We start from the raw sequence: 144,179 nt of genomic DNA, 5'->3' as shown, positions 1-144,179 counted from the left end.
TGAAATGAGCATAAAGAGACCTGTTTGGGCGCCCAAATGGGACTTTTCATGCTTGCGCCCATTAGTTTAGTCAGGTTTAGGTGCTTTGTGTGCCTAAACCCGACTCTTAATGGGCGCGCTATCAGTGTGATAAGTGGGGGCAATTAAATATTGCCTCACAATCTCCACTCTCTTTAGATGGGAGATCAGGTGCGATTAAACAACAACAGTTTAATTCCCCCCTCTGTGTCAGACAAAAACTTCCTCCCTTCACTACGTGTATGATCAGGTGCTCAAGATCTTGTTACTATTTTATGTATTGGAGGATTAATAAATCAGATTAGCACATAACAAACTTTCCCAGTAATGGAGTGTCGCCTCAAAATAGTGTCAGAATACTGTATATTGCAGTGTAAATGTAACAAGACGAATACATTCAATTGGGATCACCACCAACTTAAAAAGTAATGTAGGGTACACACTTCAGGCTGATTTAACGATGTAGGAAATGATGCGCACCGACAACATTGTGCATACACACTTACCAATCATGCCTTGTAAGTGATTGCCCCTTTAAGAAAAACATCCGAGATCGGCAGGCATCCAGCACCTCTGGCCATCTCGGATGCCATTACATCACGTCGATTATGTGTGTTTAGAAGAACCCATTTAAATATGCCCATACAGTTTTGATGATATTTTCTAAGCACAATACGTTCATTGGGGGTAATTCCAAGTTGATCGCAGCAGGAATTCTGTTAGCAATTGGGCAAAACCATGTGCACTGCAGGGGAGGCAGATATAACATGTGCAGAGAGAGTTAGATTTGGGTGTGGTGTGTTCAATCTGCAATCTAATTTGCAGTGTAAAAATAAAGCAGCCAGTATTTAACCAGCACAGAAATAAAATAACCCACCCATATCTAACTCTCTCTGCAAATGTTATATCTGCCTCCCCTGCAGTGCACATGGTTTTGCCCAACTGCTAAAAAATTTCCTGCTGCAATCAACTTGGAATTACCCCCATAGGTCTGTAATGCTATGGTGTATTTAGCATGTCTCTCCTTAACCAGGTACAGTGGAAAATCAACCTTAGGCTGTTGAAGGACAATAGCATGGATAAGCTTCTCATGGATAAGAAAAGTTATCATTGGTGGATGATCTTAACATATTGGCTGATTTCTTAAATTGTTTGTGTAGCCATCTTCAGTGGGTAAAGTTCATTAGGTGATCACAGCCAGGCTTATAGAAAGTGGGATAAACTTCTATGAAAAAAAATATTTTTTCCTGATGAAAGAATCACAGAGGTACAGCAAATACTTGGTATTTTTTGATATTGTGACAACTACAAAATGTGCACTAGTATTAAACCAACTATGATATAGAGATGACCACATATTCTATAGTGCAGAACCATTGCCACTTGCTTTATATATTAAAAATAACTGTACTACTCAATAGTGATGAGCGGGTTCGGTTTCCGAGAAACCGAACCCCCCCGAACGTCACCCTTTTTACACGGGTCCGAGCCATACTCGGATTCTCCCGTATGGCTCGGTTAACCCGAGCGCGCCCGAACGTCATCATCCCGCTGTCGGATTCTCGCGAGATTCGGATTCTATATAAGCAGCCGCGCGTCGCCGCCATTTTCACACGTGCATTGAGATTGATAGGGAGAGGACGTGGCTGGCGTCCTCTCCGTACTACTACTAATACGAGACAGTTGGTTGATCTGATTGCTTGTTTTATTTTACTATAATTGTTGGGAGGATTGGGGAGCAGCTGTTAGGAGGAGTACAGTACAGTGCAGAGTTTTGCTGATAAGTGAGTCGTGACCACCAGTTTTTTATCCGTTCTCTGCCTGAAAAAAACGCTCCATACCATATCTGTGCTCAGTGTGCTGCATGATATATCTGTGCTGAGTGCTCACACTGCTTAATTGTGGGGACTGGGGAGCAGCTATAGCAGGAGTACAGTGCACAGTTTTGCTGACAGTGACCACCAGTATACGTTTGTCTGCCTGAAAAACACTCCTGTGGTGGCTTTTTTTTATACTAGTTTAGCAGTTTGCTGGCAGTGTCCACCAGGTCCATTATACTGTATATAGCAGTACGGTAGGCCACTTCTGTACCTACCTCTGTGTCGTCACTCGTCATCCATTAATAATAATAAGTATACTATCCATCCATCTACATTGTATACCTTACCTGTGGTGGCTTTTTTTTTATACTAGTTTAGCAGTTTGCTGGCAGTGTCCACCAGGTCCATTATACTGTATATAGCAGTACGGTAGGCCACTGCTGTACCTACCTCTGTGTCGTCACTCGTCATCCATTAATAAGTATACTATCCATCCATCTACATTGTATACCTGTGGTGGCTTTTTTTTTATACTAGTTTAGCAGTTTGCTGACAGTGCCAACCAGGTCCATTTATTATACTGTATATAGCAGTACGGTAGGCCACTGCTGTACCTACCTCTGTGTCGTCACTCGTCATCCATTAATAAGTATACTATTCATCCATCTACATTGTATACCTGTGGTGGCTTTTTTTTATACTAGTTTAGCAGTTTGCTGACAGTGTCCACCAGGTCCATTTATTATACTGTATATAGCAGTACGGTAGGCCACTGCTGTACCTACCTCTGTGTCGTCACTCGTCATCCATTAATAAGTATAGTATCCATCCATCTACATTGTATACCTGTGGTGGCTTTTTTTTTTTTATACTAGTTTAGCAGTTTGCTGACAGTGTCCACCAGGTCCATTATACTGTACATAGCAGTACGGTAGGCCACTGCTGTACCTACCTCTGTGTCGTCACTCGTCCTCCATTAATAAGTATACTATCCATCCATCTACATTGTATACCTGTGGTGGCTTTTTTTTTATACTAGTTTAGCAGTTTGCTGACAGTGTCCACCAGGTCCATTTATTATACTGTATATAGCAGTACGGTAGGCCACTGCTGTACCTACCTCTGTGTCGTCACTCGTCATCCATTAATAAGTATACTATCCATCCATCTACATTGTATACCTGTGGTGGCTTTTTTTTATACTAGTTTAGCAGTTTGCTGACAGTGTCCACCAGGTCCATTATACTGTATATAGCAGTACGGTAGGCCACTGCTGTACCTACCTCTGTGTCGTCACTCGTCATCCATAAGTATACTATCCATCCATCTACATTGTATACCTGTGGTGGCTTTTTTTTTATACTAGTTTAGCAGTTTGCTGGCAGTGTCCACCAGGTCCATTATACTGTATATAGCAGTACGGTAGGCCACTGCTGTACCTACCTCTGTGTCGTCACTCGTCATCCATTAATAAATATACTATCCATCCATCTACATTGTATACCTGTGGTGGCTTTTTTTTTATACTAGTTTAGCAGTTTGCTGACAGTGTCCACCAGGTCCATTTATTATACTGTATATAGCAGTACGGTAGGCGACTGCTGTACCTACCTCTGTGTTGTCACTCGTCATCCATTAATAAGTATACCATCCATCCATCTACATTGTATACCTGTGGTGGCTTTTTTTTTATACTAGCTTAGCAGTTTGCTGACAGTGTCCACCAGGTCCATTTATTATACTATATATAGCAGTACGGTAGGCCACTGCTGTACCTACCTCTGTGTCGTCACTCGTCATCCATTAATAAGTATACTATCCATCCATCTACATTGTATACCTGTGGTGGCTTCTTTTTTTATACTAGTTTAGCAGTTTGCTGACAGTGTCCACCAGGTCCATTATACTGTATATAGCAGTACGGTAGGCCACTGCTGTACCTACCTCTGTGTCATCACTCGTCATCCATTAATAAGTATACTATCCATCCATCTACATTGTATACCTGTGGTGGCTTTTTTTTTTTATACTAGTTTAGCAGTTTGCTGACAGTGTCCACCAGATCCATTTATTATACTGTATATAGCAGTACGGTAGGCCACTGCTGTACCTACCTCTGTGTCGTCACTTGTCATCCATTAATAAGTATACTATCCATCCATCTACATTGTATACCTGTGGTGGCTTTTTTTTATACTAGTTTAGCAGTTTGCTGACAGTGTCCACCAGGTCCATTATACTGTATATAGCAGTACGGTAGGCCACTGCTGTACCTACGTCTGTGTCGTCACTCGTCATCCATAAGTATACTATCCATCCATCTACATTGTATACCTGTGGTGGCTTTTTTTTTATACTAGTTTAGCAGTTTGCTGGCAGTGTCCACCAGGTCCATTATACTGTATATAGCAGTACGGTAGGCCACTGCTGTACCTACTAGTGATGAGCGGGTTCGGTTCCTCGGAATCCGAACCCGCCCGAACTTCAGCTTTTTTTACACGGATCCGAGCGACTCGGATCTTCCCGCCTTGCTCGGTTAACCCGAGCGCGCCCGAACGTCATCACGACGCTGTCGGATTCTCGCGAGGCTCGGATTCTATCGCGAGACTCGGATTCTATATAAGGAGCCGCGCGTCGCCGCCATTTTACACGTGCATTGAGATTGATAGTGAGAGGACGTGGCTGGCGTCCTCTCCGTTTAGAGAAGAAATAGATAGGAGAGTGAGAGTGAGACAGTGACACTTCATTTACTGGAGCTTAGGAGGAGTACTCAGACAGAGAGTGCAGAATTTTGCTGATAGTATTAGTTAGTTATACTAGTGACAGAGTGAGACAGTGACACTTCATTTACTGGAGCTTAGGAGGAGTACTCAGACAGAGAGTGCAGAATTTTGCTGATAGTATTAGTTAGTTATACTAGTGACTGACCAGTGACCACCAGTGCAGTTTTATATTATTTAATATAATCCGTTCTCTGCCTGAAAAAACGATACACAGTGACTCAGTCACATACCATATCTGTGCTCAGCCCAGTGTGCTGCTGCATCATCTATGTATAATATCTGACTGTGCTCACACAGCTTAATTGTGGGGGAGACTGGGGAGCAGTTAGGTTATAGCAGGAGCCAGGAGTACATATTAAAATTAAACAGTGCACACTTTTTTTCTGCAGGAGTGCCACTGCCAGTGTGACTGACCAGTGACCTGACCACCAGTATATAGTATACTATATTGTATTGTGAATGTCTGCCTGTAAAAGTTAAACACACGTCGTGTGACTTGTGTGGTGTTTTTTTATTCTATAAAATAAAAAACTCATTCTGCTGACAGACAGTGTCCAGCAGGTCCGTCATTATATAATATATACCTGTCCGGCTGCAGTAGTGATATATATATATTTTTTATATCATTATTTATCATCCAGTCGCAGCAGACACAGTACGGTAGTTCACGGCTGTAGCTACCTCTGTGTCGGCACTCGGCAGTCCATCCATAATTGTATACCACCTACCCGTGGTTTTTTTTTTCTTTCTTCTTTATACATACTACATCTCATTATCATCCAGTCTATATTAGCAGCAGACACAGTACAGTACGGTAGTCCACGGCTGTAGCTACCTCTGTGTCGGCACTCGGCAGTCCGTCCATAATTGTATACCACCTACCCGTGGTTTTTTTTCTTCTTTCTTCTTTATACATACTACATCTCATTATCAACCAGTCTATATTAGCAGCAGACACAGTACGGTAGTCCACGGCTGTAGCTACCTCTGTGTCGGCACTCGGCAGTCCATCCATAATTGTATACCACCTACCCGTGGTTTTTTTTTCTTTCTTCTTTATACATACTACATCTCATTATCATCCAGTCTATATTAGCAGCAGAAACAGTACAGTACGGTAGTCCACGGCTGTAGCTACCTCTGTGTCGGCACTCGGCAGTCCATCCATAATTGTATACCACCTACCCGTGGTTTTTTTTTCTTTCTTCTTTATACATACATACTACATCTCATTATCAACCAGTCTATATTAGCAGCAGACACAGTACGGTAGTCCACGGCTGTAGCTACCTCTGTGTCGGCACTCGGCAGTCCATCCATAATTGTATACCACCTACCCGTGGTTTTTTTTTTCTTTCTTCTTTATACATACATACTACATCTCTTTATCAACCAGTCTATATTAGCAGCAGACACAGTACGGTAGTCCACGGCTGTAGCTACCTCTGTGTCGGCACTCGGCAGTCCATCCATAATTGTATACCACCTACCCGTGGTTTTTTTTTCTTTCTTCTTTATACATACATACTACATCTCTTTATCAACCAGTCTATATTAGCAGCAGACACAGTACGGTAGTCCACGGCAGTAGCTACCTCTGTGTCGGCACTCGGCAGTCCGTCCATAATTGTATACCACCTACCCGTGGTTTTTTTTTCTCTCTTCTTTATACATACATACTACATCTCATTATCATCCAGTCTATATTAGCAGCAGACACAGTACAGTACGGTAGTCCACGGCTGTAGCTACCTCTGTGTCGGCACTCGGCAGTCCGTCCATAATTGTATACCACCTACCCGTGTTTTTTTTTTCTTTCTTCTTTATACATACATACTACATCTCATTATCATCCAGTCTATATTAGCAGCAGACACAGTACAGTACAATAGTCCACGGCTGTAGCTACCTCTGTGTCGGCACTCGGCAGTCCATCCATAATTGTATACTAGTATCCATCCATCTCCATTGTTTACCTGAGGTGCCTTTTAGTTGTGCCTATTAAAATATGGAGAACAAAAATGTTGAGGTTCCAAAATTAGGGAAAGATCAAGATCCACTTCCACCTCGTGCTGAAGCTGCTGCCACTAGTCATGGCCGAGACGATGAAATGCCAGCAACGTCGTCTGCCAAGGCCGATGCCCAATGTCATAGTACAGAGCATGTCAAATCCAAAACACCAAATATCAGTAAAAAAAGGACTCCAAAACCTAAAATAAAATTGTCGGAGGAGAAGCGTAAACTTGCCAATATGCCATTTACCACACGGAGTGGCAAGGAACGGCTGAGGCCCTGGCCTATGTTCATGGCTAGTGGTTCAGCTTCACATGAGGATGGAGGCACTCAGCCTCTCGCTAGAAAAATGAAAAGACTCAAGCTGGCAAAAGCAGTAGCACCGCAAAGAACTGTGCGTTTTTCGAAATCCCAAATCCACAAGGAGAGTCCAATTGTGTCGGTTGCGATGCCTGACCTTCCCAACACTGGACGTGAAGAGCATGCGCCTTCCACCATTTGCACGCCCCCTGCAAGTGCTGGAAGGAGCACCTGCAGTCCAGTTCCTGATAGTCAGATTGAAGATGTCAGTGTTGAAGTACACCAGGATGAGGAGGATATGGGTGTTGCTGGCGCTGGGGAGGAAATTGACCAGGAGGATTCTGATGGTGAGGTGGTTTGTTTAAGTCAGGCACCCGGGGAGACACCTGTTGTCCGTGGGAGGAATATGGCCGTTGACATGCCTGGTGAAAATACCAAAAAAATCAGCTCTTCGGTGTGGAACTATTTCAACAGAAATGCGGACAACAGGTGTCAAGCCGTGTGTTCCCTTTGTCAAGCTGTAATAAGTAGGGGTAAGGACGTTAACCACCTCGGAACATCCTCCCTTATACGTCACCTGCAGCGCATTCATAATAAGTCAGTGACAAGTTCAAAAACTTTGGGTGACAGCGGAAGCAGTCCACTGACCAGTAAATCCCTTCCTCTTGTAACCAAGCTCACGCAAACCACCCCACCAACTCCCTCAGAGTCAATTTCCTCCTTCCCCAGGAATGCCAATAGTCCTGCAGGCCATGTCACTGGCAATTCTGACGATTCCTCTCCTGCCTGGGATTCCTCCGATGCATCCTTGCGTGTAACGCCTACTGCTGCTGGCGCTGCTGTTGTTGCTGCTGGGAGTCGATGGTCATCCCAGAGGGGAAGTCGTAAGACCACTTTTACTACTTCCACCAAGCAATTGACTGTCCAACAGTCCTTTGCGAGGAAGATGAAATATCACAGCAGTCATCCTACAGCAAAGCGGATAACTGAGGCCTTGGCATCCTGGGTGGTGAGAAACGTGGTTCCGGTATCCATCATTACTGCAGAGCCAACTAGAGACTTGTTGGAGGTACTGTGTCCCCGGTACCAAATACCATCTAGGTTCCATTTCTCTAGGCAGGCGATACCGAAAATGTACACAGACCTCAGAAAAAGAGTCACCAGTGTCCTAAAAAATGCAGCTGTACCCAATGTCCACTTAACCACGGACATGTGGACAAGTGGAGCAGGGCAGGGTCAGGACTATATGACTGTGACAGCCCACTGGGTAGATGTATGGACTCCCGCCGCAAGAACAGCAGCGGCGGCACCAGTAGCAGCATCTCGCAAACGCCAACTCTTTCCTAGGCAGGCTACGCTTTGTATCACCGGTTTCCAGAATACGCACACAGCTGAAAACCTCTTACGGCAACTGAGGAAGATCATCGCGGAATGGCTTACCCCAATTGGACTCTCCTGTGGATTTGTGGCATCGGACAACGCCAGCAATATTGTGTGTGCATTAAATCTGGGCAAATTCCAGCACGTCCCATGTTTTGCACATACCTTGAATTTGGTGGTGCAGAATTTTTTAAAAAACGACAGGGGCGTGCAAGAGATGCTGTCGGTGGCCAGAAGAATTGCGGGACACTTTCGGCGTACAGGCACCACGTACAGAAGACTGGAGCACCACCAAAAACTACTGAACCTGCCCTGCCATCATCTGAAGCAAGAAGTGGTAACGAGGTGGAATTCAACCCTCTATATGCTTCAGAGGTTGGAGGAGCAGCAAAAGGCCATTCAAGCCTATACAATTGAGCACGATATAGGAGGTGGAATGCACCTGTCTCAAGCGCAGTGGAGAATGATTTCAACGTTGTGCAAGGTTCTGATGCCCTTTGAACTTGCCACACGTGAAGTCAGTTCAGACACTGCCAGCCTGAGTCAGGTCATTCCCCTCATCAGGCTTTTGCAGAAGAAGCTGGAGACATTGAAGGAGGAGCTAACACGGAGCGATTCCGCTAGGCATGTGGGACTTGTGGATGGAGCCCTTAATTCGCTTAACAAGGATTCACGGGTGGTCAATCTGTTGAAATCAGAGCACTACATTTTGGCCACCATGCTCGATCCTAGATTTAAAGCCTACCTTGGATCTCTCTTTCCGGCAGACACAAGTCTGCTGGGGTTGAAAGACCTGCTGGTGAGAAAATTGTCAAGTCAAGCGGAACGCGACCTGTCAACATCTCCTCCTTCACATTCTCCCGCAACTGGGGGTGCGAGGAAAAGGCTCAGAATTCCGAGCCCACCCGCTGGCGGTGATGCAGGGCAGTCTGGAGCGACTGCTGATGCTGACATCTGGTCCGGACTGAAGGACCTGACAACGATTACGGACATGTCGTCTACTGTCACTGCATATGATTCTCTCAACATTGAAAGAATGGTGGAGGATTATATGAGTGACCGCATCCAAGTAGGCACGTCACACAGTCCGTACTTATACTGGCAGGAAAAAGAGGCAATTTGGAGGCCCTTGCACAAACTGGCTTTATTCTACCTAAGTTGCCCTCCCACAAGTGTGTACTCCGAAAGAGTGTTTAGTGCCGCCGCTCACCTTGTCAGCAATCGGCGTACGAGGTTACATCCAGAAAATGTGGAGAAGATGATGTTCATTAAAATGAATTATAATCAATTCCTCCGCGGAGACATTGACCAGCAGCAATTGCCTCCACAAAGTACACAGGGAGCTGAGATGGTGGATTCCAGTGGGGACGAATTGATAATCTGTGAGGAGGGGGATGTACACGGTGATATATCGGAGGATGATGATGAGGTGGACATCTTGCCTCTGTAGAGCCAGTTTGTGCAAGGAGAGATTAATTGCTTCTTTTTTGGGGGGGGTCCAAACCAACCAGTTATTTCAGTCACAGTCGTGTGGCAGACCCTGTCACTGAAATGATGGGTTGGTTAAAGTGTGCATGTCCTGTTTATACAACATAAGGGTGGGTGGGAGGGCCCAAGGACAATTCCATCTTGCACCTCTTTTTTCTTTTATTTTTCTTTGCGTCATGTGCTGTTTGGGGAGGGTTTTTTGGAAGGGCCATCCTGCGTGACACTGCAGTGCCACTCCTAGATGGGCCCGGTGTTTGTGTCGGCCACTAGGGTCGCTTATCTTACTCACACAGTCAGCTACCTCATTGCGCCTCTTTTTTTCTTTGCGTCATGTGCTGTTTGGGGAGGGTTTTTTGGAAGGGCCATCCTGCGTGACACTGCAGTGCCACTCCTAGATGGGCCCGGTGTTTGTGTCGGTGTCAAAGTCAGAAAAATATCTCTATGCACACTACCATATTTGCACCTCACACAGGTCCGTGCTGCGCATGCGTACGCTCTCCCGTACGTGCGCATACTCACAGTCGCGGGCACCCACAGGCGCACGGTATGCGTATTTACGGTAGAGTTTATGTGATCGTAGCGTGCGACTCAATCATTACATATTTTCACTATATAATGTATTTTGTAGATCATGGTCCCTTTGATAGATTCTGAAAGTTTAGTTAACATAGCATGTTCCTGAACAGAGAGATCCCTCTTTGTATTGTACGAAGGGTCTAACAGGGGTCATACAGTGGTGTTTGGTACCCATCGGAAGAGTATTTAAATAGCAATATTCCGGTGTTGGTTTGGAGCGGATAAATCGCTCGTGCGAATAGTTATGGACATAAGAAGTTTATGTCCATTTACTATTATTTGTTCTTATTTAGTCATGCGGCGGGAAACCCAGTATCCCACCCACCTGAACAGTTGGAAGCAGTCACAGCCCACCTGTATGAATCAACCTATGACCTTTTGTTATAATGCGAAGCCGAATTCCTGTGTCCAATGAACAATGAGATTGTAGGGACCATTGAATTGCATTGTGTGTGGGGCATAAATAGGCAGGCCGACCATATCCAGTTCACTCTCTTCAACGGTTCTCATTGCTGATAATCGGGAGCTGGATATCGAGGCGCATGCGATCGTTTCCCCTTGTGCGTAAGTGTTTCTCCGCAACTATATTGATCTTCTTGTTATTGTGGGCCAATTTCTCTCTCTCCCTCTCCCTTCTCCTCTTTCTCTCTTATTTTCCTTTAAATAGTAATTGTATTATATTTCCTGTGTAGTTATCTGGTTAGGTAGTCTATGTTATATTGTAGTGTATGATTTGTATTTGTATTAATTCTTTTGCAAGTTTATCATTCAAAATATATACATATTAGGCGTTGGACCCTAAGCCCAGGTATCTGTGTATTTCTTATAGTGTCTAGTATTCTCAGAGCGTCGGTGACGCTCAAACAGCTTTTAAGTTAATAAGGTTACACTAGGTTGCATCTACACCCTATCTCTACACAAAGGTTTTACAGCATATTACATTGTTTATGGTTTAGATATAAAGGTTTAACATTGTGAGCGTCAGCGCCGCTGGTGATCTCCTCGTGGTCCCGAGCGTTCGCCACGCTATAGCGAATCATTACTTTAGTCAGCAGCCAATAGCGTGCCTGCCAGTGATCTCTTGGCCGTGAGCGAACGTGACGCTTGAGCGTCTCGACTACGGCTAAGCGATTGTTACGCAACGTGCGTACCCTTACGGTACTTCATACGTAGATAGCGTACAGTGTTCTTAGACCTCATAAAGGGTATTATATAAGATAAATATTTAGCTTTATCAATTGCGGGCTCGTCCTGTCCTTCACATATCTGCACTAGGTAATTTCAGCAGACATTATCCAGCAGCAAAGGGCGGGAGATCATATTCCTCGTAGTGCTGTTTGGATAAGCGTCTGCTTCTCTTAGTAAAGGGTGCTGAAGGAATCCGGGAACCGGAGGTAAGAACAACACGCTAGTCTCTTTTAAAACTGTTTATTTTTCTGTCTTGCGTACACACGCACGCACATATATATCTGCATTTCTTTTTCATTTGTGTATTTTCGTATATCACTCTTCTGTTTGCCTTTTTATAATTGATAAACGTGCTAAGAGAGATTTGCCGCTATTTAATAGTTTAAGAGTAAAGGTAATATAGTTAAAGTATAGACAAACACACAGCTGTGCCTGAGAGACAAGGCGAAGTCAGTGTGGTGCGTGGTAGATGATAAAGGATCATCTACATTGATAAACGTATAAATTGTGTTACGGTGGATCTTTGCTTTGCGTACACGTGTCTCTAACAAAAGACTGAGACTTGTGTACGCAACCCAAGGGCCGACGCACGCAGCGTATATTACGCAACGGAGCGTACGGGTACGCCCACGTAACTCAAATCACAAGCGTCAATTTTTTTTCAACGTGAAAAATAGCGCAACGCGGTAAATAACGCAAGGCGATAAATCGCGCAAATCTATTTTTAACATTCGAAATTTAAATTAACAGTTCCTTCTCCTAATTTGTAACACATCTGGTCTGAAGAAAATTTCTGCGCAGAAATAGAAATAGAAACAAAAGTGTATATGTGGTGAGTGAGTGTTTGTTTTTACAATTTTTGAGGTTGAACCACAAGAAAAGTCGAGTTCTCGTGAGGTACATGCGTGTAAGTGACGTACATGGTGGCTAGAGAGGCATCCCTGGTTAAAACATACAATTTGAGCATTAGAGTGTAGCAGACCAGGAGGTCATACTGTAACAGACCAGGAGGTCATAGCAGACCAGCAGGTTCAGGTACAGCAGACAAGGAAGTCCGCTATACAGTCCACAGGCACAACACCAAGAAAGGGTTGGTGCAACACCCATATAGGCCATACAAGCTCTGGCTGAAGGAATTCGCAGCCGCAATTTTCGATTCCACTGGTCGCTCCGTACATAAGATTAGTTGCTTATGTGCTGAACGATTGTACCGCACGTAATTGTGTGCATTAGTAAACCTGACCGGTACTATTTGTGTACGAAGGTCATAAACGCTATTTGTACATTCTAACGTGATTTGTGTAATTTTTTTTATTTTAAGGGAGGTTCGCTGCTCACTCAGGAACTATCCAACAACCAATAGTTACTGGAAAGAGTAAGTGTTCTTCGGATCACCCTCACAGGTTCCAGTAAATAGAGGTTCAGGTCGCAGGGGCCCTAGGTCGAGTACGCCAGCACCATATCGGTGTGATCAGGTCGTATTGGTCGGCGTGGGCGAGTGAGTGGGGTACTCGGTAAACCGCCACCGTCAGCCTATTTTGAACATTTTGGTTTGCGTAAGGGTTGGCTGAATAAAGCAACACCTTCGAACTATGGGGGCCACTTGTTCAGGTAGGGGGCGATCAACCTCGGTTCGGGTTGATTCAGTGAACCGACCAGTCGGGTCGGCAAGATACGTAATGTGTGAGAAATACGGAAGTCACACAGAAGCTTTATGTGATGAATGGGAGAGAATGACGGTACATGACGGGGAGAAATTCCCAAGAGTAGGTAGCTTCAGCACAGAAGTGTTAACGAATTTAAGGAGAAGGATATGTCTCATTAAATCAGCCAAGAGACGAATCAAACATTATGATTATTTACAGTTGTGGCAACAGGAGGGTGACATACAGAGAGGATTGGCTCAGGCGGCGGGATCTGGCTCGATCAGAAAACTGATAGCCACGGCCCCACCGCCACCATATATATCGGGAGAAAAATTGGTTGCGGAGAATGACGCATTAAGGTGTAACAAACAAACACTTAGCAACTGTGTAAATGTTAAAGATAATGTTAACCAATTAACCAATGCAAGTATTAACCCGTGCAAGTTGTACCCTGTTTTGAACTTTCCTCAGGAGTGTGATCAAGAGGACGAATCGGCAACAATTTCAGCGCTCTCTCTAGCAGCCACCATAGCAGAGACCACTGTAGGCACAGCTCAACCCCCGAGATTAGTAACGAAAGCCCCTAGCGGAGGGATAGGTGAGGTCGTATCAACGGGTAAGTACGGCACCATACACTATGCTGAAACTATTTCACCACAGCCTGTAGAATCTACACAGGATGAGGTTGTTAGAGTTAATCCTGTTAAGGTAATAGTAGTTCCAAATGGGAAAACAGACACTTCAGGAGTCACTCCTGTTAGGAACATTGCCATGTACAGCCCATTTTCCCGAATGGAATTAAGGACCATAGTGTCTGAATTCCCTGACCCTAGAAAAGACTTAGTTGCCAGCCAAAAATACATCAGAGACCTAGGTAACACTGTAGAGCCCAACAATAAAGATTGGCAGATATTGCTGAGAGCATGTTTACCCTCCAATGTCGACGCAGCTCAATTTTTAGCTGACTGTGGATTAGATCAGGATGTACCTCTTACCGAAGTGTACAACAAAGACAATGTAAAAAGAATAAGCTTACAGTTAAAAGAGTATTTCCCAGCCGTAGTTAAATGGAACAAAATATTCTCCATTAAACAGAAGGAGTCAGAAACAGCTGCAGAGTATTTTCACAGAGCATTATCAGAAATGGCAAAATACACAGGCATAGAGGACATTAAAACAAACATAAACCATCGAGAAGTAGCAGTATCGGTACTGATGGATGGTTTAAAAGAGTCATTGAAGACTAGGGTACAGACCACACAACCATGTTGGCGAGGTCTGTCTGTGGCTACTTTGAGAGAGGCTGCTATTGATCACGATAGGAACATCACCAGACACAGGGAACAACAAGGTGATAAGTTAATGGCAGTAAGTATACAGGCCCTGACCACAAGGCAGCCTTTGTTTATATCACCAAACCCTGTGGGTAAGTCAAATGTGGTTACTTGTTATTCTTGTCATAAACAGGGACACGTGGCACGAGATTGTAGAATGAAGAATTCACGAAACTCATACCAACCCCCTAGACAACGACACGACACACGACATTGGGAGCAAGGTCCGCAGAAACTGAGTTATGAGCCACATACAGGGGAAACAAAAAGATACCCCCCGAACAGAGACTGGCAAGCCTCTGGTAGCTCCCAATTAACTCCATCACAAGTACTTGCTGCCAGCGGGATTCAGGGAGGTCACCATACCCAATAGGGGTGTGGCCATACCTGTAATCTGCAGCCAGTAAAATTGATTGCAAGTCTTGGAAGTGAACCAGAAATTGCAATCAATGTAGCTGGTAAATCATTAAACTTTCTTGTAGACACAGGGGCGGCCAAATCAGTGATAAATTCGACAGTGGGCATGAGAACCACTGGTAAGACAATTCCAGCCATAGGGGTAACGGGAGTAGTCCAGCACTACCCTGTTAGCAAACCAGCCGAGATTACAGTAGGGCCTTTACATACCAAGCATTCCTTTTTGCTGGCTGCATCGGCACCGACTAATCTCCTGGGAAGAGACTTACTGTGTAAAATGGGGTGCGTCATTTATTGTACTCCTGAAGGTGTATTCTTGGACATACCTGAGAATCACGCTCAGGAAGTGCGAGACATGTTAGACTCCCCGTCAAAATTAATGTCATATACCATTATGACAAATAGGACTCCCTCCCAAGTAGAAGAAATTACATCTCAGATACCAGAGTCACTTTGGACTAAAGATGGACAGGACACTGGATTAATGGCAAACGTAGCTCCGGTAGTTGTACAAATAAAAGATGGTAGGATAGCTCCAAAAATCCCACAGTACCCTCTGAAGCCAGAGGTGGAGTTAGGAGTGTATCCCGTAATAGAGCGCTTGCTACAACAGGGCATTCTGGTAAGAACGTCCAGCACTGCCAACAGTCCCATCTTCCCTGTTAAAAAGAGTGGGGGGAGGGGTTACCGGCTAGTGCAGGATCTAAGGGGGATTAACAAAATAGTTGAGAGTCAGTTCCCCGTAGTGCCAAATCCAGCTGTCATCCTAATGCAAATCCCTCCCACTGCGAAATTTTTCACTGTTATTGACCTCTGCTCCGCTTTCTTTTCGGTACCTCTGCACCCTGACAGTCAATATTTGTTTGCATTTACATACAGAGGAGTCCAATACACATGGACTCGATTACCGCAAGGATTCATAGATAGCCCAAGTATATTTTCTCAGGCTTTGCATGATTGTTTACAGTCTTTCCAACCAGTGAGTGGATCAGTATTAATACAGTACGTGGATGATCTACTACTGTGTTCTGATTCATTGGAAGCATCCCTGAAGGATACGAAACAGCTCCTGTTTCATCTTTTAGACACAGGACACAAGGTTTCCAAAGACAAGTTGCAATTATGCCAAACTAAGGTAAAATATTTGGGACACTGTTTAACACAAGGACTGAGACACCTGACCGCTGATAGAATTCAAGCAATTAGAGACATGACTCTGCCACAAACCCAGCAACAGATCAGAACATTTTTAGGAATGTGTGGGTATTGCCGTAACTGGATCCCAGGGTTTTCCATCCTAGCGTTACCCTTGCAGGAGATGGTCTCCTCAAACAAACCTGATCGGATTTCGCATACAGACGAGTCTAAGACAGCATTTGAGAGACTTAAACAGTGCCTAACGCAGGCACCAGCATTAGGTATGCCTGACTATGGGAAACCCTTTGAACTATACGGAACAGAAAGTGCTGGTTGCGCGGCAGGCGTACTAACCCAAAAGCACGGTGATGCCAGCAGGCCGGTAGCATATTACAGCGCTCAGCTAGATACGGTAGCGCGATCCCTCCCCACATGCTTGCGAAGCGTTGCTGCGATAGCATTGCTAGTAACGAAAAGCGAAGACGTCGTGCTAGGTCACAACCTCACAATTCATACACCACATGCAGTGTCAGCCTTGTTAAATTCTGCACAAACCAGACACGTCTCATCAGCGCGGTTTACAAGATGGGAATTGGCACTAATGGCCCCCGTAAACATCACCATAAGGAGATGCAGTGCATTAAATCCTGCAACATATCTCCCAGGTGTGCCTGGACAGGCACAAAGGGTGGAGGATGAGAGTGGTGGGGAAGGAGAATTTAACACAAAGGAAGACACTCATGATTGTATGGAATATTTGACCCAAAATTTTACCGCAAGGCCTGACTTCAGTGACAACCCACTGGAAGATGTAGAACTTACGTTCTACACGGACGGTAGTTGTCATAGACAGTCAGACTCGGGAGACTTGTGTACTGGATACGCAGTCGTAGATGACCAAGGCACCATAGAAGCGGAACCGCTAGGCCCACCTCACTCAGCCCAGGTTGCTGAACTGGTCGCCCTAACCAGAGCATGTGAATTGGCTAAGGGCAAATCAGCCAATATCTACACCGATTCTAGATACGCATTCGGGGTAGTCCATGATTTCGGAGCCCTATGGCGCCTCAGAAATTTCATGACGGCAGCTGGTACACCGGTAGCGCATGCAGCTCATATAAAAAGGCTTCTAACAGCGATACAGGAACCCGACAGAGTGGCTGTTATCAAATGTAAAGCACACACATATAGCCAAGACCCAGTATCACTTGGTAACAGCCGAGCAGACGAAGCTGCTAAATTAGCAGCTGCTACCCCCAGACAGACAGACACCACACAACTGATGGTATTTAATACCATCAACACACAGAAGTTGTGTGAGATGCAAAATTTGTGTTCCACACAGGAAAAGGCAGTCTGGAAGGCAAAGGGATATGGTCAGGAGTCCTCAGGACTCTGGACGGATGGATACGGTAAACCAGTGGCCCCCAAAGCATACCTTCCATGCTTAGCTGAGGCAGCTCACGGGCTGACTCATCTGGGCAAGGAAGGGATGTGCAAGTTGGTAAGAGCATATTGGTGTGCCCCAGGATTTTCTTCTCATGCGAGTAAAAGGGCAATGTCATGCCTTACCTGTCTGAGAAAGAACATCGGAAAAGCAATACCTACAGAACCATCTCATATCCCACCTGCAGACGGCCCTTTCCAGGTAATACAGATTGACTTCATTCAATTACCCCCTTGTCGAAATTTGAAATATGTACTTGTTTGTATAGATGTTTTCTCAAATTGGGTCGAAGCATTTCCAGCGGCCACAAATACCGCTATGTTTACTGCTAAGAAAATTGTGCAGGAATTTGTATGTAGATATGGTATCCCTAGAATTATCGAAAGTGATAGGGGTACCCATTTTACAGGTGATGTCTTTCAAGGAATGTGTAAATTGATGGGAATTGATAGCAAGCTGCACACTCCATACCGTCCACAGGCGAGTGCGAAAGTGGAAAGAGTGAACAGCACTATTAAAAATAAACTGAGTAAAGTGATGGCAGAGACAGGATTGACATGGCCAGAAGCTTTACCCATTGTACTGTACAGCATCAGAACCACTCCCAGGTCCCCTCTTAATCTGTCTCCCTTTGAAATCTTGTTTGGTCGACAACCGCATGTTATGATTAACCCTCAGGATGATTTGAAGTGTAACAATGAAGTGACTGTAAAATACTTGATTAACATGAGTAAACAGTTAAGGAATCAAAATGATAATCTGAAGTTAGTGATTCCTGATTTACCAGATAGTAATTGTCATGACATTGAACCTGGGGATTATGTAATGATACGGAATTTTCTACGCTCAGGTTGCCTTATTGACAGATGGGAAGGACCATACCAGGTCTTATTGACTAGCACTACAGCATTGAAGGTTGCTGAGAGAGAGACTTGGGTTCATTCGTCCCACTGCAAGAAGGTTGCTGATCCAGAGAGGTCCCGTGATAAGGAACAGACGGTAGAGGTTGTATCACTGGAGTGTCTGTTCCAGGAAGATTGAGGCGGCACCTGAGCATTGAAAATCACAAGACCAAAAGCAGTTGTCGATCCCCTGTTCCCTTTTATTGTTTTTCTCCAACTTCCCATCCCCTCTCCCTCAAATTATTTTTTTCCCCCTTCTCATTCTTCTCCGTTTCCTCCTACAAGATGGACTTGCCCCAAGAGACTGTGATCCGGATTTTCCTGTTGACCATGATGTTGACCAGAGCAGTCTGTTCCGGCGAGAGTACCATGGAGGTCGAGAGAGGTTCTGGAATGGGTTCTGATGACAGAGATGGAGGCGTAGTTTTCCAAGAACAACATAATCAACAAGCAAAGGCGAGTATCAGAAAACGATCCGATAGCATTGACCATAGAAGGAATTGTGAAGGATTGTTAGCTGAAGAAAACTGTATCTGTCGGCTCTGTAACAATGTCATTGAGGATGGGTGCATAAAGAAATGCCAATCCAGTTTTAATATCCATATGGACCGGCATCCATTGAGTGACTATCACTCTTTAGTGGGTAGTGTGTTAAATAAAACAGATTGTTGGGTATGCTCTCAAGTACCTCAAGGTCATAGCAAATCAGGGCTAGTACCATTTCCTTTAACGTTAGGGGATTTACTTGAGTTAAGTGGTGGGAGACCGGTGGACAGGAGGTTTAATATCTCCAGCCCTCCTAGTTTGAAGCTCCACCAATACCATGTGGATAGGTCCCTATTATGCTTTAACATCTCCAATCCCCGAAAGCCGGGAAATTGGGAAGTGTCATGGAGTAATCAAACCATGACCCTTTCACATAGAGCAGATAGAATGCCTACAGATACAGAGCTTATACGCCACATAGCCAGTAGAGGAAAAACTTTCCGGTATAGGTATACCTTAGGAAATAGGATTACGAGAGTTGGAGAGGTATCACCAGGATACTGTGCACATATCGTACAACCTGATACGTGTACTAAGCAGATGGAAGAATTAGGGGTAGGAGATTTCACATGGAAGGTGTGTAATATGGTTATGTCCTACTCCGTCCCATATGTTCTCCCCGATGATGCATATTTCATATGCGGGAGAAAGGCGTATAAGTGGCTTGCCCCAAACTCTGAAGGATTGTGTTATATTGGAAAAGTACTGCCTGAAGTAATGACTGTATCACATGACAAAATGAAAGACATACACCGTGTTGCCCAAACTCCTTATACTCACACCCATTACGAGCACGTAGTTAAACGACACCTGATAGAAAGAACAGAGCATCCGGCCTCTGACATGATCCATGAATCCACCAGGATTCAGTTTCTAATCGCGTTAGATATCACTCGCACCGCTAGAGGAGTGTTGAATTATAAATACATATCTGCGCTCGCCAATTTGTTAGATAATATCACTGAAATGTATGATGACACGTTTAGGTATACTGGAAGAGAACTTCAGGCTTATAAAACAGAACTGGTACAGCATAGAATGGTTCTTAATTACCTCACAGCAGTGACAGGCGGATATTGTGTCACACTGGCAACACAATACGGCGTGAAATGTTGCACATATATTCCGAATAGCACCGAGGACCCGGTCGAGGTCATAGACCAAAAGATGGACGATATTCTCCAACTGAAGTGGGAATTTCGCAGGAGACACAATCTCACTCTTGCTGCTGTAGGTAATGAGCTGACTGGTTGGGTGTCATGGTTGAACCCGCGAAATTGGTTCTCTGGTTTAGGAGACTGGGCTCAAGGAGTCATAATGGATGTTGGGAAGTTTCTCCTATGTATCTTAGGTGTTATCATAACGATTGGTTTGATATTTAGATGCGGTCAGGCTTTAATGAGGTGCAATCGTCGTACTAGGGTAATGAGTTTAAGGAGCAGGGAAACTGTAATTCCAATGGACTTGATTTATGACCCAAATGTAGAAACAATGATGTGATGAAAATGCGATTTCTACGGTCCGTTTCTTTCACCTGTTTTTCCGTTTCCTCCAAGGTAAAAAGACCCACTTGGACGAGGAATTTGATGAGCCGATATACAGACAACAGAGAGATTAAAGAAGAAGTTTTGACAACCTGATACACAGATTTTTGATGAACTATGCCATGGATCCCCAGTTTCCCTAGAAATTTTAAAATTACGCTAGCCCAACACTTTTGTAAATCTATGGACATTGACAGCTTTTGCTCGCACCTTATGGGCAAAAGCACAAAGAAGACTGCATTCAACAGACACCAAACAAGACCTCAATCGACGAATGTACATTTACCTGACATAGAATACCACCGCATTTACCGTAATTATGTCTTTTCTTCATTTCTACAACCCTCAGGTAATGACACACATAGTCGATAGGGAATACAGGCACAGATATCAGCAATCACATATCTCCCCCATTCATGTATCATCAACTAAAATGTGCTCCCCCATTTTGTTACAACCAAAGCCGAAAAGAGCTCAGTAAAGTTTGACAGCCCATCCACAGACCCGTACCATGGGATAAGAAGGAATTCAAATGTATACTTCGCAATACCTCGAAGCTTGATTTAAAACACGTACGGCACGATGATACATGACCCCCAAGCACGGATTCATACACACATGCTTCTGCTATCTCACTAGGTCATACCCTTTTCCTACCTTCTCCTCTCCTCCCCTACCCAACCATGTAAATGAATTAACCCCTGACATATATTTTTCTCTTTTTGAAATGTTTTAGAAGGTGGCAGTTATTGTTGACTGCCAAAGGGTGGACTGTCAAAGTCAGAAAAATATCTCTATGCACACTACCATATTTGCACCTCACACAGGTCCGTGCTGCGCATGCGTACGCTCTCCCGTACGTGCGCATACTCACAGTCGCGGGCACCCGCAGGCGCACGGTATGCGTATTTACGGTAGAGTTTATGTGATCGTAGCGTGCGACTCAATCATTACATATTTTCACTATATAATGTATTTTGTAGATCATGGTCCCTTTGATAGATTCTGAAAGTTTAGTTAACATAGCATGTTCCTGAACAGAGAGATCCCTCTTTGTATTGTACGAAGGGTCTAACAGGGGTCATACAGTGGTGTTTGGTACCCATCGGAAGAGTATTTAAATAGCAATATTCCGGTGTTGGTTTGGAGCGGATAAATCGCTCGTGCGAATAGTTATGGACATAAGAAGTTTATGTCCATTTACTATTATTTGTTCTTATTTAGTCATGCGGCGGGAAACCCAGTATCCCACCCACCTGAACAGTTGGAAGCAGTCACAGCCCACCTGTATGAATCAACCTATGACCTTTTGTTATAATGCGAAGCCGAATTCCTGTGTCCAATGAACAATGAGATTGTAGGGACCATTGAATTGCATTGTGTGTGGGGCATAAATAGGCAGGCCGACCATATCCAGTTCACTCTCTTCAACGGTTCTCATTGCTGATAATCGGGAGCTGGATATCGAGGCGCATGCGATCGTTTCCCCTTGTGCGTAAGTGTTTCTCCGCAACTATATTGATCTTCTTGTTATTGTGGGCCAATTTCTCTCTCTCCCTCTCCCTTCTCCTCTTTCTCTCTTATTTTCCTTTAAATAGTAATTGTATTATATTTCCTGTGTAGTTATCTGGTTAGGTAGTCTATGTTATATTGTAGTGTATGATTTGTATTTGTATTAATTCTTTTGCAAGTTTATCATTCAAAATATATACATATTAGGCGTTGGACCCTAAGCCCAGGTATCTGTGTATTTCTTATAGTGTCTAGTATTCTCAGAGTGTCGGTGACGCTCAAACAGCTTTTAAGTTAATAAGGTTACACTAGGTTGCATCTACACCCTATCTCTACACAAAGGTTTTACAGCATATTACATTGTTTATGGTTTAGATATAAAGGTTTAACATTGTGAGCGTCAGCGCCGCTGGTGATCTCCTCGTGGTCCCGAGCGTTCGCCACGCTATAGCGAATCATTACTTTAGTCAGCAGCCAATAGCGTGCCTGCCAGTGATCTCTTGGCCGTGAGCGAACGTGACGCTTGAGCGTCTCGACTACGGCTAAGCGATTGTTACGCAACGTGCGTACCCTTACGGTACTTCATACGTAGATAGCGTACAGTGTTCTTAGACCTCATAAAGGGTATTATATAAGATAAATATTTAGCTTTATCATCGGCCACTAGGGTCGCTTATCTTACTCACACAGTCAGCTACCTCATTGCGCCTCTTTTTTTCTTTGCGTCATGTGCTGTTTGGGGAGGGTTTTTTGGAAGGGACATCCTGCGTGACACTGCAGTGCCACTCCTAGATGGGCCCGGTGTTTGTGTCGGCCACTAGGGTCGCTTATCTTACTCACACAGTCAGCTACCTCATTGCGCCTCTTTTTTTCTTTGCGTCATGTGCTGTTTGGGGAGGGTTTTTTGGAAGGGACATCCTGCGTGACACTGCAGTGCCACTCCTAGATGGGCCCGGTGTTTGTGTCGGCCACTAGGGTCGCTTATCTTACTCACACAGCGACCTCGGTGCAAATTTTAGGACTAAAAATAATATTGTGAGGTGTGAGGTATTCAGAATAGACTGAAAATGAGTGTAAATTATGGTTTTTGAGGTTAATAATACTTTGGGATCAAAATGACCCCCAAATTCTATGATTTAAGCTGTTTTTTAGGGTTTTTTGAAAAAAACACCCGAATCCAAAACACACCCGAATCCGACAAAAAAAATTCGGTGAGGTTTTGCCAAAACGCGGTCGAACCCAAAACACGGCCGCGGAACCGAACCCAAAACCAAAACACAAAACCCGAAAAATTTCCGGCGCTCATCTCTAGTACCTACCTCTGTGTCGTCACTCGTCATCCATTAATAAGTATACTATCCATCCATCTACATTGTATACCTGTGGTGGCTTTTTTTTATACTAGTTTAGCAGTTTGCTGACAGTGTCCACCAGGTCCATTATACTGTATATAGCAGTACGGTAGGCCACTGCTGTACCTACGTCTGTGTCGTCACTCGTCATCCATAAGTATATTATCCATCCATCTACATTGTATACCTGTGGTGGCTTTTTTTTTATACTAGTTTAGCAGTTTGCTGGCAGTGTCCACCAGGTCCATTGTACTGTATATAGCAGTACGGTAGGCCACTGCTGTACCTACCTCTGTGTCGTCACTCGTCATCCATTAATAAGTATAGTATCCATCCATCTACATTGTATACCTGTGGTGGCTTTTTTTATACTAGTTTAGCAGTTTGCTGACAGTGTCCACCAGGTCCATTTATTATACTGTATATAGCAGTACGGTAGGCCACTGCTGTACCTACCTCTGTGTCGTCACTCGTCATCCATTAATAAGTATACTATCCATCCATCTACATTGTATACCTGTGGTGGCTTTTTTTTTTATACTAGTTTAGCAGTTTGCTGACAGTGTCCACCAGGTCCATTATACTGTATATAGCAGTACGGTAGGCCACTGCTGTACCTACCTCTGTGTCGTCACTCGTCATCCATAAGTATACTATCCATCCATCTACATTGTATACCTGTGGTGGCTTTTTTTTTATACTAGTTTAGCAGTTTGCTGGCAGTGTCCACCAGGTCCATTATACTGTATATAGCAGTACAGTAGGCCACTGCTGTACCTACCTCTGTGTCGTCACTCGTCATCCATAAGTATACTATCCATCCATCTACATTGTATACCTGTGGTGGCTTTTTTTTTATACTAGTTTAGCAGTTTGCTGGCAGTGTCCACCAGGTCCATTATACTGTATATAGCAGTACGGTAGGCCACTGCTGTACCTACCTCTGTGTCGTCACTCGTCATCCATTAAGTATACTATCCATCCATCTACATTGTATACCTGTGGTGCCTTTTAGTTGTGCGCATTAAAATATGGAGAACAAAAATGTGGAGGTTAAAAAAATAGGGAAAGATCAAGATCCACTTCCACCTCGTGCTGAAGCTGCTGCCACTAGTCATGGCCGAGACGATGAAATGCCATCAACGTCGTCTGCCAAGGCCGATGCCCAATGTCATAGTACAGAGCATGTAAAATCCAAAACACAAAAGATCAGTAAAATGCCTCAAAAATCAAAATTAAAAGCGTCTGAGGAGAAGCGTAAACTTGCCAATATGCCATTTACGACACGGAGTGGCAAGGAACGGCTGAGGCCCTGGCCTATGTTCATGGCTAGTGGTTCAGCTTCACATGAGGATGGAAGCACTCATCCTCTCGCTAGAAAAAAGAAAAGACTTAAGCTGGCAAAAGCACAGCAAAGAACTGTGCGTTCTTTGAAATCACAAATCCCCAAGGAGAGTCCAATTGTGTCGGTTGCGATGCCTGACCTTCCCAACACTGGACGGGAAGAGCTTGCGCCTTCCACCATTTGCACGCCCCCTGCAAGTGCTGGAAGGAGCACCCGCAGTCCAGTTCCTGATAGTCAAATTGAAGATGTCAGTGTTGAAGTACACCAGGATGAGGATATGGGTGTTGCTGGCGCTGGGGAGGAAATTGACAAGGAGGATTCTGATGGTGAGGTGGTTTGTTTAAGTCAGGCACCCGGGGAGACACCTGTTGTCCGTGGGACGAATATGGCCATTGACATGCCTGGTCAAAATACAAAAAAAATCAGCTCTTCGGTGTGGAATTATTTCAACACAAATGTGGACAACAGGTGTCAAGCCGTGTGTTGCCTTTGTCAAGCTGTAATAAGTAGGGGTAAGGACGTTAACCACCTCGGAACATCCTCCCTTATACGTCACCTGCAGCGCATTCATCATAAGTCAGTGACAAGTTCAAAAACTTTGGGCGACAGCGGAAGCAGTCCACTGACCAGTAAATCCCTTCCTCTTGTAACCAAGCTCCTGCAAACCACACCACCAACTCCCTCAGTGTCAATTTCCTCCTTACCCAGGAAAGCCAATAGTCCTGCAGGCCATGTCCCTGGCAAATCTGACGAGTCCTCTCCTGCCTGGGATTCCTCCGATCATAGGCGTGCGCAGCTAATTATATTAGGGGGTGCACCGCCGGATGGTCGTGTCTAGCACTATTTTACATTCTCTCAGTAAAATCACATGGCTTAATCACATTACTCCAAACAGTATGAGCCGAAATTCACATTATGCCACATGGTATGAGCCAAAATTTACATTATGCCACACAGTATGAGATATATATATATATATATATATATATATATATATATATATACCTCCCCAAAGGAGCTGCACTCCTGGCTTTAACAAAGAGGCGAGACGCTTGTAATTCAATTAACGTTTCAGTTGTTAAACTGTCATCAGAATATCCTGATGACAGTTTAACAACTGAAACGTTAATTGAATTACAAGCGTCTCGCCTCTTTGTTCAAGCCAGGAGTGCCGCACCTTTGGGGAGGTATCGTATTGTTTGTGAGGGCACCAGCTGCTATTGTTATAATTCAAGCGAGTGCCAGTCCTTGGTCAGTGTATATATATATATATATATATATATATATATATATATTATGGAGAGAGAGAGAGGCATGGAGAGGGCAGGGGCACAAGCAGAGAGAGCCATGAAGAGTGAGAGGGGCATTGGGACGGGGGGCATGAGGAGAGAGGGGCATGGAGAGAGTGAGAGAAATGGAGAGGGGTGGTATGAAGGGTGAGGGGGCATGGAGAGAGTGAGAGGCATGGGGGTATAGAGAGAGGGGCATGGGAGGGAAGGAGTTGGAGAGCAGTTTACCTGGAGGTTCTGCGGTCCCTCCAGTCAGGTGCGGTGGGATGTGTAGTGGCTCCGGTGGGGTCACCGCAGCCGGGCAAGAAATGCAGGAGGAGGGAGATAAGCAGAGACGCGGCAGCTGATGCAGTACTCTGTAAGAGAGGAGCCCGCTGCCCAGACTGCCTGAGGTTCTCCAGCTGCGCGTCCTAGGAAGTCAGTGAGCATACTGGTAAATGCACAACTGGCACCGAGGAATAGCACAGGACTGAGCAGCAGGCTCTGCGGGGATCGCTGTGCTGCACTGCCCTAATGTGCAGGCATGTGGGGGCTGATGGACATTAGGGGGTGCCTGTGCGCACCAGGCACCCCCCCTGTGCACGCCTATGCCTCCGATGCATCCTTGAGTGTAACGCCTACTGCTGCTGGCGCTGCTGTTGTTGCTGCTGGGAGTCGATCGTCATCCCAGAGGGGAAGTCGGGAGACCACTTGTACTACTTCCAGTAAGCAATTGACTGTACAACAGTCCTTTGCGAGGAAGATGAAATATCACAGCAGTTATCCTGCTGCAAAGCGGATAACTGAGGCCTTGGCAGCCTGGGCGGTGAGAAACGTGGTTCCGGTATCCATCGTTAATTCAGAGCCAACTATAGACTTGATTGAGGTACTGTGTCCCCGGTACCAAATACCATCTAGGTTCCATTTCTCTAGGCAGGCGATACCGAAAATGTACACAGACCTCAGAAAAAGACTCACCAGTGTCCTAAAAAATGCAGTTGTACCCAATGTCCACTTAACCACGGACATGTGGACAAGTGGAGCAGGGCAGACTCAGGACTATATGACTGTGACAGCCCACTGGGTAGATGTATTGCCTCCCGCTGCAAGAACACCAGTATCAGCATCTCGCAAACGCCAACTCGTTCCTAGGCAGGCTACGCTTTGTATTACAGCTTTCCAGAATACGCACACAGCTGAAAACCTCTTACGGCAACTGAGGAAGATCATCGCAGAATGGCTTACCCCAATTGGACTCTCCTGGGGATTTGTGACATCGGACAACGCCAGCAATATTGTGCATGCATTACATGTGGGCAAATTCCAGCACGTCCCATGTTTTGCACATACCTTGAATTTGGTGGTGCAGAATTATTTAAAAAAACGACAGGGGCGTGCAAGAGATGCTGTCGGTGGCCCGAAGAATTGCGGGCCACTTTCGGCGTTCAGGCACCGCATACAGAAGACTGGAGCACCACCAAAAATACCTGAACCTGCCCTGCCGTCATCTGAAGCAAGAGGTGGTAACGAGGTGGAATTCAACCCTCTATATGCTTCAGAGGATGGAGGAGCAGCAAAAGGCCATTCAAGCCTATACATCTGGCCACGATATAGGCAAAGGAGGTGGAATGCACCTGTCTAAAGCGCAGTGGAGAATGATTTCAACGTTGTGCAAGGTTCTGCAACCCTTTGAACTTGCCACACGTGAAATCACTTCAGACACTGCCAGCCTGAGTCAGGTCATTCCCCTCATCAGGCTTTTGCAGAAGAAGCTGGAGAGATTGAAGGAGGAGCTAAAACAGAGCGATTCCGCTAGGCATGTGGGACTTGTGGATGGAGCCCTTCATTCGCTTAACCAGGATTCACGGGTGGTCAATCTGTTGAAATCAGAGCACTACATTTTGGCCACCGTGCTCGATCCTAGATTTAAAACCTACGTTGTATCTCTCTTTCCGGCAGACACAAGTCGGCAGGGGTTCAAAGACCTGCTGGTGAGAAAATTGTCAAGTCAAGCGGAACGTGACCCGTCAACAGCTCCTCCTTCACATTCTCCCGCAACTGGGGGTGCGAGGAAAAGGCTAAGAATTCCGAGCCCACCCGCTGGCGGTGATGCAGGGCAGTCTGGAGCGAGTGCTGACATCTGGTCCGGACTGAAGGACCTGCCAACGATTACTGACATGTCGTCTACTGTCACTGCATATGATTCTCTCACCATTGAAAGAATGGTGGAGGATTATATGAGTGACCGCATCCAAGTAGGCACGTCAGACAGTCCGTACGTATACTGGCAGGAAAAAGAGGCAATTTGGAGGCCCTTGCAGAAACTGGCTTTATTCTACCTAAGTTGCCCTCCCTCCAGTGTGTACTCCGAAAGAGTGTTTAGGGCAGCCGCTCACCTTGTCAGCAATCGGCGTACGAGGTTACTTCCAGAAAATGTGGAGAAGATGATGTTCATTAAAATGAATTATAATCAATTCCTCCGTGGAGACATTCACCAGCAGCAATTGCCTCCAGAAAGTACACGGGGACCTGAGATGGTGGATTCCAGTGGGGACGAATTAATAATCTGTGAGGAGGGGGATGTACACAGTGAAAGGGGTGATGAATCGGACGATGATGATGAGGTGGACATCTTGCCTCTGTAGAGCCAGTTTGTGCAAGGAGAGATTGATTGCTTCTTTTTTGGTGGGGGCCCAAACCAACCAGTCATTTCAGTCACAGTCATGTGGCAGACCCTGTCGCTGAAATGATGGATTCGTTAAAGTGTGCATGTCCTGTTTATACAACATAAGGGTGGGTGGGAGGGCCCAAGGACAATTCCATCTTGCACCTCTTTTTTCTTTCATTTTTCTTTGCATCATGTGCTGTTTGGGGAGTATTTTTTTGAAGGGCCATCCTGCCTGACACTGCAGTGTCACTCCTAGATGGGCCAGGTGTTTGTGTCGGCCACTTGGGTCGCTGAGCTTAGTCACACAGCTACCTCATTGCGCCTCTTTTTTTCTTTGCATCATGTGCTGTTTGGGGAGTATTTTTTTGAAGGGCCATCCTGTCTGACACTGCAGTGCCACTCCTAGATGGGCCAGGTGTTTGTGTCGGCCACTTGGGTCGCTGAGCTTAGTCACACAGCTACCTCATTGCGCCTCTTTTTTTCTTTGCATCATGTGCTGTTTGGGGACTATTTTTTTCAAGTGCCATCCTGTCTGACACTGCAGTGCCACTCCTAGATGGGCCAGGTGTTTGTGTCGGCCACTAGGGTCGCTTAGCTTAGTCACACAGCTACCTCATTGCGCCTCTTTTTTTCTTTGCATCATGTGCTGTTTGGGGAGTATTTTTTTCAAGTGCCATCCTGTCTGACACTGCAGTGCCACTCCTAGATGGGCCAGGTGTTTGTGTCGGCCACTTGTGTAGCTTAGCTTAGCCATCCAGCGACCTCGGTGCAAATTTTAGGACTAAAAATAATATTGTGAGGTGTGAGGTGTTCAGAATAGACTGGAAATGATGGAAATTATGGTTATTGAGGTTAATAATACTATGGGATCAAAATGACCCCCAAATTCTATGATTTAAGCTGTTTTTTAGTGTTTTTTGAAAAAAACACCCGAATCCAAAACACACCCGAATCCGACAAAAAATTTCCGGTGAGGTTTTGCCAAAACGCGTCCGAACCCAAAACACGGCCGCGAAACCGAACCCAAAACCAAAACACAAAACCCGAAAAATTTCCGGTGCACATCACTCAATTAACTGACTGAAATAGGTCACAACCAACAGTAAAGTATTCAACTTGGTTTGTGCCATATGTGGCGTTCAAAATACACAAGCTACTGTATTAATGGGACACTATTGGGCAAAGAAAAAGAAAAAAAACATATTGGAAGCTGATAACGCACCAGCCAATCAGCTCATAACTGTCAAGTTGCAGGCTGGGTTTGAAAAATAACAGGAGCCGACTGGCTCATGTGTTATCATCTTCAACTTTGTCACTTCTCTAGGCTTAATACATCTGCCCTTTGATGACCAATCTGCTGAAAATTTTCCAACCTGACACCTACTGGGTCACTGCAGGGGAAGAAATATACAACTGTGGGTCCACTCTGCTGGGCCTGTGGTGATGACCTCACCGGCTACACCGACGCTCTGCCTCTATTATTCCGACCTGAGGCCATCTGCTCTAGACCCACTGCTGGCATCTTGGACTGGCTGGGATCTATATTTCCTGATTTTAATGCTAGACCTGCTAAGCCATCTCGGCCCTTAGAATCAGTGACTTTACGCATATGAGGACCCTGTCCCATCTAGGCCTAACCCACACTGGTCTTTAGATCCGGTCGCGTTACAGAGCAGACGCAGCTGAAGGGGGGGGTCTCTTCCTGGGACCCAGCCTGCCATCACCTGAATCCTGCGGTGTCCACCTGGAGAAATCCCTGCACTGGCCTGCCGCTCACCTACCCCGCTGCTCACCCTCTGACACTGCTCTGGTCCCTCACTCTGCTCCACTTCACATCACTCCCCGTGACCTTCATGAGGGGCCCCGGCTAATTACTGAGTGATGCTGCCCGCTTGTCCTGGCCAGCTGCAGCAGCGATGACTGCTGCTTTCCTCTCCACCTCCGTGGCTCCGGTCCCTCTGCCTGCCAGGAAGCAGTCGATAGATAGACAGTTAAAAGATAGACAGTCATTAGGTTGACACCAGATGGTTGACAGTCAAAAGGTCGACAGGGTTAGACAGTCAATTTTTTTTGTGTGTGTGTGTGTTATTTTGTGTTTTTAAACATTTTTCCCCAAAAATTTGTTGAAATTTGGCCCCTCGCGGGCACGCTATGCTCACCACGCTATGCTCACCACGCTTCGGGCTCCGTGAGCTACTGTGCCCATCCATTCACCCAAGGGGTGCTGGAGCAGTGAACACTGCTGGCTCCATTTTAAAAATCCTGTTGCAGTCTGCAGCTGTGCTCCGGATGCCTCTGGACCATGCCTGCAGTTCCAATTCCATCTGAGGACCCACATGAGCTACGGGATTTCCCCTGATGCTGCCCTGTGTCCTCACCTTTGCTGGAGAACAACGAGACATCGCCCAACCCTGAGAACATCGTGGCTCCTCAAGGAGAGCAGAGGGGGTAAAAGCACTGGAACCAGGTCACAACTGCCATCTTGCTGCATGCAGTCCCCTCACCACCATCATTGCCTTTGCCACCGGTGTCCCTGGAACTGTGCTGGAGAAGATATCCGGTCAGACCTCCAACATACCGCCCATTGCCATGTTTACCACATTCCTATCACTGCCTATATACTGTTTGTGAAATATGCTGTTGGTTTGTACCTTGTTTTTTTACAATGTATTTCCAAGCCACCATATTGCTAAATCTTTGTGCAGGTTTTTCATCCAGGGTATATCAAACGAATACACGCATGCCACATTTTACATATGTGCCTTGGGTCCTTGGAGGGTCAGTGCAAAGTTTCTCGGCACCCTAGGTAAAACGTTTGTCTACTGCCTAGTGCCTAATGGGTGTGATGATTTGTGACATTGCATTGTGCGTGAGGGGGGTCAAATAACACTATTTACACACACATACATCGCTATACACAGGGATGCCATCAGAAATTGTGGGTCCTGGGACTGACAAAACAGGCTGGGGGCCCCCCAGGGGGTCGAAGCTGTGGATACTGTGGGTGGAGCTACAGTGGGGGTGGGGCATAAATTGGTGCATAAACCATAAGCCAGTTTCAAAAGAAAAATGTCAAAGTTTGGGCTGTGGGGGTGGGTGTTATTATAACATGTCCATCTATAAAGTATATGATACCCTAGCCCTGCCTCAGTCACCTCAGTAGCAGACGCCATAGTTGCTGTGATGCGTAAGCATGTGCATACTAATTGAAGCAATGACTAAGTGCACTTGGCTGCGACTAGTCGCACCCACGATCGCACCACAGTAAGTCTAAATGACGCAGTAACGTATATACGCTTGTGCACATAGACGCGCATGCGCCTTGCAGCAGAACATATACCGAGCACTGCCCCAGCTACCTCCCTCTCACACACCTATACCCCAGCCACGTACCTCTCATGCATATATGATCCTGGCCCAATCATCTCCCTTTCACACATATCCCCCAGCCCAACTCCCTCTCACACACATATCTAGGCTTACCATACTATCCCTTTAAACCGGGACACTCATGAATCACACAGGTTCTGTAGCTGGCTGAATCATACCTGCCGACAATCTGGCTGCCTCCTCCAGGAGAAGGCAGAGAGGTCGGCAATGCAGGGGGTGTGGCACAGCACAGGGGGCGTGACTGGGCAAATATGATGCTCTATTGGGGTAATAACCGTGAGATCGCGTCATCGTGACTCCGCCCCCGCAACAGTATTCCAATATGACTGGGATAATAGAGCAGGAGGTGGGGCCACAATGACGTGATTCAGTGCATCATTGGCACCCCCGCTGTGGGGGATATGGGTGCTGCTACTAGGGGGTGCGGGGTTTGGCTGCCAGCCAGGAGACTTGCCAACTTTTCCGGGTGTTGTGAGCGCCACACGATTTTTGGGAGCGTCCCAGCCATTCCAGGAGAGTAGGCAGTTATGGGCTGATTTCAAGCATGCATTTCACCTGATTTTAATCAGCCACAGAACCTGTGTCATCCATGAGCATCCCAGTGTAAAGGGAATGTATGGTAAGCCTACACAGATCCCTCGGCCACTTATCTTTCACACGGTCTAACCTTAACCCTCCTCTGGGGTGACCGAATCCCTCCCAGTGTGGTATATGGGGCTAGATGCATCATCGCTTGGAAAGTGATAAAATGGAGAGTGAAAAGGTACCAGCTAATCAGCTCGTAACTGCCATTTTTCAAACACAGCCTGTGACATGGCAGTTAGGACCTGATTGGCTGGCACTTTTTCACTCTCCATTTTATCACTTTCCAAGCGATGATGCATCTAGCCCATGGTCTGCTATGATTCTGCAGACAAAATGTTGCATTATCTTGGACTACTGTTAAATGGGGCCCCCACACTAGTGGGGGCCCCGGACAAAAAAAATGTGGGGGCCACCACCAATAAAATTGACTGCACCCCGCCTCTGTCAATACGTTGCCCCTTAGTGGACTAGGAGAGAGTGAGGGGAGCGAGAGACAAAGAGGGTGTCAGGAAGAGAAGATGAAAGAGGGGGAATCGAGGGAGATAGAGAATGGGAAGAACAAGAGGGGGGTCAGGGAGAGAGAGAGGGTGTTGGAGAGAGAGAGAGAGAGAGAGAGAGAGAGAAGGTGTCCGGGAGATTGAGAGGAACGAGAGAGAGACAGAGAGAGAGAGAGAGAGACAGAGAGTAAGGGAGAAGCAAGAGAGAGGAACAGAGAGAGAGTCAGGGAGAGAGAGAAGAGCAAGAGATAAAGAGAGGGTGTCAGGGAGAAAGAGAGTTTGTCATTGGAGGAAAACAGACAGAGGGGGAGCAAGAGATAGAGGTAGAGAGTCAGAGGGAGAGAGAGAGGAGGAGAGAGAGGACCAAGAGCGAAAGAGAGGGTGTCAGTGAGACAGAGACAGACAGACACAGGGAGAGAGAGGGAAGGAAGAGAGATAGCGGGTCAGGGAAAAAGAGTCGGGAGAGACAGAGAGAGGGCGTGTCAGGGAGAGAAATAGACAAAGGGAGAGTGACAGAGAGGGAAGGGAGAGAGAAGAGGGTGTCGGAGAGAGGGAGGGGGAGTGAGCGGTAGAGAGGGTAGTGTTAGAGAGGGACAGAGAGAGAGAGAGTGAAAGGGGAACAAGGGAGAGAGGGTGTCAGGGAGGGAGAGCCAGAGTGAGAGGGGACACAAGAGACAGAGTGAGAAAGAGAGGAGCAAGATAAAGTCAGGAAGACAGAGAGGGAAGAGAAAGAAGGAGGGGGAGTGAGCAGGAGAGAGAGGGTGTCTGGGAGGGAGAGAGAAGAGAGCAGGAGAGAGAGTACAGAGGTAAGAGTAGGTTACAATAAATAAAAATGTAATATCCACATAATAAACTTTCAGCTGAGTTTATACATAAATAACAGATGCAGAAATACATAGATATACACATAAACCACCAAGTACTCTGGAAACCGGGGAATAGTTCTGTGAACGGCAAGCTAGACACACTAGCACCCCCGCTGAGCCGCATCGCGATTAGTGAGTGCACTTGTCAGGGAAGCACCCGGACAACATCACACAGCCATGCGGCTGCACTAGGACCTGGATGGAATCGTGCTCCCTGCAAGCAGCCCGAAAAGGAACGGGCTTGTTCTACGTAGGCTGGCCAGCCAAACAGGTGACTTTTAAAACTCTTTCAGGTACAGTATATGCGGATTGCATTCTTACAGTGCACCTAAGGATAGGATTGTATATATATTTCTACATCTGTTATTTATGTATAAACTGAGCTGAAAGTTTATTATGTGGATATTATTATTTTTTTTAATTGTAACCTACTCTTAATTTTGTGCTCTCTATATTTTTGTTGTGGTTTAGTTTGAGTATTGGGGGCTGGCAATTTCCCCCATTTTATGGAGAGCTGCACAGGGACACCTCTCTTTAGTTCTCTGTAAGTAGGAGAGATAGAGTGTCAGAAAGAGAGAGAACTGAAGGAGAGAAAGAGAGTGTTGGGGAGAGAGGGGGGGTTGTCAGGGAGGGAGAGAGACAGAGAGAGAGGTGGGAACAAGAGAGAGGGAGAAAGAAGGAGTTTTAGGGAGTTAGAGATAGGGGAGCTAGCAAGAGAGAGAGAGCGGCAGGATAAACGTCACTAGTTCAGCTGCAGCAGCATGAGGTCACTGAAGGGGGCGGGCACTTCACATATAACAATAATATTATAATAAAAAATATATATTGGTGATACAATCTGGGTTTGGATGGGAATCGAACATAGGTCTATTGGCATACGTGACTCTCGCATTAGTCTGCTGTGCCACTGACCTCTTTTGTATTTATGTTGGTTGTTTTCTGTTAGTTGAAGTATATTTCTTGGAACATGAATTGCGGTGATGCCTTCTTATATCAAACAAAACATCAATTCTTTGTAAAAAACGTTCTATATATATAAAAATATCGAAAGCCTGTGTATATATAAATAAATATTGTTGATGTTTTATATTATTTTTAAAAGTGGAGTTAGAGATTAACTCTACTAATATTGAACACTTGTTTTAGATTATTAAGTACACCTGTTTGCTGCTAATGACCTTTGTGGATTGGCCAACTGCACAATAAATATCGGATCAGCTTGACACCAAATTATACCTTCTGAGGAAACCGCTATTCGCTGACAGCGGAGAAACGCGTAAAGGCTACCCCTGTGAGGACCACAACACTGTTCCGGGCTCTGTCTCCACTGTTCCACTGCCAGTCTACAGCCGCGCTCATTTCCACGTGTACCCTGAGAAACATCTCATCAGCTCGCTCCTAATTGTGGAGTACGGAGCACGGGCTGACAGGGACGCTGTGAGCGGCGCTGCTGACAGCCGCTTTCCCTCTCTTCATACGGCATTTGGATCCAGAGAGGTGTATGCTCCTTCTCCCTCCGCTGCACCAGATATTGGGAAGTTTATTGCTATTGAACTCCAGCAGCGGTGAGCATCAGACTTTACTCCTAAAAACCATCATTTAATATTCCGTGGAACTTTATTCAAACATAGTAGAAAAAGCTACTAATACTTGAGACAGTGATTGATTTACAGGCAATTACCGGATCAGTTACAGGTTGTGGAACCCTCTGGGGGTGTGTCAAGCACCAATATTATTTTGATTTTTAGAATAACCTTGTTTTTAATTCTGTCCAATATATGATGTGCATGTATTAAAGTATATATAATTTTATTAATTGCAATTGCGCTCTCATTTATTTCCAACTTCACTGTGGTAGTAATACAACAGATTAAACCAGCACTCCAACTCAAAAGTGCAGCAAAAGATGCCGAGATGGACCCCACCACCTCCAAAGTTCAGCAGTCCAATGCACGATTTTGCAACTGCGCGCACCCTCTTACATATTAGCCAGTGCCGCGGGCACTTCACTGTGTTAGGTCTCCGTCTCAAAAAACAATCCTGTGCTGCCGGGACTCTCTCTGAGCCGATCTGGAAGTTTGCAGGGGGGCCGGAGCGGGGCAGTGTTGCCGGTGTGTGGGGGCCTCTGGACGATCGCCTCGCTTATAATCCGGCTCTGGGGGTTGGTATCGGGAGACTGGCATTTGGGATCCTGGAGGTCACCATACTGAACCCCAGGATCCCGGCCGCTAGAATGCCGTGGGGAAGGGGGCGAGCGCAACGAAGCCCCTTGCAGGCTCGGTGGCTCTCTGCGCCCGCCGCAGGTTCTATTCCCACTCTATGGGTGTCGTGCACATTCACGAGTGGGAATAGTCCCTGACTGTCGGGCTGGTCAGAGATTGGGATTCTGGCCTCGGTATAGTGACCTGCAGGATCCCGACTGCCAGTCACATGACTATATCCTGTTAAATGTGATGGTACATTGTGTGTCTAAGTCCATATTGTTGTTTTGTCTCCTCCATGGTGGTAGCCATTTTGTTGAGGACATTTATATACAGATACACTTATCCGCAGCTGCAGAAGCTTCCCGAACAAAACACATTACTTAAACAGTGCACTGTATAATAATTCTTGAGTCGCTCTCTGTAAATTACAGCTAAATTATTCTGGCCAGTACAGTATTTCCCTGGCCTCCCCTTCCTAGGAACCAATGCCCATGATACATGGATCTAGCATGGTAAAGCTTTTTTGTGATTTGTGATTTTGCCCACTGATTTTAAAATGGCAATAATTTTGAATTGAAAACCAGGCATGTGTTGCATTTAATATTGTTGCCATTTTAAATCCCACTACTTGGTAAATATTCTTTATGGCCTCTTGCTTCTGGGAGGCTTGAGCACATACTGGTAGCCTCTGAGAAGGGCTTATTTTTAAACTATCCTGGGGACTACCATGTTTACAACCAGCTTAGTTGTAGGGGCTGCACTGGCGTTTCTATAATGAGTGCAGTGTATGCGGTGCACACGGGCCCCTGAGTCCAGAGGGGGCCCCCACTGCACACGCTGCACCCATTTTCTAAATACTCACCCCTCCGGAGTCCCGCAGCGACGTCCACGGCGGCGTTAAAACTCTGTGAAAATGGCCCAGCGGCCATTTTAACAGAGTTCTGCGCATGCGCAGTAGAGAAATCTCAGGAAAAATGGCTGCCGCGCCATTTTCCCGGAGATCTGCGCATGCGCAGTAGAGTCTGAGCGCTCAGACTCTCAGCGCTGCTGGCAGAGAGGAGGGGGCCCGAATGGAGGAGGCTGCACCCGGGCCTCCTCCTCTCTTAAATTGCCCCTGAGGGGCTGGTTGATAATGTAGGAAAGGGCATGCTGCTCATATTATAAGATTTTTTTTTATTTTACATCATGCAATATCAGTGGTCTAAGTGAATGTAACTGTAAAACATGCATGGTGATTATGGATTTAATACCACCCTGATATAGTAAATACTGTACAGAGAACTCTGTGAGAAGAATTATGAGTTATTTAAAGTGATAGAAAGGACTGGAATAGGCACAGTTTATGTGGAAAACTGAAATGTTGTACTGTATATTCAAATTGAGAGACAGATATGCTTAAATTTAAAATGCTACATTAGGCACATAAGACACAAAACAATAACAATAAAACCATACTTACCATACTTTACAGTTTTCATTTAGGTTATTGACTATAAAACAAAGAAAAATCACATTCAAGCACAACATATGTATTCATAGCCAATGATTATGTGTGTTCAGTAGAGGAACTTTTAAGAGGTGAGCCCAGGTGCAAAAAAATATGTTTTGGGCCCCTCCTCTACCCCAGCCCAAGTTTATATTATGCCACATGACAGAGGGTGGCGGGGAGAGCCAGAGGGTGATAGGGAGAGAATGACAGGCAGTAAGTGGTTAGGAGAGAATGATGAAGAGAGGTAGTGGGGGATGCCCGAAAGAGGTAGTGGGTTACCAGGAGAGGGTTATAAGCAGTGATTGACAAGTAGTGGGTGACGTAGAGAGGCAGTGGGTGATGGTGTGGATGTCAGGCAGTGGGTGAAGGAGAGAGACAGTAGGTAATATAGATGGTGACAGAGAGAAGCAGTGGGTAATGCTAGAGACAGACAGTGGATGACAGGGAGAGGGTGAAAGGGAGAAGGAGACATGCAGTGGGTAATGGAGAAGGTGATAGAGAGAGGCAGTGGATGACAGGGAGAAGATATCAGTCAGTAGGTGATGGTGACAGTGTTTGAGAGAGGCAGTGGGTGACAGGGAGAAAGTGACAGGGAGTGGATGACAAATATATTACAATTTACTTACCTTTGCACAAAACTGCGGCTTGACTCCTCCATGGGATTTTCATTGCAGGGACTGTCACAAGATTGTGACATCAGATTCCCAGCGCCAGCAACAAGGCATCCCCAGTAAGAGAGGAAGCAAGTGTCGGAACAGTAGGGAGAGAAGAGAGGAAGAGTTGGGAGGAGTGGGGATTGTGCCCTCTCCTCATCCTCTCGTCGGGCCACACCCAGACGGCAGCTTAGACTCCAGTTGCACATTGTACATTACTGAGGGATTGGCACCTGGGGTGCGAAGCAGAGATGCTGTTGGCTGCAGCACATGAGTCAGTGTGACTCACTGTAATGCTGTGGCCTGTGGGCCACTTCACTGCTGCAGGACCCAGTGCAAAGCACCATCTGCACCGCTACTAGTTTCACCTTTGTGTGTGCTCCAATGCATATTTGTTATTCATTCCAATATTTTTAAGACTAATTGGAAATTGCTAAAACAAGATCCAATATTGGGTGAAGTCTTACCCGATAAACCCTTATTTATTTACAAGAAAGCACTTTCTTTTAAGAAAACCACCTTGTGAGGAGCAATGTAGAAACTAACCCTAGACAGAGTATACGAACCAAGGGCTTTCACAGTTGTGGTGATTGCCTGATATGCAAAACCGTTAAAAGAAAACTACTAATCTAATTTTTATGAGATTACAGTATATCAATCAGAAATGCAATGGATACACCATTTAGGCACCCTTGTTCCCAAGGGACTAAACGGTGATTTTGAGCTTGAATGCTTTTTAGTGTCGCCCTCTTTTTGTCAATATATACTTATTATACATTGTTTTGCACTTTCTTGCTTATTGATATCTCTACACTACAGTTATGAGCTTGTGTCACTTTAATTGTCTGTGCTATGGGCTGATCCATTTGTGATGAACTATATGTCTGTCACTAATCCCGTTTTTATTTTTTGAGGTACTTTTTATTATTATGGATTTTGTGTTATTTAGACTATTGATACAATGTCAACATTTATTATTGCCCATCGTGAGGATCCTGGCCGCCCCACAATCAGCTATAATGAAGATTGCTGGAGGCTGGAACGCAAACAAACTCATTTCATTAGGCATTCCGGCTAGCTGGAACACACGGCCATCTTGTTTCTGGAAATTGAACTTTACTGTGCATGTGCAAACTGAATCAACGCTGATTAGCAGTGATTCAGATCGGATGGGCTCTGTATTAGTTAGGGTATAAATATCGCTTTGGGGGAGTCTGAAACTTGCTTCTGAGGAAGGACTACTGTCGTCCGAAACACGTTAAGCTTAACTCTCCTGTTATTGCTGTCCCACTGAAAGGCTCCAAAACACACTGGTGACAAGTTGCTGAGCTGGAACAATGATCTCCAGGACTTTTTGACAAGTTGCTGCTATGCCTATGGGGGATATTCATGTGTGCGCTTTTTTTCGTCTATCTATTGTAACAAAGTAACAACCTAAATCTTGAAAGTTACAGATTCCATCACTTTTTCTGTTTATTTTAGGTGATACCTTTATCATTAACTGGTTCTACTTCAATCTGGGGTTTCCAAATGTGGTGAAGTTGAAGACATTTTATATTGTACCATATTTGATATAGTCTCATTGATGATGATTCTCTTTTCTTGACCTATGGATAATTCAAACATGAACTCATGTTCTGCTGAAATGTAATAATGTAGCAGCGCCAATAAACAGCTCCTCTAATAATATTTATATTATTATATTTGTATTAACAGCAATTCCGCTGCGCTTTTAATTCTAAGTGCAACATCGTAAGAAAGTCACAATGACCACTTCCATGGAAAAATGAAGAATTTCACATTACTATAGGTCAAGTAATTTTTCCATGGAAGTGGTCATTGTGACTTTCTTATGATGTTGCACTTAGAAGCACAGTGTAATTTGCTGTTAATAAATAAATAAATAATAATATAAATATTGTAAATAAACTGATATGATTATAGGTGATGATGTATATGTAGCATTATCCTTTCCCTCTTGTTTTTTTTTTAGGTAAAATATTAGCTTGATGGATAGATTGAAGCATTCCAAGACCCTAGTTAGGAAAGCAGGTTGGGTTTGGTTAGGGGCATACAAATTAACAAAGGTGTATACTTGCCAGTGAAAGATCCCCTTAAACAGAATAGCTCAACCCTCAATGAACATTGAAGCCACTGGAATTTATAGAAATGACTTAAAGGGTTGCCTGAATATAGTCAGTTGCCATCAGGAAGGGGGAAAAACCTTGGATGGTGAAAGAATGTAAAAGAAACAGATGGGGAGAAATGGAAATAGAGGGCAAAAAGTAAAACAGACGCAATAGTTAAAAGCACAATTGATTACAATAAAACAGATAAAGAAATCACCTTTTGAGAGGCTGGACATGAGGTCCGTGGTGCCGAGGGTCAGTGGCAATAACAGCTAGAACACCAATAAACTTAATGGAAACATAGTTAATCACAATTGTAAAGCGCAACGGAATATACTGTATATATATATATATATATATATATATATGAATATTAAAATAAATGAATAATCACAGGCATATTGTGACTAGGTAGTTGGACACTAAGTGCAGAATTCAAATGTTTCCCTCCCCCCATCCCGCCCGCAATAGCACCCGCCTATTCAAATGTTTCTGTCAACAGGCGCGATATCATCATTTCAGCTCACTACCCCCGAGGGTGGAGAGCTGAAATACGTGAAAAATGACCCATTTGGTTGCCCAATTGAGACTTTTTGCATCACGCTGAATAGTTTTGTCTGGATTAGCCGCTTTACATGGCTAAACCCACCTGCTATAGGTGCAATATGTGGGTGCAATATTGAATATCGCCCTGCGATTTCCTGTCTGGGCACGATATAACAATTGAATCCACCCTAAAACTTCAAATACAGTTCAAAACAAAAGAAGACAAAACAAATAACCTGAGAAAAACAAGGACATGGAGATAATGGGGTACCAAAAGGGTAAGGGGTGAGGGAAGGTGTTAGGCAGAGGATAGGGAAAAGGGAAAGGGATAGGCATAGGGAGCATACAGTATATAGTCACACGCTCACAAAACCAAGCAATAGGTATAAGTGCAAACAATGAGTTCCAGTACTCAAGAAGAAAAAGATCATAGAACAAATGGCACTGGAAGAAGTTTGTAAGTTAACTCAGATGTCCAAACACACAAAGTATATGGTAGGATCAGAACCAGGACTAGGACTAGAAGACTAATGGTCAGATGTCCTGAGCAATGTGGAAGGGAGCACCTAGAGAGCATTCAGGTAAGCTGATCACCAGATGGAGCCTTTGGTATTTGGGGCTCTTCGATGACCTGTCAACCAATTGCCAGTCATCTTTGTCTGTCTGGCGTACAAGAGGAATAGGAAATAAAATCCTGCGATTCAGGAAGCTGGAGATTGGGGAATGCCGAGGTCATACAGCTGATTGAAGAGAGCTCCGAGGCCTGATGTACGACTACCTCCCGAAGACCCTTTTGGAAATCTACTGAGGTGTCCCAGAACTCCTCCAAGTGTGAATACCTATCAACTAGATTTGAGTTGTCAGATTTAGTATCTGTCAACTCAAGCAGATAGTGTCCTGACAATTATGTTTCAGAGTGTCAAAGTCTTGCTTGGAGAATAAATCTACATATAGGCATGGAGCGCAAAAGCTGTAGGACTTGTGCTTCCCATTATAGGCTGGAGACTGTCCACAACTTGAGACATTGTATCCAGAAGCTGGCATGTGGTTGAGAAGAGGAGCAGGAGTCATCATTCAGAGACGAAGAGCCCTCAAGCTAGAAATATTGCCACAATTCTGTTCTGTAGGAAGAATCAGCATGGAGACCATAATTCTTTGCCATTCTCTTTTTTAAATCAACTGTACTCATACCTGGAGGATTTACTAGAAGAAAGCAAACAAGATGCACATTTCTTGATTCAACTTAGATGTAGGATTGGTAATGTTCACAAGAATGTATGTCCTAGCGTGGGCAGGGCAGGTAGAGCTCATGCTCTTTGCTCCAGAGCCGGCAGGGGGTGCCAGTCTTGGTGGATATTTCGAGCTGTGGAAGAAGTTAAATATGCAATTCATTGGTCCCATCTTGACTCCCAATTTCAGACTACTGTACATAGAGCAGACTTTAAAAGTGAGGGCACTAAATTGAAGGGTGAAGGGGAAAGAGAACAGCCCCAGTTGCTGGTTGGATGCACCTATAGCGTGCGGCTGATCTACGGCAGAGACAGGCACTAGCTCCTGGGTCAGGAAGACTTGGGGTGCAGGCAGTATGTGTAGCTCTTGCTGAAAAGGAATCTGCAGTTGCGTATGGGCACTGTAGAATTTGCTTGCACCAGGCAAAGTGGAGCCATGCTATGCCTCTGGATACATACAGAGATGAAGAGAAGGGTAAAAGCCTCATGCCTGAAAAGTGCTAGTTGTGACTAAGGGCTCATGAGTGATAGCAGTAGTGAGTGTCCGAGTGAACATCCTATAGTAACTAGTTATTTATAAAGAGTACACATATTCTGTCAGTCACATAAGTCCCTGCCCCAGTGGAGCTTACAATCAATGCAGATGTATTAAGTCTGGAGAAGAGATAAAGCAGTGATAAATGCAAGGTGATAATGCACCAGCCAATCAGCTCATAACTGTCAATTTATATATTGGAGCTGATTGGCTGGTGCATTATCACAACTTTATCACTTCTTTATCAGTCTTAATACATCTGCCCGTATGTTCCCTACCACATGTACACTCACACATACACAAAGGGTCCATTTATTGTATGTTGTTTAGAGTGTAGGAGAAAAACAGAGTACCCAGAGGTTACCCATGCAGGTATGGGGAGCATTGTTGGCCCTTTAATCTACTTAAATAGTGGCTGCATTTGCTTGTGCTGCAACATCAAATAGATATTCCACTGAATGCAGTCCTTCCAGAATTACAGTGTCAGAGAAAGTAAAACAAAGCATAGAAAGCACCTTAAGTGATACAGTACTTTTTATATAGAGTTAAATTTAATTCAAATTAGGTTAAAAGCTACAGTAGTTGGTTCCAAAGACACACAGATAAATACAAAAAGCTGAATAGTCATATTGGTTTCAACGCTGAGTGTGTATGCCGCATTACAACCACCTTCACTGGTTTTGCTCTATGTGACATTTCTGCATGAGTAAATTGTACTGTAGTTAATGGTCAATTACAAAAAACATCTTTTGACAAAATGAATAGAAACAGATGGATGTTGCCAGGAGAATTTGCTCTCAGAGATCACACATTGGTGTCAAGACAATGGCATTAAAAATTTAAAATTATAAAGACATGCACTAATGAGCAATCTGACACAGACACCTCATACTGCCATGGTAGCTCTCCCACAGAGCCTACAATTTATAGTCCATATACCTTTCTAAAGAAATATTAACATGTATAAAACATTCTTACATTTCAATGTATATATGTTAGGATTAGTCAGTGCAGGTGCACTCCACCACAGCCGTTTTTGTTGTTGGTAAGTTACCATAGACGTCTCTGAGTCCATGCAGTCACTGCAATCACATGAATGCTCTGCATCAAATCAGCTCAGGGGAGTTTGTCACACTAGGAGCCTCTGGATTGGTTCCCTGTACTTTAAAATGTAGGATGACAATAACCATTGTGTTCAGTATGGGCTTGATTCTGAGTCGCACGCAAAGCAGCGCTAAGTCTGGGAAGCTGAAGTAGCCAGATTTAGCACCATATGCTAACATACCGTCCAACATTTTACACATAAAAATCGGTACAAATTAGAAATGGGGGCGTGGCCACGGGTAAAGGGGGCATGTTCAAGCCCCCTTTTCTATACTTTCAATGGAAGTTTGGAGAGCCAAAATCAGTACAGACCATAAAAAAAGGTACAGTTGGATGGTATGTGCTAATACAGCTCTCTACACAGCTTCATGCATATAGACACACCGCCTACTGTTTTTTCCATCTGCAGCTACAACTGTCATCATTAGCACTACCAAATAGTGGCGGATCTACCGCTAGGTAACAAAGGCAGCACCTAGGGCCCGGCAGGTCCCAGGGGGCCCTGTCCGGGCCAGATTGCCTAGCGGTAAATCTCCAGTCCTACTGCTCACCACACTGGTACAGCAGTGTCAGCCAACCTGCATGCCCTGGGCATGCAGAGGACCCTCCCCAGCCGCAGACGGTATCAACCCCCTCCTCTCTACTTCCTGCTATATAAAACAGTAGCTGCTTCCTGCTGCTGCAGCCGCGGGGACAAGCTCACCCTCCGTCCGCCCGCATGCACATGACCCTCTACAGCCGCGGAGGGAATTCCTTTCCCACTCCCTGCTGTACTGAATCAGCCATAACTCCCCTGCCCCCCTCCGCCAGAACAATAGCCACCCCCCATGCTGGAGCTGCTACTGCCGCCGCGGACTCAGCGGATAGCCAGAGCAGTGTGTCCCGCTGGTCCATATTTATGGGCAAACAGAGTTGTTGCAGACAGGAGATGCTAAGAAGGGGAAGCTGCCAGAGACACTGGCAAAAAGGTTACAGGAGACACTGGTAAAAGGCTGCAGGAGATGCCAGGCTCAAAGTTGACAAAGAGGCCAACTGAGGGAGCCAGTGGCTGTGCAGCATGAACTGACAGCAGGAACCAGGGTTCAGTCTGACAGTAAAATGTGAAATTGTATTAATTTCTTAATACAAGTTCCAGCGCTACGACTGAGCTGGTTCTCTAAACTGCTGTAGAGTGAGAGATAGTCAATCTCTCATATGACTGACAGTGATAATAGGAAAAAAAAAAGGGCTCAAAAATAAATCTAGAACAGGTGATTTCATAAAATAATTCACATCAATTTAATTTTATAATACACTATAAACACATTAAAAGGTAGTTACCAGATAAAACCATAAATAGAGAGCCTCTATAGCCAGTCTCTGAACCCCAATAGGTTATTAGTGAAGGCACACCGGATGTTATTAGTGTCCTTGTGACCGGTCACGCTATTAACAGGATCCTTTTGTGATATGCAGATATGTCCAATATCCAGGTTCTTTGTGGATTAGCCGGGTATCCCACCTACCGAGGGTCTAAATGCTGTTTCTGATCCTACGCAGATGATCAGTGGTTCTTCCTTTATTAAATTTTCCACGTCCTTAAGCTGGAAGTGTCCAAGGATGGAACGACTGCAAAGGTGGCCTGTAAGGTGGCCTTGTGGTGACTGGGTCAGAGGCTGGTCCCCTTACACATTTCGCTGGCGTTTGGCAGCTTTATCAAAGGTCTTTGATAAAGCTGCCAAACGCCAGGTTACTTGAGGATTTGGATACTATGGATAAAAGTGACATAGAATTGTTTTTACGTAACATTCAGGATTCTGCAGGATTTTTGGTGGAATCAATGAAGGACCTGGGTTCAATGGCTGCAGCAATTTCTTCCATGTCTGTCTCAGCTCGTCGAGGACTGTTGCTGCGCCAGTGGTCTGCCGACGCGGAATCCAGGAGAGGTATGGAGACCCTACCCTACACAGGTCAGGCTGTCTTTGGGGAAGCGTTGGATGCGTGGATCTCCACGGCTACAGCGGGTAAGTCACCCTTTCTACCCTCAGCTGCACCTGCTGTGAAGAAACCTTTTCCTTCAGCGGCATCACAGTCCTTACGTGTTACTAAAACAAGAAAGGCCAAACCGTCCAACACCTTCTTTAGAGGAGGTTGGCCAAAACCCAAGAAACCTGCTGCTGCAGGTTCCCAAGAACAGAAACCTGCTTCAGGTACGCCAAAGTCCTCAGCATGAAGGTGGACAGCGCGGCCTGGATGTAGGGCTGGTTGGGGCGAGACTCAGACATTTCAGTCACGTCTGGGTGTCATCCGGCCTGGATCCCTGGGTACTAGATATTGTGTCCCAGGGGTACCGGCTGGAATTTCAAGATTTCCCTCCTCACCAGTTCTTCAAATCAGGCTTGCCAGCTTTTCCGGTAGACAGGGCTACCCTACAGGGAACCATCCAGAAGCTGGTGGAGGCACAGGTTATCGTACCTGTTCCTTCCCATATGCAAAACAAAGGTTACTATTCGAACCTTTTTGTGGTACTGAAGCCGGATGGTTCGGTCAGGCCCATTCTGAACTTAAAATCACTAAACCCCTTTCTGAGGGAGTTCAAGTTCAAAATGGAGTCTCTCAGGGCAGTGATATCAGGTCTGGAGGAGGGGGAATTCCTGGTATCCCTGGATATCAAGGATGCGTACCTCCACATTCTGATTTGGCTGCCGCATCACGCTTATCTCCGATTTGCACTGTTGGACTGTCACTATCAGTTCCAGGCCCTGCCATTCGTGCCTCTCCACAGCACTGAGGGTATTCACCAAGGTGATGGTGGAAATGATGGTTCTCCTCCACAGACAGGGGGTGAACATAATTCCATATCTGGACGATCTGCTGATAAAGGCATAGTCCAAGGAGAAGCGGTTACGGTCCATTGCTCTCACGACACAGCTTCTCAGGGAACATGGTTGGATCCTGAATCTTCCAAAATCACATTTGGAACCAACCAGGAGGTTGTCCTTTCTGGGAATGATCCTCGACACGGAAGTGCAGAGGGTGTTTCTTCCAGAGGAAAAAGCGTTGGTGATACAAACAATGGTCCGGGATGTCCTGAAGCCATCCCGGTTGTTGGTTCATCAGTGCATTTGCCTTCTGGGGAAGATGGAGGCCTCTCACGAGGCTCTGCAGTATGGGAGGTTTCACGCTTGGTCCTTCCAACTGGATCTCCTGGACAAGAGGTCGGGATCCCATCTACACATGCACCAGAGAATTCGTCTGTCACCAAAGGCTAGGATTTCACTCCTCTGGTGGCTGCAATTACCTCACCTTCTGGAGGGCCGCAGGTTCGGGATTCAGGACTGAATCCTTCTAACCATAGATGCAAGTCTCTGGGGCTGGGGCGCAGTCACTCAAGGGGAAACCTTCCAAGGAAGGTGGTCAAGTCTGGAAGCCAGCCTGCCGATAAACATTCTGGAACTAAGAGCCGTATACAACGGTCTTCTCCAAGCGGCCCATCTTCTGAGAAAGCGGGCCATTCAGGTGCAGTCGGACAACGTAACGACAGTGGCTTACATAAACCGACAAGACGGAACGAAGAGCAGAGCTGCAATGTCAGAGGTAACAAGAATCATCCTCTGGGCAGAAAAACATGCGTTGGTGCTGTCAGCAGTCTTCATTCCGGGATTAGTCAACTGGGAAGTGGACTTCATCAGCATACACGATCTCCACCCGGGGGAGTGGGATCTCCATCTGGAGGTGTCCAAGGAGGTAATAGATCGTTGGGGCAAACCCCAGATCGACATGATGGCCTCTCGGCTCAACAAGAAGCTTCGACGGTATTGTTCCAGGTCGAGGGACCCGCAAGCAGTGGTGGTGGATGCCCTAGTGACTCCGTAGGTGTTCCAGTCGGTGTACGTGTTTCCTCCACTTCCACTCATTCCAAGAGTTCTCAAACTCATAAGGAGAACAAGATTTAGGCAATCCACATTGCTCCGGACTGGCCAAAAAGGGCTTGGTACGCAGTTCTTCTGGATCTACTGCTAGAAGTTTCTCATCTTCGTCCTCTTCTGGAGGATCTACTGCAGCAGGGGCCGTTCGCCTATCAAGACTTAAGACGGCTACGTTTGATGGCATGGAGGTTGAACGCCAGATACTAGCTCGGAAGGACATTTCGAACAAGGTTATTCCTACCCTGATACAGGCTAGGAAAGGAGTAACGTCAAAACATTACCATCGTATTTGGAAAAAATATATATCTTGGTGTGAGTCCAAGAAGTTTCTTGCGGTAGAGTTTCAACTGGGACGTTTTCTCCTCTTCCTGCAGGCAGGTGTGGATATGGGCCTGAGGTTAGGATCCATAAAGGTTAAAATTTTGGCCCTATCCATTTTCTTCCAGAAACAGTTGACTGCCCTCCCTGAGGTTCAGACTTTTTTGAAGGGAGTTCTGCACATCCAACCTCCCTTTGTACCGCCGACAGCACCTTGGGATCTTACCGTGGTGTTGCAGTTCCTCCAGTCGGACTGGTTTATACCTCTACAGGAGGTTGAGGTCAAGTTTCTTACGTGGAAGGCTGTCACTTTGTTGGCCTTAGCTTCTGCTAGACGTGTGTCGGAGTTGGGGGCTTTGTCATGCTTTGTCATGTAAAAGCCCATGACAAGAGGTCAAAATGTTCCTGTGCTATGCTGTCACCCATCTGACCAGCTACAATACATAGCTCATCCACTGAGTGGTGTATTCGGTGCTTGGCGGATCGTTTCCGACGGAAAGGATCTGACAATGCAGTATTCAATTAGCGGCCAAATCCGACAGGATTTGGCCGTTCCCGACAATGCCAATCCGACTTTTTTTAAAGTTGTATTGACATTGTCGGAAAAGGGGCTAAATAAAACCTGTTGGATTTGGCCACGAATCCGACAAAACACATGGATCCGTGGCTAATCCGCCGATCCACGTGCTTTCCGACGAGTCAGATTTTCTGACTTGTCGCATAAACAGGAGTATGATTGAATAGGTCGAATCTGAATTCGACCTTTAAACTCTCGTTAATCCGACAAGTCAGGAAATACGACTTCAATTGAATACACTTCTGAGTGTCCAATGTACCATTGTGTTTGTGTACAATTTCAGTGAGCTATAGAAGAAGAAGAAGAAGAAGAAGAAGAAGAAGAAGAAGAAGAAGAAGAAGAAGAAATAATACAATTTAAAATTACAATTTAATAAGTTACTTTGCAAACCTTCATAACCATATTATTAAATACAAGGGGGTAAATGTAAAAACCAATGGTTTTGCTTTGTAAATGATTGCCACTTTAAAAATACGGCCATTCTCGGATGAAATCCCGGCAACTCAGATCCTTTTACATTTACCCCCAAATCTTCTTTCACTTGATACTTTGTAATCCATGTCCTGTACGTACAGTTTTCTGAACAGATTCCATCAGAAACTATACGAAGTTCATGTCAATTACCACACTGAAGGGTCGCATGCATAGTGATGTACTAGGTAAATGCTACCTGCCATTTGAAATTAGTATGGAAGTTTCCATGCTATTCTGTCTCTCTTCCAATAAACTATATAGCTCATCCTCTGACTCTGAGTGTCTGACAAACTGTTCATACAGCACCTTGCAATCTCGGCTCTGTGATACTACCCCACCACGCCTCCTGTGTTTCTTTAAATGCAATTACAATGACACATGGGTGGGCTAAAAGTGACAGTTAAAAATAAAAAACCATGCACATGATTTTAAAATTAACTTTAATTGACTGCGCAACTTCCCAAATATTTGTTCATCATATTTTTTAATAATGAATAAAATCTTTATTTTCATTTGATCCTATTTAGTCCATGTACTGTATATGCAGATATACTGTACATAAGCGGCATTGTTATGGACCTCATGACATCTATCGTCAGAAGACAAACAAGAATCATGCAGCCTACATAGACTGTCCATTGTTTATTGCTGAAACCCAATGTTATTTGATAGTTTTTTTGTCTTTATTTCAAATTTATTATGATAGCCTTATGTCTATCCAAAGTATGTTCCTGTTCCACCTCTGGTCATGGGCTATTTCATTGATCTTCTACCATCATTCTTTCTCTCTACACCTGCTACTCGTTATTTCATGTTCTACTATCTATCTATCTATCTATCTATCTATCTATCTATCTATCTATCTATCTATCTATCTATCTATCTATCTATCTATCTATCTATCTATCCATCTAGTCAGGATTAGCACTGACAAAAAACATTTTTCAAATGAATCAATTACAGTAATGTAATGACACTGCTTACCGTAAATATGCTCGTTCATTTTCCTGTGTATTTCAACAAAGCGTGAAACCATATAAACAACTTTCACAACCCTCATCTCCATCTTAATGCCTGTCTCCTGTTGTTTGTAATGGAAAATAAAATACAAAGTTCGAAATTTAGTTCTTCAAGTGGGTAGGAGGTGGAAAACACACAAATGTTATGACGTTTTGTGCAAGTATGTGATAATTGTGTTCTGTTTGTGGTTTCTTTGACTATTCACACATCTATGTAGTTAGATAAACAACATATTTAAATCTCGGCCAAATAACCTTGGTTCATAATCATTATGACACAGCGATATTTGTTCCCTGAACTGAAGGGGGTGTTTTCTTTGTCATTTCTACGTTTCTATATTTCTAGGTTTGTAAGAAACTTGTGATAGTAAGTGGGTAGTTCTGGTGTTATATATTCCATGACATGATTTCTACTAGGATTGAGACATTTTGTATTGCTTACGTGGAGTATAGTGAACCAAGATGCAAGGAACATAATCCTAGATGCAGCTAACTGAAATAGAGAAGTACTAATGTGTGGAGAAGGGAAATTGTGGGCTAGTGACCATCAGTCAGCGTGGCTTATTATACAGGCATAGGTAGTGCAGAACTGCTAAAACAAAGGTTATAGATTGAATTCTGACTTCAGTCAAATAAGAAAAAATTTAAGTGAATCCTTGACCAGGCACAAAATGATAGCAGGACCAGTGGAATAAACAAAAAATGGATAATTAAATGCAACACATGTATTAGTAAAAGCAAAAGTAAGAAGGAAATTACAATTGTTGTAAGTGCTCAGAAAGCTGCTTGTAGAATAGCTGATAAAGTGGGTCTTAAAGAGACTAAACACACAACAAAATAGGCTAAAGTGCAAACAGATAAATCGATGAGTAAGTGAGTAAAAACAAGTAACACAATGTTCTTTAGTTATATTAGTGAAGGAAAAAAGAGAGGAATTATAGGGTTAGGCATATACACTACTATACTGTAGACACAAACATATTTACTACAAGATGTGTAGAATAAATACATTAATAGATTCTGATGGTATAGATCCAAAAGTATTAAAAGACCAAAGTAGAATGTGCTTGCAGCGCTTTACCAAACCTTTTAACCAAAGACTGGTGACAGGTAATCTCAAGTAGACTGGTAAATGGCAGATATACAGTTAGGGTTATACATTTTTGTACTCTGACACAATTTACATAATTTTACTGTAGCTCTGTGTGTCACCACAATAGATTTAAAATTAAACAATGGAGATGCAATTAAAGTGTAGACTTTCAGTTTTATTTCAAGGGATTGAACAAAAATGTTGTACAAAACGTATGTGTATATCTTAGTGATAGCTGCTCCTCCCTGTACTAATTCTCCCCAGCTGGGGATTCCAAAATATTTCCGAACAGAAGAACAACAATGGGGTGCTCATAGGATAGGTACACCCATGGGGATTTCCCAGCACCCTCCATTCTCAGCCAGGCCAATGGCTCAAATCATGACCACAATAGCAGTTGTGTTATGAAGGCTGCTATGAAGTGTAATATGTATTTTGGCTGCAAGCTGAAAAGTGTCCCCCTATTCCTATGTAGCCTTTCAGCAAATCAGGTAATGACAGATACACTTTGCTGGAGAGTATATTTACTAAATCATAAATAAAAACACAAAGCTGCTGCTTGTCAAAAATAATAATTAATGATTAAATTTCAGACTCCAGTATCATCTCACACTAATGACACCCAAATTTAGCTCAAGTCCCCTGACCTCTCCTGTCCTTTCCTGTAACACCTGTTGCTTGTCATCCATCTGCTCTTGGATTTACCACTGCCTCCTTAAACTCAACCCACTGAAATCATCATATTTAATCCACCACAAATGCCTGCTCTCTTACTCCATTGACAAAAACAACCCCTTCCTCCGTTCCATTCAAACGCTTTCCATCCCATCCACTTCACTCTTCCAGTGACTGCGACCTCTCCACTTCCCTGATCACCTCCTCCCACACCCGACTGCAGGATTTCACACTTGCTGCTCCTGGCCTCTGGAATACCCTACCATGCTCTATCAGACACACACCCAACCTCTCAGATTTCAAATGCGCCCTCGAAACCCATCTAGTCACTCTAGATTACCACCCTTCCTCTAACCATCCAACCTCTGCTATAACAAATTCTGCCTCTCTCACCTTCTATATATCCTTTGTAGACCAACCAATGCCTCTATTGCTAAACAGGCCCTCTATGATCTTTGTGTAATAACATAACAGTCAAAAGCCCAACAGCAGAATCCTAACGGAAGGAATCCCGATAGATCCCGCCGGTAAGTACAGATGGGTCCACATTATCTTGACCTTTAATAGGATTAACTGAGACTAGCCAATCGGATTTAACCCCCTGCTGTAATGACTTAATCCCCTGCTGTATTGTTCTCTGTATTGTATTGCAGTTGAGAACAATAGATGAAGGGTTTATGCTAATAAATCATGTTGTGCTTAGGCACAGAAACTAGTCAAGATAACCGTGGACCCATCTGTAGTGGGGTTAGGATTAGGAAGTTACTAGGGGAAGGGTTAGAGTATGGCTGTGGGAGTGGGGGATGTTAGGGTTAGGCTGCGGGGGGGGGGGTTAGGATTAGGCTGTGGGAGGGGACAGTTAGGGTTAGGCTGCAGGAAGGGGAGGTTAGAGTTAGGCTGTGGGAGGGTTAAGATACTTACCGGGATCCATATGGATTCTGCTGTTGGGATCCCAACTGCCAGGATTTCGTACCCAGCCCCTAATGACATATAATTTTGCATAAACTACAGTTTATCAAGTGCATCTCAAGATTGCTTATTTCTATAAACTCTCCCCACCCACCTCCACATGCCAAAAGTCATAAGTATAGTCCCTCTCTTGTTCTGTGTACAGATGTGTCCTTGTACACTGCTACTCAAGTCACATAAAATAGCCCCTCTCGGCATGCCACGTTCCAGATGACTCAGCCACGGCGAGAGACATTTTGCTCAAAATGTGCATCCCATACACAGAAATAAAACTACTGGAAGCTATAAAACTGTATTGCTAGTGTACGCAGACTACTGTGATTTATGACATTTGTACATCCATGTGCGACTGATACCCCTTTTCCACTGCTGAAATAACCCAGGTTATTGCCAGATCAGCCCAGGTCGCAGCTCAGTGGAAAAGGTTCCAAAAAGATAACCAGCATCCAGTTAGCCAGTAATCCGACCCAGGTTGCTAGGGTTGGACCTTTGAAGGACCCAGGTAATGGTGCTGTGTAAACGGGTGACCCAGGTCCTGTTACAAGCTTATGAAGAAACAGATAACCAACACTTGGAGATGATGTCATCTCCAAGCGTCGACAGAACAGAAAGATTGCACATGGGTGTGAATGTAGTCTTAACTGGGTTGGAATGTGTTCAAAAACCCGAGTCAGACTGGGATTTAGGTCGAAATGAGTATGAGTCTTAGTCTGTGCAAAAATGGGTCCAATATGTATAACCACAGCTTTCCTCATGGCAGGTTCTGTTGTGCTTCATCTGTGACTTTGTAGACAAAATTTGTGTAGAACAAATTCCTGTGTGGTTAAAGTCACAGTCTAACATTTCTTGTACACCATGTGTTGCTTTTCCCTGCATCTGCTATGCAACTAATACACAAAATTGAAAGAAATATACGATACTCTACTCCTTTTGGAGCATCTCAGTGGCTCCATATGGCATATAGACACTAGGTGTATGAGGACACATCTGTAGTTGTGTAGTTTCATTTTCTGTTTGACTGGTGCTATCCAAAAACATGTAATACCCCACAAATGTTCAAAAATTCTGAGCCTGCACCCCTTTTCCACCAAACTTATAACCAGGGATATTGCCAGGCAACCTGGGTCCAAGTTTGGTGAAAATGGTACTGAGAAAAATTACCCGGGTCACTGTACCCAGGAATCCGGCCCTGTTAGCTACCAGGGTCGAACCTAGGAAGGACCCAGGTAACAGTGCGGTGTAAACACGTGACTCAGGCTATCTGACCTGGGTCTTGCTAAAAGCATTGGGACAGCCAGTTCACCAGTGCTTGGAGATGACGTTGGCAGAGAGAAGATCCTCCCCTAACCCAGGTCCAGCATGCAGTGTGAAAAGGGTTTCAAGCCGCTATGACATAGCTTGAAACCATGTTCAACAACCCAGCTTGGAGCAGTGTTTTTTTGTTTTGTTTTTTGTTTTTTTGGGGGGAAGGTGTATTGGTGGGAAAGGGGCATGAGTCAGACCCTTGAACAAAAAGTTTATTGAACAAGAACAGAAAAAACACAGTGTTTCATGTGGCGACCTATTTTTACTGTTCAACAAATTTGTATGCATATTTAGTCATGTTACATTATGTATATGGTTTAACCTTTTAATATACAATATGTGAACTGGATGATGGTGTAAACAAGCACAATGACACCAAATCTCATGAAAACTGGTAAGTTTATTAATGCAATATTTGATGCAATGTACCAGCAATGCTCAGCACCACAGGATATCCATTGCAACTCAGTATGATTGAAAATAATTGTGATTGATCAGAATGTGATGTCAGCTACTCACCAGAATATATAGTAAGTGATAACAGATGTGTGAGTTTACAATGCAGAGCAGTGCAGAAACCAGTATTAACAATTCAGGAGAATTACTGAGGACATATTGGGGGTAATTCAGATCTGATCGCTGCTGTGCATTTTTGCACAGCGGGCGATCAGGTCCATATTGCCCTCTCCTGGCTGTCCTCCTTACCTCTCTGATCATTCCTTCTCTGTCTCCTCTCTTGACACTACCTCCCCCCCACTTCCACTAACTGTTGGTGTCCCCCAAGGCTCTGTTCTTGGTCCTCTCCCTGTCTCTCTCTATACGTCCTCTTTAGAAGAACTCATTAGTTCTTTTAACTTCCAATATCACCTCTATGCTGATGACACTCAAATCTACCATTCCTCCCCTGATCTCTCCCCAGCTCTCCTCACTCGTACCTCCAACTGTCTCTCTGCTATCTCTTCCTGGATATCCCAGCGCTTTCTTAAAGTCAACATGTCCAAGACTGAGCTGATCATATTCCCACCCTCCCGCACAACCTCACCTCCCACAATCTCATTATCCATTGATGGCATGACTATCTCCTCTAGCCTTCAAGTACGCTGTCTTGGCGTAATCCTTTACTCCTCCCTCTCCTTCAAACTACACATTCAGCACCTCTCACAAACCTGTCATTTTCATCTCAAAAACATTTCCAGGATCAGCCCATTTCTCACCCAGGATGCCACCAAGACCATTATTCACTCACTGATTATTTCCAGACTGGACTACTGTAATCTCTTCCTGACTGGCATTCCTGACAGTTACCTCTCTCCACTCCAATCTATCCTCAATGCTGCAGCCTGGCTCATCTTCCTCACCAAACGCACTACGACCACCTTCCCTCTCCTACAAGCCCTTCACTGGCTTCCCTTCCCTTTCAGAATCCAATTCAAACTTCTCACACTCACTTACAAAGCACTCACCCACTCCTCTCCCATTTATATCTCTGACTTTATCTCCCTTTACTCTCCCACCCGTTCTCTTTGTTCTGCTAATGCACGCCGACTCTCCTGTCTTCTGATTACTTCCTCCCACTCCTATATCCAAGATATTTCCCATGCTGCTCCCTTTCTCTGGAATTCTTTACCTCTCCCCCTCAGACTCTCCACCTCCCTACAGAACTTCAAACGGACTCTTAAGACCCACTTCTTTTCCAAACCCAGCCAAATCTCATAACAACCCTCTGTCCCACGCTCTCTCTGTACCCCATCTGTGTCACCCCTGTCTGTCTGCCCCTCCCCTTTAGAATGTAAGCTCTCATGAGCAGGGCCCTCTTCCCTCATGTGCTTATCCTTTTCTTACTTTAATAATCCTCAGCTGCCCAAATCCTGCAGTTTTTTGGCCACCTTAAACTTATCTCTGTCGTCTACTGGTGTAGTTATGCTTAGTTACCCTGTTCTTGTCCTATATTCAACTGTAAGTCACTGTTTTCCTGTTTTGATTATGTGCATATGTACTCTGTAATTGGGCACTGCGGAACCCTTGTGGCGCCATATAAATAAAGGATAATAATAATAACCTGCGCATGCGTATGCACTGCAATGCGCAGGCACGTCACACAGGTACAAAGCGGATCATCGCTTAGCGATGGGTTTGTGCAACGGATTCATTCGCACAGGCACTCGCAAGGAGATTGACAGGAAAAAGGCATTTGTGGGTGTCAACAGACCATTTTCAGGGAGTGTCTGGAAAAATGCAGGTGTGTCCAGGCCCTGATTGGCCGTTGCAGCTACGTTGGGAGACCCCCGGTGGGCCGACTGGTGTGTGGGGCCGCCTGTCATCTGTGGCCCCACCCCCCCTTTAGCATGTCATCTGGTCAGAGCTAGTACTACCGCACAAGAAGAGGCCCGCGCTGCCCAGCAGAAAGGAGGTACGCATGCCACACCAGTGACGTCACGCACCTCAAAGGAAGACGGGGAGGCTTGTCCAGAAGCCCGCTCTCCATGCACGCCTGGCCACCTTCAGCTGCTACCCATACTTGCTGGTACTCCTGCTGCCCCGGAAAGCCCACTCAAGCCCCCGGAATCCCCAGCCATGCATAAAATTCTGACTGCGCATGCGCGAGCTGGCCCCTCTTCCTGTCCCCCTGCACATTGGGAACTGCTGGCAATTGGGAGGGGGAGTGATGGGAGACCTGGACTGGCGCGAAGAGCCACTCTGGCAGGAGTTTGAAGGCAGCTGGGAGAAGACGAGGCTGGGAAGCAGGCTGAGATGCAGTAGGAGTGGCTGGTCCCAAGGTGAGTGTGGTTCTACCTGCAGCGTGTGTATGTGTGTTGACCCCTATATGTGTGTGTGTTTAGAAAGTAACGTATTATAGCTGAAATATGATTTATAAATATCTTAACACTGTAAAAAAAAATATAATATATAAAAATATAATATAACATAATTGAATTGCTGGTCATTTACAATGAGATAGGTGCAAAATGCCAGTGATGTACTGTATACTTAGTTTGTGTGCACAAAATTACAAGTGTGTGTGTAATGCTCGAAGTGGGCCGGTATACAACGGTATGGCATACTGGCACTTCTTCGAGCACTGACTGCTGAATTCCCCCACCGCCGCATTGACCTCTCCCTCCTATGACCATGGCGCTACTATTTCAAATCTGCCACTGACCGGGCAGATTTGAAATAGTAGCGCTGCGGTCATAGGAGCTGCAGTGCCACCGACCACAGCCTCCTCCTCGTTGCACCGCCGTCATCCTCTGCCTTCTCCGCTACACCGCCACCACCCTCAGCCGCGCCACCACCATCAGCCGCCCCGCTGCCGCCCTCAGTCCTTCTCCGCACCTCTGCCTCCTGCGCACTATGCCGCCAACAGCCTCCTCATCCACCGCACCGCAGACCACAGCATTCTCAGCACTGCCGCTGCTAAATAGGTAATCTTACCCTGCTGCCTTTCTCTCTCCCTAGTCCCTACTGTATGCCCTTGCTGTCCCTCTCTCTGTCACTCTCCCTTTCCCTATGTCCCTGCTGTCACTTTCCCTCTCCATGTCCTATGTCCGTGCTGTCACTTTCCCTGTACCTCTGTTACTCTCCATGTCCCTATGTCCCTGCTGTCACTTTCCCTGTCACACTCCCTGTCCCTATGTCCTTGCTGTCACTTTCCCTGTCCCTCTGTCACTCTCCATGTCCCTGCTGTCACTTTCCCTGTCACTCTCCCTGTCCCTATCAATTTTGTGTTATTCCATGTGGCATAATGTGAATTTCGGCTCGTTCTCTGTGCTATAATGTGAATTTCGGCTTATACCGTGTGCTATAATGTGAATTTCGGCTCATTCTGTGTGCTATAATGTGAATTTTGGCTCATACCGTGTGCTATAATGTGAATTTCGGCTGATACCGTCTGCTATAATGCGAATTTTTGACTCATACCGTGTGCTATAATGTGAATTTCGGCTCATTCTGCGTGCTATAATGTGAATTTCGGCTCATACCATCTGCTATAATGTGAATTTCGGCTCATTCTGTGTGCTATAATGTGAATTTCGGCTCATTCTGTGTGCTATAATGTGAATTTTGGCTCTTTCTGCATGCTATAATGTGAATTTCGGCTAATACCGTCTGCTATAATGTGAATGTAGGCTGGCACTGACCCGTGTGTGTGTGAAGGGTGGCAATGACCCCTGTGTGCCACTGCAGGACAGCCCTCTGAGAAACGCCCTCTGAGTCACTACCTTTAGGCGGAGCATGACATGCCCCCTCAGCGACTTGCCATGCAAACTCTTATACCATATAGAATCTCCCTGAAACTGGTTTCTAAAAGTAGGCAAGTATGCTGCAGCCTACAAGTCTTTGATGAGAGGATGGGACAAGGAGTGGGGACAGAGTGAGGGAAATCGGGGCTGGCCGGGAGAAACAGACACTGAGTGAATCTGATTTCACTGCCGTCAAAACCTGCTGCAGTCTGTAAAAAAAAAAAAAAAAGGACATTTGTTTTTTTAAAGACTGACAGGCTGCATGCAGAACTGCGCTGGCTGATAGGGGGACATGGAGATCAGCCTGGGAAGGATGAGGGATAGTCTGTAGCGGAGATGATCTAACTTGTTATTTTGCGCTAGGGAGAGGTGATCTGTCTGAGGGGACTATTCTATGCTAAGGGAGATGATCTGTCTGAAGGGAGGGGAGTTATTTAGTTCTAAAGGGAGAGAATGATCTATTTTCTTTGAAGTTCACAAGGGCCCCTAGAACAAGGAGCACAAAAACCAGGACTGCAGCGCCTATTAATGTTTTAATAAAGCAGCGCCTAATAATGGTCCACAAATTAAGACTGCGGAGACCCTGAGCACCGGAAGTAACCACTATGTGCTCCACAGTGCGTTCCAGCAACCAGGAAGCACGCAGCAGAGTTGGGCAGAGCAAATGCAGCGGGAACTGTACCATCACCACTGCACACCGCATCACAAATATGGGAGAGAGGAACCTAACACCGCAGAGAAGACACCAGCAAAGGTTACCTATTAATCATCCCGGCTGGTATAGCCATCTATACATCAGGACTGTCCGTTCTCTCCCAATCACATTCTCTCTCTCTGGCAGGCTTTACAATGCCTTAACACAGTGGTTCCCAAACTTTCTTTCTATCATGGTACCCTAGGGCACAGGTTCTCAAACTCGGTCCTCAGCACAACAGTGCATCTTTTCCAGGTCTTCTCACAGAGTCACAAGTGAAATAATTAGCTCTACCTGTTCATCTTTTGAAAATTGTTAGTGAGTAATGAATATACCTGTTCACATGCATAATGACATACATAACGTGAGTTGTCTGGGGTCCTGAGGACCAAGTTTGAGAGCCACTGTAATAGAGTATAGCATGAAGTAGCTATAATTGCTTTAAAATGAATTTAGTGAGTGTGCAGAGGATTAAATGTCCCCCCAGATTTAATTTCTTAACTACTTCTGCTACAGTACAATACCATCTACACTTTTTAATGTGTTAGGTTTAGCTACTATGACATGCTCTGCCTTTTGTTGGTGTAACTCCACCTACATTACATTTTGAAGCCGTAATCCCGCCTACTTTAGTATTGGTCCCGCCTACAGTTGATTTGGTGCCGCCCACGAGTCCACGTCTAGAAATTTTTCCAGGGCCACTTTTATTTCCCAATCCGTCCCTGGGTGTGTCCATGTGTTTGCAGGGAGGATTACTGACGTCAATTCCGGTTCCGGACAGGCTGATGTGATCGCTGCAGCTGAGTAAGTCCTGGGCTGCGCAAAGACTGCACAAAATCTGTTTCTACAGGTCTGCTACACATGCGTTCGCACACTTGCACAGCTAAAATACACTCCCCCTGTAGGTGGCGACTATCTGATCGCAGCAGTGCAAAAATCGCTTACTAGCGATCAGGTCTGAATTAGGTCCATAATTCGTAATTATTCTATATAAAGCAGTTCTCCCAGGTAGGGAAAACAATTCCTCCTACCCAGACTGCTCCATATAGCCATTTTTTCATGACCTTTTGGTTTGTCTCACAATCCTGACCAAAACTGGGCCACTGTGACACTGCTGAGTGGTAGAGGTAGCAGAACTAGTTAGAAGCCACCCTCTCATCATCCATTAGAAAGTGGTGCGCAGAAAAAATGCCATAACTGCCTAAGCTGGCTAGACTCACCGCTAGTTGATTTATCATCTAATGACATCAGTCTGAGACTGAAGCAGGTGTTCTTGTCTTAAGAGGTTGCGGAGCTATGGCATGCAAGGCGATCACTTGACACTTAATAGCAAGGTATGACTGCAGTTTCCACCTCTGCAGGCTGTTGGTGTTAAATGATGCATTCCGCCATGGGATGGAGGGGTCTTAACCCTTTGATAGCACTAGAATTCATCAATGTAAAACAAACAGTATATATTATAGTACAAGACTGGCATTCTAAAAAGAGCAGATAATGATATTTTAAGTTAAAGAATGATTCACCATTGAAGGTCATGCTCACCATAAAAGCAAGAGATAACATATTATCTGCCCTTTATTTATAACATATTAAGATGTCTTAAATGTGTCATAAATCATACACATAACTTGAAAGGGAAACAGTTTCAGCCACTAGCCCTGAGCTACAATCGAGTCAGCATGAATGAATGTGAGATACAGATGCGCAGGGGAACAGGTTCTACATGTTCACAATCTCACAAAATATGTTTTTAAGGTAAAAGTAAAAGACAAGAAATGTTGTGAAAGGTAATGGAATGTGTCCGTCTGTCAGTGGACTTCCATATCCCCTAGCAATGTACACAATAATTTATGTTACCAAATGCTATTTCCAAATTGCATTTATTATTTATTCTAATATTCACCATAATGAAAAACATTATTAGTAACCTAACATGACATGTTGATAAAGTTGGAGGAATTGTAAATGTTAATGATCAAATCTATTTTCTTATTTTTGATAACGTGTTTTTTCTATACTCACTGTCATAGGGGGAGATGTATATAATCTTGAGAGAGAAAAAGTGGAGGGGTTGACCATAGCAACCAATGAGCTTCTGTCATTTTATAGACTGTGCTAGATAAATGATAGCTAGGAGCTGATAGGTTGCTACGGACAACTGTTCCACTTTATCTCTCTCAAAGTTTGATGCATCTCCCTTAGATTACTTTAAAGCCATTCATAAGAAAGGGAGACACTCACAAGGTTAGAAGAGCAAGATGCTTCTGGCGTTCCAGTTTTCCAGTCCCCATTCAATGCCTTGAAATATTTAATAAGGATCATCTTAGCGAGATGGTCTGGTGCCTATTTATTTCACCGCTACACTATCTGCAGTACACGTTCATTGCTGTTGCTAATAATGCATGTCCCAGGACACTTGTTTCACTCACGGAAGCCTGCGTAAGAGAGACTGAACTTAGAACCATGTTGGATCCCAGAAGTAAAGTAAGTGACACTGGGCCTGATTTAGAGGTGGACACAAATCCAGCTCTGTGCTGTGTCTTTGTATGCAGCAGATCTGAGAAGCAATGCAAAAACCGCAGGAGCCGTCTTTTGTAATGAGATGTCCACTGGCGGCTTCTCAGATCCACTGCTTGAGTGCAAAGATGCTGCATCAGCCAAACATCAGGAACATCGGTCACAAAAACAGACCGTCCACCACAACTAAGCTGCCGGGGTCAGTGAAATGGCATTTCAAGACACATTTTTCTGGCTGTAACACACCCCAAAAACAGTTGCAATATGCTTGCATTTTATCTGCCACTCTCTGTTACCTCCTCTATATGGTCAGTGGCTGTCAATCATTGCAAGGTCATCACTGCACATGCATAGTGTGGCCAACATGAATGTGCAGTAGAGAAAACATTGGCCAATTGCGAGACGAATCAAAACTGTGTGCATCTCTAGATCAGGTCCATTGTGAGAATACACCTACACCTCCCACCAAGGGATACCAATTTGTGAATTTGTTCTTGAATAAAAGCTAGAGAGGGTGGCGATGGTCATTTTTTAATACCGTCACTTTTGTGATTGTGGCCCTGTCTGTCAATATCTTTCCAACTCGCGATCTTTATGATCATGGACTTTTCAAATATAAGTTAAAATAAAAATCTATATAAAATAGAAAAGTGTCACTAAAATGTTAATAAACACAATGGCCCCTAAGGGTTACAAGTAAATTCTTTGCCATGCTTTCATAAGTATCATTTCTAGACTGTCAAAGTCCTTATGTCATTAGGTATTCCAGACAGTCTATAGGATTACACCTTCCTGCAAATAAGAAAAGCTAAAGTTCATCTTAAATAAATAGTGCAGTTAGAAAACATCAAATCACTGATCCATTGTATATTGCACATGATAAAAGTACACCTTTCATATCTGCATTTCAAAAAAGCCAGAAAGTATAACATTTCAGTCCCACAAGACAATAAATTGTTTTGTGGCACCAGGGTAAATCTTATGGGCAAGTCCACTTGCTTGTACTGGTTCACAATTTGGCTTAGCGTGTTGAGATACCAGCAGTGTCAGACTGGGGCTTGAAGGGCCCACCAGGAAATGACGGGATAGGGGCCCATATCAAGGAGTATGGCTAATGTCCACAGATGCTTGCCATTGCAGTGTGTATGGCGTGGGCGCCTTTATAATATACAGTATATATAGTAAATACTGCTAGTGTATGCATGAAAATATACCAAATTAATAACAACAATGCACTATAGAAAATACAACAAAGTCCTGTTCAGTATAATATAACACACTGTATGTACAGTATAATGTATAATTCACATGCACAGTCTGGATCCTGACCCCTAGAGGAGGGCGTGAGCCCTCAGGTAGTGAGGCCTGTTGGGTTTTCCTCTATACCCCTGTGGGCCAGTCCAACTCTGGATACCAGTGACTTTGAGGTTGAAAACATATCATCCCTCCTTATGGGAGCAAATGTATGAAACATGGCATTCCTTGCCGTATGTGGGCTTTCTTTGCTGTTATATATACAAATAAGATTTAATATTCCAGGATGAGATATTTAATGAGTTTAAAGAGGTAAAGATTGCCCATTAAGGGGACATTCCTAGTTTATGCAGTAGCTGTTCTCACTCATCCCATGACCTGATTTTCACTGGTTAGTGTATAGGTGTATATGTTAGCTAATATGTTTCCATATTCAGTCAATGGTATGACTTTTTTTTTTTTTAAATACAACTTTATATGGGAAAATGCATTTTTATGGAAACAAAAACCAATGTTATAAAACATTCAAATTTGAAATAGTGGCATGTATTAAAGAAAACCCAGTGGGGTTTATATAACTGCTGTTTTTAATATTGCAGAATCACTGCTATATTTATCATGAGATTAAAAGTTCTGACTTAATTAATTAAAAGGAAAAAAAGCAGGCATGATTTGCCTTTAATAACATGACCACGTTGTAGAAAATTGTGTATTTTGAAAAACCACAGTTTAATAAAGAGACTGGGAAAAGCAGTGTTTTAGGAGAAAGATGTACAATTTGTTATTTATATAAAAGCTAGCATGAACTATTAAATTTTTGTTGCGGCAGTATTATATTGTAGCTGTATAACTAACAACTAAAGCCAAGCAGGGGTGGAAGAAAATAGTCTAACAGAGACTTTCTGGTATAAGCGCCCACTTCTCTTGTTATTTACAGTATATGACAAGTCATGGAACATTTTGCATCAGTTTTGACTATCATGTATATATAATTTTGTCCTGGTATGTACTTTATGTCCTGTTGTGTTTGCACTATACTTTTCTATACTTAGTATGGCACTGCCGACCCCTTGTGTCACCTATAAATAGGGCTTAAATTGGGGGGGAACGAGGTGGAACTGAGTTTCACATCTGTAATGGTAGGGGGAACTAATTCCACCACCTCCATTACCCTGCACAGTAATTCCAAAAGAGATGCCCGCCTTAAAACCTACGTCAATTGAGGATGCAAGTGGCGCTAGTGTTACTGATGAGCTGCAGCCACCTCCCCCTTCCTCAGGTCCTGGTGGCTCCTTGGTCCTCCTCAATCTACAGCCCACCCCTCTTGGTACGCACACACGCTATGTCTGTTGGACAGCATTCATCCTCTCCTCAGGTACCAGTGGTTTCCTTTTCCGGCACTGCGTATGTGATGTCATGCTGTCACCGCTACTCAAGTGAAAAAGAGTTATGAAGGGGAGTACGCATTGAACATCTTGAAGACAAGATGAGAAGCTGGAGGGACAAGAGAGGTGGGGAAGCTGCTGGAGGGATGCAGGGCATGGAGTTTGCAGGAGGGTGCCGAAAAACAACAGCACGGCCCTGGCTCCGCTTAATGTGAGGGGGGAAGGGTGGGTAGATTGTGGGGTAAATGAGTTCCACCACCTCTCCAGGACCACTTTAAACCCTGCCTATAAATAAAGAATAATAACAAACATAGAACCAAGTGTCAATACACAGGTCTTGCTTCCCAACTCTTTTCATCAGAAGATGCTAAAATGTGCACTACAACAGAGGCCCTGTAATAAACTGCCCTGTACAGAACAGTAAAATAAAGTTATTACGATTCAAACACTCTTGTTATGATAAAAACAAAGTTTGATGATGATAAAAAACAAATAATGCATTCATGTGTTTTACTTACCAGAAGAATGAGACAGATTTAAAAAATATTAACTGAGTCATTGTTTTAGATTTTAATTACTGTATCAGTGATTTTCAGGAGTGTGAGATTGCACTGAACAGTGCACTTTCTGCTTTCCGGTTGTTCTGTTTCAAGGAATGATAATTAAATTTTCAGGAGCTGCATTCGTTTTGATCATTATTATAATTTTTTCATTATTATTTTCATTAATTATCTCACCTGCTGCTTCAGCTGCATGCGTGCCCATGTAATAGTTTACCCCTTCCTGTGATACATACAGTGATGCTGCTGTGAGGGGAGGAGAGCGCAGCGTGCACCTCTCCTGCCCCTCAGTGTCTACCTTCTATTCGGCGCCGGCCCGTGAGCCAATCAGAGCTCACGGACCGGCAGCCAAGGCTTCTGATTGACTGCCAGACCGCAAGCTTTGATTGGCTCACGGATCGGCGTCTAATTGAAGGTAGACACCCGCACTGCCGCCGGAGACTGAGGGGCAGGAGAGGCGCACGCTGCGCTCTCCTCCCCTCACACACAGGACAGCAGGGGAAGAGGGGCACTGTGAGGACATGTGTACCTGGCACTGGGGGCATATCTGGCACTGTGGGGACATGTGTATCTGGCACTGGGGGCATTTCTGTATCTGGCACTATGGGCATATTTGGCTGGCACTGGGGGCATATCTGGCACTGTGGGGGCATTTCTGTATCTGGCACTTGGGGCATATCTGGCACTGGGGGCATATCTGGCACTGTGAGGACGTGTATCTGGTACTGGGGGCATTTCTGTATCTGGCACTGTGGGGGCATGTGTATCTGGCACTGGGGGCATTTCTGTATCTGGCACTGGGGGCATATCTGGCACTGTGGGGGCATTTCTGTATCTGACACTGGGGGCATATCTGGTACTGTGGGGGCATTTCTGTATCTGGCACTGGGGGCATATCTGGCACTGTGGGGGCATTTCTGTATCTGGCACTGGGGGGCAATGTATATCTGACACAGTGGGGTCATTTGTGTATCTGGCACTGTGAGGCAATGTATATCTGGCACTCTGGGCATTTGTGTATCTGGCACTGTGGGGCAATGTGTATCTGGCACTGTGAGGCAATGTACATCTGGCACTCTGGGGGCATTTGTGTATCTGGCACTGTAAGGCAATGTGTATCTGGCACTGTGGGGCAATGTGTATCTGGCACTGTGGGGCAATGTATATTTGGCACTGTGGGGCAATGTATATCTGGCACTGTGGGCAACGTGTATCTGGCACTATTGGGGTCCTATGTGTTTCTGCCCCCCATATATGTATCACGCCCCCATTTTCATTGGCCACGCCCCATGTGGCATTTGGCACGTGCGTATACAGTACCTATAAGGCATTTTTTCTACTTGCACCACTGCCGTATAATTATGAACATGAAGTAATGAACATATTATCACTTTATTGCAATACTTAGTTATGTTACTGGAAGAATGTACTGATGTTAATTACTTTGCACACCTAGCCAAATATAACTGATGAGATGTTTATGAAATGTTTTCATGAAAAAACTAGGAATATGGTTGCTATTAATGCTTTCAATTCACTTTTGCATCTTTGGGTCAGAGGGAGAAAGTGTAACTTTTTTTTAAAAACCAGTGTTTCCTTTATGAGCTTTGAATGACATTTCCCAGAATTATATACTTTGTTTAGACTATTCCCTTCAACCACAAAATTTGATTATGTTGTTTAATCAGATAAATGCATATGTAATATATGTTCACAAAATACGAGCCAAACCAAACATTGCTTTATGGTTAAATTAGTAGTACTAGAAAGGGACGTTTGAACTCCTACAAGAAATGAGCAATACGTTTGCCATCAATATAATATTACAAACTGAATATAAAACTGTGCTCATTTTTTTTTTTTAGAATAATCTGGCAGCAAGTACTGCTCATGATACATCTCAAATTGGCCATTCATTCAACATAAAAAGATACATTTTACTTTGGAATTGTCTTGCTACAGTGGATGTTGTGATGTAATTATTTTAGGAATAAATCGTATTCAGTATAATCTGTCTACAGGTATATATAATTTAATGACTTTCTTTTATGTCTCTGAACATGTCCACATTTCCCCAACACTGTTTTTAACACAATGTACTATCATCCACAAATAAAATTGACTACTGATAAAAAATTATGTCATCCATTTGGAATCAGTTGACCTGAACTCCATGCCTCAAGTTGAACATAAAAGAACCTTACAAGAAAAGTACAGAGAGAGAACCAAACTGCTACCCAATATTTTATTATATTACTACAAAAAGCCCTACTTAATATTAATGTAAAGGTTTACAAATAAATGTAACTTACTGTAAGTAGAGATGTGCACCGGAAATTTTTCGGGTTTTGTGTTTTGGTTTTGGATTCGGTTCCGCTGCCGTGTTTTGGATTCGGACGCGTTTTGCCAAAACCTCCTTGAAATTTTTTTGTCGGATTCGGGTGTGTTTTGGATTTGGGTGTTTTTTTTACAGAAAACCCTCAAAAACAGCTTAAATCATAGAATTTGGGGGTCATTTTGATCCCATAGTATTATTAACCTCAATAACCATAATTTCCACTCATTTTCAGTCTATTCTGAACACCTCACACCTCACAATATTATTTTTAGTCCTAAAATTTGCACCGAGGTCGCTGGATGGCTAAGCTAAGCAACACAAGTGGCCGACACAAACACCTGGCCCATCTAGGAGTGGCACTGCAGTGTCAGGCAGGATGGCACTTCAAAAAAATAGTCCCCAAACAGCACATGATGCAAAGAAAAAAAGAGGCGCACCAAGGTCGCTGTGTGACTAAGCTAAGCGACACAAGTGGCCGACACAAACACCTGGCCCATCTAGGAGTGGCACTGCAGTGTCAGACAGGATGGCACCTAAAAAAATAGTCCCCAAACAGCACATGATGCAAAGAAAAATGAAAGAAAAAAGAGGTGCAAGATGGAATTGTCCTTGGGCCCTCCCACCCACCCTTATGTTGTATAAACAGGACATGCACACTTTAACGAACCCATCATTTCAGCGACAGGGTCTGCCACACGACTGTGACTGAAATGACTGGTTGGTTTGGGCCCCCACCAAAAAAGAAGCAATCAATCTCTCCTTGCACAAACTGGCTCTACAGAGGCAAGATGTCCACCTCATCATCATCCTCCGATTCCTCACCCCTTTCACTGTGTACATCCCCCTCCTCACAGATTATTAATTCGTCCCCACTGGAATCCACCATCTCAGATCCCTGTGTACTTTCTGGAGGCAATTGCTGCTGGTGAATGTCTCCACGGAGGAATTGATTATAATTCATTTTGATGAACATCATCTTCTCCACATTTTCTGGAAGTAACCTCGTACATCGATTGCTGACAAGGTGAGCGGCTGCACTAAACACTCTTTCGGAGTACACACTGAAGGGAGGGCAACTGACTGTCTGACGTGCCTACTTGGATGCGGTCACTCATATAATCCTCCACCATTCTTTCAATGGTGACAGAATCATATGCAGTGACAGTAGACGACATGTCAGTAATCGTTGGCAGGTCCTTCAGTCCGGACCAGATGTCAGGACTCGCTCCAGACTGCTCTGCATCACCGCCAGCGGGTGGGCTCGGAATTCTTAGCCTTTTCCTCGCACCCCCAGTTGCGGGAGAATGTGAAGGAGGAGCTGTTGACGGGTCACGTTCCGCTTGACTTGACAATTTTCTCACCAGCAGGTCTTTGAACCTCTGCAGACTTGTGTATTCCGGAAAGAAAGATACAACGTAGGTTTTAAATCTAGGATCGAGCACGGTGGCCAAAATGTAGTGCTCTGATTTCAACAGATTGACCACCCGTGAATCCTGGTTAAGCGAATTATGGGCTCCATCCACAAGTCCCACATGTCTAGCGGAATCGCTCTGTTTTAGCTCCTCCTTCAATGTCTCCAGCTTCTTCAGCAAAAGCCTGATGAGGGGAATGACCTGACTCAGGCTGGCAGTGTCTGAACTGACTTCACGTGTGGCAAGTTCAAAGGGTTGCAGAACCTTGCACAACGTTGAAATCATTCTCCACTGCGCTTGAGTCAGGTGCATTCCCCCTCCTTTGCCTATATCATGGGCAGATGTATAGGCTTGAATGGCCTTTTGCTGCTCCTCCATCCTCTGAAGCATATAGAGGGTTGAATTCCACCTCGTTACCACCTCTTGCTTCAGATGATGGCAGGGCAGGTTCAGGACTGTTTGCTGGTGCTCCAGTCTTCGGCACGCAGTGGCTAAATGCCGAAAGTGGCCCGCAATTCTTCGGGCCACCGACAGCATCTCTTGCACGCCCCTGTCATTTTTTAAATAATTCTGCACCACCAAATTCAATGTATGTGCAAAACATGGGACATGCTGGAATTTGCCCAGATGTAATGCACGCACAATATTGGTGGCGTTGTCCGATGTCACAAATCCCCAGGAGAGTCCAATTGGGGTAAGCCATTCTGCGATGATGTTCCTCAGTTTCCGTAAGAGGTTGTCAGCTGTGTGCCTCTTATGGAAAGCGGTGATACAAAGCGTAGCCTGCCTAGGAACGAGTTGGCGTTTGCGAGATGCTGCTACTGGTGCCGCCACTGCTGTTCTTGCTGCGGGAGGCAATACATCTACCCAGTGGGCTGTCACAGTCATATAGTTCTGAGTCTGCCCTGCTCCACTTGTCCACATGTCCGTGGTTAAGTGGACATTGGGTACAACTGCATTTTTTAGGACACTGGTGACTCTTTTTCTGACGTCTGTGTACATTTTCGGTATCGCCTGCCTAGAGAAATGGAACCTAGATGGTATTTGGTACCGGGAACACAGTACCTCAATCAAGTCTCTAGTTGCCTGTGAATTAACGGTGGATACCGGACACACGTTTCTCCACCCAGGCTGACAAGACCTGAGTTATCCGCTTTGCAGCAGGATGACTGCTGTGCTGTGATATTTAATCTTCCTCGCAAAGGACTGTTGGACAGTCAATTGCTTACTGGAAATAGTACAAGTGGTCTTCCGACTTCCCCTCTGGGATGACGATCGACTCCCAGCAGCAACAACAGCAGCGCCAGCAGCTGTAGACGTTACACTCAAGGATGCATCGGAGGAATCCCAGGCAGGAGAGGACTCGTCATACTTGCCAGTGACATGGCCTGCAGGACTATTGGCTTTCCTGTGTAAGGTGGAAATTGACACTGAGGGAGTTGGTGGTGTGGTTTGCAGGAGCTTGGTTACAAGAGGAAGGGATTTAGTGGTCAGTGGACTGCTTCCGCTGTCATCCAAAGTTTTTGAACTTGTCACTGACTTCTGATGAATGCGGTCCAGGTGATGTATAAGGGAGGATGTTCCGAGGTGGTTAACGTCCTTACCCCTACTTATTACAGCTTGACAAAGGCAACACACGGCTTGACACCTGTTGTCCGCATTTGTGTTGAAATAATTCCACACCGAAGAGGTGATTTTTTTTGTATTTTGACCAGGCATGTCAATGGCCATATTCGTCCCACGGACAACAGGTGTCTCCCCGGGTGCCTGACTTAAACAAACCAACTCACCATCAGAATCCTCTTTGTCAATTTCCTCCCCAGCGCCAGCAACACCCATATCCTCATCCTGGTGTACTTCAACAGTGACATCTTCAATTTGACTATCAGGAACTGGACTGCGGGTGCTCCTTCCAGCACTTGCAGGGGGCGTGCAAATGGTGGAAGGCGCAAGCTCTTCCCGTCCAGTGTTGGGAAGGTCAGGCATCGCAACCGACACAATTGGACTCTCCTTGGGGATTTGTGATTTAGAAGAACGCACAGTTCTTTGCTGTGCTTTTGCCAGCTTAATTCTTTTCATTTTTCTAGCGAGAGGATGAGTGCTTCCATCCTCATGTGAATCTGAACCACTAGCCATGAACATAGGCCTGGGCCTCAGCCGTTCCTTGCCACTCCGTGTCGTAAATGGCATATTGGCAAGTTTACGCTTCTCATTAGACGCTTTCAATTTTGATTTTTGGGTCATTTTACTGAACTTTTGTTTTTTGGATTTTACATGCTCTCTACTATGACATTGGGCATCGGCCTTGGCAGACGACGTTGATGGCATTTCATCGTCTCGGCCATGACTACTGGCAGCAGCTTCAGCACGAGGTGGAAGTGGATCTTGATCTTTCCCTATTTTAACCTCCACATTTTTGTTCTCCATTTTTTAATGTGTGGAATTATTTGCCAGTATCAATAGCAATGGCCTACTACTATATATACTGCGCACAACTGAAATGCACCACAGGTAGGGATGGATAGTATACTTGACGACAGAGAGGTAGGTAGAGCAGTGGCCTTCCGTACCGTACTGCTATATATACTGGTGGTCACTGTCAGCAAACTGCAAAACTAAAATGCACCACAGGTATAGAATCTAGATGGATAGTATACTTGACGACACAGAGGTAGGTAGAGCAGTGGCCTTCCGTACCGTACTGCTATATATACTGGTGGTCACTGTCAGCAAACTGCAAAACTAAAATGCACCACGGGTATAGAATCTAGATGGATAGTATACTTGATGACACAGAGGTAGGTAGAGCACTTGCCATCCGTACCGTACTGCTATATATACTGGTGGTCACTGTCAGCAAACTGCAAAACTAAAATGCACCACAGGTATAGAATCTAGATGGATAGTATACTTGACGACACAGATGTAGGTAGAGCAGTGGCCTTCCGTACCGTACTGTTATATATACTGGTGGTCACTGTCAGCCAACTGCAAAACTAAAATGCACCACAGGTATAGAATCTAGATGGATAGTATACTTGACGACACAGAGGTAGGTAGAGCAGTGGCCTTCCGTACCGTACTGCTATATATACTGGTGGTCACTATCAGCAAACTGCAAAACTAAAATGCACCACAGGTATAGAATCTAGATGGATAGTATACTTGACGACACAGAGGTAGGTAGAGCAGTGGCCTTCCGTACCGTACTGCTATATATACTGGTGGTCACTATCAGCAAACTGCAAAACTAAAATGCACCACAGGTATAGAATCTAGATGGATAGTATACTTGACGACACAGAGGTAGGTAGAGCAGTGGCCTTCCGTACCGTACTGCTATATATACTGGTGGTCACTGTCAGCAAACTGCAAAACTAAAATGCACCACAGGTATAGAATCTAGATGGATAGTATACTTGATGACACAGAGGTAGGTAGAGCAGTGGCCTTCCGTACCGTACTGCTATATATACTGGTGGTCACTGTCAGCAAACTGCAAAACTAATTTGCACCACAGGTATAGAATCTAGATGGATAGTATACTTGATGATACAGAGGTAGGTAGAGCAGTGGCCGTTCGTACCGTACTGCTATATATACTGGTGGTCACTGGTCAGCAAAACTCTGCACTGTACTCCTCCTATATAATATACTGGTGGTCCCCAGTCCCCACAATAAAGCAGTGTGAGCACAGATATATGCAGCACACTGAGCACAGATATGGAGCGTTTTTCAGGCAGACAACGTATACTGGTGGTCACTGGTCAGCAAAACTCTGCACTGTACTCCTCCTATATAATATACTGGTGGTCCCCAGTACCCACAATAAAGCAGTGTGAGCACAGATATATGCAGCACACTGAGCACAGATATGGAGCGTTTTTCAGGCAGACAACGTATACTGGTGGTCACTGGTCAGCAAAACTCTGCACTGTACTCCTCCTATATAATATACTGGTGGTCCCCAGTACCCACAATAAAGCAGTGTGAGCACAGATATATGCAGCACACTGAGCACAGATATGGAGCGTTGTTCAGGCAGACAACGTATACTGGTGGTCACTGGTCAGCAAAACTCTGCACTGTACTCCTCCTATATAATACTGCTGGTCCCCAGTCCCCACAATAAAGCAGTGTGAGCACAGATATATGCAGCACACTGAGCACAGATATGGAGCATTTTTCAGGCAAAGAACGGATAAAACTGGTGGTCACTGGTCAGCAAAACTCTGCACTGTACTCCTCCTATATAATACTGCTGGTCCCCAGTCCCCACAATAAAGCAGTGTGAGCACAGATATATGCAGCACACTGAGCACAGATATGGAGCGTTTTTCAGGCAGAGAACGGATAAAACTGGTGGTCACTGATCAGCAAAACTCTGCACTGTACTCCTCCTATATAATACAGCTGCTCCTCAGTCCCCACAATTAAGCAATAAGCACAAATATTTGCAGCAACATTAATAAACGGAGAGGACGCCAGCCACGTCCTCTCCCTAACATTTCCAATGCACGATTGAAAATGGGTGGCGACGTGCGGCTCCTTTTATAGAATCCGAATCTCGCGAGAATCCAACAGCGGGATGATGACGTTCGGGCGCGCTCGGGTTAACCGAGCCATACGGGAGAATCCGAGTATGCCTCGGACTCGTGTAAAATGGGTGAAGTTCGGGGGGGTTCGGTTTCCGAGGAACCGAACCCGCTCATCACTAGTAGAGATACATGTTAGATGCCTGTAGTGATATCATTCAAAGAGGTAAACACACCAAGGACTTTTTCTAGTGAAGAAAACTAATTAGAAAATTAATTATTTTAGTTTTTCTTTTTTCACTATCAGATTAAAAGGTTTAAGAGAATCATCAATAGATCTTGCAATTTGCAAGACATTATTAAACATATGGTAGATGAATGTGTTTTCTTTTTCTCTCTGTGTCTATCTTGCTTAGTTGACAAATCAAAAATCATAAACCCATATGCACATACCCTGTTTGCCACTACAATCTAGTACCAGACTAAACATCACAGATGACAGGTGGGGTTAATGGAAACTATGTTTGAACTTGTGGTATACAGTAAGTTAAGAACAAGACTGATACTAATTTCAGAGACAAAATGTAACAAAGTGAATGATGTTTTAAAAATATAAAGGTCACTCTTCCATACAGTATTCTATACATGCCAGACCATAGCTAAGAGGCATGCAGACCCACATGGTGAGAACGACAGACGGGAGCTACAGGTATGCAGCCAGATTGGAGGCAGACAAGAAAACAGGTGTGTCAAGTTCAGGAGTGTTCTTTGAGAGAAAGGGCTCTCATCACATTTCATCTAGAGACAAGGATGCAGAGCAGCTTTCCCCTAACAGCTTGTCACACTACTAAAGCAGATTGTCATTTCAGTTGATCTGTTTCTTTTGAGGTCTCTTCAGTGAAATGTATTTCCTTCCAAGCTCTACCTCTCTTTTCTATAGCTATAACATAGTGAAAGCTGTACAATGGACATACTATGAGCATACATGTCAAGAACTGGAAGAAATGTAAATACCCACAACCTCTTGCACCTAGCAAGCAAATTACATACAATGGGGTATATTTACTAAGGTCCCGATTTTGACCGAGATGCCGTTTTTTCATCAAAGTGTCATCTCGGTAATTTACTAAGCAATAATCACGGCAGTGATGAGGGCATTCGTAATTTTTTGGAAGTCCAAGAAAAAAATTACGAATGAATACACCATCGGTCAAAACGCGGCTGTTTAAGTATGAATCTCGGTAATTTACTAAGAAGTGCAAAGCAACAAAAAAAAAAACCACTGCCGTGAAAAATTACAACTCGTAAAAAAGTGCTAAAAAAAAAACAGACCTGCTTTTTTTCCCCGTGATTGGATAGGCATGTACGGATCCATGAGATCCGTGCATGTATATCAGTGGGAAGGGGTGGGAAAGTGGTTATTTTCGGGGGAAAAAATGCGTGGGGTACCCCCTCCTAAGCATAACCAGCCTCGGGCTCTTTGAGCCGACCCTGGTTGCAGAAATATGGGGAAAAAAATGACAGGAGTTCCCCCATATTTAAGCAACCAGCATCGGGCTCTGCGCCTGGTCCTGGTTCCAAAAATACGGGGGACAAAAAGAGTAGGGGTCCCCCGTATTTCTAAAACCAGCACCGGGCTCCACTAGCTGGACAGATAATGCCACAGCCGGGGGTCACTTTTATATAGTGCCCTGCGGCCGTGGCATCAAAAATCCAACTAGTCACCCCTGGCCGGGGTACCCTGGGGGAGTGGGGACCCCTTCAATCAAGGGGTCGTCCCCCCCAGCCACCCAAGGGCCAGGGGTGAAGCCCGAGGCTGTCCCCCCCATCCAATTGGCTGCGGATGGGGGGCTGATAGCCTTTTGTGAAAATGAAAAGATATTGTTTTTAGTAGCAGTACTACAAGGCCCAGCAAGCCTCCCCCGCATGCTGGTACTTGGAGAACCACAAGTACCAGCATGCGGCGGAAAAACGGGCCCGCTGGTACCTGTAGTACTACTACTAAAAAAATACCCAAAAAAAGACAATACACACACACCTTGAAAGTAAAGTTTTATTACATGCATCCACACAAACATACATACATACTTACCTTATGTTCACACGAGGGTCGGTCCTCTTCTCCAGTAGAATCCATGGGGTACCTGTTGAATAAATTCTACTCACCAGATCCAGGGTACCAGGCTCCTCGGATAATCCTTTTGTAATCCACGTACTTGATTAAAAAAAAAAAAACGGAGACCCGAGCCACGCACTGAAAGGGGACCCATGTTTTCACATGGGTCCCCTTTCCCCGAATGCCAGAAACCCACTCTGACTGATGTCTAAGTGGGTTTCTTCAGCCAATCAGGGAGCGCCACGTTGTAGCACCCTCCTGATCGGCTGTGTGCTCCTGTACTGTCTGACAGGCAGCACCCGGCAGTGTTACAATGTAGCGCCTATGCGCTCCATTGTAACCAATGGTGGGAACTTTGTGGTCAGCGGTGAGGTCACTTTCGGTCAACAGCTGACTACAAAGTTCCCACCATTGGTTACAATGGAGCGCATAGGCGCTACATTGTAACACTGCCGTGTGCCGCCTGTCAGACAGTACAGGAGCACACAGCCGATCAGGAGGGTGCTACAACGTGGCGCTCCCTGATTGGCTGAAGAAACCCACTTAGACATCAGTCAGAGTGGGTTTCTGGCATTCGGGGAAAGGGGACCCATGTGAAAACATGGGTCCCCTTTCAGTGCGTGGCTCGGGTCTCCGTTTTTTTTTTTTAATCAAGTACGTGGATTACAAAAGGATTATCCGAGGAGCCTGGTACCCTGGATCTGGTGAGTAGAATTTATTCAACAGGTACCCCATGGATTCTACTGGAGAAGAGGACCGACCCTCGTGTGAACATAAGGTAAGTATGTATGTATGTTTGTGTGGATGCATGTAATAAAACTTTACTTTCAAGGTGTGTGTGTGTATTGTCTTTTTTTGGGTATTTTTTTAGTAGTAGTACTACAGGTACCAGCGGGCCCGTTTTTCCACCGCATGCTGGTACTTGTGGTTCTCCAAGTACCAGCATGCGGGGGAGGCTTGCTGGGCCTTGTAGTACTGCTACTAAAAACAATATCTTTTCATTTTCACAAAAGGCTATCAGCCCCCCATCCGCAGCCAATTGGATGGGGGGGACAGCCTCGGGCTTCACCCCTGGCCCTTGGGTGGCTGGGGGGGGGGACCCCTTGATTGAAGGGGTCCCCACTCCCCCAGGGTACCCCGGCCAGGGGTGACTAGTTGGATTTTTGATGCCACGGCCGCAGGGCACTATATAAAAGTGACCCCCGGCTGTGGCATTATCTGTCCAGCTAGTGGAGCCCGGTGCTGGTTTTAGAAATACGGGGGACCCCTACTCTTTTTGTCCCCCGTATTTTTGGAACCAGGACCAGGCGCAGAGCCCGATGCTGGTTGCTTAAATATGGGGGAACCCCTGTCATTTTTTTCCCCATATTTCTGCAACCAGGGTCGGCTCAAAGAGCCCGAGGCTGGTTATGCTTAGGAGGGGGGACCCCACGCATTTTTTTTCTCCGTTTTACAGTGTTTATTTAAAAAAAAAAAAAATGAACCCCAGCACGGATCACACAGATCCGGCCGAGATTCATTGTGATAAAGTCGGCAGTGTTTTGCTAATCACTGCCGTAAAAAACGGGAAAAAAACACGAATGACATCGACATCGGAACAAATGAAAAATCCGAATACGACAGCTTAGTAAATTAGTCGTAATAAATTCAAAAAGTTGCAGTTTTACACTTCCGATGTCATTCGTGATTGAACTTTGACCTTTTTCCGAAAATTACGAATGTTAGTAAATATACCCCAATGTCATCAGCATATAAGATTAGGAATCAGGGAAGTAACCACAATTCAAGTAAGCTCGGGTGGTGAACTATTACCCCTTTCACATCGCAAACCTGGGTCAGAGCCGGGATTGGAACATGGCTCCGACCCTGGTAAGAGATGTTCACATCGCAATACTGACCAGGATTATTCCCGGGTTATTGCCGTGCTGGTGTCTTTTTGCTCAACCCAGGTCACCCATGTTAAAACCAGTGTGATGTCATTTTAAAAGGACTTGATTGGTTCCCAGTTTTCTACAAGAAAGGGAGGGGGCTGGGGAGTGCTCACAGTGCAGCAATCATGGCCGACAGAGCACATGTCCTAGCACAGAGCCCGGAATTCATGATTGTCTCAGCTGTACTGCTTCACGTTGTGAGAGGTTATTACAGCTTCTCACTGTCTGTAGCTTCTTCAGAAGCTATTTAACAAAACGGAGGAGGTTGAATGTTTTGGCTGAAAGGGATATTTCGTGGAGACAATATCTGCGTAGAAGGAGATCTCTCATAACAGCATCGGTGTCGACTATCCTGAACCTCCACCTCTCTTCTGACCAAAGATTGTGGCCCAGAGAAAGGCAACATGGACAAGCGTTCATGCACAGCGTCCTTAATTTTGAGGATATCCAGTGGAAGTCACACTTCAGGATGTCACGGCAGGCCTTCCATTATCTCTTGGAACTACTGACCCCAACACTCGCTAGGCAGACCACAAACTTCTGTACACCCATAGAGCCAAGTAGGAGGTTAACGATAGCATTGTGGTGGTACGCCACTACCGGTGAATATCGCACCCTGACGTGCCTATTTGGTGTGGGCATATCAACAGTGTGCAACATCGTTTATAAAGTCACACGGGCACTGGTGCAAAGTCTATACCATCGATTTATTTGTCTACCCCAAGGACAGTGCTTACAGGACACAATAAATGGTTTCAAGACCCACGGATATCCTCAATGCGCAGGTGCAATTGATGGTACCCACATTCCTATCATAGTCCCTCATGATAACCATGCTGATTATTACAAGGGTGGCACTCCATAGTTTTACAGGCTGTGGTGGATCATAAATATTGGTAAGAATGTTCTGTCTTTTTTTTTTACATTTATATTTCTAAATATCCGAACTAATTTTATTTGTTTCCTAGCTTCATAGATGTATTTATCGGTTGGCCTGGATGGGCACATGATGCTCGAGTACTTGCCAATTCAGGACTGTTTCAGCTAGCAGAGGAAAAGCAAGGTGGCTGGCTTTTCCCTAGAGTGGTAAGTAAATTTTCATTTTTTATAGCATGTTATAATAGCAGGCCCTGTTGTTCATATATATATATATATATATATATATATATATATGACGTCCTGAGCATTAAAATAGGGGAGTAATGGGGGTAATTCCAAGTTGTTCGCAACAGGAAATTTGTTAGCAGTTGGGCAAAACCATGTGCACTGCAGGGGAGGCAGATATAACATGTGCAGAGAGAGTTAGATTTGGGTGTGGTGTGTCAATCTGCAATCTAAATTGCAGTGTAAAAATAAAGCAGCCAGTATTTACCCTGCACAGAAACAAAATAACCCACCCAAATCTAATTCTCTCTGCAAATGTTATATCTGCCTCCCCTGCAGTGCACATGGTTTTGCCCAACTGCTAAAAAATTTCCTGCTGCGATCAACTTGGAATTACCCCCAATGTTTCCTAAAGAACGTGATTCCATCATTGCACCCAAATATTATTTCATCTTATTATTTAATCTTACCAGCAAACGCCAACGCCCCATCTGTGGCCACCAGTCTGCCCCTAAAGGAGGAATCTGCTCCTATTCTTAATGTATTTTTTTTTACTCTTTGTGTAGAACTCTAAAACAGTTGATGGAGTGGAAGTACCAGTCCGTATAATTGGGGATTTAGCATACCCTTTGAGAAGATGGTTGATGAAGGGGTTCACGCAACACGGTCAGCTGACCCCAAACCAGATAAGATATACTCACACCCTAATCTCCGCCAGAATCATTGTAGAAAATGTGTTCGGCAGGTTGAAAGGTCGTTGGGGTTGTCTTTTGAAAAGGAACGATGTGGACCTTTTGATTATGCCTAACATTGTGGCAGCATGCTGTATACTGCATAATTTCTGCAAGTTTAGGAGGGAGGAATTTCTACCGGAGTGGACAATAAAGGACTCTGAATGTGTCTATCCTGCACTTGATCCGGAGACATACTGTATTTGGGTGACCATGCAGCAAGTGCGGAACAAATTAGGGCTGCAATAATGGGCAACTTTTCATCTTTGTTGGTTTAAATGTTTTTTAGTTTGTTATAGTTTCCCAAAAATGTTTATTGCCATTCAACTTCTGTGCCCATGTTCAACTGCTATTGGCCCTCATTCCGAGTTGATCGCTAGCTGCTTTCGGTCGCAGCGCGGCGATTAGGTGAAAATGCGGGCCGCAGTACGCACGTGTGAAGTACTTTCACACAAAACTATGCAGTTTTACACAAGGTCGAGCGACGCTTTTCTGTCGCTGTGTTGATCGGTGAGTGATTGACATGAAGTGGGTGTTTCTGGGTGGTAACTTGCCGTTTTCCGGGAGTGTGCTAAAAAACACAGGTGTGTCAGGTAAAAACACAGGCGTGCCTGGGGAAACGGGGGAGTGGCTGGCCGAACGCAGGGCATGTGTGTGACGTCAAAGCAGGAACTAAACTGACTGAGGTGATCGCAAGGAAGGAGTAGGTCTGGAGCTGCTCAGAAACTGCAAGAAAATTTTTAAGAGGAGTTCTGCTAACCTTCGGTCGCAGTTCTGCTAAGCTAAGATACACTCCCAGAGGGCGGCGGCCTAGCGTGTGCACTGCTGCTAAAATCAGCTAGCGAGCGATCAACTCGGAATGAGGGCCCTTGTGTATTACACTTTGTTTTTTGTTGAAAAATTAAATTTCAGTAGGTTTACAAAACAGGTGTGACACCTTTTCAAAACAAAACAAGCTCTGTAAATACCAAATAGCAATACTATGTTAATATATACCATATTATTAATGTTTTAAGTTTTTTCTAAAATATAATAACAACAACAACAAGTCAGCAAATACTCAGGTAATCTAAATCTAAACCTTTGAGATTAAGGTAAATTTTGCTATACCGGAGCATTAGGGTCTACCGGCCTCTGTGTAGGGGGTGGTTGGGGATGACTATACTCATACTCTGCTGGGTACACCGGTGCATTAGGATCTACCGGCCTCTGTGTAAGGTGGGTAAGGTGCAGGATTGAAATGGGGATATGAGTGACTGTATTGGGGAGGCATATTATGTGGGTGCCCTAAGCGTTGACTCCTGGTTCTTCCTCTGTCGCTCACGAGCATCTCTGTTATTTTCCGCCTGCATGTCTCTAATATGATCCAAAACAATGTTCTGCATGGCTTGTTCCACTGCCAGGAAACGGTCCATGCGAGCAGGGGCAGGGACTGATGTGAATGGCCAAGTATTCTCTGTAAGACGCTACGGAATATGTGTGTGCTATATAAATAACTGGTAATAAATAATAAATAAATAATCTTCCCTGGCTGCCATGGCTGCATCCATTTGTTCAAACTTATCCAGCAGAACAGTCATCATGGCTTTGGCTGCCTGTTCTGTCTTGTTAGGCCTCCTCCAGCGTGGCGGTACAGTATATACTGTGGGCGCAAGAGATCAAAAATTTCTTAACAAATGTGAATTGCAGTGAGGATATAGAAAACTGCAGTGATGATAGCAAGCGTGTTTGTGGTCTCCTCCCACCTAATGTACACACTGCATACACTGCAACATTTATCATTTTAATATTATTTTAGTAGTAATTCATCTCCAATTACTTCTGAATATTTTATTATTTGTCCACTTTCTACACGTTTTCTCTGGCATATACATTAGAATCGGGTGACAAGTAGCCAAATAATAAGACAAGTCTATGTCCAGATTTTGTTGAAAATATATAATCGTTAACTTACATGATCTTCATAAAGGCTGCATAAGGGTTGTTGTTGTTGGGGTTGTTGCAGCCACACTAGGTCCCTGTGTTGTAGGCAACACACCGGCTTCTTCTTCCATCAGCAGTGGATCAGCCGCCATGGGTGTAGGCTCATCCACAAACAATGCAGGTGACAGTGGCGGAGATGACCGTGCCTCTGGGGTCACTACAGGAGAAAGGGGTTCTGCAGCACAGGCCTGGCTAGTTTCAGCGGCAGCCAGACTGGATGACAATGTCACAGGGCTGCTTAATGCAGTATGGCCAAATGCATGGGCACACAGCTCAAAATACTGCCAATCCATGCAGGCAGCACCACTGCGGTTCCTATTATGGTCGTTAACCTTGTGATATTGTTTCTTGAGTGTCTTCAACTTATTGGCCACCTGCTGCTGGGACCTAATAAAACCTGATGCCGCAAGCATTTTACTGATGTTGCGATATGTTATGACATCCCTGACTGTACCCATTATCTGCCTACGTATTTCTTCTTCACCCCTAATCCGCAGCAACTCCCTGACTTCCTCATCACTCCAGTTTGCCATGGCTAATGAGGTCCAAAGGAGTGCAGAAATAGGTCCAAAGGAGTGCAGAACTAAGGTCCAAAGGAGTGCAGAACTGTGATGATTGCTTTCCAACACGTGTGCTCACAATGCAGTACAGTAAACAGACCTCAGCTGACTGGAAACAGCCAATCAGCGCTATTTCTTCAGAGCCAGGACGAATATCCCTTGACTGTAGTTTTTTAGTGCACAATAATCGGGGTCCGACACGTGTTCTACCCTTTTTTTAACCAGGGTTGAAATACCGGGTTGGACGTCCCGGGATATTCAGTTTGGCGCTTTCACACCGCACCTCGACCCGAGTCAACTCGACAACAACCCGTTAAAAAGCCGGGTTGAACTTGTTTTGGCGATGTGAAAGAGGTATATTATTTAAAACCATTGCTTTAAAAGTTAAATTACTGTTGCTATTTATTATTATTATTATTATTATTATTATTATTATTATTATTATGCATTATTAATGTATCACTTACATATTATATAGTGTGACCTTCTAGAAAAAATGGTAAGTCTTGCCTACAGTGGCTGTAGCATGAGGCAATTGGAACTTGGTTGTATTATTTAGGGCTTTGACCTAAATTGCCCAGTTACTGTAGGTATACCTAATCACCAGCTTCAATCAATGTTTAAACTCTGTTGTCAGCATCAGTGTATGCCACATCCTGAAAGCAAACTATTTCTATATTTGTACTATGTTACAGTTGTGTTTACTTTACATTATATAGTATAGTACAGTACTAAGGGCAGGATGCACTACAGATAGCATTTTGGATGCAATACATCCCACCACTTATCTGCGTATATATTGGCATAATAATGCTGGTATGTACCTAGAATTGCAAAGGACAGCTTTCCTGAATGAGCTTATGAACCGTGAGTCCTTCTTTCCATGCACATGCCACTGGGGACACTGGGAGGGATTTGATTGAATCAGGGCCATCTTAACAGCAATGTAGGCCCCTGGGCAAAGCAATGCACTGGGGCCCCTATGCATCCTCCAGTGGTAGGGGTTGGGGGTGCTACCAGCGGCAGCTTTGATGTCCCGCTGGTGGTAGGGGGTGTTCTATCTTCCACTCAGCATGTAGGACCTGGAGCAGTAATTTCTGCTAATTACTCCTTTACTGCACAGATGGTAGGAGATGTTGTGAGGGGGAGAACACTAAACGGTAGAAGGGGGCATTGGGCTGAATGAAGGTACATGACTTCCAGGGTGCTAGGGGGTGTTTAATAGGCAGGAGAGGGGTGGATAGTGGAGTGGGCTTAATATTCATAATTTTTCGATCGGTGTGGGGCAGCTTGCTTGACTGCAGCTATCTCCAGTTACAAAAAAGAAAAACACCCCACAAAAAACATTATAAATATATGTTACATAATAATGCTAGGAAAATACTTCCACAAATCACTGATTAAACATACAAAATGAATAATTTATTAGCTTATGACAGAAAAATACATAATAAACAATAACAATTATTAAATAGATATTGCTGTGAGTCTGACACTTCACAACACATACAATAATATCACACTAGCAAATGCCAAGCCTTATTGAATTTTTAGGACAAGCCACAAGGAGGGCAGTAATCATTAATGTATTATACATAAAACATAGGTGTGATGTGTACAAGCGCCAAATAGTCATATGCCTCTAATTTCACTTAGGGGTATATTGAATTGAAGTCGGATCCATTCCGACATTCATTTGTCGGAATGGATCCGACCTGGCCTATTCAATGGACATCTCAATTCGACTTTTACAAAAGTCGAATTGAGATGTGAAGGGGGGGGGGGGGATGGGGGAGAGCCGCGGGCATACGGGGGAGAGCAGCGCTACAGCAGCAGCAGTTGCTGCTGTAGCGCTGCTCTCCCTTGTCTGCCCGCGGCTCTCCCCCGTCCCTCCTGTCTCACAGCCGCCACTCCGTCCCCCATCACAGCTGCCGCTCCATCCCCCGCCACAGCCGCTGCTCCGTCCCCCGTCACAGCCGCCGCTCGCCGTCTCCCCCTCTCTCACAGCCTCCGCTCACGGCAGCGTCCACCCGGCTCCAGCAAGCAAGGTCTCGCTTGTTGGAGCCGGGTGGATGCTGCTGCGAGCGGCGGCTGTCCTCCAGCGCTGTTCACCCCGTCCTCGCCTCGGCTCTCCCCGTCTACTGCTCTAATCCCTCATATCAGTCCGACATTTTTTTATGTCGGACTGAGATGGTCGAAAAGGGGGCCAAAACCTGTCGATTTTGGCCCCGTTTTCAACACAAGCGCGTGGATCGGCAGCTATTCTGCCAATCCACATGCTTTTCGACAAGTTAAATTCATCGACTTGTTGAAAATTTTTTGGATGTATTGAATAGGTTGAATCACGATTCGACCTTAAAAAGTCGAAAACTGCCATCTTTTCGACAGAAGGCAGTTTTCGACTTCAATTGAATATACCCCTTAATCGGCAGCTACAATAGTACAGATGATTAATGCAGGCATTTGAGAGCAGTGAGTAGTGGGCAGTGGAGGGTCAGAGTGTGCCAGAGTCATGTGAAGAACTGCTGTGTGCCAATGTAGTGTCTGATGAGGGCTATTGTGTGCCAGTAGAGTGTGTGATGAGTTAGTGTCTGCTGGTATAGTATGTGACAGAACTGCTGTGTTCTTGTACAGTGTGAAAAGGAATGTTGTGCTCAATGTAGGCCTATATAGTGTATCATTCTAGTGCTGTGAGCAGTCCCAGCAAAAGGGGGGTATGTGTTGGACACTTTACCGGTCACCTTTGACTCACTCTGAGTGTCAAATTCTCTTATGATCCCACAGAGTCCAGCCCAGTATCTGACCGATGTCGCCTGTCCAGCCTGCCTGTGCTGTTGCAGTGAATACTGCTGGTTACAGCAAGAAGAAAGAGCCAAGTAGTCAGTGTAATACAGGCTTTTATTTGAGGCTCAGTGAGCATTATGTCATGATGTCACTCCACGCTACTGATGGGCAGAGGAGCTGCAAAAGGGGAGTACAAGACAGGCAATGTGCCTAATTCAGATGTGGTTGAAGGTACGGCGCATGCCACAAAGTACCGATGTACATTGTGCATGTGCCATACCCGTGCTGCTAAGTGGAATGCAAATTGGCAGCAGATTGACAGTCTGCTGCCATTTGGGTGCGGGGAGGTGTGTCACTGCCATTGTGGGGGAGTGATGAGGCCAGGATCTCTGTTTGAAGACTGAGAATTCCTGGCCTCTTTGTTGGATCTGATGGTGTCAAAGATGATCTGATGCTGTGTCCTGGGATGCAACTTGGATCACTAATGCAAGCAGGAGGTGTGATGTCTCCTGCAGTATTAGCATATTAGTGCTGTCGCTGCCGCTTCCATGTAAGCAGCAGTGATTATCAACTCCAACATGAGCTGAAAAGGGATTGGGAAGAGTAGGTGTTGAAACAGGAGAGACTCCGGGACATTTTCTGGGGCTGGAAAGATACAAGTAAGGGGATAATGGAGAGGCACCAGGAGGCTGTGCTGGAGCCAGAGAGACACTGGGGAAAAGGGGGTGCTACAGCTGGATACACACAGGGTGCTGCTGGTGCATGAGAGACACAGTGATAGGAAGGATATAGGGGTTGCGGTTCCGCAGAGATACAGGGGCAGGAGAGATGAACATAGTGGGGGATGAGGCTGGAGATGGAGAGGCAGAGAGGGGGATGATGCTGGAAAAATACACTTGAATAGTGCTGAGGGATGGAGGCGCCAAAAACATGTGTACCAGACCCTGACAGTGAGCAGCTGGACAACTGAAACCCATGCTTCGAGTGGCTTCTCTAGATTTGTGCATTAACAAAAATAAAAACTGGATAAAAAAAGATGGCCAACAAAATCAGAACCCATGGCAGGACACAAAAAAAAAGAGAAAAACGAAAAAAATAATAAGCCCATTCTTAGTTGTTAGAAAGGTGCGGTTCAGTTCTTTCGAAATACGAACCCACCCAAATTTTGCGGATTTGAACTCCTGAGGAGATACGATCCGAACTGAGGGCCTAATTCAGACCTGATCGCAGCAGCAAATTTGTTAGCTAATGGGCAAAACCATGTGCACTGCAGGGGGGGCAGATATAACACGTGCAGAGAGAGTTAGATTTAGGTACGGTGTTTTCAAATTGAAATCCAAATTGTAGTGAAAAAATAAAGCAGCCAGTATTTACCCTGCACAGAAACAATATAACCCACCCAAATCTAACTCTCTGCACTTGTTTTATCTGCTGCACCTGCAGTGCACATGGGTGGTCATTCCGAGTTGATCGCTAGCTGCTTTCGTTCGCAGCGATCAGGCAAAAAAATGGCAGTTCTGCGCATGTGTATGCGGCGCAATGCGCATGCGCGTCGTACTCTTACAACGAACTATGTATTTTCACACAAGGTCTAGCGAAGCTTTTCAGTCGCACTGCTGACCGCAGAGTGATTGACAGGAAGTGGGTGTTTCTGGGTGTCAACTGACCGTTTTCAGGGAATGAGTGAAAAAACGCAGGCGTGCCAGATAAAAATGCAAGCGTGGCTGGTGAAACGCAGGCGTGGCTGGCCGAACGCAGGGCGTGTTTGTGACGTCAAAACAGGAACTAAATAGTCTGCAGTGATCGCAATCTAGGAGTAGGTCTGGAGCTACTCTGAAGCTGCACAAAATTATTTTGTAGCCACTCTGCGATCCTTTCGTTCGCACTTCTGCTAAGCTAAGATACACTCCCAGAGGGCGGCGGCTTAGCGTTTGCACAGCTGCTAAAAGCAGCTAGCGAGCGAACAACTCAGAATGAGGGCTATGGTTTTGCCCATTTGCTAACAAATTTGCTGCTGCGATCAGATTTGAATTAGGCCCATAGTGTATTACTTTATATAAAATTTTAAATAAATCTTGCAACATTGACCTGCCTCTAATAATACATTGGATACAATCTTTTATTAATCTAAATTCATTTGAAGAAACATGTTTTCTTATAAGTGAAAACAAAACATAAAAATCAGTAAGCAAAACACTTTCTTAAGATATTTGTGGTTTTACGTTGAAAAATAATATGACATCATGGTACATACTGTCTTAGAATGACCAATCTTCCAGGAAACATAAATAGATAATAATGTGATAAATGCCTAGATCTGGAAAATAGTGAAAAGTGAGTACTTAAGAAGTGCATTATATATGCACACAGTCTATATTAGTGATGAGCGGGTTCGGTTCCTCGGAAACCGAACCCCCCCGAACTTCACCCATTTTACACGGGTCCGAGGCATACTCGGATTCTCCCGTATGGCTCGGTTAACCCGAGCGCGCCCGAACGTCATTATCCCGCTGTCGGATTTTTGCGAGATTCGGATTCTATATAAGCAGCCGCACGTCGCCGCCATTTTCACTTGTGCATTGGAAATGTTAAGGAGAGGACGTGGCTGGCGTCCTCTCCGTTTTTATTCATTGTTGATGCAAATATTTGTGCTTGCTTTGTATTATTAATATAGGAGGAGTACAGTGCAGAGTTTTGCTGATCAGTGACCACCAGTTTTATCCGTTCTCTGCCTGAAAAAAACGCTCCTTATCCGTTATCTGTGCTCAGTGTGCTGCATATATCTGTGCTCACACTGCTTAATTGTGGGGACTGGGGAGCAGCAGTATTATATAGGAGGAGTACAGTGCAGAGTTTTGCTGACAGTGACCACCAGTATACGTTGTCTGCCTGAAAAACACTCCATATCTGTGCTCAGTGTGCTGCATATATCTGTGCTCACACTGCTTAATTGTGGGGACTGGGGAGCAGCAGTATTATATAGGAGGAGTACAGTGCAGAGTTTTGCTGACAGTGACCACCAGTATACGTTGTCTGCCTGAAAAACACTCCATATCTGTGCTGCATTGTAGCAGTGACGTGCGGTGGGGTGAGGCAGGTGTATATAGTAGGAGTACAGTGTATAATTTTGCTGACCACCAGTATATAATAAATAGGAGTATGGTACAGAAGGCCACTGCTGTACCTACCTCTGTGTCGTCAAGTATACTATCCATCCATACCTGTGGTGCATTTCAGTTTTGCACAGTTTGCTGACCACCAGTATATAATATATAGCATTACGGTACAGTAGGCCACTGCTGTACCTACCTCTGTGTCGTCAAGTATACTATCCATCCATACCTGTGGTGCATTTCAGTTTTGCACAGTTTGCTGACCACCAGTATATAATATATAGCATTACGGTACAGTAGGCCACTGCTGTACCTACCTCTGTGTCGTCAAGTATACTATCCATCCATACCTGTGGTGCATTTCAGTTTTGCACAGTTTGCTGACCACCAGTATATAATATATAGCATTACGGTACAGTAGGCCACTGCTGTACCTACCTCTGTGTCGTCAAGTATACTATCCATCCATACCTGTGGTGCATTTCAGTTTTGCACAGTTTGCTGACCACCAGTATATAATATATAGCATTACAGTACAGTAGGCCACTGCTGTACCTACCTCTGTGTCGTCAAGTATACTATCCATCCATACCTGTGGTGCATTTCAGTTTTGCACAGTTTGCTGACCACCAGTATATAATATATAGCATTACGGTACAGCAGGCCACTGCTGTACCTACCTCTGTGTCGTCAAGTATACTATCCATCCATACCTGTGGGGCATTTCAGTTTTGCACAGTTTGCTGCCCACCAGTATATTATATATAGCATTACGGTACAGTAGGCCACTGCTGTACCTACCTCTGTGTCGTCAAGTATACTATCCATCCATACCTGTGGTGCATTTCAGTTTAGCACAGTTTGCTGACCACCAGTATATAATATATAGCATTACGGTACAGTAGGCCACTGCTGTACCTACCTCTGTGTCGTCAAGTATACTATCCATCCATACCTGTGGTGCATTTCAGTTTTGCACAGTTTGCTGCCCACCAGTATATAATATATAGCATTACGGTACAGTAGACCACTGCTGTACCTACCTCTGTGTCGTCAAGTATACTATCCATCCATACCTGTGGTGCATTTCAGTTTTGCACAGTTTGCTGACCACCAGTATATAATATATAGCATTACGGTACAGAAGGCCACTGCTGTACCTACCTCTGTGTCGTCAAGTATACTATCCATCCATACCTGTGGCAGTGGCGGATCTAGACTTAACTTTTAGAGGGGGCGGTTTAATAATTATGACTCCTCCCCCTAATCATAGCCCCTCCCACTTGGTAATGCCCTTCCCGTTCGCTTCTAAAATTTCCTATTGTTGCCATTACTAATAAAATGTTGCCAGTTAGTGGAGAGAACCCTGCGCACTGGTGATACAGACTGGCGAATCACCATTCCTTCCATCAGAGGTGGTAGAGGCTAAGACAGTAGGGCAATTTAAACATGCATGGGATAGACATAAGGATATTCTTACAAAGAAATAAGGATCAGATAAGGTTAGAGATAAAAATAATGTAAAAAAAAAAAAAAAAGGGGGCAGACTAGATGGGCCAAGTGGTTCTTATCTGCCGACAAATTCTGTTTCTACAGCACACAGAATGAGCCGAAATTCACATTATAGCACACTGTATGAGCTGAAATTCACAATGTAGCACACAGTATGATCTGAAATTCACATTATAGCACAGTGAATGAGCCGAAACTCACATTGTAGCACACTGAATGAGCTGACATTCACATTATAGCACACTGTATGAGCCGACATTCACATCATAGCATGCAGAATGAGCCAAAATTCACATCATAGCACGCAGAATGAGCCAAAATTCACATCATAGCACGCAGAATGATCCGAAATTCACATCATAGCACACTGAATGATCCGAAATTCACATCATAGAACACTGAATGATCCGAAATGCACATCATAGCACGCAGAATGATCCTAAATGCACATCATAGCACGCAGAATGATCCGAAATGCACATCATAGCACGCAGAATGATCCGAAATGCACATCATAGCACGCAGAATGATCCGAAATGCACATCATAGCACGCAGAATGATCCTAAATGCACATCATAGCACGCAGAATGATCCGAAATGCACATCATAGCACGCAGAATGATCCGAAATGCACATCATAGCACGCAGAATGATCCGAAATGCACATCATAGCACGCAGAATGATCTGAAATTCACATCATAGCACGCAGAATGATCCTAAATGCACATCATAGCACGCAGAATGATCCGAAATTCACATCATAGCACACTGAATGATCCGAAATTCACATCATAGCACACTGAATGATCCGAAATGCACATCAAAGCACGTAGAATGATCCTAAATGCACATCATAGCACGCAGAATGATCCGAAATGCACATCATAGCACGCAGAATGATCCGAAATGCACATCATAGCATGCAGAATGATCCTAAATGCACATCATAGCACGCAGAATGATCCGAAATGCACATCATAGCACGCAGAATGATCCGAAATGCACATCATAGCACGCAGAATGATACGAAAAGCACATCATAGCACGCAGAATGATCCGAAATGCACATCATAGCACGCAGAATGATCCGAAATGCACATCATAGCACACAGAATGATCCTAAATGCACATCATAGCACGCAGAATGATCCGAAATTCACATCATAGCACGCAGAATGATCCTAAATGCACATCATAGCATACAGAATGATCCTAAATGCACATCGTAGCACGCAGAATGATCCTAAATGCACATCATAGCACGCAGAATGATCCGAAATGCACATCATAGCACGCAGAATGATCCTAAATGCACATCATAGCACGCAGAATGATCCGAAATGCACATCATAGCACGCAGAATGATCCGAAATGCACATCATAGCACGCAGAATGATCCTAAATGCACATCATAGCACGCAGAATGATCCGAAATGCACATCATAGCACGCAGAATGAGCCAAAATTCACATCATAGCACGCAGAATGATCCTAAATGCACATCATAGCACGCAGAATGATCCGAAATTCACATCATAGCACACTGAATGATCCGAAATTCACATCATAGCACACTGAATGATCCGAAATGCACATCATAGCACGTAGAATGATCCGAAATGCACATCATAGCACGCAGAATGATCCGAAATGCACATCATAGCACGCAGAATGATCCTAAATGCACATCATAGCACGCAGAATGATCCGAAATGCACATCATAGCACGCAGAATGATCCGAAATGCACATCATAGCACGCAGAATGATACGAAAAGCACATCATAGCATGCAGAATGATCCGAAATGCACATCATAGCACGCAGAATGATCCGAAATGCACATCATAGCACGCAGAATGATCCGAAATGCACATCATAGCACGCAGAATGATCCGAAATGCACATCATAGCACGCAGAATGATCCGAAATTCACATCATAGCACGCAGAATGATCCTAAATGCACATCATAGCACGCAGAATGATACGAAAAGCACATCATAGCATGCAGAATGATCCGAAATGCACATCATAGCACGCAGAATGATCCGAAATGCACATCATAGCACGCAGAATGATCCGAAATGCACATCATAGCACGCAGAATGATCCGAAATGCACATCATAGCACGCAGAATGATCCGAAATTCACATCATAGCACGCAGAATGATCCTAAATGCACATCATAGCACGCAGAATGATCCTAAATGCACATCATAGCACGCAGAATGATCCGAAATTCACATCATAGCACACTGAATGATCCGAAATGCACATCATAGCACGCAGAATGATCCTAAATGCACATCGTAGCACGCAGAATGATCCTAAATGCACATCATAGCACGCAGAATGATCCGAAATGCACATCATAGCACGCAGAATGATCCTAAATGCACATCATAGCACGCAGAATGATCCGAAATGCACATCATAGCACGCAGAATGATCCGAAATGCACATCATAGCACGCAGAATGATCCTAAATGCACATCATAGCATGCAGAATGATCCGAAATGCACACCATAGCACGCAGAATGAGCCAAAATTCACATCATAGCACGCAGAATGATCCTAAATGCACATCATAGCACGCAGAATGATCCGAAATTCACATCATAGCACACTGAATGATCCGAAATTCACATCATAGCACACTGAATGATCCGAAATGCACATAATAGCACGTAGAATGATCCGAAATGCACATCATAGCACGCAGAATGATCCGAAATGCACATCATAGCACGCAGAATGATCCTAAATGCACATCATAGCACGCTGAATGATCCGAAATGCACATCATAGCACGCAGAATGAGCCGAAATTCACATCATAGCACGCAGAATGAGCCAAAATTCACATCATAGCACGCAGAATGATCCTAAATGCACATCATAGCACGCAGAATGATCCGAAATTCACATCATAGCACACTGAATGATCCGAAATGCACATCATAGCACGCAGAATGATCCTAAATGCACATCATAGCACGCAGAATGATCCTAAATGCACATCATAGCACGCAGAATGATCCGAAATGCACATCATAGCACGCAGAATGATCCGAAATGCACATCATAGCACGCAGAATGATCCGAAATGCACATCATAGCACGCAGAATGATCCGAAATTCACATCATAGCACGCAGAATGATCCTAAATGCACATCATAGCACGCAGAATGATCCTAAATGCACATCATAGCACGCAGAATGATCCGAAATTCACATCATAGCACACTGAATGATCCGAAATGCACATCATAGCACGCAGAATGATCCTAAATGCACATCGTAGCACGCAGAATGATCCTAAATGCACATCATAGCACGCAGAATGATCCGAAATGCACATCATAGCACGCAGAATGATCCTAAATGCACATCATAGCACGCAGAATGATCCGAAATGCACATCATAGCACGCAGAATGATCCGAAATGCACATCATAGCACGCAGAATGATCCTAAATGCACATCATAGCATGCAGAATGATCCGAAATGCACACCATAGCACGCAGAATGAGCCAAAATTCACATCATAGCACGCAGAATGATCCTAAATGCACATCATAGCACGCAGAATGATCCGAAATTCACATCATAGCACACTGAATGATCCGAAATTCACATCATAGCACACTGAATGATCCGAAATGCACATAATAGCACGTAGAATGATCCGAAATGCACATCATAGCACGCAGAATGATCCGAAATGCACATCATAGCACGCAGAATGATCCTAAATGCACATCATAGCACGCTGAATGATCCGAAATGCACATCATAGCACGCAGAATGAGCCGAAATTCACATCATAGCACGCAGAATGAGCCAAAATTCACATCATAGCACGCAGAATGATCCTAAATGCACATCATAGCACGCAGAATGATCCGAAATTCACATCATAGCACACTGAATGATCCGAAATGCACATCATAGCACGCAGAATGATCCTAAATGCACATCATAGCACGCAGAATGATCCTAAATGCACATCATAGCACGCAGAATGATCCGAAATGCACATCATAGCACGCAGAATGATCCGAAATGCACATCATAGCACGCAGAATGATCCGAAATGCACATCATAGCACGCAGAATGATCCGAAATTCACATCATAGCACGCAGAATGAGCCAAAATTCACATCATAGCACGCAGAATGATCCTAAATGCACATCATAGCTTGCAGAATGATCCGAAATTCACATCATAGCACACTGAATGATCCGAAATTCACATCATAGCACACTGAATGATCCGAAATGCACATCATAGCACGCAGAATGATCCTAAATGCACATCATAGCACGCAGAATGATCCGAAATGCACATCATAGCACGCAGAATGATCCGAAATGCACATCATAGCACGCAGAATGATCCTAAATGCACATCATAGCACGCAGAATGATCCGAAATGCACATCATAGCACGCAGAATGATCCGAAATGCACATCATAGCACGCAGAATGATCCGAAATGCACATCATAGCACGCAGAATGATCCGAAATGCACATCATAGCACGCATAATGATCCGAAATGCACATCATAGCACGCAGAATGATCCGAAATGCACATCATAGCACGCAGAATGATCCTAAATGCACATCATAGCACGCAGAATGATCCGAAATTCACATCATAGCACGCAGAATGATCCAAAATTCACATCATAGCACGCAGAATGATCCTAAATGCACATCATAGCACGCAGAATGATCCGAAATTCACATCATAGCACACTGAATGATCCGAAATTCACATCATAGCACACTGAATGATCCGAAATGCACATCATAGCATGCAGAATGATCCTAAATGCACATCATAGCACGCAGAATGATCCTAAATGCACATCATAGCACGCAGAATGATCCGAAATGCACATCATAGCACGCAGAATGATCCGAAATGCACATCATAGCATGCAGAATGATCCGAAATGCACATCATAGCACGCAGAATGATCCGAAATGCACATCATAGCACGCAGAATGATCCGAAATTCACATCATAGCACGCAGAATGATCCTAAATGCACATTATAGCACACTGAATGATCCTAAATGCACATTATAGCACTCTGAATGATACTAAATGCACATTATAGCACGCAGAATGATCCTAAATGCACATTATAGCACACTGAATGATCCTAAATGCACATTATAGCACACAGAATGATCCTAAATGCACATTATAGCACACTGAGTGATCCTAAATGCACATTATAGCACACTGAATGATCCTAAATGCACATTATAGCACACTGAATGATCCTAAATGCACATTATAGCACAATGTATGAGGCGAAATTCACACACACACACACACACCTGACAGACACACACTCACACACACACCTGACAGACACACACTCACACACACACCTGACAGACACACACTCACACACACACACACCTGACAGTGAATGGAGCCTGCTGAGGCCGGGTCCCGCCGCGGTATTGGGAACGGGGTGGAGAGCTGTGCAGCGCGGCGGGGGACGAGGAGAGAGAGAGAGCGTCATGATGCGCGTACAGGGAGGAGGGGGCGTGGTAAAAATAGAGGCCGCTGTACGCGTGTCAGGACGCTCTCTCTTTCTCCCCTTCACCCGCCGCGCTGCACCGCTCTCCACCCCGTTCCCACCACCGCAGCGGGACCCGGCCTCCATCCCGGTGCCGGTACATGTAGGGGGGGCGTTCGCCCTAATCGCCCCCCGCTAAATCCGCCACTGACCTGTGGTGCATTTCAGTTGTGCGCAGTATATATAGTAGTAGGTCATTGCTATTGATACTGGCATATAATTCCACACATTAAAAAATGGAGAACAAAAATGTGGAGGTTAAAATAGGGAAAGATCAAGATCCACTTCCACCTCGTGCTGAAGCTGCTGCCACTAGTCATGGCCGAGACGATGAAATGCCATCAACGTCGTCTGCCAAGGCCGATGCCCAATGTCATAGTAGAGAGCATGTAAAATCCAAAAAACAAAAGCTCAGTAAAATGACCTAAAAATCTAAATTGAAAGCGTCTGAGGAGAAGCGTAAACTTGCCAATATGCCATTTACGACACGGAGTGGCAAGGAACGGCTGAGGCCCTGGCCTATGTTCATGGCTAGTGGTTCAGCTTCACATGAGGATGGAAGCACTCATCCTCTCGCTAGAAAAATGAAAAGACTTAAGCTGGCAAAAGCACAGCAAAGAACTGTGCGTTCTTCTAAATCACAAATCCCCAAGGAGAGTCCAATTGTGTCGGTTGCGATGCCTGACCTTCCCAATACTGGACGGGAAGAGCTTGCGCCTTCCACCATTTGCACGCCCCCTGCAAGTGCTGGAAGGAGCACCCACAGTCCAGTTCCTGATAGTCAAATTGTTGATGTCACTGTTGAAGTACACCAGGATGAGGATATGGGTGTTGCTGGTGCTGGGGAGGAAATTGACAAGGAGGATTCTGATGGTGAGGTGGTTTGTTTAAGTCAGGCACCCGGCGAGACACCTGTTTTCCGTGGGACGAATATGGCCATTGACATGCCTGGTCAAAATACAAAAAAAATCAGCTCTTCGGTGTGGAATTATTTCAACACAAATTCGGACAACAGGTGTCAAGCCGTGTGTTGCCTTTGTCAAGCTGTAATAAGTAGGGGTAAGGACGTTAACCACCTAGGAACATCCTCCCTTATACGTTACCTGGACCGCATTCGTCAGAAGTCAGTGACAAGTTCAAAAACTTTGGGTGACAGCGGAAGCAGTCCACTGACAACTAAATCAATTCCTCTTGTAACCAAGCTCCTGCAAACCACACCACCAACTCCCTCAGTGTCAATTTCCTCCTTACACAGGAAAGCCAATAGTCCTGCAGGCCATGTCACAGGCAAGTCTGACGAGTCCTCTCCTGCCTGGGATTCCTCCGATGCATCCTTGAGTGTAACGCCTACTGCTGCTGGCGCTGCTGTTGTTGCTGCTAGGAGTCGATCGTCATCCCAGAGGGGAAGTCGGAAGACCACTTGTACTACTTCCAGTAAGCAATTGACTGTCCAACAGTCCTTTGCGAGGAAGATGAAATATCACAGCAGTCATCCTGCTGCAAAGCGGATAACTGAGCCCTTGGCAGCCTGGGCGGTGAGAAACGTGGTTCCGGTATCCACCGTTAATTCAGAGGCAACTAGAGACTTGATTGAGGTACTGTGTCCCCGGTACCAAATACCATCTAGGTTCCATTTCTCTAGGCAGGCGATACCGAAAATGTACACAGACCTCAGAAAAAGAGTCACCAGTGTCCTAAAAAATGCAGTTGTACCCAATGTCCACTTAACCACGGACATGTGGACAAGTGGAGCAGGGCAGACTCAGGACTATATGACTGTGACAGCCCACTGGGTAGATGTATTGCCTCCCGCAGCAAGAACACCAGCGGCGGCACCAGTAGCAGCATCTCGCAAACGCCAACTCGTTCCTAGGCAGGCTACGCTTTGTATCACCGCTTTCCATAAGAGGCACACAGCTGACAACCTCTTACGGAAACTGAGGAACATCATCGCAGAATGGCTTACCCCAATTGGACTCTCCTGGGGATTTGTGACATCGGACAACGCCACCAATATTGTGCGTGCATTACATGTGGGCAAATTCCAGCACGTCCCATGTTTTGCACATACATTGAATTTGGTGGTGCAGAATTATTTAAAAAATGACAGGGGCGTGCAAGAGATGCTGTCGGTGGCACGAAGAATTGCGGGCCACTTTCGGCATTCAGCCACCGCGTGCCGAAGACTGGAGCACCAGAAAACATTCCTGAACCTGCCCTGCCATCATCTGAAGCAAGAGGTGGTAACGAGGTGGAATTCAACCCTCTATATGCTTCAGAGGATGGAGGAGCAGCAAAAGGCCATTCAAGCCTATACATCTGCCCACGATATAGGCAAAGGAGGGGGAATGCACCTGAATCAAGCGCAGTGGAGGATGATTTCAACGTTGTGCAAGGTTCTGCAACCCTTTGAACTTGCCACACGTGAAGTCAGTTCAGACACTGCCAGCCTGAGTCAGGTCATTCCCCTCATCAGGCTTTTGCAGAAGAAGCTGGAGACATTGAAGGAGGAGCTAAAACAGAGCGATTCCGCTAGGCATGTGGGACTTGTGGATGGAGCCCTTAATTCGCTTAACCAGGATTCACGGGTGGTCAATCTGTTGAAATCAGAGCACTACATTTTGGCCACCGTGCTTGATCCTAGATTTAAAACCTACATTGTATCTCTCTTTCCGGCAGACACAAGTCTGCAGAGGTTCAAAGACCTGCTGGTGAGAAAATTGTCAAGTCAAGCGGAACGTGACCCGTCAACATCTCCTCCTTCACATTCTCCCGCAACTGGGGGTGCGAGGAAAAGGCTAAGAATTCCGAGCCCACCTGCTGGCGGTGATGCAGGGCAGTCTGGAGCGACTGCTGACATCTGGTCCGGACTGAAGGACCTGCCAACGATTACTGACATGTCGTCTACTGTCACTGCATATGATTCTCTCACCATTGAAAGAATGGTGGAGGATTATATGAGTGACCGCATCCAAGTAGGCACGTCAGACAGTCTGTACGTATACTGGCAGGAAAAAGAGGCAATTTGGAGGCCCTTGCACAAACTGGCTTTATTCTACCTAAGTTGCCCTCCCTCCAGTGTGTACTCCGAAAGAGTGTTTAGTGCAGCCGCTCACCTTGTCAGCAATCAGTGTACGAGGTTACTTCCAGAAAATGTGGAGAAGATGATGTTCATCAAAATGAATTATAATCAATTCCTCCGTGGAGACATTCACCAGCAGCAATGGCCTCCAGAAAGTACACAGGGACCTGAGATGGTGGATTCCAGTGGGGACGAATTAATAATCTGTGAGGAGGGGGATGTACACAGTGAAAGGGGTGAGGAATCGGAGGATGATGATGAGGTGGACATCTTGCCTCTGTAGAGCCAGTTTGTGCAAGGAGAGATTGATAGCTTCTTTTATTGGTGGAGGCCCAAACCAACCAGTCATTTCAGTCACAGTCGTGTGGCAGACCCTGTCGCTGAAATGATGGGTTCGTTAAAGTGTGCATGTCCTGTTTATACAACATAAGGGTGGGTGGGAGGGCCCAAGGACAATTCCATCTTGCACCTCTTTTTTCTTTCATTTTTCTTTGCATCATGTGCTGTTTGGGGACTGCAGTGCCACTCCTAGATGGGCCAGGTGTTTGTGTTGGCCACTTGTGTCGCTTAGCTTAGTCACACAGCGACCTTGGTGCGCCTCTTTTTTTCTTTGCATCATGGGCTGTTTGGGGACAATTTTTTTGAAGTGCCATCCTGCCTGACACTGCAGTGCCACTCCTAGATGGGCCAGGTGTTTGTGTCGGCCACTTGGGTCGCTTAGCTTAGTCACACAGCGACCTTGGTGCGCCTCTTTTTTTTCTTTGCATCATGTGCTGTTTGGGGACAATTTTTTTGAAGTGCCATCCTGCCTGACACTGCAGTGCCACTCCTAGATGGGCCAGGTGTTTGTGTTGGCCACTTGGATCGCTTAGCTTAGTCACACAGCGACTTTGGTGCGCCTCTTTTTTTCTTTGCATCATGTGCTGTTTGGGGACACTTTTTTTGAAGTGCCATCCTGCCTGACACTGCAGTGCCACTCCTAGATGGGCCAGGTGTTTGTGTCGGCCACTTGGGTCGCTTAGCTTAGCCATCCAGCAACCTCGGTGCAAATTTTAAGACTAAAAATAATATTGTGAGGTGTGAGGTGTTCAGAATAGACTGAAAATGAGTGTAAATTATGGTTATTGAGGTTAATAATACTATGGGATCAAAATGACCCCTAAATTCTATGATTTAAGCTGTTTTTGAGGGTTTTATTGTAAAAAAACATCCGAATCCAAAACACACCTGAATCCGACAAAAAAATTTCAGGGAGGTTTTGCCAAAACGCGTCCGAATCCAAAACACAGCCTCGGAACCGAATCCAAAACCAAAACACAAAACCCGAAAAATGTCCGGTGCACATCACTAGTCTATATATATATATATATATATATATATTTCAAGACACAATTTTAATGATTTTTCAAATCATTTTCCCCAGCCTGAACTTCTATAATATGCATCAATCAAGATTTTTTTATGAGGAAACATTTGTATTTAAGTATGTTTTCTGAGTATAAAGAAGCAGGAAGTGAAAGGTGAACGTCATACTGATATCATCCTCCTGTCACATACTTACTGTGTTTGGAGTGTAAAAAAGTCTTGAATTAGCATACATGAAAGATTGTGGGATAAAACGTTACTGAGACAAGTACAGGAAAACTTCATAACAAAATATCATGAATGAAAATTCTGACAATAGTAGAGCATACTAACACAATTTCAAAATCAGCACCAACTACGGGTGTAGTATGGTATGCCAGCTGTCGGGGTCCCGGCACACAGCATACCGGCGCTGGAATCCCGAGCGCTGGCATACCGACAGTGTGGCAAGCACAAATTAGCCTTTTGCAGGCTCGTTGCGCTCGCCACACTGCAGCCACGGTGGGCGTGCTACGCTATCTATTCTCCCTCCAGGGGGGTCGTAGACCCCCAAGAGGGAGAAAAGGTGTCAGTATGCCGGGTGTTGGGATTCCGGCGCCGGTATATTGTGCGCCAGGACCCCGACAGCTGGCAAACTGAAGACCACCCCCAACTACTGTCCCTCCATTGCAGCTTCCCAAGCAATAAATTGTAGGTGTTGCCAGCAATGGTGACTTCAGAGGTGGGGCTGCAGCATAGTTCAAATTTCACATAGGGGAGCCACACCAACTGTCACCAACTGTCATCCCAAACTGACTCACTGTTAGTTGGTGTGGCCCCACTATTTGAACTTTGGACTGTGCTGCAGGCCCAGCTCTGGAGTCACCACTAGTTGCCCAGTACCAAGAGATGGAAGGTCTGAGGAGCATGTGGGAAGTTCTGATGGGCATGTGGGATGAGCTGCAGTGACGTGCAGTCAGGGTTGGCAGGGGATGCTAAGCCTCACCTGCCATACTCCAGTATACTCCAGAGTTTTGACAATAAAAATTATTAGAATAATACAAAGGAGATATTTATAATGTATAAATATAATCTTTGTATTATTTAAATAATCTTTATAGTAAAAATTCTGCAGTAAACTGGAGTATTTGCAGCACTCTGCTGGAAATAAAGAGACTGTCAGGTAGAGACCAGATGTGAGGCTGCTATGATCTCAGCTTCTCCTCTGTGACAGTTGGGTGGGGCCAATAATACTTAAAAAAATAGCAAAAGGGGAGGTAGCTATCTGAATTGCCTCACAGAGGAGGTCATGGCCTGAAGTTCCCCAGCATATAGCCAGGATCATCCAACATGAAGGAGAAGCTGATGCTCAAGACAGCTATAATGCAGGGGAACATGCTTGTGAGTAGCTACTGGGGCTGTGCAAGGGGGCTGGCCTACCTCCTGCCACTGAGAGGAAGCAGATAGTGTCCCACAAGTTTTAGGCTGCTTCTGAAACATGTTTTAATGTGTTCTTTTAAAGCGGGCACCTCTGCACTGTAGACACCATCCTGGGCAGCACCAGGCATGGCATCAGCTAGTGATAAGCATCAGTAGTAGCTCATGTAATCATGCTCAGTCAGTGGCCAGAAAGAAGGGATTGATTATCTCTGTGGATAGGGATAGTTTAGTCTTCACCAGAGGTTTTATATTTTGTTTATTGGATTATGCAGCAATGATGCTGCTACTCCATCACAGTTTTTTGTTCCTGTGATGAACAGCTTAATATCTTTCCTTTTATTGCAGTATACTGTCTATGTTGGTATAAAAGTATTCCACCCAAAGATCTGATCATCACATCAGACTAGTTTATCTCATAACTGATACACAAAGCAATTGATTTATGTTAAAACAGCAAGGTATCTGCAATTTACTGCATATTTAGAATGGTCACTGTAGCCCACTGTACAATGTGCATAAATTATGAACTATAGTGTTACCTGATTCCAGAAGTAATAAAGACTATCTCCATTACAGAGCTTAGACTTTGCTTATTGGCCTACTCAAGTTTTCTGTGCATAGCTATACACTATATATTGTTTTTTTTTAATACTGTATGTTAACAATTGGTGTGGCCTTCAAGATCTGTTGTTGTATTGGCCTGTTTCTGTTTGTTAGTAGAAGGTTTAAGTTGGCACAGGGACTGACATGCTTAAAATAGAGAGATTTACTCTCTATGGCAAGTGTGAATTTTAGGTTTGGAGCATGAGCAAGAACCTATGGGTCCAAAGGGTTAATGCAGTATATTGGGTTTTAGTGCTCTCTCTCCAACCTTTTGTGGCCAGACTTATTTCTTACCTACAACTTTCTTCAACCTTTTTTCATAAGAAACATCTCCTGAGTGCTGCAGCCTGATTTCTAGGAATGTGTGTGTGTGTGTGTGTGTGTGTGTGTGTGTGTGTGTGTGTGTGTGTGTGTGTGTAGAATGGCTTCTTGTGGTCTTCTTGTGAGGTCCATGAGTGCCGCCTGTTTGTTCTGTATATCTACCCTTGATTTGGAAGGCACTTGGCAATTGTGCCGTGATTTCATGAAATCTCATACTCCAAGCAACTATCTCACTTATTATAAGACTATCTACAACTCCTATGGTAATGCCCTAGATACTGACAAAAAAAAACATATTTTTGATCTCTCATCTCTGCTCAAGCCCCTAACCCCAAGCAACTTTTTAATACTTTTAAACCACTTCTTATCCCTCCCTCACCCAACCCACCAGCCACTGTCAATTAGCAAGGTCTTGCTTCCTCCTTCAAGGAGAAGATTTTTAAGGTCCAAAATGAAATGGTATGCTCTTTCTCAGCCAGTGACCTGCTCAAATGTCTACCTGAACCCTCTGCCACTTTCTCTTCATTTGATCCCACAAATAAAGATGAAGTATCAACACCCTTCTAATCCTCCGACTTTACTACCTCTCCTCTAGATCCCGAAAACCCTCACAAATCAGTAAAGCTCTCCTGTGTTCATTCCAACCTTAACTAAAATCTGTAATCTTTCTCTCTCTACTGGTATATTTCCATCACTGTTCAAGCTTGCAGTGATTAGTCCCAATCTGAAAAACAAGAAATTCTGAACCTAACTCTTTCAAACTACAGTCCCATCTATCAGCTCCTTTTCCCCTCTAAGCTACTTGAGAGAATTGACTACACTTGCCTCACACACTTTAAGTGCTCAATTTATTGAACTTACTTCAGTCAGGTTTTCGTTCCCAGCACTCCACTGAGACAGCACTGACTAAAGTAGTGAGTGATCTGGTCACTACTAAATCTAAAGTCAATTATTCACTTCTTATTCTTATTTTAGATCTCTTTCCTGCATTTGACACCATTGACCACTCTCTTCTCATACAAATACTACAATCCCTTGGTCTTCAGGACAGAGCCATTTCTTGGTTCTCATCCTACCTATCTAATCTCTCTTTCAGGGTTCGTGTCTCTGATTCTACCTCCTCTTAGCTACCTCTATAAATTGGAGTATCACAAAGCTCAGTCTTAGGCTCTCTGCTTTTTTCAATCTATACCTCATCTCTTGGCAAACTAATCAGTTCTTTTGGATTTGAGCATCATCTGTATGCAGATGATACTCACATCTACCTATCCTCCCCTGATTTGTCACCATCTGTATTGGTCCGCATCACTGAATGCCTTTCTGCTGTTTCATCTTGGATGTAATCTCGCTACCTCAAACGTAATATTTTCAATAAAGAATTAATTATATTTCTACCGGCCAATAGTAGTTGCCAACCTGATATCACTATCACTGTTGATAACTCGACAATCATTCCTACCCCACAAGCTCTCTGCCTAATGTTATCCTTGACTCTCAAGTGTCCTTTTTTCCCCACATTCTATCATGTTCACTATATCTAAAAAACATATAGAAAATATGACCATACCTTACACAAGACACTGCAAAAATGCTAATCCATGCTCTCATAATCCCGCATTGATTATTGCAATTGTCTCATTATTGGTCTTACCAAGAACAGACTCTTGCCACTACAATCCATTCTGAATGCAGCTGCAAGCCTAATCTTCCTCGCTAGACATTTGTCGTCTGCAGAACCACTCTGTCAGTCCCTCCATTGGTTACCTGTATTCTTCTACCGTATTTAATATAAAATACTTTTACTCACACACAAGGCCATTAAACTAAGTACACCGTCATACATCTCTTACCTTATTTCAAAATATCACCTAATCCTCTCCGCTCTGCACAAGGGTGGTCATTCCGAGTTGTTCGCTCGGTAATTTTTTTCGCATCGCATCGATTTTCCGCTTATTGCGCATGCGCAATGTTCGCACTGCGACTGCGCCAAGTAAATTTGCTATGAAGATTGGTATTTTACTCACGGCATTACGAGGTTTTTTCTTCGTTCTGGTGATCGTAATGTGATTGACAGGAAGTGGGTGTTTCTGGGCGGAAACTGGCCGTTTTATGGGAGTGTGTGAAAAAACGCTACCGTTTCTGGGAAAAACGCGGGAGTGGCTGGAGAAACGGAGGAGTGTCTGGGCGAACGCTGGGTGTGTTTGTGACGTCAAACCAGGAACGACAAGCACTGAACTGATCGCACTGGAAGAGTAAGTCTCGAGCTACTCAGAAACTGCAAAGAAATTTCTATTTGCAATTTTGAGAACCTTTCGTTCGCAATTTTGATAAGCTAAGATTCACTCCCAGTAGGCGGCGGCTTAGCGTGTGCAATGCTGCTAAAAGCAGCTTGCGAGCGAACAACTCGGAATCACCCCCAAGATCTGCATCGCTTATCCACACTTATTACTTGCTATTATTCACTACAGCAGCACTTCGAGCTGCACCAACTCTGTAGAATCCCCTCCCACGCACAATTAGACTCTCCTTTAGTCTCCAAATCTTCAAGCGTTCACTGAAAACTCACCTCTTCAGGCAAACTTATAAAATCTGGAACTGCCCACATAGCATTCTGTACAGTCCAGACAATAGCTCACATATTTTGTCTTTATTCACTTCACATCCTCCTAACCCATGGCAAACTTTGATATGTGACTATATCATACAGCCCACCAAGAACCTTTGCAATCTAGCTGGACCAATTTGCAATAGATAGCACGTGACCTTGTGTATCAATGTCTATGTCCCTATAGATTGTAAGCTTGTGAGCAGGGCCTTCCTACCTCTATGTCTTTCTGCTATTACCCGGTTTGTTGACTGTTGTTTCCAAAATCTGCTGTGCTATATAAGAAACTGTTAATAAATAATAAAATAAATATTAGTGCCCCCTACTTTTTAAAACATTTAAAGTAATTAAATATTATTAAAAAATATTTATGTGGCAACATTACCATAATAATAATGGCCGGCGGTCCACTTCTGATACCCTGGCACTCTAGCAAACAACTTCTATGGTCTTGTCACATATACTAGCCCCAAGGTTGTATTATCCTTTAGAAAAATATTAAGCTGTTGTCCATCATAGCACACCAGTAGTAGTCAGGATCATAAACAATGTTCTATGAACAGTACCAGTGTTAGAGAAAATATAGGATGTGGAAGAAGTAATTGGTAGTATGGATGATTGAACTAAAGACTAGTAAAATAAAGATGAAAAATCTAAGACCGGTATAAAGAACATGCTTTGGATTGAACACATATGCTTCAGCACACAATGCTCTATGTAGTGCATAGCAGTGATATAAAGAAAGGGAAAGCAATAAAAATAAAAATAAAAGAGTTCTTGTTTCCCTTCATTGCAACCTTGCAACTCAAGTTTTTAAGTGGGACTTAGTTTTAAAATTATATACTTGTGTCAATGAAACACAGATTTACATCACTCTGAAAGGAAAACATATTTGGCTTGATAGTCTTCAGCCCTCAAGATGTTGGAGAGGTGTAATTTTCAAGGAACATTGTAAGTGAAGATTTAGTCTCTGTAAGTGCTGTAACCTCTGCATTTACCTCACATTATTGTCAGAAAATTCTACATGTGTTTCTAAACGTTAACTTGCAAGTTCCTATACTGTATATATTGTAGATGGACGAAAACAACATTTAACACTTATTACCGCATACCCTTTTATCAGATGACAGCCAAAATTATTTATTAACTTATTTAATGCTTTAAGAGGTTTATTGACACAGGATTATAGGAAAGTCATCAAGAGCGTGTTCTAAGGCTCTTACAAATAGCTTGCATGGGAGATAAATATATTGTGTGTTTCCTCTCTGCTAAGCAAGGCTAAAGTAAAGCATTGAGACCATTTTTAACAGTTGGGGCATTTCACATATTAATTTAATTAAGAAATAAGCTAGGCTTCTGTATATATCTCTCCAAATTAGCATAAAGGTCCCTGCCCATGCAGGTGTAAATAGAGATAATTACACAGGTGTGGCAGGTAAGATGCTGCACAGAAATAACTGATTGCTATAATTAGGGAGGCCGTCTTCCTGAATAAATAATATATATATATATTTGTGTATGTTTTTATGTAAACGGTTATTCATTTGAAAATGTAATTAATTAATAATTAGTTTAACTTGAATTCCCCTACTTATAATTCAGAGCAACTTGTGTGACCCCTCTCTTCATGCATCCCTCACTTGTCACAGGTCCCAAATAGTGTCTACCCTCCCCTAGAGATGAGCGGGTTCGGTTTCTCTGAATCCGAACCCGCACGAACTTCATGTTTTTTTTCACGGGTCCGAGCGACTCGGATCTTCCCGCCTTGCTCGGTTAACCCGAGCGCGCCCGAACGTCATCATGACGCTGTCGGATTCTCGCGAGACTCGGATTCTATATAAGGAGCCGCGCGTCGCCGCCATTTTCACACGTGCATTGAGATTGATAGGGAGAGGACGTGGCTGGCGTCCTCTCCATTTAGATTAGGAGAGAGAGAGAGAGATTGACCTGAGGCTGATACTGTAGAAGAGAGTGCAGAGTTTAGTGACTGACCACAGTGACCACCAGCAGTGCAGTTGTTTTATTTAATATATCCGTTCTCTGCCTGAAAAAAACGGTACACACAGTGACTCAGTCACATACCATATCTGTGTGCACTGCTCAGCCCAGTGTGCTGCATGCCTGCATCATCTATGTATATATTATATATCTGACTGTGCTCAGCTCACACAGCTTATAATTGTGGGGGAGACTGGGGAGCACTGCAGTGCCAGTTATAGGTTATAGCAGGAGCCAGGAGTACAAGACAGTCACATACCATATCTGTGTGCACTGCTCAGCCCAGTGTGCTGCATCATCTATGTATATATTATATATCTGACTGTGCTCAGCTCACACAGCTTATAATTGTGGGGGAGACTGGGGAGCACTGCAGTGCCAGTTATAGGTTATAGCAGGAGCCAGGAGTACATATTATATTAAAATTAAACAGTGCACACTTTTGCTGCAGGAGTGCCACTGCCAGTGTGACTGACCAGTGACCTGACCACACTGACCACCAGTATAGTTAGTAGTATACTATATTGTGATTGCCTGAAAAAGTTAAACACTCGTCGTGTGACTTCACTTGTGTGGTGTTTTTTTTTTTATTCTATAAAAAACTCATTCTGCTGACAGACAGTGTCCAGCAGGTCCGTCATTATATAATATATATACCTGTCCGGCTGCAGTAGTGATATATATATATATTTTTTATATCATTATTTATCATCCAGTCGCAGCAGACACAGTACGGTAGTTCACGGCTGTAGCTACCTCTGTGTCGGCACTCGGCAGTCCATCCATAATTGTATACCACCTACCCGTGGTTTTTTTTTCTTTCTTCTTTATACATACATACTACTACATCTCTTTATCAACCAGTCTATATTAGCAGCAGACACAGTACAGTACGGTAGTTCACGGCTGTGGCTACCTCTGTGTCGGCACTCGGCAGTCCGTCCATAATTGTATACCACCTAACCGTGGTTTTTTTTCTTTCTTCTTTATACATACATACTACGACATCTCTTTATCAACCAGTCTATATTAGCAGCAGACACAGTACAGTACGGTAGTTCACGGCTGTGGCTACCTCTGTGTCGGCACTCGGCAGTCCGTCCATAATTGTATACCACCTAACCGTGGTTTTTTTTTCTTTCTTCTTCATACATACATACTACGACATCTCTTTATCAACCAGTCTATATTAGCAGCAGACACAGTACAGTACGGTAGTTCACGGCTGTGGCTACCTCTGTGTCGGCACTCGGCAGTCCGTCCATAATTGTATACCACCTAACCGTGTTTTTTTTTTCTTTCTTCTTTATACATACATACTACGACATCTCTTTATCAACCAGTCTATATTAGCAGCAGACACAGTACAGTACGGTAGTTCACGGCTGTGGCTACCTCTGTGTCGGCACTCGGCAGTCCGTCCATAATTGTATACCACCTACCCGTGGTTTTTTTTTCTTTCTTCTTTATACATACATACTACGACATCTCTTTATCAACCAGTCTATATTAGCAGCAGACACAGTACAGTACGGTAGTTCACGGCTGTGGCTACCTCTGTGTCGGCACTCGGCAGTCCGTCCATAATTGTATATCACCTAACCGTGTTTTTTTTTTCTTTCTTCTTCATACATACATACTACGACATCTCTTTATCAACCAGTCTATATTAGCAGCAGACACAGTACAGTACGGTAGTTCACGGCTGTGGCTACCTCTGTGTCGGCACTCGGCAGTCCGTCCATAATTGTATACCACCTAACCGTGGTTTTTTTTTCTTTCTTCTTTATACATACATACTACGACATCTCTTTATCAACCAGTCTATATTAGCAGCAGACACAGTACAGTACGGTAGTTCACGGCTGTGGCTACCTCTGTGTCGGCACTCGGCAGTCCGTCCATAATTGTATACCACCTACCCGTGGTTTTTTTTTTCTTTCTTCTTTATACATACATACTACTACATCTCTTTATCAACCAGTCTATATTAGCAGCAGACACAGTACAGTACGGTAGTTCACGGCTGTGGCTACCTCTGTGTCGGCACTCGGCAGTCCGTCCATAATTGTATACTAGTATCCATCCATCTCCATTGTTTACCTGAGGTGCCTTTTAGTTGTGCCTATTAAAATATGGAGAACAAAAATGTTGAGGTTCCAAAATTAGGGAAAGATCAAGATCCACTTCCACCTCGTGCTGAAGCTGCTGCCACTAGTCATGGCCGAGACGATGAAATGCCAGCAATAAATACCGATGAAATACCGGTGTTTGTGTCGGCCACTAGGGTCGCTTATCTTACTCACACAGTCAGCTACCTCATTGCGCCTCTTTTTTTCTTTGCGTCATGTGCTGATTGGGGAGGGTTTTTTGGAAGGGACATCCTGCGTGACACTGCAGTGCCACTCCTAGATGGGCCAGGTGTTTGTGTCGGCCACTAGTGTCGCTTAGCTTAGTCATCCAGCAACCTTGGTGCAAATTTTAGGACTAAAAATAATATTGTGAGGTGTGAGGTATTCAGAATAGACTGAAAATGAGTGGAAATTATGGTTTTTGAGGTTAATAATAATATGGGATCAAAATGACCCCCAAATTCTATGATTTAAGCTGTTTTTTAGTGTTTTTTGAAAAAAACACCCGAATCCAAAACACACCCGAATCCGACAAAAAAAATTCGGTGAGGTTTTGCCAAAACGCGGTCGAACCCAAAACACGGCCGCGGAACCGAACCCAAAACCAAAACACAAAACCCGAAAAATTTCAGGCGCTCATCTCTACCCTCCCCACGTACCTTATAACAAGCATGAAGACAACAGCAACCCATACCAAACACCTCTCTCCCCCTTTACCCCAGCTTTCAAAACAATATTAAGCACTTAAATATTGCTCCACAGGGATCCTATGCACCCTTTGCCAGTGTTTGCAAATAGTTAATGTGCTGAACCACAATTGGGTAGATGGGTTAATGCCCCTAAGACACCACATTCTATGCTGCAGCTTGATCAGTTTAATGGTTGAGTAGAAACTGGTTTTAAGTTGCGTACTTTTTCTCTGTAATGTTTGTATATGTCCTGAATATTGTGGTACTCTGGTTTTTCATACATAATTGATACAAAGATGTTACTGTCCACCCATACTGATTCTGATTTTTATATTTATGATCAGGTACACAGTAAACTCTCTTGTGATGGTCAACACCTGCTCTGTCATAACATTTTCCTTATCTATCTGCATCTCTACCTCGAACTTGGAACTTTGCGTATTCCTATCCTTCCATCTCAGCATTACACTATGAACTCTTGGCTCTCTCAGACTTCGGAACATCTCTTTCTCTCTTTGTTCACATCACTCTTCATACTAAACTTTTTTTTGCAGCCAAGTGGTCATTAAGGGATCTTCATTCAGAACCCTTTACAAATGTAGCTCAGCTTACATCTTATAGAGATGAAGAACTGCTGTTCTAAAATCACTGTTGCCAAGAGGGGAGAGGGGGACGAGTACTAATTACTGACCTCCCCAAGTATTCTTACCTTGCTTCGGTCCCATGTGACACCTTTGTAAAGATGGTGCTACACAGTGAAAGCAAAGTCTTTGGCACTGTGCCAGAGTGTCTGCACTCTAGTGTACATGCACCATATTCCTAAATATCTTAGGCCTGTTTCAGTAATACTTTTCTTCTTCACGTCTTCTAATAAATAAAGCTGACCCTTTTTCCTCTCCATATAGGTTTCAGTGTTTTTACACTTAGTTAAAATTATGATTTAATCATAATCAGATTATTACTGCTCTGCACAAGGGGATGTAGTTAACATACAGGCATTCAGGAAACCAGCAGTCAGAATATCAGAATACCGGTGCCAGAATCCCAACGGCTGTCAGAATGCCGATGCTGGAATCCTGTAAACTGGAATACCAAACGTAAGTATGCCAGGGAGAGTTAGGGTTGTTACAAAACACTGACCATGTGTTGTCAGCTATGATGAAATCTTCATTCTTTCATCTGAAGCATATAGCCAGAATCATGAGCTTGGAGCCTGATTCATGTTTGTAAGTAAAGCAAATTATCAAGCAGCTGGGCAAAACCATGTTGCAGTGCAGGTGGGTCAGATGTACCGTATGCAGAGAGATTTAGATTTGGGTAGGTTATATGTTTTATGGACATGGTAAATACTGGCTGCTTTATTTTTATACTGCAAATTAGATTTCAGTTTGAACACACCCCAACCAAATTTAAATCTCCCTGTAGATGTTACTTCCGCCCCACCTGCAGTGGAACATGGGTTTGCCCAGATGCTTGATAATTTGCTTTATTTACAAATATATATCAGGCCATTAGTTCCCTCAGAAGACCTTTCTAAAGTCATATATGCATTTGTTCTCTCATGCTGAGACTACTACCTGACAAAAGAATTGCACCACTTACAAAATGTTACCAGCCCCATTACTGCCACATAAACCCCATTCTCTACTCCCTTCACTGGATGCCTATAAGGTGGCAAATCTATTTCAAGATTGGCTTACTGACCTTCAAAGCCCTACATAAACAGTGTCTAGGGTACTTGAAGCTGCATCTGATTTCTTATACTCCCACGATTATTTGATCAGATTATATTAGTTCTACCAGTGCTATTTTTCAGCAAGAACAAACAGGAACTGAGTTCCTGAACCTCTCATTAAATATGACATCATCAGGAACTGGTCCCTGAACCTGTCCTAGGCCAAAAATTTATTTTCCTTAAGATAAGTTTTATTTTAAAGTCCATTTTGAGTGCCTTCTTTTCTAAAAACTATATATCATCTGTCTAGCTATCACCTTTTTAATAGCTCCGCCCCCAACCCCGTAGTTCCTGAACCTATTTAAAAAAATAGTACTGGTGTAACTGGCACTGCTGAGGGCATTGTGTATCTGACACTACTGGGGACATTGTGTATCTGCCACTACTGGGGGCATTGTGTAACTGGCACTGCTGGGGGCATTGTGTAACTGGCAGTGCTGGGGACATTGTGTATATGGCAATGCTGGGGGCATTGTGTATCTGGCACTGCTGTGGGAATTGTGTATCTGGCACTAATGGGGACATTGTGTATCTGGCACTACTGCGGGCATTGTGTATCTGGCACTACTTGGGGCATTGTGTACTGGCACTGCTGGGAACAATGTGTATCTGGCACTGCTGGGGGCATTGTGTATCTGGCACTGCTGGGGGCATTGTGTATCTGGCACTGTTGGGGGCATTGTGTAACTGGCACTACTGGGGGCATTGTGTATCTGGCACTACTGGAGGCATTGTGTAACTAACACTGCTGGGGACATTGTTTATCTGGCACTGCTGGGGACATTGTGTATCTTGCACTGCTGGGGGCATTGTGTATCTGGCACTACTGGGAGCATTGTGTAACTGGCACTGCTGGGGGCATTGTGTAACTGGCACTGCTAGGGGCATTGTGTATCTGGCACTACTAGAGGCATTGTGTAACTGGCACTATTTGGGGGCATTATGTGTATCTGGCACTACTGGTGGCACTATGTCTATATATGGCAGTACTCAATATATGGCAGTACTCAGGGCATTATGTGTTTAAAACAAAAGTTTATACACCAATTGATGCCCAACCCCTTTGGTAGCTCCAAATACATCACCGCTCACCTCTGCCCCGCCCACAGTTCCTGAACCTATTTTCCTACAAAAATAGCACTGAGTACTGCCTAGAACAGTGATGGCTAACCTTGACACTCCAGCTGTTGTTGAACTACACATCCCAGCATGCCCTGCTACAGTTTTGCTATTTGGCCATGCTAAAACTGATGCAGGGCATGCTGGGATGTGTAGTTCAACAACAGCTGGAGTGTCAAGGTTAGCCATCACTGGCCTAGAATCTCCCATACTTGAGCTTTTAGTTTTGCAGCTTTGACACTCTGGTACTCACTGTCTTACACAGGTCAAGAGGCCTCCACTCAAGAAACCTTCAGAGACAGACTTAAGACATACCTGTTTACTCAAACATTGAAAACAGGGGGGGGCGTGGCCTGGCATTGCTGTGGGTGAGACGTGCTTCCCTGGAGCTCCTGTACTGGGTGCCTCAACGTGCTCCTACCTGCCCTACCGAGGTGCCACTTCTATCCAGAGGACCCCCTGCTCTCCCCCCTCCTGTCCTAGGCAGCGCTGCAGAGCCGGGGACCACACTAGGTGATCCCGCGGGTTGCGGCCTGCCCGGCTACTAGAGACCGGGACCAATATTTCGGGCTGCGCCGGCCGCGGCCTCCCGGACTAGAAGTAGCCGCGGTGAATAGACCTCCGCAGCCTGCTGTGATCGCTGCCGCCGTGTCTATCAGGTACAGCCGCTCAGCGGGAGCCACGGCTCCCGTGCACCCGCTGGTCATGTGTGCCTGGGCCCTCCCGCATCGGATCTGCTCCCCAGCACCGCAGCGGCTATATTCTGGATCTCAACCTGCATTCCAGGATGGCTGTCACCCACAGTGACTGTCCTCCTGACCTCACAGTGCCTCCTCTCTGTCTCTGCAGCTACAGGCAGCACAATTAATAATAATAAGGCTCAGCTGCTTCAGATTCCTAGACCCTATAACCTCTGTGGCCATCAGCTCAGTGGTCTGGCGGCCTGGGAGCAGCTTATGTCAACACTTCTGCATGCCTACTGCTGCCCGGGCTGCTGACAACACTGCAAACTGCATCTCCCATGGAAACCGGGTCCCCACGATCGTCTCCCCGCTGAGACTAGATCTAATGGGCTGTCTCCCCGGGTCCTGCATGGAGCCGAATCTCCAGTATTAACCTCCGGGTCACTTTGCATCTGCCGGGACAGATGAGTGTGTTCTTGCAGCACACTTATCACATTTGCCAGCTTGTTACCTGACCTGCTGCGGTGCCCTCTACCTGCCCTCTGATTTCCCAGCAGACACGCCAATGGGGGTACGCAACCTACTAGTTTTGGCAGATCATTCCCTGCATAGAGGCTCAGACCATAATTATACATTACATTGTGCCCCAGTTTTCTTCTGTGATCTGTCTACAATGTGACCTTGCTATGGAAAGCACCTGGCCCCGTGTGTGATCCTGATGCCTTAGGACCCCCTTCCCATCCTGGTGTTGACTACCGCACTACCTCCTGTATCTCCTTCATCATGCCTAAAGGGGGAAAGAAGTCGAATGCCCACAACTTGGTGGGTTACTTCAAGAACTCTACTCCGTCTTCTTCCCAGAAATCATCACCACCTCCGCCTGCGTCAACAGCCTCCGATCATGACTCGGATGACGACTCTTCCTCAACTCCCGCCACTAAAGCAAATGTAGCTCTCCTCTTGTCCGAAATGCGCAACATAAAAAAAACAATCCGCGCGGAGGTACCTGATGCTATCTCTGGTCTAAAATCGGACATGGACAGTTTGGGGTCTAGAGTTGATTCCAGGGAAAGGAAACAAGAAGACCTTATCGCCTTTCAGCAGGAATCGGAACAGGAGATGGCGCAAATGCGCACGGATGTTATGCTATTGGCGGACAAGCAAGACGATTTGGATAATAGAGACCCCAGGAACAATCTCAGAATCCGTAACATCTCCGAGACGATGTAACAGTCCCACCTCACTGAGTATCTGCTCCGCCTTTTCCACTTTCTCGCTCCCTCTGTCCCTGATGATATGCTACTCCTAGATAGGGCTCATAGGGCCCTCCGCCCTAAATCTCAAGATGCTAAAACGCCACAGGATGTAATTCTGCATTTTCACTACTTTGCTGTCAAAGACCAAGTCTATGCCAAAGCTAGGATGTCTCCAGTCATCTCTTTTGAAGGCTCTGATCTTCTTGTCTTCCAGGACCTGTCTCCAGTCACGTTGAATAGACGACGCAAACTAAAGGACATCAAAAAGACCCTGAGAGACAATAATATCAGATACAGATGGGGCTTCGCCCTCCAAGTCAGATCCGATGGTAAAGTCTTAACTGCCAGACCCCGTGACGAGGCCCTCCAATTGCTCAGCCACTTGAACATTTCCGGACCTCTGATCTCCTCTCAACATCCTCCCTCAGTCAACACCTCCCCTCCCCTTGCTGCCCCATCCTCAACTTGGAAAACTGTCAGTTCAACCTCCCATACTCCTCCAGTTACTTGACTCTAATTATGCTACTATTCTCGAGTAGTTTCTGCTCTCACAGTTGCTCTCACTGGACCTCAGGTTGACTTTTTATGTATCACCAATGTTCCCGTATTCTGTAGGGTCCTCTGTTTAGTTGTTGATTGCTGTTCTTTAATGCGTTGGGGCCCGGGAGGTAGGGCCTACTTGGACCTCGGGATCTGTGTTTTTTGAAGTCAGCCTAACGAGCCTAGTGGTACTACTGCTTGAGATATATTTGTTGTTATGGCTCAGGTTTGTACATTTGTGGGCCCCGGCCCCGAGGGACCCAACTTGGTCATGCTTTCTATTTCTGCTTTCACCAGTTCTAAGGTTGAGGTTTTTCTCCTTCCCTAGGTTTATATGTATGTTATTTGGGGGCTTAGGAGATGGGGTTCTCGGACCTCCGTTTTTTTTTTTTTTAGGGTTATGTAGCTAGCAATTCTGGTTTCCCCTTTGTTCCTTTAGATTTGCCCTCCCTCCTCTCCTTCCCTTCCCTTCCCCCCTCTCCCTTTCTTCCTCCCACCTCCCCATTAGCTCCTTTTACCTTCTAATTACGCTACACATATTGTATCTGTCTTGTCCACACACGGGACCCGATCCCCACACTTCTTTCCTCCATGTGGCTGGGTTCACCCATCCCCCATTCGGCCTCCACGGCCGACATCGGACATAATAGGCCTACGGGCCTCCTCTCTCTTTGGGTCCGATTCGTGAGAATGGATTCTATCCATTATCTAGTTGTTGGTACTATCATATGCCTGTTTACCATCTGTTCTCCTCCTACTTCTTTTCTTCTTTCTCTGGTCTTCTTTCCTTTTTCTTCCCCTCTTTTCTCCAGGGTCCTGCTGGTGCGTCTCTACCTGAAAAGAATTACACTCTTATTCCATGGTTCTTAGAATTGTATCCCTGAACACGAAAGGTTTGAACAGTCCGCATAAATGCTCTCTCATATTTCAGTTCCTTAAACAACTACATGGCGATATTGTGTTTTTGCAAGAGACCCACTTTACTGGCACGTCACACCCTGAGTTTAGGTCTAAAAACTTCCCACATACTTTCCATGCTTGCGATCCTATACGCAAGAAGAAGGGGGTTTCTATACTCTTTGCCAGCCACCTGGCTTTCACCCCCTCCAATACAGTGAGAGACCCGGAGGGTAGGTATCTGCTGCTAATGGGGTCATTGAATGGGATCCCCTATACATTCCTGAATGTCTATGCTCCAAACCAGTCACAGGCCCCTTTCTTCCACTCACTAAATAGCCTATTAGCTCTGCATAGACGCGGTAATGTGATATTAGGTGGGGTATCAGGAACTGGTGCAGAATCCGGAATTCGGAATCAGGTACCAAGTGGTTGATGTTACCCAGAACAGAGGCGCGGAGTCTAACACGCCAGAAGGTTTTCACCAGGGAACCCCGCAAGGGGACATGGGCTTCGAGGCTTCCGACGTGCAGGTCGCGGCCCCCTGTCTGTGTCACTTGATACCTGAACTTGACTAGAGTTATGGTAGAGGTGTTGTATATGATCAGCCGCAGGGATACACAGGAACAAACAGGAACTGGAGAAGGTGGCAGGGTGCACACGGCCAGATGGTACGCTGGGGCTGTGGAGATGGAACAGCAGCAGGCACTCCAGGGGTGACAGAGGAGGTAGCGGCACACGGACGGACTGGGGTGCAGACACTTGGAGACAGGGTAACGGCAGTCGGCAGACTAAAGTCGTCAGCAAGATGTTGAAGCTGGAATTCAATACTGGAACAAGGCAATACCCACTGGACAGATGAACTGAGACCAGAGAGCAGAACACCACATGGAGTAGCTATAACTGGCAAAGCTTCTTGGGATTGAGAGGCTTAAAAGAACAGGCTGGACCAATCAGTTGTGAGCACCAGACAGGCCCCCAGTAATTGATATAGCATGCAGCTGCAGTGCAGACTGAGCAGGCTGACAAGCTGAATAGTAGTTTTCAGGTAACGAGCTGTAATTACAGAATCCAGACACCTGTGAAGTCAGTTGCTGAGTGCAGGAGACAACTATGCAGGAGCTAGCTGTGACCTGTAGTTCCACAAACTGAAGCAAAGGTAATTATAACAATAACAAAACATGATTGCTCAGGATTGTAACATGGGGATTTCAATGTGACTTTGGATAGTCATTTGGACAGATCTACACCTCTGCCTAGATCTATGCGCTCCTCTCATTCCCGTAACTCAGCTGCTTTGAATCTCCTGCTGTCCCAACATCTCCTCTCTTTGACTCATGGAGAGTGAAAGAACCGAGCGCCCACGATTACACCTACTACTCCCCTATATACGAGGTCTATACGAGATTGGACATGCTCTTTTTGAGTACAGAGCCCGCTCAGTGCATTCTTGACGCCTCCATTCATCCTAGCACATGGTCAGTTCATGACCCGGTTACCGTTGACGTACCGGGCCCGCAACTTCCCACACGCCACCCTATGTGGCGGTTAAACGACAGAATTCTCCTTAATCCCCAAACGAAAGCCCAAATTGCTGCCGAAATTTCCCACTACTTTACAACGAATGCATCTCCAACTATCTCTCCTATGTTGCTGTGGGACGCCCATAAAGCAGTCTTACGCGGTTATTTGATCAGTGCCTCCTCTCATAATAAGAAGTCAAGAACCATTCGCATTCGGGAACTCTCGGATTTGGTTAGATCCCTCTCGCTGAGACATAAATTGTCAGGGTCCGCAGCTGATCTCTCCTCTCTGTCCTCCGCCAGAGGCGAGCTAAACTTACTCTTGACGGCTAAGGCAGAAACTAGCTTGAAATGGCTTAACCAGTCTTTTTATGAAAAAGGAGACAAGACTGATCACCTGTTGGCTTCTAGGCTTCGGACCAAATTGGCAAAGAGCAATGTTCTCTCTATCCAATCTTCCCCTGGTAAGAAATCGTGCAACCAATCGTGCAACCCGAAACTTATCACCGAGATTTTCTCTCGGTTCTACGAGAAACTCTATAATGCCTCTGGTTCCTCCCAGACTAATCCGAATTTTCTTATGGAAATCCGTAACTTTCTGTCCCACTGCCATCTGCCCTGCTTGTCCCCAACGGCTGCTGCAGGGCTCAGCTCTAGGAACACTGAAGAAGAAATTGCCACCGTTATTAAAAATCTAAAACTTAACAAGGCTCCTGGCCCTGATGGCTTTTCAGCTGCCTACTACAAGACCTTTCTTCCCTAGCTTCTGCCCCACCTTTCCATTCTCTTTAACGCTGTTTTAAAGGGAGCATCTTTTTCCACGTCAGCTCTGAAGGCTAGGATTATAGTTATCCCCAAAGAGGGCAAAGTTGCCTCCAACTGCATTAACTATAGACCTATTTCGTTACTTAATTCTGACATTAAGATATATGCGAAAATCCTGGCCCTCCGATTGAATAGTGTATTGCCCCAACTTATCCATAATACCAGGTGGGATTTATTCCTGGTAGACAGGCTCACAATAATACGAGGCGTGTTATTAGCCTTATCCACAATATCAACCTCATGCATACCCCCGCTCTTTTGCTTTCTCTGGACGCGGAGAAAGCATTTGACCGGATCAGCAGACCCTTCATGTTCTAAACTCTCGCAAGTTTTGGTTTCGGGGGTGAATTCCTCACAGGGATTCGGGCCTTGTACTCATGTCCCTCTGCAAAAGTCTCCGTAAACGGAGTGTTATCAGACCCTCTGCGGATCTCCAATGGTACTAGGCAGGGCTGCCCGTTCTCTCCCATGATCTTTGCTTTAGCGATAGAACCGTTGGCAGCCCGTATCCGGTCTTCGAACGATATCGCAGGGATTGACGTGGGGGGCTCTGCCTACAAGACCTCCCTGTTTGCAGATGATGTCCTCCTTTCGCTTTCCTCACCTCACACTTCCATGCCAAACCTTTTCAACCTCTTATCTGATTATGGTCATGTGTCTGGCTACAAAGTTAATTGGTCTAAAACTGAAGCTCTTCCCTTCCACAGCCTTCCAACCCACCTGGCCCTTATGCAAACCAATTATACATTTTCCTGGTGTTCTTCTAAAATCCCTTACGTTGGAATTTCTATTACACGCCGTTACGGAGACCTATATAAAGAGAACTTCTCCCCTTTACTTATAAATATTAAGGCTGATCTCCATAAGTGGCAGTCTCTGATTATCTCTTGGCTAGGTCGTATTGTTGCCCTAAAAATTTATATTATCCCCCGTCTGCTCCATTTGTTCCAAACATTGCCGGTGAAAGTCCCGGACTCTGTCTTGGCACAAGTACACTCCTGGTTTCTTTGTTCTGTCTGGAGAACAAGGTCCCTAGGATAGGTTTCTCCGCTCTCCGCAAACCGGTACAGGACGGTGGTAGAGGCTTTCCAGATATTCGCCTTTACTATTTGGCCACTCATCTCAGTCAAACTATTGCCTGGGTTGACCCGACTCAGGGTCTTCGATGGCTTCGGCTGGAATCTGCGCTATGCCACACTATTTCTTTGCCGTCCTTGCTCTTATCCTCTTCTAAATCTAGACCCCCTCACTTACAATTACACCCTGTGCTGGAATTTTCCTGGCAGATCTGGGACCTTTGCACATGTCGCTTCAATTTGCTGTCATCCCCCTCTTCGCTTACCCCCCTATGGGACAATCCTTCCTTTACTCCGGGTCAGTCTTTATCTTTCTCTCGTCTTTGGTCGGGTAAGAATATCCGCTTTGTTCTGGATGTACTGTCCAAGGGCTCCTGCATGCCTTTATCGGATCTCATGTCAAAACATAATTTCCCAGAGGCTAATCCCTTCACCTATTTCCAGATAAGACATTTTGTCTCCTCTCTATCGACCTCTTCCCCGTTCCAACCCTTATCCACTCTGGAATCTTATTGCTACCATAAACTGCTTGCTCGTGGAATTATTTCTTTACTATACCCCCTCCTTATGGGCCAGGGTCAGATGTCAACCCCGTAATTTGTACTTCAGTGGGAACGGGATCTGGGCCCACCGCCTGCTGATCATGATTAGTCGGATATCTTCACTGCTGTTGCGAAATCTTCCATTTCGACCTTGGTAAAAGAAAATGCATATAAAGTGCTATATAGATGGTATTTTGTCCCCTCTAGGCATCATAAAATGTTTCCTTCCTCTTCCCCCATGTGCTGGAGAGGTTGCGGCAGTCAAGGCTCCTACCTCCATATCTGGTGGACATGTCCTCAGATTGAGTTATTTTGGGATAAGGTCGCACACCTGTTAAGTACAGCGCTCAACGCCCAGGTGTCTAAAGATCCTTGGTCTTTTTTCCTGGGCCTCCCTATTGTAAATACTCCTCCTAATTCTGGTAATGTGACAACGTAGATCTTAAACGCCGCTAGATGCTCAATTGCCCTCCACTGGAAACAGAAAGAGCCCCCCCCCCCCCCCCCATTAATCGAGTCATTGATAAAGTATGGTACTTAGCAAGCATGGAAAAGATTACTGCATATCTCCATAATAGATCATTCCAGTTTCTACTGATATGGGACCTGTGGTTCAAATCTCAAGCCCCCGCATGTAGTTCACACTCCTCTGGAGGCTCTCTGACACTCCTCCTGTGACCTTTGTAAACTCCTGACCTTTCATACAGACCTGATGTCATTCTTTATAGTCCCTTATCGTGTATCTCGGCTATTATTTTCAACCTAGCATTAGCTTCGCGAGTTGAATTCTTTTAGTATGGAGACGTACCGGCGGACCCTCCACCTCTGTCTCTTTCCCCTCTATGCTGTACCTTCCCCTTCTTTCCCTCCTCTCTTCTCCTCTTACCTCTTCTTCATCCTTACGTTCTCTACTTGTGCAATAGAAAATTTGAGACTTTTAATTGGTTCCTCTAAGAATGTCTTGCTCATGTTACTCACAATGTCAATTTCTTTATTTCTCTTATTATCGGTGTATCGTCTTTCACTCTGGGAACCCTGTGATTTCTTTACTAAGGTTATATTTCTGTTCTATACATATTGTAGTTTTATGACTATGTTCTCTCCAAGTTTGTGGGGGGACATCGTTGTCTTTCATAAACTGAAAAATTAAATAAACATTAAAAAAAAAACATTGAAAACAACCCAAAAGCTTAGCCTTCTTTTTATCATGTTTTTTTTATATTTGAACATGTAAAGCACTGTGAATCCTATTGAGGGAAATGCAGTGTGTAAATAAAATTATTATTATTACTATTATTATTATTATTATGTTACAGTGAATGAAGTGGATCTGTATATAGCGGTAACAAAAATGCAGAAATGAATCAAACATGGTGGTGTCACTCAGATTTTTACTAAAATATTGTGAAAAAGGGTGTTTTCACACCCTTTTCACATTATTTTAGTATCACCTGAATGTATTAATGGGCATTTGGAGCAGTTTTCATGAAAAACTGCTCCAAACCCTTTAATTCACTTTTTTTTAGTAAGCCACATCGCATTCCCCATACTTATAATGGGAAATGCGACCTGACCAGATTTACTAAAATAAATGTGAAAAAATACCGCAGTATGCCCTGTGATAATCTCGCCAGCTCAGGCTGGCAAGTTCACAGGGCAGCACTATGATAAGCACCCTTTTGCCCCGGCAGAGAAAGCGGTGTGGGACCCGGCTCCAGTGATCAGCTCTGTGTGTCCGATGGACACACAAGCTGATCACAGTGTAAAAATGTTTGTAAAAAGTGGAAAAAAACAAAACTCCTGTCCAGGGAGCCGGTGTCCGCTGCTCCGGTGAGCGCTGCCGGGCACCGGGTCCCCCGTGTGCTGCACTGTGACCCCGGTGCAGTAAAATGATGCTGCAAAACGGCAGCCCACTTTACAACACCGGGGGGTCACAGCGCAGGAGGACTCAACTCCTGGCAGCCTCCTGAAGCAGCGCGGACCGGCTCCCTGGACAGGTGAGTATATTATCGTGCTGGGGGTCCGCAGCGCACGGGGGCAGTCGCGATGGTGGGGGTTGACCGGGCGGAAGTGGTAGCAGTGATGTCGGCAGGGGAGGCGCATGCGTAGCAGGACATCGGGGTATTTTTACGAGAAATATCCCGATGATGCTGCAAAGAGGCATCACAGGGACAGAGCTTGACCGCAAGCTTTGTTCCTGCATGCGATAATTGATACATCCCTGCGATAATCAATTATCGCAGTGCAAGTTTGGGCGATTTTATCACCTGTCATCCGCATCCTGTGATAAATAGGCCCCTAAAACTAGTCAAAAGCTTAGTTCCAATATCTAAATATCATTTTACTGCACTTTCATCAGGGATGATATACAGAAACAGCACACTCAGAGTAGGAGACACTCTCACCATGTATGACATGATGGAAGCCACATCCAGATCGGAAAATGCCAGTGAATTACATCACCAAGTGAAACCCATTATCAGTTATCAGCAGTGCTCAAAACATGCTGGTATGAAATGGTATGCCATACTGGCACTTCAATTCGGTCAGCGGCAATGGTATAGTGACCCGGAGCAGGTCAACAAGCAGATCTTGTTGATCTGTTTCAGTTTGACGCCAGTCACAAGCTAGTTGCAACTCGTGGACCAGCAGACAATCAGGGGTATCACCTTTCAAAATGCCTCCAAGGACTCTATTGTGATTGGAGGTGTGCTGTGAGGGTTAGGTGCAGAGGCGTAACTAGGGGTTTTGGAGCCCAGGGCAAGATCAATAATGGCGCCCCCCCCAAGAAAAAAAAAAATACAAAAGGAAAGTATGTGCGCATGCCAATGGCGCGCACTGAAAAAAATGGCCAGAAGGGGGCGTGGACACTGAAAATGGGATGTGCCAACATGACACGCCAGCTGTTTCAGGTCATACTGGGAACATTCTTTTCAATTCCACATGCACCTTACCATCATCATCTCCTGCACAAATAGGTGTCACTGTAAATAAAGATGTCAGGGTGTGTATGTATAGATGTAGGTGCAGTGGTCGAAGTGTAATTTTTGAAGGGGGGTATGTAAAAGTGAAGGTTGCAATTATGCGCTCTGGAAAAGGGGGCATGGCCACTCAGAAGGGGGCATGTCCTTCAGTGTAGTAGGACCCCTTATACTATCTAGTACTGGTGCCCCTTTCACATTATAACACACGGTAGTGTCACGATCCGGGTTACAGGACACCATTTTTTTACCTTTTAGGTGTCTCCTGAGGCTGGCTCACCGTTCCAGGGCCGGGTCTCCATCATGCTGCTAAACATCCTTACTTCATATCTCCTCTCTGCTAGTCCGCAGACGCTGTCACAAGGAACTCTCATAAGTGGAATGGCGTTTCTAGCCCATCGCGGCCTCTGCCGCCATTACTGCACTCCCAGCACTTGGACGGCTCTGCATAGCGTCTCTAGTCAGCTGCGGCCTCCGCCGCCATTGCTGCACCCTCAGCGCTTGGATGGATTTGTGTGGCGTACCCTGTGGTCTCTGCCGCCGGCTCTGTGGGTTTGCTGTGCAGCTTGGCGTCCACTGTCCCGTGTGCCCGCCGCCGCCATTACTGTAAAATCTCCATATGGGATCACAAACCAGGTTCATCACCAAAGACCAGTATGGGTGCAGGCATGTTGGTTCTGATCACATGACGTCATATCCTCCAATCTACAGCATCGCTGAGATTTGCCTGATTGCTGATCCAATCCCTGCACTGCTGAGGGTATAAAAGGACTGATCCTGAACCAGGAAGTTGTCAGTGCTTTAGTTGTCATTACCAGTGTATCCTGTCTCTGCTCTCTGTGATTACTAACTGTGTTCCAGGTATTCCAGCTCCTGTGTCTTCAGTTCTTCAGAGACCCGCACCAATCACCACCCTGCGGTGCCTGCCTGACTTCATAGTATCCTCATTGCCTTCTGCTATTGGCAGTGCTCTAAAACACCGGCTACCAGCCAGTGGCGTAACTAGAAATTTTTCTCCCCCAAGCCAAAAAATTCTTCCCCCCCCCCCCCCCCCCATAATTGGCACTAGTAAAGGGACAAACAGGGGTGTGGCTTCGTTTAGATGGGCGTGGCTTTGCGTAAAGGGGCGTGGCATTGCAGGAAAAGACTACCTTATACCCCAGTTTTGCAACCTGCACGCCCAGACGTTAGCCACCACAGGAAAGAAAAATAATCCTGATTCATGCCCCTTACATTATTTGTCATTTTTCCTCCTTATAGTAATGCCCAGCATACATTATGCCACATACTGCAAAGGCCCTCAGACATTATGCCACACACAATAATGCACATGACACAATATGCACACACTGTAATGCCCCCGACACATTATGCCACACATGCCTGTGACACATTATGACAGGAATCGCAATGCCCGTTATACATTATGCTACACACTGCAATGCCCCTGATACATTATAGCACATACAATGTCTGTGACACAGTATGACACACACTGCAATGATCCTGAGACATTATACCACATACCACAATGCCCGTGATATAGTATACAACACACCGTAATGCCTGACACATTATGACACACACCGCAATGTCCGTGATACATTATGCCACACACCGTAATGCCCATTACACATTAAGTTCTACAGTAAGGCTTCTAATTACTTTTAAATTACCTGCTCCTTGCCAGGGGTTTCATGCTCTTGGTTCCATGCACGGTGCCAGGGATTTTCATGCTCAGGGTGTCATGCTCGTTGCTAGGGGGTAGTGCTTGTTGCTAGGGCCGTGCTCCCAGTGCCACATATGCCCCCAGTGCCAGATATTCCCCCACAGTGCCAGGTACATGCCCCCAGTGCCAAATATACCCCCCCAGTGCCACATATGCCCCCAGTGCCAGGTACATGCCCCCAGTGCCAAATATACCCCCCCCCCCAGTGCCACATATGCCCCCAGTGCCAGATATTCCCCCACAGTGCCAGGTATATGCCCCCAGTCCCAGATATTCCCCCCCAGTGCCAGATATTCCCCCACAGTGCCACATATGCCCCCTCAGTGCCTGCTCCCCCCAGTGCCAGATATTCCCCCACAGTGCTAGGTATATGCCCCCAGTGCCAGATATTCCCCCACAGTGCCTGGTATATGCCCCCAGTGCCAGATATTCCCCCACAGTGCCACATATGCCCTCCTCAGTGCCTGCTCCCCCCCCTGCTCCTTTGTGTTGGAGGGACACGGAGCGCATAGCGCGCACCTCTCCCGTGTCCCTCCTGGCTCTTCGGCCGGTCTAATAAAGGAAGTGCTGGTTTGTGAGCCAATCAGAGCTCACGAACGGCTCTTCCTTTATTAGACCGGCCGGAGAGCCAGGAGGGACACGGGAGAGGCGCGCGCCCTCCGGGTCCCTTTAACACAGCAGCGGAGGGAAGGAGACCGCAGATTGACATGCGGACGCTCGTCCGCATGTCAATCTGTGCTAAGTCAGTAGCGCCCCCGCAGCCCCTCGCCCCCAAGCCACCGCGAGGACTGCGGGGGCAGTAGTTACGCCACTGCTCCCAGCATTCGGCTCCCAGCGGTGTTCAGCTTCCTGATGTTTCCGGTGCTCCGCCATTGGTGTTCCTAATATCTTCAGTGCTCAAGTCATCTGTTCTTCAAATTCATCGATCTCCAGCGTGACGGTGTCATTCAACTTCTCTCCTAACACTGGTTCATCTGCACTTCATCCACAGTTCTTTGTTACCGGTTCCATCCGGCAAAACCGGCAGTCTACGTGTACTACTCACTCTACAGCACGTTCAGCCTCTGTACAACATCTCCTGACCAGTTCTAGCTTTCATCTACCATACAGCACCTAGGTGATGGTAAAAGGACTCTCCAGCTCCTAATTTCCCAAGCTAGCATTCTGCAGATACCACACCTAAGGGAATACTAACTTTTGCTATTTCTTGTGGAACTGTGAACTGTTTTTAATCATTTCTCATATCATATCTTTGCAACTGCCGATGTACCGTCAGAACTATGTTCAATAAACAAACATTAATTTTATCCTTGTTGTCGTGGTCACACCTTCGGGCACTGGTGGTACAAGTCATCTGTATGTCTAGGAGTCCTATTCTACCGCCCAGATTTACATTTACACCAGCCCGTACAACTGAGGCCGTTCCAGGTCAACACCAGCCCTCAGTTGTGACAGGTAGGAGCTGAAATTCACATTATAGAGTGAGGGGATCCTACCCCCTTAATTAACAAGGCCTGTGGGGTACTGTGGTGCGGAGAGCCTACCCCCTTAATTGACTAATTGCAGAGTTTAGCACCGGAAGGGTTGCAGCAATTTCTCACCCCAAGCTGCGGCGCTTCTGCCACCTCCGACACTCCATGTCTTCGGCGCCACCCGGGATGCAGAGCACCGCATCGGGGATGCACCCTTTTCAGCGTCGTCTGCTGCACTCCGAAGGGGGATCTTCTCTCCTGCTGCAGGATTCCGATCTGCGCCGTCCTCCCCGCTGTTCCGTGCCGTCTTCTTTAAGCCAGCCGGGGTCTTCTGCCGGTGCTCTCATCGCTGGTCAGTCTCCTCCCTTGCTGCACGGTCCCGGTCCACCGAAGGTTGGATGTCTTTCCCCGGTCCTGCGGCTTGCTGGACTCCTCTTCTGCGGCGTCTTCTACACTCAGCGCGGACGGCTCTGGTCACTCCAGTGACAGATGCAGGCGTGAGTCCTCCAGAGCCTCCGGCTTCCTTCCTACGTGCTGCTGCTGTCTGCTAATCAAAAAATAATATATACTTCCGGGTCTGTGGAGAAGTGCCACCATTTTGACATAATATATATATATATATATATATATGTCGAAGTGGTGGCACTTCTACACACACACACACACACACACACATAAAACACACACACATAGCCATAGAACACATACACTTACTTATACACACATATAGAACACATACATGGAACACATACAGAAACACAGGAAATACACAATTATACACAAACACACTGAACACATATACACACAGATAGAAAATATACTTACACTGTCAGTGTCACCACCACTATGTCCTCCTCCAGTGGTCCTAGGGGCTCCATTCCTGTACAGTCAGCGGCAGCACAGGGCAGGCGGGAAGGGAGGGAATGACGCGCGGTGTGACGTGCTGACATCACACCGCAAGGAAATGACGGCGAGTGGGCTGGGCTGTGCGGCCAGCCACCCACAACGGACTCTGAGTCAGAGTCCGGCAGCGCAGCAGGAGGTGGTAACCCGGGCATCGATCCGACCATCGCTATCAGTGTACAACAGCAGCACACAAACAGCGATGATCGGATCGCAGCAGAGACGTGTGGGAAGGGGTGTCGGACCATTGAGCAATAGTAGTGGCTGCGAGTGGGCATCATGCCCCGGCCGCCAGAGGCGCCCCCCTCTGCTGGGTCTGCTCGACCCCCCTTAGTTACACCTCTGGTCATCTCTCAGCACACCATCACCTAGCCCCTGTATCATCACTCAGCACACCATCACCTACCCCTGGTCATCACTCAGCACACCATCACCTCCCCCTGCAACGTCACTCAGCATACCATCACCTCCCCCTGCATCGTCACACAGCACACCATCACCTCCCCCTGCATCGTCACACAGCACACCATCACCTCCCCCTGCATCGTCACTCAGCACACCATCACCTCCCCCTGCGTCGTCACACAGCACACCATCACCTCCCCCTGCATCGTCACTCAGCACACCATCACCTCCCCCTGCATCGTCACACAGCACACCATCACCTCCCCCTGCGTCGTCACTCAGTACACCATCACCTCCCCCTGCGTCATCACTCAGCACACCATCACCTCCCCCTGCATCATCACTCAGCACACCATCACCTCCCCCTGCGTCGTCACTCAGTACACCATCACCTCCCCTGCATCGTCACTCAGCACACCATCACCTCCCCCTGCGTCGTCACTCAGTACACCATCACCTACCCCTGCGTCGTCACTCAGCACACCATCACCTCCCCCTTCGTCATCACTCAGCACACCATCACCTCCCCCTGCGTCGTCACTCAGCACACCATCACCTACCCCTGCATCATCACTCAGCACACCATCACCTCCCCCTGCATCGTCACACAGCACACCATCACCTCCCCCAGCGTCGTCACCCAGCACACCATCACCTACCCCTGAATAGCTCTGGCAGGTAGTCAGATAGCATGGGAAGGGGAGAGGGCGGGACTCTTCTGCTCAGGCACTTTCTACCACAGACTGCACTGCAGTCAGACATGCAGGCTGCGGATATTCAAGCAGGCTGGCGGGCGTTAGCTAGTGGGCGGGCGTTCGTTGGCGGGCCGTCATTCAGGGTCACGGTGAAGGCAAGTCCATGGCTCCACCTCAGAGCCTCAGAGCTGTGGTGGCTGGGCGGATGAGGGCGGAGAGCGACGTGACGTCATGCTGCAATGGATGATACGGGGGCGGGGGGGAGTGGTGCCTGGGAGCTGCAGCGTGTGGAACGTCCTCCCGGTCAGCAAATGCATTACTGACCGGGAGGTGCGTGTCTGTCAGAGAGGAGGAGGGGAGGGGTGGGAAGGGGAGTGGGCTCCCTCCTATGCCTCCAGCCGGTCCGCCTCCTCCTGTTTCGTAACGGCCCACAGCGGTGCGCAGAGATACAAAACCAGGATAGATCAGTGTAGAGCAACAGCGGGGGCGAGTGGGCATGATGCCCTGGCCGCCTGCGGCGTCCCCCTCTGCTGGGCCTGCCAAGGCGCCATGGGCACGTGCCCTGCTCAACCCCCCTTAGTTACGCCTCTGGTTAGGTGCACTGTGCGGTAAGGGAATGTGTGCTGTAAGGGTTGCTGTGCTGTGATGGGGGAGGGGTGCTGTGCTATAATGAGTGAGGAGTCCTGTGCTGTGAGGGGAGCTGTAAGGATGAGAATGGCTGTACTGTGAGGGGAGAGAAGTACTGTGCTGTGATAATTGCTGTGCTGTGAGGGGAGAGGGGTACTGTGCTGTGAGGGTTGCTGTGCTGTGAGGAGAGAGGGGCACTGTGCTGTGAGGGTTGCTGTGCTGTGCTGTGAAGGGAGAGGGGTGCTGTGCTGTAATGAGTGAGGAGTGCTGTGTGGGGAGTTGTGAGATGAGAGTGGTTCTGTGCTGTAAAAGTTGAAGGGAACTGTGCCACAAATGAATTCCTGGTGGAAGAAAGAAGAGGAGTTACTGCTGGCGAGGACAAGCCAACGACCGAATCAGTGCCACAGTGGTGAAAAAGAAAAGAGCTGAACAAAGCTTCCCACTGCAGACTCTCCCAGCAACATAGTAGGTGGCTTTGGCCACCTTCACTTATTTAACTGTCCCTAGCCCTCCAGGGTTGTCGGGCACTAGGCCCTTGAGCGCAGTCAGGCCTGTGGTGCATGTTAGGTGGGCAGAGAGCCTGTGCCCTTGATAAGTGACCTTAGGCACTGTGTAATTTTAGTGCATACACATATATGTATTGGGATTATGGAAGGTACAAAGTAGAGATGTGTGTGGAGCCGTGGAGCCCCGTGTTTTGGTTTTGGTTCTAATTCATCATGTGGTTTTGTTTTTTTGTTTTGGCATTTAGGTTCGGAAAAAATCGATAAAAACAGCTAAAATCATGTATTTTTTGCAATGCAACCCCAAAAATTCAGATTTAAAATACAAATTCCAAACCGTGGGAAGATTCGTACCGGTACTCCACTCGGATCTGATCTCCTTGGGGGATCTGGACCGGGTTTTGGTTCAGTTCGGATCCACCAAATTTAGGAGGATTCAGATTTCTGAAGAACCGAACGGTGCGTCTCTAGTACAAAGTAAGGCCGGGGCGCGACTGCTCATCTGGCAATTCTGCAAATAATAGAAGGGCCAATGGGCTGTTGGGCTGGTCCAGCCACACAGAGAGTTGGGATGGGTGTGCCCAGCGCAGTCTTACGGCTCTCTTTTGGCTCACCCACCGCCTGACGCGTGCGTCTCTTAATGAAAGATGAGTGTGCGCAAACTAACATGCCAGTGCTGAAAAGCAGCCCCAGTCCATCACTGAGTAAGGCAATATTACAAGATGAGTATCAAAGGCAGTATGGAACAGGGAAGGGTAAGTTTTGGTTTTACTACTATATAAATCTATATTTTACAGTTAGGTCATGTGCTTTAATTACCTCATGAGTGAGCAAGTCAAGTTTAATTGCTCACGCATATTGCACATTGGCAGACGGTGCTTACTATTGCTTACACTTTCTGTAAACAAGTGACAGTACAATAGACAAAACTTCCCATTTTCTGACTGTTCGTTAGCTCAGCTTCCTCTGCATTTCCTAGTCCATGTTTTCAGCTATTGCGTCTATCGCATCTTTGCCATATTCTTGCATGTTATACGTGTGTCAAGGCCACAGAGAAGGCCACGTGACAGGACGCGTGTGTTTCTAACTGGTTCAAAGCCAAAAGAGGGGAAGAACAGGGAGAAAAACAATGCTTTAAATAACATCTGAGATTTCCAAATATGGGAACGCTTTGTAGTATTTTTTTGTATGTTACTGCTAAAGCGTCTTGTTTAGTCATGCATTTCTTCCTCCAGACATAAACATCTTCCAGAAGCAATAATGGAAGCTCAAATGCAGTGTTGCTTAATTGATGTACATGTTTGTCTGAAAGTAACATTGTCAAACTAAATAAAAATGAACCAGCAAACAAAAAAACAACCCAAAAAAACAATTAAACTAAAAACAGTTATACATACAGTACTGTATTTAATTGGAAACAATATGCCAGAAAACTGTTGTTTATTTAGCAAACTGTGAGTGCACCAAAACAAAGAAAAAGAATAGAAAATATACCTTTATGGGGAAATATCTGTCTGTATGCACTAAAGCTATTTTTTAATTGCAATAATTTTCGTTTTCTAGAAACATTCCCAATTTTTTACAGATGCTCAAACGACACGTGTTATAAGGTAAGGGGGTTTATTTAGGAAGCATAGGATTGTAAAACCTGGCACTACTGTTTGTGTTTATGCCCAATATTTAAAAGGGCAATGCTTTTACTAGCAAGACACGACTAGTAAAAACATTGCCCTTTTAAATATTGGGGCATAAACACGATCAGAAGCGCCAGGTTTTACGACCCCAAAGTGTTTATTGCACAGCACAGGGGTAAGACAGTGCTATTTTGGTTGACAAAACATGATTGAATGACTTCACATTATAACTACATTTGCAGTGTCCGGAGAGCACAACGGGGATTGCAAGCATGGGCATACCTATAGTGGGTGCAAAGGGTACCACTGCTATGAGGACCAGAGGCTTAGGTGGGCCTGGACCCAGGTTATAAAGCTGTATACCAACATCCCAAATTTGCCTGCTAAGCAATTGGCTCTGATCCATAGTCCAGCCTAAGTTACGTGACATTACATTTTTAGTGAGAGGAGTATGTAGTGGATGTTACAGTTTAATGGTAAGGGACCACTGTAATGTGGCATAATTTTAACTGGAGACCACTGTAATGTGGCACAATATGCATTAGAGGGCACTGTAATGTGTCACAATCTGATCTGCTCATTGTAAATGTGGAGGGCACTATAACGTTACATAGTAAGAACTGGGGTAATCTTATGTGGCACAATATGGAATGGAGGCACTACAGTGTGGCATAATATGAACTGGGGCACTGTAACGTGGCATAATTTGAACTAGAGAACATTCTAATGTGGCACAGTATGAACAAGAGGCACTGTAATGTGGCAGAATATGAATTGGGGACCTTGGGCCTTACACAGGTTTGTTAGCAAACCAAAAAAGCAAGCAAATGGGTAAAATCATGTTGCACTGCAGGTGGGGCAGGTGTAACAAGGGGCAGATGTAACATGATCAGACCGGAATAACCCCCATTGTATGTCATAATCTGAATTGAAGATACTGTGTGGCATAATGTGTAGTGTCAGCACTACAATGTGCCCTCATGTAAACTAGGGAACTACAGTGGTTCATAAAATAAACTAGGGCACTACTATGGGACATAACATTAAGTAGTGCACTACTATGGATCAGAACATAAACTATGGCACTATTATGGGGCATAAAATTAATAATTGCTGTGGAGAGGTTTCTCTCAAGAATCATTTGGACAGTGGTCTCTTCAATACGTGGCAATGGGGACGTTCTAGTTACACCCCTGGATGCAAGGTTTCACTTGTACAGTACACTGAAATTATTGGGCAGTCAGGACAAATCATATCAGGCAAGGCTGAACTATCAAACTTTTAACTCATCAAATGTCAATTAATTCAGGTATAACTGAATGGTACAACAGTGCAGGAGAATTCCAACTTTGTCATTCACTAACATGTCCTGATTTTATGTATATGCATAATCTACAAATTCTATATACATTATACTAACATTATTATATTTTATACATGCATGTCCTGTTCCTCTTAAGAGTACTACAAATTCCACAGCCTGTGTCAGCATAAAGGCCAGTATGTTCCATAACTGGCCACACAACAGCCCTTCTGTCAGAAAGTGTGACCATCATGTCTAAAGTGGGTATTCTGGTCAGCTGTCACCCTAGGACAGTGGCGGATCCAGGGGGGGGGGCACTCAGGCCCGTTCTCCCCCTGTCATTTGTGGCCCCATCCGTTCCCCCCCCCCCCCCCTCCGCTTGTGTCACTGAGACACGCTGCCGCCGGACTGAGCGGCAGCGTGTCTCAGCTGTCAGGAGGAGAGCGCGGCTATCTGGCGGCGTGTTGCGGACTTCAAACCAGCTCACGAACTGGCGGCTAGTTTGAAGTCCTACACGCCGCCAGACATAGCCGCGCTCTCCTCCTGACACCCTCAGAGCCGGGCAGAGAAGCAGCAGCGGTAAGCAGCTGCAGAACTGCTGTGGGGGCATTTGTATACCTGCTGTTTGGGCATTTGTATACCTGGCACTGTGAGGGCAATTGTATACCTGGCACTGTGGGGGCAATTGTTTACCTGGCACTGTGGGGGCATTTGTATACCTGACACTGTGTGAGCATTTTTGGATCTGGCACTGTAGGGGCATTTTTGGATCTGGCACTGTAGGGGCATTTTTGGATCTGGTACTGTGGGGGCATTTTTGGATCTGGTACTGTGGGGGCATTTCTGGATCTTGCACTGTGGGGGCATTTCTGGATCTGGCACTGTGGGGGCATTTTTGGATCTGGCACTGTGGGGGCATTTTTGGATCTGGCACTGTGGGGGCATTTGTGGATCTGGCACTGTGGGGGGCATTTTTGGATCTGGCACTGTGGGGGCATTTTTGGATCTGGTACTGTGGGGGCAATTGTGGATCTGGCACTGTGGGTGCAATTGTGGATTTGGCACTGCACTATTGGGGGCATATGTCTGTGTATCACATCTCATTTTAATTGGCCACACTCACTAAATGACTGCGGGCATTACTACAGGCAAAATTACTACTGGGGGCAATACGGGCATTGCATAAGGGGCACCACTACTATGGGGTCTATATAAGGGGCACTACCAGTACAGTGGACATTGCATAATGAGCGCTACAACTGTGGGCATTGTATAAGAAGCGCCACCTCACATGCACCGAAGCCGCACGCAAATGTACTTCCCCTTCCATGGTGCCCCCCCCTATCATTTTCTTCCGGATCCGCCCCTGCCCTAGGATGACCAAAGGGGATTTAGTCGGGATCCCGGCAGTCAGGATCCTGGCAGACGCTGGGAACCCAACCACCAGAATGCCGGCAGCGACACCACAGCTATTCTCACTACTGGGTGTCCACGACACCCCTGGAGTGGGAACAGAACCTGAGCCCGCAGAGTGGTGAGTGCAGCACAGGGGCTTTGTTGCGCTCACCCTCCTGCCGGCATTCTGGCGGTCGGGATCCCGGCATCAGTGACCGCCGGGATACCATCTTCTTACAGTTGTAATTACTGGTTTGCGCATATTTAGGATTCCATGAAATACATTCAATGCCTAAAATTTTTTATTCTGTCTTATTTTTACAACATCCATTTTCCCCAGATTCTAAAATATCTAGACTACAATGTTTGCAAAAAATCTTCATGAATAAATATTTCAGTCAATGAAATCCAACGTCTTGGAAATCTTGAGAGAGAAAATTAACTTAGTGCCATCCACAAAAAGATGATGTAAGATTGTGTAAATATAGTATGCGGTTCCGTTATATGAGTAAGATTACTATCAAGCTTGAATCATCATTATAGCTTAAACTATGACCCCTGTTTATCAAGAAATGCAGACTGCAAATAATAAAGCACAAAAGATCTACAGTTACGGTATTTCCAATATTAATTTTTATTAACTTTAAAAATCAACTTAGAATATACAGTTATACCCAGTGGTGAATTTCCCATTAGGCACGTGAGGCACGTACCTAGGGGCGGCACCAGTTTGGGGGTGGCACATGGATGCTTGTGTTGGTACTGTCATCCTAAAAAGTACCAGTAACTAGAGATGAGCGGGTTCGGTTTCTCTGAAACCGAACCCGCACGAACTTCATGTTTTTTTCACGGGTCCGAGCAGACTCGGATCCTCCCGCCTTGCTCGGTTAACCCGAGCGCGCCCGAACGTCATCATGACGCTGTCGGATTCTCGCGAGACTCGGATTCTATATAAGGAGCCGCGCGTCGCCGCCATTTTCACACGTGCATTGAGATTGATAGGGAGAGGACGTGGCTGGCGTCCTCTCCATTAGAAATTAGATTAGAAGAGAGAGAGAGATTGTGCAGAGTCAGACAGAGTTTACCACAGTGACCAGTGCAGTTGTTGTTAGTTAACTTTTATTTATTTTAATATATATCCGTTCTCTGCTATATCCGTTCTCTGCCTGAAAAAAAACGATACACAGCAGCAGCCAGTCACACAGTGTGACTCAGTCTGTGTGCACTCAGCTCAGCCCAGTGTGCTGCACATCAATGTATAAAAGGCAAAGCTTATAATAATTGTGGGGGAGACTGGGGAGCACTGCAGGTTGTTATAGCAGGAGCCCCCAGGAGTACATAATATTATATTAATTTAAAATTAAACAGTGCACACTTTTGCTGCAGGAGTGCCACTGCCAGTGTGACTAGTGGTGACCAGTGCCTGACCACCAGTATAGTAGTATATTCATTGTTGTATGTATTGTATACTATCTCTTTATCAACCAGTCTATATTAGCAGCAGACACAGTACAGTGCGGTAGTTCACGGCTGTGGCTACCTCTGTGTCGGCAGTCGGAACTCGGCAGGCAGTCCGTCCATCCATAATTGTATTACAATATATACCACCTAACCGTGGTATTTTTTTTTCTTTCTTTATACCGTCATAGTGTCATACTAGTTGTTACGAGTATACTACTATCTCTTTATCAACCAGTGTACAGTGCGGTAGTTCACGGCTGTGGCTACCTCTGTGTCGGCAGTCGGCAGGCAGTCCGTCCATCCATAATTGTATTATTATTATAATATATACCACCTAACCGTGGTTTTTTTTCCATTCTTTATACCGTCGTCATAGTGTCATACTAGTTGTTACGAGTATACTACTATCTCTTTATCAACCAGTGTACAGTGCGGTAGTTCACGGCTGTGGCTACCTCTGTGTCGGCAGTCGGCAGGCAGTCCGTCCATCCATAATTGTATTATTATTATAATATATACCACCTAACCGTGGTTTTTTTTCCATTCTTTATACCGTCGTCATAGTGTCATACTAGTTGTTACGAGTATACTACTATCTCTTTATCAACCAGTGTACAGTGCGGTAGTTCACGGCTGTGGCTACCTCTGTGTCGGCAGTCGGCAGGCAGTCCGTCCATCCATAATTGTATTATTATTATAATATATACCACCTAACCGTGGTTTTTTTTCCATTCTTTATACCGTCGTCATAGTGTCATACTAGTTGTTACGAGTATACTACTATCTCTTTATCAACCAGTGTACAGTGCGGTAGTTCACGGCTGTGGCTACCTCTGTGTCGGCAGTCGGCAGGCAGTCCGTCCATCCATAATTGTATTATTATTATAATATATACCACCTAACCGTGGTTTTTTTTCCATTCTTTATACCGTCGTCATAGTGTCATACTAGTTGTTACGAGTATACTACTATCTCTTTATCAACCAGTGTACAGTGCGGTAGTTCACGGCTGTGGCTACCTCTGTGTCGGCAGTCGGCAGGCAGTCCGTCCATCCATAATTGTATTATTATTATAATATATACCACCTAACCGTGGTTTTTTTTCCATTCTTTATACCGTCGTCATAGTGTCATACTAGTTGTTACGAGTATACTACTATCTCTTTATCAACCAGTGTACAGTGCGGTAGTTCACGGCTGTGGCTACCTCTGTGTCGGCAGTCGGCAGGCAGTCCGTCCATCCATAATTGTATTATTATTATAATATATACCACCTAACCGTGGTTTTTTTTTCATTCTTTATACCGTCGTCATAGTGTCATACTAGTTGTTACGAGTATACTACTATCTCTTTATCAACCAGTGTACAGTGCGGTAGTTCACGGCTGTGGCTACCTCTGTGTCGGCAGTCGGCAGGCAGTCCGTCCATCCATAATTGTATTATTATTATAATATATACCACCTAACCGTGGTTTTTTTTCCATTCTTTATACCGTCGTCATAGTGTCATACTAGTTGTTACGAGTATACTACTATCTCTTTATCAACCAGTGTACAGTGCGGTAGTTCACGGCTGTGGCTACCTCTGTGTCGGCAGTCGGCAGGCAGTCCGTCCATCCATAATTGTATTATTATTATAATATATACCACCTAACCGTGGTTTTTTTTCCATTCTTTATACCGTTGTCATAGTGTCATACTAGTTGTTACGAGTATACTACTATCTCTTTATCAACCAGTGTACAGTGCGGTAGTTCACGGCTGTGGCTACCTCTGTGTCGGCAGTCGGCAGGCAGTCCGTCCATCCATAATTGTATTATTATTATAATATATACCACCTAACCGTGTTTTTTTTTCCATTCTTTATACCGTCGTCATAGTGTCATACTAGTTGTTACGAGTATACTACTATCTCTTTATCAACCAGTGTACAGTGCGGTAGTTCACGGCTGTGGCTACCTCTGTGTCGGCAGTCGGCAGGCAGTCCGTCCATCCATAATTGTATTATTATTATAATATATACCACCTAACCGTGGGTTTTTTTTCATTCTTTATACCGTCGTCATAGTGTCATACTAGTTGTTACGAGTATACTACTATCTCTTTATCAACCAGTGTACAGTGCGGTAGTTCACGGCTGTGGCTACCTCTGTGTCGGCAGTCGGCAGGCAGTCCGTCCATCCATAATTGTATTATTATTATAATATATACCACCTAACCGTGGTTTTTTTTCCATTCTTTATACCGTCGTCATAGTGTCATACTAGTTGTTACGAGTATACTACTATCTCTTTATCAACCAGTGTACAGTGCGGTAGTTCACGGCTGTGGCTACCTCTGTGTCGGCAGTCGGCAGGCAGTCCGTCCATCCATAATTGTATTATTATTATAATATATACCACCTAACCGTGGTTTTTTTTCCATTCTTTATACCGTCGTCATAGTGTCATACTAGTTGTTACGAGTATACTACTATCTCTTTATCAACCAGTGTACAGTGCGGTAGTTCACGGCTGTGGCTACCTCTGTGTCGGCAGTCGGCAGGCAGTCCGTCCATCCATAATTGTATTATTATTATAATATATACCACCTAACCGTGGTTTTTTTATACCACCTAACCGTGGCAGTCCGTCCATAATTGTATACTAGTAAACTATCCAATCCATCCATCTCCATTGTTTACCTGAGGTGCCTTTTAGTTCTGCCTATAAAATATGGAGAACAAAAAAGTTGAGGTTCCAAAATTAGGGAAAGATCAAGATCCACTTCCACCTCGTGCTGAAGCTGCTGCCACTAGTCATGGCCGAGACGATGAAATGCCAGCAACGTCGTCTGCCAAGGCCGATGCCCAATGTCATAGTACAGAGCATGTCAAATCCAAAACACCAAATATCAGAAAAAAAAGGACTCCAAAACCTAAAATAAAATTGTCGGAGGAGAAGCGTAAACTTGCCAATATGCCATTTACCACACGGAGTGGCAAGGAACGGCTGAGGCCCTGGCCTATGTTCATGGCTAGTGGTTCAGCTTCACATGAGGATGGAAGCACTCAGCCTCTCGCTAGAAAACTGAAAAGACTCAAGCTGGCAAAAGCACCGCAAAGAACTGTGCGTTCTTTGAAATCCCAAATCCACAAGGAGAGTCCAATTGTGTCGTTTGCGATGCCTGACCTTCCCAACACTGGACGTGAAGAGCATGCGCCTTCCACTATTTGCATGCCCCCTGCAAGTGCTGGAAGGAGCACCCGCAGTCCAGTTCCTGATAGTCAGATTGAAGATGTCAGTGTTGAAGTACACCAGGATGAGGAGGATATGGGTGTTGCTGGCGCTGGGGAGGAAATTGACCAGGAGGATTCTGATGGTGAGGTGGTTTGTTTAAGTCAGGCACCCGGGGAGACACCTGTTGTCCGTGGGAGGAATATGGCCGTTGACATGCCAGGTGAAAATACCAAAAAAATCAGCTCTTCGGTGTGGAGGTATTTCACCAGAAATGCGGACAACAGGTGTCAAGCCGTGTGTTCCCTTTGTCAAGCTGTAATAAGTAGGGGTAAGGACGTTAACCACCTCGGAACATCCTCCCTTATACGTCACCTGCAGCGCATTCATAATAAGTCAGTGACAAGTTCAAAAACTTTGGGTGACAGCGGAAGCAGTCCACTGACCAGTAAATCCCTTCCTCTTGTAACCAAGCTCACGCAAACCACCCCACCAACTCCCTCAGTGTCAATTTCCTCCTTCCCCAGGAATGCCAATAGTCCTGCAGGCCATGTCACTGGCAAGTCTGACGAGTCCTTTCCTGCCTGGGATTCCTCCGATGCATCCTTGCGTGTAACGCCTACTGCTGCTGGCGCTGCTGTTGTTGCCGCTGGGAGTCGATGGTCATCCCAGAGGGGAAGTCGTAAGCCCACTTGTACTACTTCCAGTAAGCAATTGACTGTTCAACAGTCCTTTGCGAGGAAGATGAAATATCACAGCAGTCATCCTACTGCAAAGCGGATAACTGAGTCCTTGACAACTATGTTGGTGTTAGACGTGCGTCCGGTATCCGCCGTTAGTTCACAGGGAACTAGACAATTTATTGAGGCAGTGTGCCCCCGTTACCAAATACCATCTAGGTTCCACTTCTCTAGGCAGGCGATACCGAGAATGTACACGGACGTCAGAAAAAGACTCACCAGTGTCCTAAAAAAAGCAGTTGTACCCAATGTCCACTTAACCACGGACATGTGGACAAGTGGAGCAGGGCAGGGTCAGGACTATATGACTGTGACAGCCCACTGGGTAGATGTATGGACTCCCGCCGCAAGAACAGCAGCGGCGGCACCAGTAGCAGCATCTCGCAAACGCCAACTCTTTCCTAGGCAGGCTACGCTTTGTATCACCGCTTTCCAGAATACGCACACAGCTGAAAACCTCTTACGGCAACTGAGGAAGATCATCGCGGAATGGCTTACCCCAATTGGACTCTCCTGTGGATTTGTGGCATCGGACAACGCCAGCAATATTGTGTGTGCATTAAATATGGGCAAATTCCAGCACGTCCCATGTTTTGCACATACCTTGAATTTGGTGGTGCAGAATTTTTTAAAAAACGACAGGGGCGTGCAAGAGATGCTGTCGGTGGCCAGAAAAATTGCGGGACACTTTCTGCGTACAGGCACCACGTACAGAAGACTGGAGCACCACCAAAAACTACTGAACCTGCCCTGCCATCATCTGAAGCAAGAAGTGGTAACGAGGTGGAATTCAACCCTCTATATGCTTCAGAGGTTGGAGGAGCAGCAAAAGGCCATTCAAGCCTATACAATTGAGCACGATATAGGAGATGGAATGCACCTGTCTCAAGTGCAGTGGAGAATGATTTCAACGTTGTGCAAGGTTCTGATGCCCTTTGAACTTGCCACACGTGAAGTCAGTTCAGACACTGCCAGCCTGAGTCAGGTCATTCCCCTCATCAGGCTTTTGCAGAAGAAGCTGGAGGCATTGAAGAAGGAGCTAACACGGAGCGATTCCGCTAGGCATGTGGGACTTGTGGATGCAGCCCTTAATTCGCTTAACAAGGATTCACGGGTGGTCAATCTGTTGAAATCAGAGCACTACATTTTGGCCACCGTGCTCGATCCTAGATTTAAAGCCTACCTTGGATCTCTCTTTCCGGCAGACACAGGTCTGCTGGGGTTGAAAGACCTGCTGGTGACAAAATTGTCAAGTCAAGCGGAACGCGACCTGTCAACATCTCCTCCTTCACATTCTCCCGCAACTGGGGGTGCGAGGAAAAGGCTCAGAATTCCGAGCCCACCCGCTGGCGGTGATGCAGGGCAGTCTGGAGCGACTGCTGATGCTGACATCTGGTCCGGACTGAAGGACCTGACAACGATTACGGACATGTCGTCTACTGTCACTGCATATGATTCTCTCAACATTGATAGAATGGTGGAGGATTATATGAGTGACCGCATCCAAGTAGGCACGTCACACAGTCCGTACTTATACTGGCAGGAAAAAGAGGCAATTTGGAGGCCCTTGCACAAACTGGCTTTATTCTACCTAAGTTGCCCTCCCACAAGTGTGTACTCCGAAAGAGTGTTTAGTGCCGCCGCTCACCTTGTCAGCAATCGGCGTACGAGGTTACATCCAGAAAATGTGGAGAAGATGATGTTCATTAAAATGAATTATAATCAATTCCTCCGCGGAGACATTGACCAGCAGCAATTGCCTCCACAAAGTACACAGGGAGCTGAGATGGTGGATTCCAGTGGGGACGAATTGATAATCTGTGAGGAGGGGGATGTACACGGTGATATATCGGAGGGTGAAGATGAGGTGGACATCTTGCCTCTGTAGAGCCAGTTTGTGCAAGGAGAGATTAATTGCTTCTTTTTTGGGGGGGGTCCAAACCAACCCGTCATATCAGTCACAGTCGTGTGGCAGACCCTGTCACTGAAATGATGGGTTGGTTAAAGTGTGCATGTCCTGTTTTGTTTATACAACATAAGGGTGGGTGGGAGGGCCCAAGGATAATTCCATCTTGCACCTCTTTTTTCTTTTCTTTTTCTTTGCATCATGTGCTGATTGGGGAGGGTTTTTTGGAAGGGACATCCTGCGTGACACTGCAGTGCCACTCCTAGATGGGCCCGGTGTTTGTGTCGGCCACTAGGGTCGCTAATCTTACTCACACAGCTACCTCATTGCGCCTCTTTTTTTCTTTGCGTCATGTGCTGTTTGGGGAGGGTTTTTTGGAAGGGACATCCTGCGTGACACTGCAGTGCCACTCCTAGATGTGCCCGGTGTTTGTGTCGGCCACTAGGGTCGCTAATCTTACTCACACAGTCAGCTACCTCATTGCGCCTCTTTTTTTCTTTGCGTCATGTGCTGTTTGGGGAGGGTTTTTTGGAAGGGCCATCCTGCGTGACACTGCAGTGCCACTCCTAGATGGGCCCGGTGTTTGTGTCGGCCACTAGGGTCGCTAATCTTACTCACACAGCTACCTCATTGCGCCTCTTTTTTTCTTTGCGTCATGTGCTGTTTGGGGAGGGTTTTTTGGAAGGGCCATCCTGCGTGACACTGCAGTGCCACTCCTAGATGGGCCCGGTGTTTGTGTCGGCCACTAGGGTCGCTAATCTTACTCACACAGCTACCTCATTGCGCCTCTTTTTTTCTTTGCGTCATGTGCTGTTTGGGGAGGGTTTTTTGGAAGGGACATCCTGCGTGACACTGCAGTGCCACTCCTAGATGGGCCCGGTGTTTGTGTCGGCCACTAGGGTCGCTTATCTTACTCACACAGCGACCTCGGTGCAAATTTTAGGACTAAAAATAATATTGTGAGGTGTGATGTGTTCAGAATAGGCTGAAAATGAGTGTAAATTATGTTTTTTGAGGTTAATAATACTTTGGGATCAAAATTACCCCCAAATTCTATGATTTAAGCTGTTTTTTAGGGTTTTTTGAAAAAAACACCCGAATCCAAAACACACCCGAATCCGACAAAAATAATTCAGTGAGGTTTTGCCAAAACGCGTTCGAACCCAAAACACGGCCGCGGAACCGAACCCAAAACCAAAACACAAAACCCGAAAAATTTCAGGCGCTCATCTCTACCAGTAACTACACAATATTTTCACTGTACTGTACCCTATGCCATCTTGAATGTAGGACATGCACATACTGCCCCTATAAGCTCTCCTACTTAGTACATATGTAAAATATGTAGATATGAAAAAAAAAAAATCATAGTTAGTAGAGATGAGCGGGTTCGGTTCTCCGAGATCCGAACCCCCCCCCGAACTTCACCTATTTTACACGGGTCCGAGGCAGCCTCGGATCTTCCCGCCTTGCTCGGTTAACCCGAACGCACCCGAACGTCATTATCTCGCTGTCGGATTCTCGCAGGATTTGTATTCTATATAAAGAGCCACACGTCGCCGCCATTTTCACTCGTGCATTGGAGATTGAACGGAGAGGACGTGGCTGCGTTCTCTCCCTGAAAAGCTCCGTATCTGTGCTCAGTGTGCTGCAAATATCTGTGTTCAGTGTGCTGCAAATATCTACATTCTCTGCCTGAAAACGCTCCATATCTGTGCTCAGTGTGCTGTAAATACCTGTGCTCAGTGTGCTGCATTTTGGTGACCAGCAGTATACATATAGTACAGTACAGTACGCCATTGCTGTATCTTGCAGCTCTGTGTCAAGTATACTATCTCTGTGCTGCATTATTGTGAGCAGTATATAATAGGACAGTGCAGCATTTTGGTGACCAGCAGTATACATATAGTACAGTACAGTAGGCCATTGCTGTATCTTGCAGCTCTGTGTCAAGTATACTATCTCTGTGCTGCATTATTGTGAGCAGTATATAGTAGGAAAGTGCAGCATTTTGATGACCAGCAGTATACATATAGTACAGTATGAAGGGTTAAAAATGTTATATGAACTGTTATGTGTTTGAATAAACACGTACGCACTCTCTACAAGATGCCTTTGTCTGTTCATATAATATAAGGCTTGTGTGTGTCTTATCTTCAAGGACAATTACATACCAGATCAAAACTGTTACTTCTGTGTGTTACTAAAATATCCTGCATGTAATGTCGTATGCTACTTCTATTTATCCAATCATATGCTTGCACATATTGTATACACCCATGTTTCTTTTCTATATAGTACGCTGTAATTTATTAAATAAACAGAGTAATTCTTAACCACTGACTCGTGTGCTGTCTGTATGGGGTTAAGAACTGCTTTCACTGGTACCAGAGATGGTTACATCGAGGAGGCACAAAAAGGGTTAAATTCCCTTCAGCTGGGGGCTAGGTCCGGGATCTAGGTGATCGTCCCCTGCCCGGTAAGATAGAGAATTTTATTGTCTGTCTTTTCCGTTCAGGGATTGCGATTACTACTAGATTTGAACTCATTCCGTGTTCCGGGAACACGTGACCAAAAATACAATCCAAGTCCGGGACTTGGCAGAAAAGAAACTTGTTTTCTTAAAGGCGCCGGGCGCCACATACAGGTATCAGGGATACCAGGACCAGGGGTCCACGAAATCTTTAAAAGGCACAGGTATCAGGGATACCAGGACCAGGGGTCCACGAAATCTTTAAAAGGCACAGGTATCAGGGATACCAATAGATGGACCAGAAATCCAAATAACAACGCCTCCTCGATTTGATCACCTAAATGTTTGTATGTTTGTCTTATAAGTACTTATATTGTAATTTTTCTATTAAGGACACTCAGTGAACGGGTGGTAAGTGCACGGGCGCTGAGTCTCAGAGGACATTGTTGTTTACAGTGATTTTAAGTACATTTGAAAGTTGATTTATAACAAATAACATTGTCCACGATTGCAGAGATATTAATTGTACGGGTTGGTAAGTGTACGGACACTGAATGTCATATAACATTGCTATTTACAGTTATTTTATGCAAGAAAATTGTACTTTATTTGCAAAATATCAAATTATACGGGTGGTAAGTGTACGTATGGTTGATATCATAAAAACATTTTGTATACCCAATGTCCCTTTAGTTTATGTAGGAATGTGTAATCCCACATGTTACCAATGATTTATGATCAGATCAGCCGAATGCATACATAGACTTGTTCCCCTTCCCTGTTATTTGTGAATTCTTTTAGAAATATATTGCGTGGGTGGGCAAGTATGGTGTACACGCATTATATGACACTGTGTTTGGAACAATCTATTTTTTTATTTTTTTTATGATAAAGATTGTTATTAATTCAGTTTAGACACGTTAGTTACTTGTTGATAATATGAGAAAGAAAGCAGCAGGTTGTTTTGAAATGAGGAAATCTGTCAGTACAGGAACCCTCACCGCCAGCGGGACACCCCACAGAATAGGGGGCCCCCTGCACCTCCGAGCAGATGACATACATCCTGCTTTAATTGCGGCAAGGATGGACATTGGGCTAGGGACTGTCCTTAACCCTTAGCATACTTAAACAACCACTGCTGCCTGAACCTGCCCACACTAACAATACTCCCAGAGACGCCCCAAGGTTCCAAATTGACTGACAGGGACAGCCCCGCTGACGGGGCCCGGAGGAGAGTGTCCCGACTTTCATGCAGCTCACTGGTCACTGGAAGGACAGTGAAGCCACCACCAGTGTCCTGTGTAGGGACCAGTACCATGAATCCTTAAAAAAGTCCGCTCCTTCAATAGGAATCAATGGGATACCCACAAAAGCTTATTCCACTGTACCTATCCCTATTGACACACCACCTGAGTTAGAGACTGTAAACCCCCAGGTATGGTCAGAGGGGCCCTATGACAATGGCCTAATATCTTGTACCCCCTACAAGGCCACACTGAAACCTGATGTACACCCCTTTACCAGAAACAATATTCATTGTCTAAAAGAAAAAATAGAAGGTCTTAGACCTATGGTACAGCAATTTTTAGAGCAAGGCATTCTTAGACATGTAGTATCCCCATACTGCACACCAGTTAACCCTGTAGCAAAAGTAGATGGGACTATAAGGTTTGTGCAAGATCTTAGAGCAATTAATC

The 144,179-nt window shown here is 45.2% G+C and overlaps 1 long non-coding RNA gene across 1 annotated transcript in view; it reads left to right on the top strand.

Moving 5' to 3' along the window:
* The first annotated feature begins 142,057 nt into the window (after nucleotides 1-142,057).
* Nucleotides 142,058-144,179, top strand: part of LOC134909790 (uncharacterized) — a 6,485-nt gene continuing 4,363 nt past the window's right edge. Inside the window, exon 1 of the long non-coding RNA XR_010176026.1 lies at nucleotides 142,058-142,488. This is a non-coding gene — a long non-coding RNA (uncharacterized LOC134909790). The remainder of the gene's footprint in view (nucleotides 142,489-144,179) is intronic.

This window comes from Pseudophryne corroboree, chromosome 4 (assembly GCF_028390025.1).
Source record: "Pseudophryne corroboree isolate aPseCor3 chromosome 4, aPseCor3.hap2, whole genome shotgun sequence".
Lineage (NCBI taxonomy): Eukaryota > Metazoa > Chordata > Amphibia > Anura > Myobatrachidae > Pseudophryne > Pseudophryne corroboree.
The sequence above is the reverse complement of the archived record's forward strand: the minus strand, read 5'-3'. Positions and strand labels throughout refer to the sequence as shown.